This window comes from Saccopteryx bilineata, chromosome 6, assembly GCF_036850765.1.
Source record: "Saccopteryx bilineata isolate mSacBil1 chromosome 6, mSacBil1_pri_phased_curated, whole genome shotgun sequence".
NCBI lineage: Eukaryota > Metazoa > Chordata > Mammalia > Chiroptera > Emballonuridae > Saccopteryx > Saccopteryx bilineata.
In genome coordinates this window covers 124,106,336-124,249,298 of record NC_089495.1, presented here as the reverse complement: position 1 = coordinate 124,249,298, position 142,963 = coordinate 124,106,336, and the positions used below count along the sequence as shown (strand labels likewise).

Here is a 142,963-nt window from a genome sequence, read left to right as displayed (position 1 = left end):
AAAATAACCTAGAGATGTTTTCTCTGAACATATGTATCTTGATTTATCAATGTCACCCTATTAAAATTAATAATAATAATAATTTTAAAATTAAAATAAAAAAAAAGAGAGAAGTCAGCCTGCAGGTGAAGGCCTTGCCCTCTCCTCTCCATCCCTCTATTTTGTTCCAGGAGGGCCTTTAGGGTGGGAAAATAATCGCTGCATGGAGCCAGGAAGGAAGGAGAGACCGCACCCTCAGTGATATTCACCAGTGCCTTTGGCTCAAGGGGAAACTGGGCTCCCTGAGAAACACCAGTAGGAAAGCCCAGAGCAGCCCCCACCTTTACTCCTACATTCAGCTCAGCAGGTGAGTAGGTCCCACCCCTGTGCCTTGTTCCTGTCACCCCTCCTCAGAGCCCTTTTCTGGACTCTGATCCAACCTTTGCAACCCACTGAAGCTCCCCCTCCTCTCCAGAGCAGTGGCTTCTCTGTCCAGTGGGATTACCTAGGGAGCTTGCAAAGCCACCTGCCCAGGCCCCACCCAGGCCATTCAAGCAGAACTGCTGGGGGTGGAGCTTGTGAAATGCTCCAGGGCAGAGACCACTGGCCAGTGGAGGGAAGCCAGAGTTCTGGGCTGCCATCCCACTGCTGCTGGTATTAACCTGATGCTCTTGTGCAGGGTCCTAAAGCCCTGTGCCTCAGTTTCCTCATCTGCTGTGATGGGCTGTTGTGGGGTTGAGGATAGCACATCTTGTTTGGTTAGCTGTGGTCTTACAGGCGCTCTTGCACAACCATGTGGATGGGTTGTGAGGAGGCACCCACAGTGTATGTGCTGAGGCACCTGATAAAGACTTGACCATGAGATGGAATGCAGCCCATGGGAACAGGCCTGCTGGAACCCAAGCCCCAGGCACAGAGGAAAGCCAGGTGTTTCCACTTATCACAAGAGCAATCCCATTACAGTTCTCAAGAATAAGTGAATCTTAATTTGCTTTCATTTAAAAACATAAGTAAATTCAGGGCCTGCCAGACAGATCAGAAGGGGTGTGGGGAAGCAGGCTACAAGTGGCCAAGGGTCACAAAGCAGGAGTAGGGGAGGCCATGCCCTCTGGCACTCCTTAGAGCACTCCCTCAACCAGTGCTCTACAAGTGTCACTTGGCTAAGCCGCCAGATAACACACAGAATGCCAGGTTAGATCTGAGCTTCAGATAAGCAACAATAACTTTAGTAGTATAAGTATGTCCCATGTAGTATTTGGGACATATACTAATAATGAAATATCACTTCTCTGAAATTAGAATTTAACTGGGCCTGACCAGGCAGTGGCACAGTGGATAGAGCATCAACCTGGGATGCTGAGGAACCAAGTTCGAAACCTCAAGGTTGCTGGCTTGAGCACAGGCTCACTAGCTTGAGCATGGGGTCACTGGCTTGAGCGTGGGATTATAGACATGACCCTATGGTCACTGGCTTGAGTCCAAAAGTCACTGGCTTGAAGCCTAAGGTCGCTGGCTTGAGCAAGGGGTCAGTGACTTGGCTGGAACCCCTTGGTCAAGACACACATGAGAAGCAGTCAATGAACAACTAGGTGCTGCAGCAACAAGCTGATGCTTCTCATCTCTCCCTTCCTGTCTGTCCCTGTCTGTCTCTCTCCCTCTCTTTCTCTCTCTCTCCCTTCCTGTCTGTCCCTGTCTGTCTCTCTCTCCCTCCTTCTCTCTCTCCCCCTTCCTGTCTGTCCCTGTCTGTCTCTCTCTCCCTCTTTCTCTCTCTCCCTTCCTGTCTGTCCCTGTCTCTCTCCCTCTCTTTCTCTCTCTCTCCCTTCCTGTCTGTCCCTGTCTGTCTCTCTCTCCCTCTTTCTCTCTCTCTCCCTTCCTGTCTGTCCCTGTCTGTCTCTCTCTCCCTCTTTCTCTCTCTCCGCCTTCCTGTCTGTCCCTGTCTGTCTCTCTCTCCCTCTTTCTCTCTCTCTCCCTTCCTGCCTGTCCCTGTCTGTCTCTCTCTCCCTCTCTTTCTCTCTCCCTTCCTATCTGTCCCTGTCTCTCTCCCTCTCTTTCTCTCTCTCTCCCTTCCTGTCTGTCCCTGTCTGTCTCTCTCTCCCTCTTTCTCTCTTTCTCCCTTCCTGCCTGTCCCTGTCTGTCTGTCTCTCCCTCTCTTTCTCTCTCTCTCCCTTCCTGTCTGTCCCTGTCTGTCTCTCTCTCCCTCTTTCTCTCTCTCCCTTCCTGTCTGTCCCTGTCTCTCTCCCTCTCTTTCTCTCTCTCTCCCTTCCTGTCTGTCCCTGTCTGTCTCTCTCTCCCTCTTTCTCTCTTTCTCCCTTCCTGTCTGTCCCTGTCTGTCTCTCTCTCCCTCTTTCTCTCTCTCCGCCTTCCTGTCTGTCCCTGTCTGTCTCTCTCTCCCTCTTTCTCTCTCTCTCCCTTCCTGCCTGTCCCTGTCTGTCTCTCTCTCCCTCTCTTTCTCTCTCCCTTCCTATCTGTCCCTGTCTCTCTCCCTCTCTTTCTCTCTCTCTCCCTTCCTGTCTGTCCCTGTCTGTCTCTCTCTCCCTCTTTCTCTCTTTCTCCCTTCCTGCCTGTCCCTGTCTGTCTCTCTCTCCCTCTCTTTCTCTCTCTCTCCCTTCCTGTCTGTCCCTGTCTGTCTGTCTCTCCCTCTCTTTCTCTCTCTCTCCCTTCCTGTCTGTCCCAGTCTGTCTCTCTCTCCCTCTTTCTCTCTCTCCCTTCCTGTCTGTCCCTGTCTGTCTCTCTCTCCCTCCTTCTCTCTCTCCCTTCCTGTCTGTCCCTGTCTCTCTCCCTCTCTTTCTCTCTCTCTCCCTTCCTGTCTGTCCCTGTCTGTCTCTCTCTCCCTCTTTCTCTCTCTCTCCCTTCCTGCCTGTCCCTGTCTGTCTCTCTCTCCCTCTCTTTCTCTCTCCCTTCCTATCTGTCCCTGTCTCTCTCCCTCTCTTTCTCTCTCTCTCCCTTCCTGTCTGTCCCTGTCTGTCTCTCTCTCCCTCTTTCTCTCTTTCTCCCTTCCTGCCTGTCCCTGTCTGTCTGTCTCTCCCTCTCTTTCTCTCTCTCTCCCTTCCTGTCTGTCCCTGTCTGTCTCTCTCTCCCTCTTTCTCTCTCTCCCTTCCTGTCTGTCCCTGTCTCTCTCCCTCTCTTTCTCTCTCTCTCCCTTCCTGTCTGTCCCTGTCTGTCTCTCTCTCCCTCTTTCTCTCTCTCTCCCTTCCTGTCTGTCCCTGTCTGTCTCTCTCTCCCTCTTTCTCTCTCTCCGCCTTCCTGTCTGTCCCTGTCTGTCTCTCTCTCCCTCTTTCTCTCTCTCTCCCTTCCTGCCTGTCCCTGTCTGTCTCTCTCTCCCTCTCTTTCTCTCTCCCTTCCTATCTGTCCCTGTCTCTCTCCCTCTCTTTCTCTCTCTCTCCCTTCCTGTCTGTCCCTGTCTGTCTCTCTCTCCCTCTTTCTCTCTTTCTCCCTTCCTGCCTGTCCCTGTCTGTCTCTCTCTCCCTCTCTTTCTCTCTCTCTCCCTTCCTGTCTGTCCCTGTCTGTCTGTCTCTCCCTCTCTTTCTCTCTCTCTCCCTTCCTGTCTGTCCCAGTCTGTCTCTCTCTCCCTCTTTCTCTCTCCCCCTTCCTGTCTGTCCCTGTCTGTCTCTCTCTCCCTCTTTCTCTCTCTCCCTTCCTGTCTGTCCCTGTCTCTCTCCCTCTCTTTCTCTCTCTCTCCCTTCCTGTCTGTCCCTGTCTGTCTCTCTCTCCCTCTTTCTCTCTCTCTCCCTTCCTGTCTGTCCCTGTCTGTCTCTCTCTCCCTCTTTCTCTCTCTCCGCCTTCCTGTCTGTCCCTGTCTGTCTCTCTCTCCCTCTCTTTCTCTCTCCCTTCCTATCTGTCCCTGTCTCTCTCCCTCTCTTTCTCTCTCTCTCCCTTCCTGTCTGTCCCTGTCTGTCTCTCTCTCCCTCTTTCTCTCTTTCTCCCTTCCTGCCTGTCCCTGTCTGTCTCTCTCTCCCTCTCTTTCTCTCTCTCTCCCTTCCTGTCTGTCCCTGTCTGTCTGTCTCTCCCTCTCTTTCTCTCTCTCTCCCTTCCTGTCTGTCCCAGTCTGTCTCTCTCTCCCTCTTTCTCTCTCTCCCTTCCTGTCTGTCCCTGTCTGTCTCTCTCTCCCTCTCTTTCTCTCTCTCTCCCTTCCTGTCTGTCCCAGTCTGTCTCTCTCTCCCTCTTTCTCTCTCTCCCTTCCTGTCTGTCCCTGTCTGTCTCTCTCTCCCTCTTTCTCTCTCTCCCTTCCTGTCTGTCCCTGTCTGTCTCTCTCTCCCTCTTTCTCTCTCTCCCTTCCTGTCTGTCCCTGTCTGTCTCTCTCTCCCTCTCTTTCTCTCTCTCTCCCTTCCTGTCTGTCCCTGTCTGTCTCTCTCTCCCTCTCTTTCTCTCTCTCTCCCTTCCTGTCTGTCCCAGTCTGTCTCTCTCTCCCTCTTTCTCTCTCTCCCTTCCTGTCTGTCCCTGTCTGTCTTTCTCTCCCTCTTTCTCTCTCTCTCCCTTCCTGTCTGTCCCTGTCTGTCTCTCTCTCCCTCTCTTTCTCTCTCTACCTTCCTGTCTGTCCCTGTCTGTCTCTCTCTCCCTCTCTTTCTCTCTCTCTCCCTTCCTATCTGTCCCTGTCTCTCTCCCTCTCTTTCTCTCTCTCCCCCTTCCTGTCTGTCCCTGTCTGTCTCTCTCTCCCTCTTTCTCTCTCTCCCTTCCTGTCTGTCCCTGTCTGTCTCTCTCTCCCTCTTTCTCTCTCTCTCCCTTCCTGTCTGTCCCTGTCTGTCTTTCTCTCCCTCTTTCTCTCTCTACCTTCCTGTCTGTCCCTGTCTGTCTCTCTCTCCCTCTTTCTCTCTCTCCCTTCCTGTCTGTCCCTGTCTGTCTCTCTCTCCCTCTCTTTCTCTCTCTCTCCCTTCCTGTCTGTCCCAGTCTGTCTCTCTCTCCCTCTTTCTCTCTCTCCCTTCCTGTCTGTCCCTGTCTGTCTCTCTCTCCCTCTTTCTCTCTCTCCCTTCCTGTCTGTCCCTGTCTGTCTCTCTCTCCCTCTTTCTCTCTCTCCCTTCCTGTCTGTCCCTGTCTGTCTTTCTCTCCCTCTTTCTCTCTCTCTCCCTTCCTGTCTGTCCCTGTCTGTCTCTCTCTCCCTCTCTTTCTCTCTCTACCTTTCTGTCTGTCCCTGTCTGTCTCTCTCTCCCTCTCTTTCTCTCTCTCTCCCTTCCTATCTGTCCCTGTCTCTCTCCCTCTCTTTCTCTCTCTCCCCCTTCCTGTCTGTCCCTGTCTGTCTCTCTCTCCCTCTTTCTCTCTCTCCCTTCCTGTCTGTCCCTGTCTGTCTCTCTCTCCCTCTTTCTCTCTCTCTCCCTTCCTGTCTGTCCCTGTCTGTCTTTCTCTCCCTCTTTCTCTCTCTCTCCCTTCCTGTCTGTCCCTGTCTGTCTCTCTCTCCCTCTCTTTCTCTCTCTACCTTTCTGTCTGTCCCTGTCTGTCTCTCTCTCCCTCTCTTTCTCTCTCTCTCCCTTCCTGTCTGTCCCTGTCTGTCTCTCTCTCCCTCTTTCTCTCTCTCCCTTCCTGTCTGTCCCTGTCTGTCTCTCTCTCCCTCTTTCTCTCTCTCCCTTCCTGTCTGTCCCTGTCTGTCTCTCTCTCCCTCTTTCTCTCTCTCTCCCTTCCTGTCTGTCCCTGTCTGTCTCTCTCTCCCTCTTTCTCTCTCTCCCTTCCTGTCTGTCCCTGTCTGTCTCTCTCTCCCTCTTTCTCTCTCTCTCCCTTCCTGTCTGTCCCTGTCTGTCTCTCTCTCCCTCTCTTTCTCTCTCTCTCCCTTCCTGTCTGTCCCTGTCTGTCTCTCTCTCCCTCTTTCTCTCTCTCCCTTCCTGTCTGTCCCTGTCTGTCTCTCTCTCCCTCTTTCTCTCTCTCTCCCTTCCTGTCTGTCCCTGTCTGTCTCTCTCTCCCTCTCTTTCTCTCTCTCTCCCTTCCTGTCTGTCCCTGTCTGTCTCTCTCTCCCTCTTTCTCTCTCTCCCTTCCTGTCTGTCCCTGTCTGTCTCTCTCTCCCTCTTTCTCTCTCTCCCTTCCTGTCTGTCCCTGTCTGTCTCTCTCTCCCTCTTTCTCTCTCTCCCTTCCTGTCTGTCCCTGTCTGTCTCTCTCTCCCTCTTTCTCTCTCTCCCTTCCTGTCTGTCCCTGTCTGTCTCTCTCTCCCTCTTTCTCTCTCTCTCCCTTCCTGTCTGTCCCTGTCTGTCTCTCTCTCCCTCTCTTTCTCTCTCTCTTCCTTCCTGTCTGTCCCTGTCTGTCTCTCTCTCCCTCTCTTTCTCTCTCTCTCCCTTCCTGTCTGTCTCTCTCTCCCTCTTTCTCTCTCTCCCTTCCTGTCTGTCCCTGTCTGTCTCTCTCTCTCTCTTTCTCTCTCTCCCTTCCTGTCTGTCCCTGTCTGTCTCTCTCTCCCTCTTTCTCTCTCTCCCTTCCTGTCTGTCCCTGTCTGTCTCTCTCTCCCTCTTTCTCTCTCTCTCCCTTCCTGTCTGTCCCTGTCTGTCTCTCTCTCCCTCTCTTTCTCTCTCTCCCTTCCTGTCTGTCCCTGTCTGTCTCTCTCTCCCTCTCTTTCTCTCTCTACCTTCCTGTCTGTCCCTGTCTGTCTCTCTCTCCCTCTCTTTCTCTCTCTCCCTTCCTGTCTGTTCCTGTCTGTCTCTCTCTCCCTCTTTCTCTCTCTCCCTTCCTGTCTGTCCCTGTCTGTCTCTCTCTTCCTCTCTTTCTCTCTCTCTCCCTTCCTGCCTGTCCCTGTCTGTCTCTCTCTCCCTCTCTTTCTCTCTCTCTCCCTTCCTGCCTGTCCCTGTCTGTCTCTCTCTCCCTCTCTTTCTCTCTCTCTCCCTTCCTGTCTGTCCCTGTCTGTCTCTCTCTCCCTCTCTTTCTCTCTCTCTCCCTTCCTGTCTGTCCCTGTCTGTCTCTCTCTCCCTCTTTCTCTCTCTCCCTTCCTGTCTGTCCCTGTCTGTCTCTCTCTCCCTCTTTCTCTCTCTCCCTTCCTGTCTGTCCCTGTCTGTCTTTCTCTCCCTCTTTCTCTCTCTCTCCCTTCCTGTCTGTCCCTGTCTGTCTCTCTCTCCCTCTCTTTCTCTCTCTACCTTCCTGTCTGTCCCTGTCTGTCTCTCTCTCCCTCTCTTTCTCTCTCTCCCTTCCTGTCTGTCCCTGTCTGTCTCTCTCTCCCTCTCTTTCTCTCTCTCTCCCTTCCTGTCTGTCCCTGTCTGTGTCTCTCTCTCTCTTTCTCTCTCTCCCTTCCTGTCTGTCCCTGTCTGTCTCTCTCTCCCTCTCTTTCTCTCTCTCCCTTCCTGTCTGTCCCTGTCTGTCTCTCTCTCCCTCTTTCTGTCTCTCCCTTCCTGTCTGTCCCTGTCTGTCTCTCTCTCCCTCTTTCTCTCTCTCTCAGTGAAGAAAAATAATTTAACTGGGCATTTTATTTGCTAAGTCTGGAATTCCTGTGGTCAACCTGGAAAGGAGCTTTGACCCTCCCCCCATTCAGAGTCACAGACACCTTGCAGGGACTGGGGTTAGCCTGTGATAGGTCCCCACCTGTCAGAAGCAAAACGAGATAGCAAGGCCAATGCAGAAGTGGGGATTTGTTTGCTTTATATGTATTATAGAAAGCTGAAGATACGCCCAAGGACTGGCCTTTATCCTCAGTTTCCCCTTCTTACGTGCGTACAGGCCCTACAAGCCCTACATGAGAAAATGTCCTTACAAATAAAACCATGGTAACAGCAAGTAGTGTGTGTCTCTTAAAATATATCTTTTTGGCAAAACTAAAACATAACCACCCCATCTTAAAAATCTCCAATTAAACAAACAAAGCTGTATGATGACATCCCAAAGCCTGAAAAACAACTGTCCCTACCCCACAGCCAGGATGGCTGGTGTTGGCAGGGGATGGGGTGGGCTCAGAGTCCCTCTGCTCCCACACCATCTGGGTCCTGTCTCCCCTCAGTGTTTCTGACCCAGCCACTCATTTCTCTGCTCCCAGCTGGCACTTCCTGCCTTTCCAGCCTCCACCATCTCCCACCTCCATCCTCTCAGACCTGTTCCCTGAACATGGGACTAGGAGGCCTGGCTGTGCCCCCCTGTTATGTCCCTTCCTGACTGGGAGCCTTGGAGAAAGCACTGTCTGATCTTTCATTTTCTTCCCCGTGGGATGGAGATAATGAACCCCACCCCCACCCAGGCTGTGGGGTTACTTATAATCAGTGTGTCCACCTGTGAAGTTCATTGGATTGCACACTTAAAACTTGTACACTTTTGGGGGTGGGGGGAGATATATTCAGTGTGGGACACTTGAATCTATGTAAACACAAATTAAAATCATAAATTTAAAAAAAACTTGTACATTTTTCTGTGTCAGTGCCATAATTCAACAAAATAGTTTATCAGAAATGAACTACTACGTTCAAGTGGGGAAGAGGCTTCCACAGAAAGAAACTGACACAATTTATCTTGCAAGGAAATGTTACCGGCTCCACCTTTTTATTTTAGTTTTTATTCATTTTTTCAGAGAGGAGAGGGAGAGACAGAGAGAGAGAAAGGAGAGATAGAGAGAGAAGGGGGGAGGAGCTGGAAGCATCAACTCCCATATGTGCCTTGACCAGGCAAGCCCAGGGTTTCGAACCGGCGACCTCAGCATTTCCAGGTCAACGCTTTATCCACTGCACCACCACAGGTCAGGCCCGGCTCCAACTTTTAAGTGGGAACAGTGACTTATTATTTGTTGCCTGCGTGCAGCTGGCAGAGCCGCCACTGTGGGATCAAACGTTTGGAGCAGAGTTCACATTTGGGTCAGTTTTATGAGGTTTTATTTTTTAAAATTAACCTTCAAACCCATTACATTCCAGGAAACAGGAAATTTGCACTGCTTTTCTGTTTTTAATGGACTTACAATAAAAGGAAATATTTAAAGCTTAAAAAATAGATGGCACTTTAAGTTCACTTTTCAAGTTGTCCCATGTAGCAAAGACAGATAAACTATAAAAGGAGACACTTAAAAGACATAGTTGTAATAAAAAAAAGTAAGATGGCCATTTCCATGTAACAGACACTAGAACAAGGCAGGGACTGTAGCCATGCTCTGCACAGGGCCCGGGGCAGAGCTCCCAGCTGTGCAAATGGAGAAGTGGGAGAAAGCAGCTTATAACTTTGGAGCCTTGACTCTCCCCCAGGGACTCAGTGATAGGGTCCCCAATACTCCCCCAGGAGATGGGTGCTCTGAGCCAATAACAAATGACTTTATTTCTCTGGAGTGGAGCCATCAGGAGGCCAAGGGAGGCAGCTGGAAAATGAAGTGGGGGAGGGAGAGAAAGAGGGGAGACTAAAGATAAAGAAACATCAATTCAAGATGAACCTACCAACCTGATCCCAAAAACTTGAGCAAAACTAATGCTAATAAAGACAATCAAGAAAAATCAACCATGGAGACAGGAAATCACTCCAGATGAAATGGAAATAATAGAGAAATCTGAAAAGAATTTTCAGATAAAAATAGGATCATCAAAGAAAATTAAAAAATTATAAAAGCAAAACTAGCTTAAATGAAACAAAAACAGGTAGTCAGAAAAAGAATCAATTAGAAATCCTGGAATTGAAAGGTGTGATTATTGACATTAAAAATTCAACAGACAGAATACACCTAGTTGGGCAGACTGAAAGCAGCACTGGCGAATTAGAAGATATTACTTAGAGTGCAGCCCAGAAATGAACAAACGAAACAGATAAAAATAAGAAGTCACAGCCTGACCCGTGGTGGCACAGTGGGTGAGGTATTGACCTGGAATGTTGAGGTCCCCAGTTTGAAACCCCAGGCTTGCCTGGTCAAAGCACATATGGGAAGCAACTGAGAGTTGATGCTTCCTGCTCCTCCACCTCCCTCCCCCTTCTCTCTCCCTCTCTAAAATGAATAAATAAAATGTTTTTTAAAAAATCACAGGTAGGAAATGTGGAGGGTGGATCAAGGAGCTCCAGACTATGTCCAGCAGGTGCTTCAGAAGAAAAGAATGGAAGGAATGGTGCAAAAATGATGTTCTAAAAAATAATGGCTGAAATATTTCAGAAACTAAAAAGAGATGCAAATCTTCAAACAAAATGCTTTGCAGGATATAAAATATCAATTCATACCTAATTAGATACTTCACAGTGAAACTATTAGTACATCTAGGGATAAAGAGAAAAACGTAAGAAGTGTCCAAGACAAAAAGACAGACTATCCACAAACATACTTCTTGTGATCCAGAGCAGGATTTTCAAGGGCTAAAGGAACACAACTGTCATCCTAGAATCCTATAGCCAGCTAAACTAGCCCTCCAGAGTAAGTGAGCATAAAGTACAGACATTTTCAGCTGTGCAGAGTCTAGAAAAGAACCCCACCCCCCACCATGCCACAAGCCATCCTTGAAAGATTTACCAAAGGGTGACTGTTCACAAGAAGAAAAGTCAGTCCAGGAAGAAAGACAAAACTGCAAAGAACAGAGTGAACACAGAAATATGTTGGTTAATTTAGTTCATATTCATAGTGAAAATAATAACTAATTTCATGTGTTACAAAGAATGGGACTGAAATTCTAAAAACAATAACAAAGGCAGGGAGGGGTCATGTTCAGTGAGAAAGTAATGCTTGCAAAGGAGAACAGAAATAATAAAGGACTTTCAACTGAATGATTAAAAATGTATAGTTACATATCTATATTTCAATACCTGCCAAATGGAGGCATCCTGCAGCTTTCAAACCAACAAAGAGAAAATAAAAAAGAGGATGTTGAAACTCTCATCAGCCCAACAGAAGATAGAAAGGGGAGACAAAGAAACACGGTAAATAGAAAACACAACATTAAACAGCAAAGAAAATCCAAATGCATCACTACAGCAGAAAGAGCTGAACAGCAATCAACACACAATTCTAGGCATTGCTTGTAGACTTTTATACATGTAAAAAGGTATACAATTACAAATGTAAAGACATTAGGATAGTAGTGGCTCTGGGAAGGGTGTGCTGGAACCCAGCTGCAGGGAGCCCAGCTTGTCCTGCCATGGCTGGGTGAGAGGATAAACAGTGGTTATATTCCCTGTCTGGACTCTGCATGTAAAGACTTATTCCCAGGCAAGGGCCTCCTGGAAACAAGTCTCTGGCTGCTAACCGCAGGGTGCAGGGCCCAGCAGCTCCGTTCCATGCCCGCCTGTGCCAGACAGCTGCTGACCCGCTCTACGCCAGCAGCGACTCAGCCCTAGGAAATTACAGGCTTCCATGCTCAGTGGGTGCCTGTCAGAGGACGTGGTCCACGATGGCCTGAGTACGGACTGGGGGCAGGAGAGCAAGGCAGAGCTGCTAGCAAGGTCTGGAGTTGGGGGCAGGGCCTCTGCCAAGGGTGACTCAGGTCACACCTTCCAGGAGCCACTTACAGGCCCCAGCAAAAAAAAGAGGGGGCAGACAGGCCCCAGGAAATAGGAAGTAGGGACAGGGACAGAGACAGGACACAGCAGGGAAGATGGGGTCGGGGCACAGGACAGACCTGGTAGGTGCTGGACAGCTTCCCATGAGGCCCCTCTGAGCCTCAGTTCGCCCTTTGTGACAAGGGAACAAAGCCCTTGCCTGGCCAGGTGCCAACTGAGAGACTGGCCCTGTCCACAGACTCTGGCATCGGAAACCTCCCAGCATCCCAACCCTCAGTCCCCTGGGCCCTCCCAGGGCTGAGCTGTGGATCAAGGACCTGGGACTCAGTACTGAGGGCCTGGGTCATCTGTGTGTGTCCCCCCCCACACACACACCTCCTGCCTTTTTCCCAGCACAGAGCTCGGCACAGGGAAGCATTTTCTATGTTTATGGAGGGCAATGGAATGGACAGAAAAAAACTGACCCTTGGGGTCCCCCTTTCTTCCTGCTCTCATTCCCTGAAGTTGCCTGCCTGCCCCCCCCCCAAGAAGAGCTCCACACTGGCTCTGTGGCCACGACCCCACGCGATAAGCTGCTGGGTGGCCAGCAGCTGGGAGGCAGCAAGCAGCATGTCCTCTGGGTCAGAGGCCTGTGGTGGACCCTGAGTGCCGTCAGGCCCACAGAGCCCTCTCAAGAGGCCTGTGCAGCCCCGCCCCCTTTGCTGTGAAGCCCCCAGGCTCCTCCCCAGGGAAGTGGGAGCCATCTGGCCTGAGCAAACAGACAGAAAGGAGATTCAGTTTCAAGAGCTCACTGTGTTCAGTGGAGTCTGTGGGGCCAGCTCCCTGGGCTCAGTGCCCCAGCTTTCGGTTTTGCACCCCAAGCACTGGCATATCCTCCCTTACAACCCCCACTTTCATAGGTGACATCATTGTGAAGTGGCAGTGCCCTCTGTGGGTGTGCCGAGGGTGTCTTGCCAGGGGTTTCTCCCCTCACCGTGCTTCTCTCTGCCCCTTACCGGGGAGCAGCAGGCAATCCCCTGTCCCCCCAGGGCTTTCAGTGGAGGCCAATGAGCTGTGGAGAGCTGGTGCAGCAGGTCTCGGCCCCGCCCACAGACTCCAGCGTGGTGCCCACTCCTGCGTGGAGACACTACTGAGCTCAGGCTGCGGGGCTGAGACAGGCCAGCCCCCTGGAATCTGCCCGCCCCTCGGGGCTCCAGGGTGAGGTAGCTACCCCACTTTTCACAGAGGAAGGTCTTCTCTGGCCCAAGTCCTTGAGTCCATCACTTTGCTTCAAACAGACTCTCAGCCACTCAGTAAATAATTAGAGTCTAGACAAGGTGTCATGGACAGTCTCTTCCTCTCCTACCTAAGTACAGCAATCAGTCCTGGGACTAATGCAAGAGGCTGCCAGGTGAACTGGCTGGGACCCCACAACTGAGTCGGGGAGCCAGCAACAGGGTATGACACCCCCACCCCCAGAATAGAAGAGGGTGACACAGATACCCCCAACCCAGCCATAGAAGGCAGCAGGGTTGCCTCATTCCTCTCCTGGGCTGAGTGAGTCTCACCAAGACCAAGCCGGCAGATGGAACTAGTAGGGGACAAGTGGACAAACTAAGAGCCCCTCACAATAAGTGACCAGGCCACCGCTCTCCTTCCTTGCCCAGACACTGCCTGGCACAGGGAGGAGGAAGACACTGACACCCCAGCCAGGAACAGCTGCTCTATGTCCCCATGAGCCAGAGTCCCTTCTCCCAGCAGAGACAACCGTCACCCAGGCTACTGCAGAGCAGACAGGACCAGATGCACCAAGCGGACCCAGGAGCATAGGAGGGCTCTCGAAACTGGACCGTCATTGAAGCACGGTCCCAGGGATGCTGAGAGAAAGGGACTGCCCGCCGTGGGTTCTAAATCTGGAGTGACTCTTCTTCATACTGAAGGGTAGGAAGGACCCTCTGAGGAAGGCCCAGGGAGTTGTGCCAGCTGACCTAGCCTCAGAAAGCAGCCAGAGGAAGTGCTTAGAGCAGAAGGGAAGGCATCAAAGAAGGAACCTGGAAAAGCAGAAGGAACAGAGAGAGCACAGCAGAGAGGGCAGAAAGGCGGCTCATGCAACAGATCGTCCTCCTTATGCGACAGAGTCTAATCACACGTGAAGGCTGACACATGGATCCTTACGCCATCCAATACTCCGGGCACAGCCAAGACAGGAGGGGAAAGGGGCCCAAATGGAAGGAAGTCTTTCACATGCATCAGAAGTGCATGGTAAAACATACGCACCACTGTATTATGTAAGAATACACAACTATGTGTACAAAACCACACAAAACTCTCAGAAACACCACAAATCAATCAAGATGGAGTCCTAGACTGACCTGTGGTGGCGCAGTGGATAAAGCATTGACCTGGAAACGCTGAGGTTGCTGGTTCAAAACCCTGGGCTTGCCTGGTCAAGGCACATATGGAAGTTGATGCTTCCTGCTCCTCCCCCCTTCTCTTTCTCTATCTCTCTCTCTCTCTAAAAATGAATAAATAAAATCTAAATAACTTTTTTTAAAAAAGGGAAATATGTAGTCTTTAAAAAAAAAGAAAGATGGAGTCCTAGAATATTGCTACAGAAAGGCAAGAAAAAAGCAGATTACCAAACAGAAAACAAAGAAACAAATAATAAAATGGCAGGTGTATGCCCTCAGTGTAGGTGGTCTCAATGCACTGATCAAAGACAAATTGCCGCCTGACCAGGTGGTGGCGCAGTGGATAGAGCATGGGACTGGGATGCGGAAGGACCCAGGTTCGAGACCCCGAGGTCGCCAGCTTGAGCGCGGGCTCATCTGGCTTGAGCAAAGAGCTCACCAGCTTGGACCCAAGGTCGCTGGCTCCTGCAAGGGGTTACTCGGTCTGCTGAAGGCCCACGGTCAAGGCACATGTGAGAAAGCAATCAATGAAAACAACTAAGAAGTCGCAACGCGCAACAAGAAACTGATGATTGATGCTTCTCATCTCTCTCTGTTCCTGTCTGTCTGTCCCTGTCTATCTCTACCTCTGTAAAAAAAAAAAAAAACAAACAAAAAAAAAACAAAGACAAATTGCCAGAGCGGAGAGAACCCACGACCCACTTGTGTGCTGTCCCCAATTGCTTCACACTCATGACACAAGCAGGCTGAGAGGGAACAGCACAGGAAAACACACACCATGCAAACCTTCCCCCCTCCTTTTTTAAATATTTATTTTATTGATTTTAGAGAGAAAGGGGGAGAGAAAGACAGGAATATCAATCTGTTCTCGTATGTGCCGTGACCAGGGATCAAAGTGGTAACCTTTACTCTTCCGTAAGATGCTCTAAGGAACTGAGCTATTGGCTAGGGCCAAACCATTTGTTTTTAAGCATGCCTGCCTGTATTCATATCCCATAACACAGACTTCAGAGCAGAGACCGTTACTGCAGATGAAGAGGGACATCCCATCACGACGGCAGGGTTAATTTATCAGGGAGAGGACAATCCTGCATCCACACGCCCACACCAGTGAAAGGGGCCTCAAAATGAAAGCATCAAAATGTCCTGGGGCTGAAAATAGAGACGGACCGTGCCTGCAGCAGGAACATCAACCCTTCCCCGAGCAGGTGCCAGACCCTGAGACGGAACCTCAGCCAGGATGGGTGTGGGGGGGAGGGGTGACAGGCACACAGAAGGCTGCACCCAACAACCCAGGGAACAGTCATCAAGATTGGCCATATCCAAGCCGTAACATAAAACTCAGCAGTTAAAAATTGAAATTACACTGAAGATATTCTCTGATTATAATAGTATCAAAGTAGAAATCAGTAATTTGAAGACAACAAGAAAAACCTCTAAACACTTGGAAATTAAACAACACTGTTCTAAATAACCCCTGGATCAAAGAGGAAGTCTTGAAGGAAATGAAAACTGCATAGAACTGAGTAGAAATAAAGATACCACATGTCAAGTGTGAGGACTGCTGCTGAGGCAGCACTGAGAGGGGATGTGTCAGCCCTGATGGCATGCAGGAAGAGGAGGAGTTCGAATCAAGCATTTGCGGAGGCCAGGCCCATGCCTGTGCTCAGGCCACAGTGTGAAGGCCTCTCTCTCCAAGGCACTTACAACTCAGTTGGACAGAAAAGCGAGAAAATCACGACTTCGTATGCAGTGTAGTCAGGGGCTTCCACAGGAGAGTGGCAAATCCAGGCTGGGGGAACCTAGGAAGGCTTCCCAAAGGAGGTGACACTGAGTCTTGGTAGATGAGGTAAACCCCTAAAGGGGGAGAGGGTACTCTGAGTCTGAACTCTAAGCCCTCTGCCTACTGGTTGTGACTTCTCTGGGCCTCAGTTTCCCCATCTTTAAGACATGGAAGGAGCAGCACTGGCCGCATGGCCGTGTGGGGACTGTAGGGCAGTGAGGAATGAGCCCTCAATGAGGATTAGCCCCTCAAAGGAGGGAGGTCAAGTCACCACCGAAGACAGGGGCGTGTCCACGGGAGGTCTCTGGGCCCAGCACTGGGTATCGGGCTGTTCCCCATGTTATCCTGTCTCTTGGACTCAGTGCTCAGAGGGCAGCAGCAGTCTCTTCCTCCTGGAACTGCTCAACATCCCCTACACCAGGGGTCTCAAACTCAACTCAGCATGTGGGCCGCAGAGCAAGATCACAGCCGTTCGGCGGGCCGCACTAGGTCTACAAAAGGCAACTGTTACACAACACTTTTCTCACTGCAGTTGAAAACAAAAGAAAATCAGTACAACAAGCACAATCGTACATGCAGTTTACTCAGTGTCACAAAACGACCAGAAACTGTAGTTCGCATCACAACTGCTGTTAACTAAGCTAATATCTAGCTAGGATGCTAGAGAAATGAAAAATACAAGTAGGCCCCTAGGCTTACTTAATTTTATCCAAAATATTTTGAACTTCATGGATTAGTCTGCAGGCCGCACAAAATTGTTCGGCGGGCCACATGCGGCCCGCGGGCCGCGAGTTTGAGACCCCTGCCCTACACTGTAGGGCCTACAGGAAAGGCCATGCACACCCCAGGAGCAGGTGCCTGTGCTCCAGCAGGTGGCACTGTCGCCCATCGGACCGGGGCTGGTTGGGCTAGCAGGCCTGAGTCCTCACCTGAAAAGTGGGCGGAGTGATCGTTTGTTCTTGCTCCAGAGAATACAAGCAGTAGTACTCTGTCCTTTCCCCCAGATGACCCCCCCATGTTGATCACATCTGCCTTCCTCTTCCCCCACCCCGAACACCCTGCTCTGAATCTTGTTGCTCTGCCCCAGACAGCCCACTGTCCACCCTCAATGCTCTGATCATGCCACAGCCCCGGTGTTCACATCCAAAGTGGGTTACCAAGGTTTGAAGTGGATTCTTAAGGAACCAAGTTTATAGAATATCATAAACAAGTTGGCCTGAGTTTGGAACCAAGACTGCAAATACATTGGGGGCCTTGTTCCATGGAAAAAACACCTTATTGTCATGCAGTGGGTGTCTGCCCAGAGCCCAGGGGCAGTCAGATCTCCACCTGATGCGAGGCGCGGAGCTGGGGAGGCCACACTGCTTCAAGTCTATTTGGGTGTGGGAGTGGCTTTCTTGGGAGGGAGTTAATACGCCTCAAAGAGGGACAGGTGTGAGGAAGCCGAGGGGATAATGGGGCCTGGGTTGGCCAGTCTCATCAGAAACTTGTGAGACTCAGGTACTAGCAGCTCTGCCCCCCAAAACAGACACTTCTCCAGAGAGGACAATAGATGGCCAATAGACACGTGAAAAGATGCTCAATGTCACTGATCATCAGGGAAATGCAAATTAAGACCACAATGAGATATCTGCTCACACCTGTCAGAATGGCTATCATCAATAAATCAAGAAGTGTTGCCTGACCAGGAGGTGGTGCAGTGGATAGAGTGTCATACTAGAACACAAAGAAGCCAAGTTAGAAACCCTGCGGTCACCAGCTTGAGTGCAAGGTCACTGGCTTGAGCGTGGGATCATAGATGTGACCCCATGGTCGCTGGCTTGAGCCCAAAGGTTGCTGGCTTGAAGCCCAAGGTCTCTGGCTTGAGCCCGAAGTCACTGGCTTGAGTAAGGGGTCACTTGCTCTGCTGGAGGCCCCCCCCCCCAGTCAAGGCACATATGAGAAAGCAATCAATGAACAACTAAGGTGCCACAATAAAGAATTAATGCTTCTCATTTCTCTCCCTTCCTGTCTGTCTGTCCCTATCTGTCCCTCTCTCTGACTGTGTCTCTGTCAATAAATAAATAAATAAATAAATAAATAAATCAACAAGTGCTGGTGAGGGTGTGGAGAAGGGAACCCTCCTGCACTGCTGGTGGGAATGCAGACTTGGTGTAGCCACTGTGAAAAACAGTATAGTTTCCTCAAAAAAATTAAAAATGGAAGTGCCTTATGACCCAGCAATTCCACTTCTGGGTATTTATCAGAAGAAATACAAAACACTAATTCAGGAAGAGACATGCACTGCTATGTTCATTGCAGTGTTATTTATTTACAATAGCCAAGATTTGGAAATGGCCCAAGTGTCCATCAATGGACAAGTGGATAAAGAAGAAGTGGTGCATATATACAATATTCATGACTCTGCCATAAAAGAATGAAATCTTGCCATTTGTGACAGCATGGGTGCACCTAGAGGGTATTATGCTGAGTGAAATGTCACACAAGGAAAGGCAAACATAATTGTCTTTTAAATAAATACCATATTCATTTAAATGTAGAATCTAAAAAAAATAAAAAACAAAATAAATGAACAAACAAAACAGAAACAAATTATAGATACAGAGAAAAATTGTTGGTTACCGGATGAGAGGGGCCGAGTGAAAAGGGGAAGAGGTGAGGAAGTGTGGATTGTCTTAGGGACGGAAAGCACAGCGTGGGAAACACATCAGTCATACTGTGGTAATCATGGAGAGTGCCAGGTGGGTACCAGCATCATCAGACTAACCACTTCGCAAGGTATATAAATATTTAATCATTATGTTGTACACCTCAACTAATATAATATTGTATGTCAACTGTAATTAAAAAATAAAAATATTAGGGGTTAAAAAGAAAAGAAAATCACCATCCTACAGCCCTGAATGAAATGATCAGCTCCAGCTTGTGTCACCTGTGGATACCAGTGACAGACTAGAAGGGAACTGGACATTCGCCAAAGTGTCCCTCATAGATTACTTGATGGCTCCCAAGAGAGGGACCAGTTCTGACCAAGCCTAGGGACCAAAATCCCCAGGTGCAGTCACTGTGATGATGTACATCATCTATAAGACATTCCCTCCAAGACATGTAACCTTTTTTTTTTTTTTTTTTTTTTTTTTTTTTTTTTTTTTTTTTTACAGAGGCAGAGATAGACAGGGACAGACAGACAGGAATGGAGAGAGATGAGAAGCATCAATCATCAGTTTCTCGTTGCGCGTTGCGACTTCTTAGTTGTTCATTGATTGCTTTCTCACATGTGCCTTGACCGTGGGCCTTCAGCAGACCGAGTAACCCCCTGCTGGAGCCAGCGACCTTGGGTCCAAGCTGGTGAGCTCTTTGCTCAAGCCAGATGAGCCTGCGCTCAAGCTGGCGACCTCGGGGTCTCGAACCTGGGTCCTTCCGCATCCCAGTCCGACGCTCTATCCACTGCGCCACCACCTGGTCAGGCGACATGTAACCTTTTCATCACACCTGGTTCAGATATAACCTCCAGGTCACAAGCAATGTTGAGTGATGAAGCAAGTAACAGCACAAGAAAACCATCAATCATTGGCCCAGTCTCTTCCACAGTCAATGTTATAAGAAACAAAAGGGGAGGTGGGTCTCATTCTGAATACAGATTGGCCATTAAGTAACACCAAGGGACTACTGTTCATTTTATTAGCTGTTGAGAGTGGTATTGTATTAAGTAGGAAAATGTGCTCTTTTGAAAATAAGCTTACTCAAACACTTCAGGCAGAAATGTCACAAAGATGGTAATTTATTTTAAAATAATTTAGGAAGAACCAGGGGAAGCAAACATAGTGAATATTAGCAATTGTTAAATATAGATTCCTGATTGATTCCTGGTCAGTGTACACAGGAGAGGCAACCACCTGCTTCTCCACCCCTCCCTCTCCCCCTTCTCTGTCCTCTCTCTTCTCCTCCCATAGCCATGGCTTGATAGATTTGAGTGCATTAGCCCCAGGCACTGAGGATGACTCCTGGGAGCCCCACCTCAGGCACTAAAGATAGCTTGGTTGAGAGCATGGCTCCAGATGGGCAGAGCATTAGCCCCAGATGGGGGTCATCTATCTACCCTCCTCTCACTTGGAAAAGGAAAAATAATATAGATAGGTAGATAGAGGGTATGTAGGCATTCCTAACACTACTCTCTGTATTTTTTTTTGAAAATTTTCATAATAAAGTGGTTTTTTTTAACTTCTAATAAAAACTGAGTACAGGCCTGACCTGTGGTGGCGCAGTGGATAATGCGTCGACCTGGAAATGCTGAGGTCACCAGTTCGAAACCCTGGGCTTGCCTGGTCAAGGCACATATGGGAGTTGATGCTTCCAGCTCCTCCTCCCTTCTCTCTCTCTGTCTCTCCTCTCTCTCTCTCTCTCTGTCTCTTCCTCTCCTCTCTAAAATGAATAAATAAAAAATTTAAAAAACAAAACTGAGTACAGACCACATGGTGAACGTGGGCTTTAGAGGACATGTTGTGCAGAATCAATGCGCAGCAGCAATGCACGACGTAAGGGAGGGACTGTTGGAAGTCTTCTGTGGGTGCCTGGAGGACCAGGTGCTCTCAGAGGACAAAGCCCTTGAGGCCCTCAGGGGCCGCTTCTTCACCCAGGATTTGCACACTCCGGTGCCCGGGAGCCTGGGGGTCTGGGTGAGATGGAAAGGCACAGAGTGGAGGCCAGGTCTTGGAGCAGCTCAGAGGATTCTAGAACTGTGGGGAAGCCCCTGACCTTGGCCAACAGCTTCTCCCTCAAAGACCTCTGCACTGTTTAGTGTACCTGCTGTGGAGCCAGGTTGCTGTCTGCTTATGGAGGCTTCTGGCCATGTTCAGGGAGTTCGTTTCTCAAGTCACAGATCTTGCGGAATAGTCCTGAGCCCAGTCGGTTACCCCTTGACTCGCCTCCAAGCTCACTGAAAGATTTGCACCATTTCTAGAAACTGTCACATGAGGCTGGCAGGACTTCCTAGGGTACAGTGTATGCACTGCAGATGCTCCCTGGGAAATCTCCTTTGAAGAGGTGTCTACCCTCCCAATTAGGTCCCAAACGGCTGGAGGTATAAGAACCCTGCTAGGAAAAGTACTGACAAACTGTCACCACTAATAAAGGTCACTGGGTTGGTGCACAGCAATCCTCATGCACAGGTGCCATGGCGAGCTGCCCCTCGCCTGCCCAGACTCCTGGACAGAAGCGCTGTGGGCATGTCTATTGCTCCACTGGCTCAGGGCAGGTCATCCATTGAAGGTCTCCTGAAGGTTCAGACATGGTGGGACTGAGACATCTGGTGTAGCTCTCCGGAAGTGCCCAAGTTGTAAATTGTAAAATCCCAGATTAAGGGGTACCAGATGATGGAGTTGGGTTCACTGACTTTTAATGACTTCATGGAATTCAGCAACAGATGCCAGAGAGGGCAGACTTTACATCATTATGGGGTTCTTTAGCTGGTCTCTCAAGTATCAGGCAACCTCAGGGTGGCCTGAGCCCCTGGCTTGGAGAAGCCCACTTGTGCTGGGTGTCGAGGGGCTGTGTGGCAGCATACATAGGCTTTGAGCCATTGTCTCATCGCATGACTTGTCCAGGACCATGGCCACAGGACCAGTAGAGCCTCTGGGATGGACAGCCCAGCTGAGCACCATGTCTGGTGTTCTGTTCCTCCACCTCCCTGTCTTTTCCAACACCACACAGGCCTCTGTGGGCTGTGAAGGCTGGCGTGAGTGGGACAGCCCCACAGCCAGCCTGTGACAGCACTCAGCTGGGCTGGGCTGGAGGACAGAAGTGGCTTCAGGGCCTAGCAGTGAGTCAGCTGTAATCACCTCGCAGAAAGGAACTGACCCCTGAGCGTGTGACCAGAAGGCCTCGAGTCTGCTTCAAGGCATTGTCATTCTTTGCCTCAGCGCAGCAGCTGACATTTATAGAACACTCACCGTGTATGTGCTGGACTCAACACGACACTTGTAGGCTCCTGTCACCCAGGGAATAACCCTCTCAAGATTTAAAGAGGCCTGATAGTTTCCTCAAGGTCGTGCAACTTTAGTGGCAGAGCTAAAGACTAGGACCCCCAGGTCCTGCCCTGGCCCCCGGCAGGGAATCAGCCACAGCCAGGTTGCCTGCACCTTGTTCTACAGCCGCCCAGCCCGGCTTCTCAGACAGCTGCACTCCTGGGCAGGACACAGCACTAACCCCAAGGCTTGGACAGATGCTGGACAGAAAAAGAAATCCAGCTGGCGCTGTCAGACGCCATCCCAGGGAGGCAGACAGGCTGAAAATAGAACCAATATTCTGCTCATTTGCATGCAATCTCCCTCCGATTTGCATATTGTGGGCCAGAGTCACTAACTCTAGGCATATAAAAACAAAAGCATGAATAAATCTGTGTACCATTCCAAATAGACAAACTCAGTCAATAGTGTATGTCTGGCCACCCCTACATATCTCTCTCTCTCTCTCTCTCTCTCTCTCACACACACACACACACACACACACATGCATGCTTCTAACCCCACCTCCAAATAAATAATAAACCCTACTTCATACTTCGAGAAATTCCACTCTAGGCCCTGGCCGGTTGGCTCAGTGGTAGAGCGTCGGCCTGGAGTGCGGGAGTCCCGGGTTCGATTCCCGGCCAGGGCACATAGGAGAAGCGCCCATTTGCTGCTCCACCCCCCTCCCCTCCTTCCTCTCTGTCTCTCTCTTCCCCTCCCACAGCCGAGGCTCCATTGGAGCAAAGATGGCCTGGGCGCTGGGGATGGCTCCTTGGCCTCTGCCCCAGGCCCTGGAGGGGCAGAGCATCGCCCCCTGGTGGGCAGAGCCTCGCCCCTGGTGGGCGTGCCAGGTGGATCCCGGTTGGGCGCATGCGGGAGTCTGTCTGTCTCTCCCCGTTTCCAGCTTCAGAAAAATACAAAAAAAAAAAAAAAAAGAAAGAAATTCCACTCTATTTTCATTTCTTAGACAGAAAATGAGCAAGTAATTGCAGGGAAATCTGGCCCCACCTGAGCATGCTTCCTGGGGTTTCCCTCCCCACGGCCTTTCCTAGTCCACATTGTAACTGCAGCCTGACCCACTGGGAAGGCGCTTGCTCGGCAGCCAACAGCCTGCTTCTCAACAACACAGCATGTACTTGGAGTTGGCAATTAGGTACTAATTGATGATGATGATAAAGTGAAACAGAATGGCTAGTCTCAACACATTTGTTGCTGGGAACTTGGGTCAAACATCTCACTTGTGGACCCTCAGCGCATTAGGTGACCAAGATTTGAGTGTATTGGCCCCAGGCACTGAGGATGACTCCCGTGGAGCCACGGCTCAGGCACTAAAGATAGCTTGGTTGCGAGCATGGCCACACCTTTGACTGTTCATTTCCTTTGCAGCTCTGTGACCAGGCTCCTGGGAGACAGGCAGGTGCACCAGCAGGCTGACACTACAAGCCTTCACTATGCATTTCCAGAGACAGAGAAACCAATATTCTTTGTTTTCTTTTCATAAAAACCTATGTTCTGGCCCTGAATAGTTGGCTCTGTGATAGAGTGTCGGCCCAGTGTGTGGATGTCCCAGGTTCAATTCCCAGTCAGGGCACACAGAAGCACCCATCTGCTTCTCCATCCCTTCCCCTCTCGCTTCTCTCTCTCTCTCCCCCTCCTACAGCCATGACTCGATTGGAGCAAGTTGCCTCCTGCCCTGGGGTGCTGAGGATGGCTCCATGGTCTCTGCCTCAAGCACTAAGAAGAGCTCAGTTGCTGAGCAATGGAGCAATGCCCCAAATGGACAGAGCATCACCCTTAGTGGGCTTGACAGGTGGATCCTGGTCGGGTGCATGCAGGAGTCTCTCTGCCTTCCTTCCTCTTACTGAATTAAAAACAAAAACAAACAAAAACCCTATGTCCTTCTTTCAGATCTGTCCTGGGAATCAGACCTGCAGGGGAAGTGTACACTAACTTCAGAGGCCGAAACCCACCCCCTGCCGAGCAGAGCTGGTGTTCCAGGACAGCAGAGCATTCCTCATTTGTCTCTCTTGCACTGTCTTTCCAGCTTTCTTGCTATTTTCCAAATCAAACAGCTTCTTGGGAGGCACGCTGAAGTGTTTAAAAATGAGACAATGTAATAAATCTCTCATTCTCAGGAGACCACTGACTTGGCCCAATGTTTCAGTCGACTAAATACAGGCACAGGAGAGCTGACTGCTGGACCTGGGGGCTGCAGACCACCTGCAGGGGTGCCGGCAGCAAAGACATGCGGACACCCATGGGCAGCAAAGGCACACAGACACCCATGGTCCTTTGGAAAAGACCCCTCGTTACACCCCCACCAGATGCCTTCACTGCGGCAGGCAGTGATTGAGTGTCCAGGTGAACACTTGAATTCCTTGCATTTGTGCTGCAACTTATTCCTGCAGTATTGCAGCACTTATAACTGTGCTACTGCGCGCAGACAGTGGCCAAGCTGGCCCTCCCCAAGGATCTGCACTCCCTCCCCCCTCACACCCTTCCTCCCTGCCACATCAGTCCCTAGAGCAGTGCTTTTCAACCCTGGTCTGCGCTGGCTCTAGTCCACCAGAAATTTCACGCCAGTCCACAAAACCTGTCTATTGGGTCTATAATGTTCACACAAAAGGGTGGTTAACTGTTGTAGGTGGCACTGGTCCATGGGCCAGCAGTTGAAAAACACTGTAGAGGATTGCTCATGGGTGTCAAGGAGCTGGGACTGTGCTCCGTCCTGCAGCGACAGAACCCAGCGAACCACTTAGGACTAATCGAAAGCCACCAACTTGCTCCTTGCTCTTTACACGAAAATTGTCAGGGCTTGTGGCAACATCATGCAGACATGCACACTGACACCCTTGTGTGCCCTCTGCACTGGAGTTAGCTTTGCTAGATGCATCAGAGATTTAAATATATGTATGTGTATGTGTGTTTGTGTATAAAACCATGAAAGTACCAAAAGAAAATGTAGGAGAATGTAATGTGGGGAAGTCCTAACAAGACATAAAACCTAGAAGCTATTAAGGAAAATACAATAAATTTGATCTCATAAAGATCAAAATTTTCTGTCCAAAAAAAAAGTCAGAGCCAAACGCCTGGAACACACATGGCTGAGCACTTGGTTATGTCGTCTCTAGGCCTCCAAAGCTACAGCGCACGTGCCCGGAGGACAAGGCTTTCCCCTCCTGGAGCCCGGGGCCTGCAGGAACAGCAATAAATGACATGAATGACTGAGCAATGGGTGACCGAGAAAGTACCCACCACCTAGGAAGACCAAGGGGCCCTTTTCTGAAGAAGTAGAGAGCTGTTAAGTTGAAAAGGTCAATGGCCAGATCAAGAGGTGGACAGACAGTGAAGAGTGTGGAAAGATGGCCGAGGCACACAGAAAGGGGTGAAGCAGAGGTAGGTTCTCACGCCCAGAGAAAAACACACAATTACACTCGTGTTTCTTTGTGACTAGCAAAGGTCTAGGCCAGGAGTAGTCAACCTTTCTATACCTACCGCCCACATTTGTATCTCTGTTAGTAAAATTTTCTAACCGCAGACCAGTTCCACAATAATGGTGATTTATAAAGTGGGAAAGTAACTTTACTTTATAAAATTTATAAAGCAGAGTTACAGCAAGTTAAAGCATATAATAATAATCACTTACCAAGTACTTTATGTCGAATTTTCGCTAAGTTTGGCAGAATAAATCTTTATAAAACAACTTACTATAGTTAAATATTTTTATTTATACTTTGGTTGCTCCACTACTGGCCTCCATGAAAGCTGGAATGCCCACTAGTGGGCGGTAGGGACCAGGTTGACTACCACTGGTCTAGGAGGATCACCTTAACTGTCCCAGTGGTAGTCTCTGGGGAGTAGGACAGGGTATGGGGGCAGGGGCCAGGAGGTGGTGGAAGAGGACAGGGTGGAAGGGGGCGTTTATTTTTACTTCATTCCTTTCTCCTCTGTTTGAACTTACACCAAGCGAAAATATTCTTATGATAAATACCAATTTTTTTTTACAGTGACTCTAGTTAATGAAGACCATGTTCACTGCATTGCTTGAATTCAAACATCAAATTAACTAGCACACCCCTTATGAGGCTAGATTTCAGAAGACACAAGAGCTGGAGAATTTCTTCCCATGACTTCGACACCCAGGACAGAGCTGAAGCCATCATCACACCAGCTGGTGAAGTGGGGATGCAGTCCCCCAAGAGGCCACACGGGGGCGCGAGGGGAGGAATTCCCCGGTGGTGCTGGGACCACCGTGCTTCCTGAAAAAGAGGCTCTCTGCCTCCAGGCAGAGAAGTTGGGTTTGCCGTCTGGCTGCAGCACCATGACTGTCAGGGCAAGTGTGCAGACCAGCCTCATAAAAGAGAAGATGCAGGGCTGAGTAGGTAGAACTCACCATCCTTGTGTCTCTCCAGCCAGGCTGGCATCTGCAGCGTCCTCAGGAAGGGTTTGTGGCAACATCATGCAGACTCATGTGCCCTCTGCACTGGAGTTAGCTTTGCCACATAACAATTCCTGGTTCACTCTTTTCTTTCCTAGGAAATCTTAGCTATTCCATTTCCTCCCCACATAAAGCTCAGCCTTTGACAAGCTTGATTTCTCCCCACAGATGCCTCATGGATCTTTCTCTTTAAAAATCTGGCATTTTTACTTACCCCAGGTTTTGGTCACTCCCAGATGCTCGCCCTTTCAATGGAACCATCACATTTGCCCTCTGCTTCCCTTCAATCATCTCTTCTTTTCCTTCTTGATTTACTTTTCCTCTTTTGAAGCTCTCATTCCTCTAGGGCAGTGGTCCCTAACCTTTTATGGGCCACGGACCGGTTTAATGTCAGAAAATATTTTCACGGACTGGCCTTTAGGGTGGGACGGATAAATGTATCACGTAACCAAGACAAGCGTCAAGAGTGAGTCTTAGACGGATGTAACAGAGGGAATCTGGTCATTTTTAAAAAATAAAACATCGGCCCTGGCCGGTTGGGTCAGTGGTAGAGCGTCGGCCTGGTGTGCGGGGGACCCGGGTTCGATTCCCGGCCAGGGCACATAGGAGAAGCGCCCATTTGCTTCTCCACCCCCCACCCCCTCCTTCCTCTCTGTCTCTCTCTTCCCCTCCTGCAGCCAAGGCTCCATTGGAGCAAAGATGGCCCGGGCACTGGGGATGGCTCCTTGGCCTCTGCCCCAGGCGCTAGAGTGGCTCTGGTCAAGGCAGAGCGATGCCCCAGAAGGGCAGAGCATCGCCCCCTGGTGGGCAGAGCTTCGCCCCTGGTGGACATGCCGGATGGATCCCGGTCGGGCGCATGCGGGAGTCTGTCTGACTGTCTCTCCCCGTTTCCAGCTTCAGAAAAATACAAAAAAACAAAACAAAAAAACAAAAAATAAAAATAAAACATCGTTCAGACTTAAATATAAATAAAACAGAAATAATGTAAGTTATTTATTCTTTCTCTGTGGACCGGTACCAAATGGCCAACGGACCGGTACCGGTCCGCGGCCCGGGGGTTGGGGACCACTAATCTAGGGCACTATCTGTCCTATTTTTCACTTTGTGTTCCTTCTAATTTAGCCTTAATTTCTGAAGTGACTTTTTTCATTCATTTTTAATTTTTTATTTTTTGTGACAGAAACAGAGAGGGACAGATAGGGACAGACAGGAAGGGAGAGAGATGAGAAGCATCAATTCTTTGTTGTGGCTCCTTAGTTGTTCATTGCTTTCTCATATGTGCCTTGACTGGGGGGTGGGGGGGCTACAGCAGAGCGAGTGATCGCTTGCTCAAGCCAGTGACCTTGGGATTCAAGCCAGTGACCTTTGGGCTCAAGCCAGAGACCATGAGGTCATGTTTATGATCCCACGCTCAAGCCAGTGATCCAGCACTGAAGCTGGATGAGCCTACACTCAAGACAGTGACCTTGGGGTTTTGAACCTGGGTCCTCTGCATCCCAGTCCGATGCTCTATTCTCTGCGCCACTGCCTGGTCAAGCTCATTTCTGAGTTCCCTTTTGAGAGAGAGATGGGGACATTGATCTGCTCCTGTAAGTGCCCTGACTAGGGATCAAACCAGCAAACTGCTTTGGGACAATGCACCAGGGCTCATTTTTTAGTTTGTCTGATTCATGCTTTAGTGCAGCGGTTCTCAACCTGTGGGTCGTGACCCCAGCGGGGGTCGAATGACCAAAACACAGGGGTCGCCTAAAGCTATCGGAAAATACCTATTTTATTTAAAAATGTATTGTATAATAAATATGTATTTTATTTTATAATAAATATGTATTTTCCGATGGCTTTAGGCGACCCGTGTTTTGGTCGTTCGACCCCCGCCGGGGTCGCGACTCAAAGGTTGAGAACTGCTGCTTTAGTGCCTCACATTTTGTTAATATCTTAGGACTTCTGTTTTGCAGGCACATCCTTCTGGCTTGCTCTGCAGTTGTTCTGCTCACGCTCAGCTTTGTATGGACTTACTGATATCTTTCTGATGCTTCTTCAGTGGTTACAAAATGTGTCCATTTGCTTCAGTATGGCCTTCTTTCTTTCTTGTTTTATTCTGCCCCCAGCAGTTATTTTCTTTACTAGAAGGGAACCCTGGCAGATAAGTCTGGGGACTTTGAAGGAGTTGGACTGCTGCCGCTGCTCAGACTTCTCAAGAACAGCTCCTGGCGCTCACTAGCTCCTGAAAGATGCATCACCTGGCTTGGCTCATCCGCCAGGCTCCCACTGGCCCCTGTGCTCCCCTGCACTGGGGCACCTACCAGCTCTGGTGGAAGCCTGCTCTTGGACTGTTTTTAGCACATGAGTTCTAAGACTATTGCATTTGTGCCTCTACTCAGAGTTTACTGGGACACACTATCACCTCCTTTTGCTGTAAATAATGTCTATGGAGTTCACCATGGTAGAATATATGCAACAGACTTGTCATTTTAACCCTTTTTACACATATAGTTCAGCTGTCCCTAGGATTTAGGTTTTGCAATCCAGTTGCTATTTTTACATGGGGATGCCACTACCATCTTCCCAGAATCCCCAGCTGTCCAAAGCCCCGACTTTTTTTTTTTCTTTAGGTGAGAGGGGGAGATAGTGAGGCATTTTCTTGCATGTGCCCTGACCAGGATCCACCCAGCAATCCTATCTGGGGCCAATCCTCAAGTACTGAGCTATTTTTAGTGCCTGAGGTTGATGCGCTCCAATGGAGCTATCCTCAGTGCCTGGGGCCAAGCTCAAAATAATTGAGCCACTGGCTGCGGGAAGGGAAGAGGAAGAGAAGGGGGAGAGGGAGACCGGGGGGGGGGGGGGGGGGTGGACCAGATGGTCACTTCTCTTGTATGCCCTGACTGAAAATCAAACCTGGGACATCCATACACTGGGCCAATGCTCTATCCACTGAGCTACCAGTCAGGGCCTGTAAAGCCCCAACTTTTTCAGACACAACTGATTCACTAGTCTACTTCATGACATTGTAATTAGAACAATCTGCTCAACTCAGGAACCAAAAGACACCCCAAAGCTTAGGCTCTGCTGGGAAACATCATGTGTTCAAGGATAAATACATTATTAGAGGCTTCGGGGCCCAAGGTGAAGACACAATGACATCATTTGAGACATTCATTTCATTGCAACATTCTGAAACACACAAGAAGCACAGCAGGTTAACAGAGGCTCACTTTTTCCCAGGTTGCCTCTGGTGCCCCTGTGAGACAATTATGCTGCACTGAAGGCTTGAGAAAGGTCAGCCAGACAAGACAACAGGCAGACACACACTAGAGCACAAACAGAATTCGTGTAAAAGCCCTTCCTTCAGGAACAGGCTGGCTGAGTTGCCTGTGAGTCATTTCAGTGCCCAGGAATGAAGCACATTGGCTATGTAGACTCCTGGGGGACAAACTCCTAACCCAGGCTAAGCCAGGGATGTGTGGGTGCCCTCAGGCATCTCCTGTTACACACCGACGTCCAGCCAGTCCCCTTGGCCAGCTCCCACCAAGGACAGGAGCTGACTAGGAAAGCGAATGACCTCACAGGTCCTGATGGGATAAGGGGGGCAAGCAGGTGGGCAGCTGCTCTGGCCTGCTCTGCCCACATGGGCCATGCCACCCCCATAACCCCAACGGGGAGCCGGGGTAAGGCAGCTCAAGTTTCCAAAGGTGCATTACTAAAGAAACATTGCATCATGCATCATTCCATGATTCGTGTTTGATCCTGACCCTGCAGTTTTTAAGAAGGACAACATGTCTTCTGGAACTGAAGGAACTGCAAGCACTGGTTTTCACATCCTGCAGGGGCAGCCCCCACACCTGTGAAACAGTCTGCACAGGTGAGGCCTCATTCTTGGCCTTCTAGAATAGCAACACTGTGGCTCTAGGACCTCTCCTTCCTTTAATCTCTACAGCCTCTAAAGAATGACAAACTCTACCAGGCAGACATCACAATAAAAAAAAAGACATTTTTTCTTAAACAGTTCACATTTATTATATATAACAATAAAAAAATCTTGTAAAGACTATCAGTATTGTATTACCCAGAGTGAGGTAATAAGTTTACAAAACATTTACAGAATTTGATATGTAAATAATGCATTTAGGGAGGAAAGTGAATTAAGACACTAGTAATAGAAGGAAACCAAAAGAATCATTAGTGCTGGAAGAGGCAAAGTGACAGCAGCTTCTGCAGGAGTGCAGGGCACTGAGAGGACAGATGACAAAGCCGCGCCCGCATAGGGACAGTGGTACTGTTACTCATGAGAACCTGCAAGCATCCATGCGGGCCTGTGCTTGACCCTTGGGAGATAAAACAGTGCCACTTCTGAGTCAACTTAAAAAGAACAGATCTTCAGACTGGGCGGGGGGGGGGGGGGGGGGATGGCTGTGATTCAAAGAGTTCTACAAACATCCCTGGGGTGATGTGGATTGTTGACTGAAGTGTTTTCTTGTCAGCTGTCAACAAAATCGCCATCTGAGACACAGAGAAAGAGAGAAAGAGGGACCATCTTCAGGTCCTTATAACTTGGACACGGGAAGCACCGACTGGAAGCAGCAACTAACCCTACTATGCCATTTGGACAGAAACCTCTGGGTGCTGGTGAGAAGCTTCTCTTCTCGCGAGGGGTGTGTGTGTGTGGGGGGGGGTGTACAGCTCAGCTCCAGGAGGCCAGCAACCACAAGAGAAGCCTGCACCGCCCCCCCAGTGTGTGGGCAGGTACACGTCCGTCACTGACCATGCCAGAGGGCTGCTCCACTTCTTCCAAGCCTTCCCGACACCTCCTCTCTGGGCCAGACACACATGTCCTCCACAAAGCTCTCCAGCCTCACCAACAGCCACCTAACACCTTCAGAGCTGACTGAGAACACAGCCCAGGTTCTGTACGTCATACACGCTGCTAACAGGGCACGGGCTTCAGAAGCACAGCCCTGCTGCACCCAGCATCACACATCACATCTTTGTCCTGGAGACTGACCTGGCGCAGCATTCAGACAGATTCACAAAAACCCTCTTTTCCAATCAAAAGCTGGAAAACGAGGACTGATACGAGACAAACCAGGCTTTGTAAGTGGAAATAGAAAGGAAATGTAAAAGGCAAACCAATCTCATAACTGCTTTGTTTCTATGGAAAATCTTGTTACTAGGACGCAGGTCCTATTTGCCCTGCCCTGCATGCACACGCTCCCAAGTCCACTTCTTTTTACAAAGACCCAGGGCTCCTACAAGCCACGTGCTATTCTGAAGCAGCCACACTGACAGATCGCTGGTAAGTGAGTGAACAACAAGCAGTTCAAAATGGCAGGTGTGACTGACTAGTGCCTAGGAGGACTGTCTGGGTGCAGGGGAGATAAATTTGGAATAAGCTCAGAATGAACACATGCAGGCAGGAAGAGCAGCACACCAGAAGGAAGGGGAAAGAATGCCTGCACCCAAGTTCACGCACAGACAGATCCTGCTCTGAAAGTACCAAAAAGATTTGAGCGGAGGAAAGACACAATCACGTTTAATGATGGTGGTGTTTTCCTGGTGTCATGGGAGCCCCCTGACCCACCAGCACCCACTGGAGAAGTGCAGATCCATTTGGCCTGGGCGCTGAGCTGTGGGTTCCCATAGGCTGCCTCTCAGTCCTTCCAACTTAAGTGTTGTCTGTTCTTAAGGTAGCTAGTGAGCTGTCACTTAATCCGTGGGCCAGGTTGACTAAGAGCAGGGAGAAGGAGAGGACTGCAGTTTGGGGAAAGGCTGGCAGCTTCTGCTTCACGTAGGTCACCTCTGAAGGATGGTGTAGGAATTCATCCACTAATCAACAATGTGGAGGTTATGCGAAAGATTTTTGCTTCAATATTTGAGACAAAGTCAACCTCTTAATTGGTAATATAAACTATTTTCTTTCAAGATAGCCCTTGTGCTCTGGTTTGATTTTGTGCACACTGTATACAAAATCTATGGCTATTGCGTTAAAGGTTACAGAGTTTCGGGACCAATGACTACAGTTAGCATCTGGAGAGCTATCTGCTAGCTAAGGGTAAGAGGAGTCTGCACTGCGGCCGCTGGGCGGTGGAGTGCTCGGGCTGTCTGAGGCAGAGGCACTGCGGCACTACCTGGAAATCATGGAGCTGGAGTAAGACTGGCTGGAGGAGGTGGTGGCGGCACTCAGCTGGGAGAACCCACTGTGGCTGGACTCCAGGCTGGTCATAGAACCTCTGCAAACAGCACAGCAAGGGAACGAGGCATGAGGCCTGAGTGCCGCCCATTTCCCACACTGTCCTGCCAGCTTCCCACAGCCCTGCTCTCTGCACCCTCCCCCCCCCCCCCCCCCCCCCCCCCCCCCCCCCCCCCGCTTTATAACTCCCAACACCAGCAGCACTAACGCAGCAGGGCAGGGTCCCCTAGGGACAAACTTCCCATTGCCCTTGCACACAGATGACACTGTGAAATGAGGACAATAAATGGCCCAAAGGTCACTTCTACCTGTACCCAGCCCTGCTGTCATGGCTGAGCCCCTCTGCCATGCCAGGAGCTCATACCTGAAGTCCTCAGACCCGATCACTTCGGTGTAGTACATCACTTTACACTTGTGGGAGGACACCTGCAGGGAGGCCAGCACATCATCCACTCGGGGCAGGCTGGTGGTAGCGCAGGCTGGCATGTTGTGGAACTTCCACTGCAGGATGTAGAAACCCGGCCACCGTGTCACATGGGAGCCCTGGAACGAGTCAGGCAGATGGCTCAGGAGGTCTCCCTTACAAGTCCCTGTCCTATGTGGGTCTGACAAAGCCGATGGAGCCGTCTCCAGGTCCACTCAGACTCAGCAGTGGTCACTGACCACCTGGACAGGTGAGGGGCCTGCTGCTTTGGTTCATTATCAGGGTTGCTCCCAGCCAGGCCTCTGCTAAGTGTTGGGAAGGCCACAGGGAGTGACACTCTGAGTCTTTCTGCCCCAGGACCCGCCACAACCTATGGAGAAGAAGGCCAGAGAGAAGAGTTCAAGCGGGCCCATCACTCAAACTTGAGGGGGTCAGAAAAGGTCATATGAACCAGGAAATGCTTTCTGACACATATCCAATAATCTTACTAGCAGATTCTGGGGTAAAAGGATGTCCATCAAAACCAATTGTCACTCTGTGAAAAATACCTCCTCCATTAATTCTGGAATTAAAGACTGTAATATAGCTTAAAATATCCAATTATAAAACTGAATAAGAGTTTCTTATACTCTGCTCCTAAGACCACCAAAACACTGACAGTCTTATCCCTAAAAACTGTAAAGGCAGTAAAATTATGTGTCTATTATGAAGGCCTGAGCAGCCAAGAACTGCCATTTTGAGCATAAGCACTCAGAATTAACTGGCTGAAATTCTACAATGAACTGATGGAGCATTTTCAGATAAATTAGAATGCTTAGTAATGACACTTTATGGTCCCCTAAGTACTTGTTCTTCTCACTACTATTTAGGGTGATTTTCCTCTGCAGGAGAAAAATGGACCACGGTCAAAGATGTGCTGGTGGAAGTCCTGTGAAACCCAGCTGTGCATGCATGTGACTTCCCTTCCCTCCCAGGTGGCTTTTGTGAAGATACTTCTAAAGAAAACTCACGCACTTTAGACATAAATCATGGATTCTGTGTAAAACCAGAGTCAGGCCTGAGTCCTTTTATTCCTAAGACTCGCCTGGCTCCTTGAGTCATTCTGATCAGAAATAGAACCAGACAGTTCTATCAGGTCTCCTGCAGACAGACAGTGCCAGTTGTGCAGGGCAGGAAGGAGGCAACTGACCCTTCTCCAGACAAAACTGCCGAGCAGTGTTCCCGCTGGTCTCACCTGCACACTTTCTCCCTCCTTGCAAATCAGAGGCGACTCCACCATGCTGTAGTCCCGGCCCAGCTGCCAGGCCCTGTCTATGAGCTGCACATTGTTCCCTCCTGGAGAAGTAATGCTGTGTGCTCCCAGCGAGTCCTTTTTGGGGGGCTGTGGTGACCTCTTGGAGTGATAGATGTTGAAGACAATGTCCCCTTTGCACACATCAAAATCCCAAGTGATCACTGAAGAGGCATCTACAATCTGAATGAGAATCTGGAAGAAGAGACTGCATCAACCACCAAGGCAGTGAAGGACCCTGCTGTGCTGCTGTGTGCCCATGGGGCTTTCCAGCCCAGTTGTGTGTTAGGGGAGGAGAAATGTCCTATCAGCGTGTCCTTCACACAGATTCATAACCAACTATCAGGTTCCCACTCGGTTTCATTCACTCCACCACTGGGTCCTGCTACAGGTCATGGGCCCTGCTCTGCGCACTTCATGAGACACACCCACAATCCAAGATTTCCTGTTTTAGACAGGACTCTAAAATACTGGGTCCCAGCTGTGAAAACATCTCAACAATACAAACAGGAAATCAGTCGAGAGGGTATACAAGTAGGCCCATGGACTGCTCTGGGCTGGGGAGCCGTGGGTAGGCCCAGAGCAGGTAGGAGTTGAATGAAGAGCACATAGAAGGAGGAAGCACCTCCTGCCAGGGAGGCCCCTTTGCTCACAGTGGGACCATGGCAGCTGGAGGTAGGGGAGCCACGTGGCATGGGGGTGGGGGAAGGGCCAGGGGTTGAGTGCCAATCTAAAATCTACACTTTATATGGCACCCATATAAAGTTTTCCAGCAGGGAATTATCCAAGTTGTACTTTCAAAAGATTACTATGGGAGGGACATGAGAATTAAAACCAGCTGTGCAAAGTTATATATTCACTAAAACATTCCAGCAGAAGCCAGGGCCTGTGCACTCCCTCCGCCCCCGAGTGCGCCTGTGAGCCTCCCTCTGCACAGTGTCTTCAGCACTCTGCTTTGTCGAGCGCGCTCTTCCTTCAGCTGCACCACTACCCTTCTTCTGCTGAAACACCCCTTCAGGCTCCATAAAGCACAAGGTCATGTCTAAGAATAACAGTGGCCCTAACCACTCGGCCTTCTCTCTCTCCTGCAAAGCAGGTCGCCAGGGCACCGCTCTCATAGATGTTAACCCCTCAACTGAAAGGCACCCTCTTTCCTGCCTTGATGACAGGACATTTAACTCAGCCTTCATTTGGCGGCGCCACTGTCCTTGATTTGTGCTTTACTTAACCCTCAAAGCAGAAATGAACTTTTCACCGTTTGGACAGAGAAACCCTAGCTACCCATTTTCAGATAGCCAGTGACTCAAAAAACATAGTGTGCCACTAAGTTCTCCACCACAAACAAGAGTTGACGGTAACTTCAGAAAGGAAAAACAAGAACTATCTTCTTAAACTAGCCTCCAAATAAGAAATACAAACAATCCTTAAGATGCAGCCATAAAAATATGCGACTCCCTACAGAATCTGACTGGGGCACACCACATTTTTATCTCTGCCCATTGAAACCATAGCAACAGTATCCACCTGTCCCACAAATTACAGGCAGACAGATCATATGGGGAGACAGCAGAAATGGCAAGCTGCTGTGGCAGGAGGCCACTCTCTGAAAGCCACTGCCTAGTGCTGCCGTCCTCTCAATGTTGAAGCCACAATCTCACACTGGGGCTCAGGAAAAGGCAACTCAGTTGTGAGTTCCTTGCATCTCAGGTCACTCACAATGTCACAGGACACATAGTGTATGTAAAAATATAGGAAAACCTTGTCTGCACTACAATGTGACAGCAAAACAGGAAATTTCTCTTCTATTAGACTAACATAAAATGGGGACATTCCTTTAAAATATAAAACTCAGTCAACAAAAAACAAAAAATGAAATTCCTATGTAATTATAAATAAACCTAAAAGTCAAGCTGCCACGCACACCTCCATGCTCGGGTCTCTGTGCGCTGGAGGGAGGGACTGCCTCATCCCCAGGTGCTCTGCCTGGGAACAGCTACCTGCAGTTCTGAGACGCTTGCCCAATAAAAGTCTAAAGACAAAGGCCGGCCAAAGCATTTGATTCTTCTAAACTGAACCCTACGGGGATGATCTACTGGTGACTCTGCAGGGAGAGGAGGTCCAGCATCCCGCACGCCCGTCCCACAGGCGCACCTCGTGTGGGGTGCCTTTGAAAACGCTGGCAGACTGGTAGATGGTCTCGGTCCAGAGCTTGAGGTCTTCATTCTCTAGCTCCTCTGCAGTCCGATACAGAGACTTGGGCACCAGCCCGCCCTCCGGCACTTCACACTGGAAAGGGAAACATGGCCATGAAAGCTGTGCAAACACAACACAGCCCTCCCTGAGCATCAAAGCTCAGATGAGCCACAGTCTAGCAGGGCCAAACCTGTGCTGCTGAGGGAACGGACACCCAGCGTGTCTCAAACACTCTGTGATACTTATTAGCAACACAACTGGCAGAGCCCAATGAGACGCATGTGTCTTGCTATAAATAAGACTAAGTCGAAGCTGATTTGCCGGAGAATTCACATTAATGTGCATGAGTGCGGGGCTCAATTACTAAAGCTGGTTTTTGTGAGAATGACAAGTATTCATACTGCACTGTAAAGGAAACATTATGTTAAGAAAGGGGTTTATTCTCAGCAGCTTATAGGCATTATTTTTATTATAGGAAATTACAGTCAAAATACATAATCAACAATGAAAGCTCCATGTCTACCTCAAGTCAAATGGTCAGTCCTGACATCAGCCAAAAAATAATAAAAGAGATTGACTGAAACAGGTTAAACTGAATCAGAATCTGTTCATTTCATAAATTTCCTAACTGACCTTGACACAGTGACTTCATACAACTCATAAAATCCAAATGCTTCCCGGATTATCAGTTCTGGGCGGTGATCACACAGAAAACAAACGTGACTAAACCCCATCACAGCAATGGCGTCACGCTGGAAGACTTCACAATGACATGTGGTGAAATGCTCTCGTGCAGGAAAGCAGAGTGAGTGCCACCTCTGTGACAGCCTGGACAGCAGCATAGAAGGCAGAGGAAGTCTCACAGGCCAGAGCATGGTGACTTCCTTCAGTTATAAGGACCCTCCCATTGTGAAGATGTCACGGCAGTCAGTGACAAACAAGCAGCACTGGCCACGAGTCAGGCCAGTCTCCTGCTACAGTTCTCATTTTCGTAGCAACAACTGCATAAGCGGTTCTCTTACATAACATGAGTTATTTGTGGGCTTCCACAAACCTGACCTCAGGGTTTCCAAGTCATGGGCACTTGGAAAGTGAGGGACCTGTCATTTGCACAGCACAATGATACACTGGCAATTTTTTGTGGCAGAACTGATGAACTTGGAGCTGGATTCAAACACTGTTTAAATTCCTGTAACCATCCAGATTTTCCTAAAAGCCCACTTCATTAGGTAAATACATGAGCCAGATATGCATGTACATATACTGACAGATAATTTTATTTGCTGTGAAGAATAAGAGAGATCCTTTCTCTAATAAGAACTTGACTTATGATGCCATGACTTCCCACTGGCTGCAGCCATCCCTCTGTAAGTCACTGGGCCTCCTCAGTTCCCCTCACCCTGCTATCAGGTGGTTGAGCGAGCCCAAGACTGTGAGGTCCTTAGGAAACTAAACTTCTGATTCCTTCATCACAGTGCAGGGTATAGAAATGGAGGCATTTGCCTGATAATCTAGCAATTCAATGTATTAAAAATCCCAAGTAACATAAAAGAGAACTAATTCCCTTCGTTTATTTCCTTTAAAATGTTATCCTAATTTGTCAGTGGGAAAATCTTGAGGATCACTTTGATTTTTTAATAGTTTAAAATGCACAGCTCCTCTAAAACAGTTAAAAATCTGATTTCTACCAAGCTGAGGGGCTTGCCAAGCTGCAGTTAGATTAGACTCTAGCACACATTTCCACTGATATTTAATGATGAGGAAATGTGCGTGTTATCAGAAATTACTTAATGGTGGGTCTCAGAGATGCCAGCCAAAAATAATAAAAACAAAAATAATCCAAATTAAAAGTTCTGAAGATCAGTTGTGCAAACCAACATTACATTTCCTCTTCATAAGTAGCTGAAGGCACAGCCCCTGCCTAAGTACCTACCATGCACTCCCCACCCAAGAAATCTGGGATGATCTCTTTGTCGATGTAATCCAGCAGGCCGCCTGGGCCCTGGTAATCGTTTCCCGCGTAAATAAGGAATTTCCTTCTGGTGTTGTCATCGATGAATGGACTAACCTGTCAATAAAAGAAATCCTGTGATCCTATGGTCATCTTTGCTTGGCTGTCTCATTTTCAGAGATTAAAATTATATTATGAGTGGGGAAAAAGAGAATTTGAGCTTGATATGCTTTTTCTGTAAAGTCCATTTGCATGACATTAGGACACTCAGGAATTCTTTCTTTCCTAAACAATTTGAGAAATTTTATGTCTTCCATGTTAATTGTTTTTTCCCTAACTAGCTAGGATTTAGTCACAGACACATGGATATGAATGCATGCATGTCTGCCTAACAGTCGCTGTAAACCAGCATCTAACCCACCAGTGTCCAGAGGACAGGAAACACCCGGGGAGCCCGCAGTATCAGCAGACGGCCCAGTGTCTCAGGGTAGTTGGCTTCCACCACCTCAATGATGCGCAGCAGGGCCTTGACGCCAGGTCTCCACAAGTGGCGCATGTTCAGTCCCTCCAGGTCCACCAGGCAGGTCCACGAACTGCAGGTGCGCAGATGTGTTATTCAAAAGGGGATACTTAGCAAACTGGGTCCCTTAGCTATTTTTTTCTCTTTAATATTATAAAATCATCATTTATATCCATTTTTGAAAAATTCCATTTCAGTTTTTAAAATTACAGTGTTATGAACTACACTTCTATCTGCTTGTGACATATGAAGTCAGTGTGGTGGGACCAACCCCTGCACTCTCAAAGTGATCGGCAGCTAATGGACAATGAATAAAATCCTCGGTCTAACACACCAAGTGATCCAGCAAGCGAGGCACATGCTTTGCTGGACAGGCGGAGCCACTCCTAGCAAGCTCACGGGGCAGGCTCTGCACCGAATGTGCAGCGCCACAAGTGCTCTCTGATAAAGCACTGTCTTGGGAGCTGAGAACACAGCATGAACAAAACCCTCAGAGCCCTGCCCTCACGGAACTTAAGAGTCCAATGACAACCCACTCAGACTGAGGGCAGGGTAATATCTAGGGGGTTAGAAATACCAAATCCAGCAACGTCCCTCCTAACTGACCACATGACACATGTATCTATTTTTGATCTTTTAGAACACTATGAAAAACAGTCAACTATTTAGATTTGGATCTAAAAATCAAACCAGATTTGGGTTCTAAAAATCAGCTAGAAATATAAAGTCATATTCTCAATAAGCTGGAGGAAAAAACAAAATCTCATGTCTACCTGATGGGCCTGCCAAAAACTTTCGTGTTTTCTTCACATCGTCGTAGCCCTTCTTCATTGATGGAGAGAACCTGCGCACAAAGGGTCACAAATACTCCATGTAAGCCTAAGAAGGTAACACTACCACATCAATAATACAATATATTCTAGGGAAGCCTGTAAACCAAAACAGTCATCTATTCAGATTTTCTGATACACATAAAACATATCCCTGACAAAGACTCTCGTCTGTGGCAAAAGCAACCACTACCTCAAAGTGAGGTCACAGGAGGAGGCACCAGACAGGCAGGGAGGGAGTGACCTGCTGCTGAGTCTTCAGAACAAGCACCTCTGGACAAGTGGTGACTGCTTGTTAAGTGGGGACACTGTAACAACACATGTAGCAGCCAAGAGAAAAGGCAATGTCAGACTGACTTGAAGCATAACTAAAGGGAACACTGTTTAGATAACAAACCTGTCTTGCACCCATACCTTTCTGCTATTTCTCTGCACCCATGTGTGCGTGTGGACATGCCTGCATGCACGTGTAAGCACACACAGTGGTGGACGCTAATAGAATCCACAACAAAATGCTAACAGTGGATATTTTAGGAGAACTGGATTATACATGAGCCTTTTAGTTTTTTGCTTTTTAGTCTAAGGACTGTGTTCTCTTCATAACTTCCCACACTGTGGAGGCTGCAGTAGAGGGGATGAACCTCGATTCAGGGACGAAGGAGACATTTATTTTGTCTAGAAGAAAGATGCTAAGAGCCTGGACTAAGAAAGTGTCAACGGAAAAAATACAATAGGCCCTGGCCGGTTGGTTCAGTGGTAGAGCGTTGGCACGGTATATGGAAGTCCTGGGTTGATTCCTGGTCAGGGCACACAGAAAAAGTGCCCATCTGCTTCTCCACCTGTCCTCATTCTCTATCTCTTTCTTCCCCTCCCACAGACAAGGCTACATTGGAGCAAAGTTGGCCCAGATGCTGAGGATGGCTCCATGGCCTCTGCCTCAGGCGCTAGAATGGTTCTGATTGAAGTGGAGCAACGTCCCAGATGGGCAGAGCATCGCCCCCTGGTGGGCATGCCGGGTGGATCCTGGTCGGGAGCATGTGGGAGTCTTTCTTTGCCTCCCTGACTCCCCGCCTCTCACTTTACAAAAAAAAAAGAGGAAAGACTACTATAAAGAGGTCTGGTTTGAGGGACATCTCAAAAAGAGAGTGAGCATGGGAAAGTAGGAACCAATTCAATGTTGGACTCAAGGTCAAAAGATGACTAAGAATCAGCTCCCAAGCAGTCATCCTATGTGGTTATAGTGATTTTGTTTTGTAGATGCTTCCCGTGAACATTTTTATAATTTCTGTGCCTGCTTTTGAAAATTTTTCAAATATATTAACAGCTTTCCCTTTCTAATTACAAAAACAATGCCTGCTTGTCATAACAGGACAATTATAATGTCCCAAACCCACTGGCAGGGAAAGAAAGTGGCAGGCCTAAGGCAGCCTGGCACCCTGGGCCATGAGCACTTACGTATCTCAGCAGGGCCTCCTCCCCGAGGGCCCTTACCAAGCCTTTGGTGTCCATCTGCCCCAGCCTAAGCACATAGAGGGGCCGACCATCTGCAGGAGAGACAGAGGAAAGGTGTTATCAGCACTGTTTTGCTGTGATTCCAAGGATGCAGCTTTAAAAGCCACGACAAGGAAATGCACGCATGCTTTTGTGTATTCCAGAAAAGCAGCAGTGGCTTCTGTGTGTGGACAGGAGGTTCCCTCAACCTTTTCCCCAAAAAACTGTACATGGAAAAAACAAAAGCCCCCTGACAGAGCTGCTTAGCAGGGTTATGGAGACATTTCGGCGCCAGTGAGGGGTCAAGGGTGCTCCACCTCTGTTCAGCTCTAACCACCTGCACTGACTGTGATGTCTGTCACACACTTAGCTCCTCCCTGAAACACCAGGGGCTGAGCAGAGCTCTAACTTCAGCAGCAGGGGACATCAGAATATTCAGTTTTCCTGTGAGTACAGAATGCTTTTATTTTCATTTCATAGGTTATCAAAAATTTAATATCAAGTTTTTTAAAAAGCCAGCTTTCCTTAATTCCCACCCTAAGAATCACGATAAACAAGGGCTTTCTAGAACTCTTAAATCCATAAAAACCAGCACATGTTGGCTCTACTTCTTTACAGCCCAACAGTCTACTGAATGGAGCCTGAGAGGGACCTAGCTTTGACAAATCCCCACCACCAGAGCCAGCGCCACAGAAGGAGTATGATCCTGATGGCCAGTGTGTCCCTAGGAGCCAGTATTTTCTCGAGCCCTGCCTCTCGGGGCCACAGGAGAGCAGCAGGAAGGATGAGGGTAGATTAGGGACCCAAGAAGACACTGAGATGTCTTCTGCTGTCAGCGGAGGGTCAGCACTGGCATCCTGACATGGGCCAACATTTTCCTGGTATTTATCACCTGGTAAAACATCATCTCCTAGGGGACTGTGGGTCTAGATCTGGTCTAGTTAAGCAAAAAAGGGTTTTTTGTGCTCTCCAATCTTATTGAAAGGAAGATTTATAAAGTCTCTTCAAGTAAGATAAATTTAATGTCTTACTACCAAACTTTTTAATCTTTTGAGGTCACAAAGTGGAATAAATGTATGCTTCCAGTAAAAAATTAGTAAACCTACAATTAACCTGCAAAAGTACAAAAGATTAAGTCTGGAAAATGGACAAATCAGAGCTGCTCAATTTTGAAAGGGCTTGTCTAAAAGCAGGAAGAGGGAGTTCCAGGGCAAACCTGTGGCCTCACTGTGTCTGGGATTCCATTCTGTCCACTGCCAAGAAACAGGGAGCATGCCTATGACAGACAACACAAGTCTCCCCGTAGGCAGGAGATGGAAAGCCCTCCAAATAAAACCGCTCACAAATCAACTTCACTTTAGGTGTGTCACTGTCCTTGGCCTAAGTTTTTGCTTACTCCCCAAAATGGAGCTGAAATTCTCGCTGTTCTGACGTTGAAATCCTGGTTATACAATCTTACAGATAACTGTAAGGGTTTAACTCATTGAAGAGTTCCTTTACTAGCACTGTGCTCCTAAAAAAACTGCCTTCAATGTTTTGGTTGTTTAAGTATGTCCAAAAACTATATTTATTTAAGATAGGAACTGACTTAACTAGCCCAAGGGCAATGTGAGCCAGAAGGAAGAGGCAAAGAGCTCAGCCCTCCCGCATGCCCACGGGGATTTCCCAGGTAGGTTAGTGCCATACTGGCTGTGACACAGCATTGGTCTGCTCAGGCTGGGAGGGGAGGGACAAGGCACGCAAGGGCCCACTTAATTCTGTGGAAGGAGTTCTCCACACGTCCCGAACGTTGTCCTGAATGCCAACCTGACACACTACCTTTGTCGTGATGGTGCCAGCCTCCCGCATAGTAGTCCTGAAGGACCTGGGGAGGGTGCCAGGTGTCAAGAATGTAATCCACCTGGTGCTGCTTTCGCCAAGTCAAAGACTGACACATGATCTCTCTGGCTTTGTCTATATTGAAGTCTCGGGCACGTAAGAACCGAAGAATATGCTCATCTTTTGGGATCTGTTGGGAGAGAAAGATTTTTCTAAGCAACGGTAAAAGCTGCTAAGGGAAAAAAAACAAGTTACCAAGGGACTAGAGCTCTAAAACTCTCACTTCTTACCAAAAGTAGGCTGTATTACTACACTATTTAAAATTCGCCTTTCTTAATGCTTCAGAAAACCAGCATTATTCATCTGAATAGTTTTTACAGTATTCTACTTTAGTTTCAGCAAAGTAGAGAGAAGGCATCAATAATTTCTTAAATTATCAAATGCTTCAAAATTCACTAAGCTGGTCTATGAATTACAATGATTTCTGCACTTTTCTGTAATGTGTGTGTATCTTTAACAAGTTAAAAAAAGTGTTGGGCCTGACCAGGCGGTGGCGCAGTGAATAGAGCGTCGGATTGGGATGCAGAGGACCCAGGTTCAAGACCCCGAGGTCGCCAGCTTGAGCGCAGGGTCATCTGGTTTGAGCAAAATGCCCACCAGCTTGAACTGGTTGCTGGCTCCAGCAAGGGGTTACTCGGTCTGCTGAAGGCCCGTGGTCAAGGCACGTATGAGAAAGCAATCAATGAACAACTAAGGTGTTGCAATGCGCAATGAAAAACTAATGATTGATGCTTCTCATCTCTCTCCGTTCCTGTCTGTCTGTCCCTGTCTATCCCTCTCTCTGACTCACTCTCTGTCTCTGTAAAATTAATTAATTAATTAATTAATTTAAAAAAAGTGTTGGTTTTGCTAACACATGGGAACCTTCTCTAGAAAGACTGCGCTAGTAGCGATCAATACATCGCTTCCCTGAGTAAAAACCAAAGCCAAGACCATGTCTGGGCCTCACTGGACCTGCTGTCTTCCCCTATGGCCACACACTCACTAATGCACATCACTCGCCTACAGGAAATGAGCTGTGGGTGGAAGCTGGAGCCTCCTAACTACCGACTTCTGGGAAAATAACTCATGACTCAGAAAAATCCACCATAACATGGAAGTGGTTAAAATGACCTGGCTTCAAAACCTGACCTACCACACACTAGCTGCAAGACCTTGGGTAAGATATTTAACATTTCTAAGTCCCAGTTTCCTCATGCGCAGACAGGGTGATCAAAACCACGTCCACCTCACTGGGCTGTTTGGAAGACTTTTGACATCTTAACACAGTGTCTAATACATGGTCAGTGCACAACAAATGGTCACTAATGTTCCTGTGGCTGTGTGTTTTTTTTTGTTTTGTTTTGTTTTTATTCATTTTAGAGAGGAGAGAGAAAGGGAGAGACAGACAGAGAGGGAGAGAGAGACAGAGAGAGAAGGTAGGGAGGAGCTGGAAGCATCAACTCCCATATGTGCCTTGACCAGGCAAGCCCAGGGTTTTGAACCAGCGACCTCAGCATTTCCAGGTCAACGCTTTATCCACTGCGCCACCACAGGTCAGGCTGGCTGTGTTCTTAATAGATGACACCAAGTCCACACCTGGGCTCCAGTAACCATGAGGGACAATTAGAGAGGCCGACTGCATGTGATGCCTGGCTTCCCTTTACTAAGTAATGCCAGTAATGAGCCAGACACACCATCACACCTCCTCTCACTGCCAGTCCCCATTAGTATAAGGCTTATTAAAAAACCTGATTCATATGAGGCTAAAATTCTATGAAAAACCTCAAAATCAAAGCTCAAGCATTTCTAATCTCTGAACAATCAGTGAACTCCTTCAAAGCGTTCTAGAACTGCAATTGTTTTCAAGCAAGATCATTCTCTGTAAAACATGGAAGAACACAAGTAATTATACGTAGAAAGGCACCATGGCCTGCCACAAGGGACTTGATGCTACACAGAAACACAGATGCAATGACTTTCAGATTGGAAGCGTCAGGCTCAGCTATGGCAATCAGGGACCTTAACTCTGAGGAACTGTGGATGGGACCAGGGACTGGTTTCACAGAAAGCACCCCCACACATGGTGCCGATTCTCACTTTGCCCTTGTGGGTCTCCTGGAGCCATTGGCGAAGCCGAATCAGGCAGCTCTCCTGCAGTGGAGTCAAGTCACCCAGGTACCTCTTGATGTAGTCTGCATCCAGTTTGTCTGAAATAGAAGTCATATGTGATCATTTACAACAAGAACACTGGAACAGAAGTATTCCAGAGTCCTGCTCAGTGAAGCTCAGGTATAGTTCCGAGTCCCAGAACTCAGTGACACACAGGACTACAGAGGGAAACCAGCCAGCACAGGACACCTCAAGGACAGCCTCTGAAATCAACTAACTGAATGACCACAGGTACACTTGCTGAAAGTCTGTTGTATTCTCTAATTGCCAGGTCACCACCATTTGCAAAATCTTAATTCTATTCATAATAGAATGGCGGCTATACCAGATACTTAATGACTTTTGATTCAAAGTTATATAAAAAGAACTTAGATAATAATAATTTAGACCTATCTTGAATACAGCTGTGTTCAAGATTACAAGAAACCTTTTTCATGATAACATACAAACTGCAAAAATGAGGTAAAAATTAAGTATTGTGAAGAAAAATTCACAAGGTGCAAAAACAGAATGTATCCCAAAACCAATGAGACATCTGCCACCTGTTCAAAGCCAGCCAATGGCACAGTTTAACTATAGTGAAGAATTCAGGAAAAGAGAAATACCAACAATTTAACAAAGCTCCCGAATGGCAGAATTTTCTCGTGTTTTCTTCTTTTACAATGGGCATCACTCTGAGAAACAAAAAAGGTAGGGGTGTGTGTGTCACACACACATGAAGAGCAGCACAGCCGCTAAAAGCAGACTCTGGAGCCAGCCACTGGTCTAATCCCAGCCCTGCCACTAACAGCGTGACTCTATGCAAGTGACTCAACTTCTCTGGGCCTCAGGAAAGCGTTTCCAACCTAAGAGGAACCACTATTAAATAAGTGTTCATAAAGGGCTTATGACAGCGCCTGACACATAGCATAAAAAGCAATGATGACAGAGTTGTGTTTAAAACATCAGTTGCTACCTTACATTCATTAAAGATGCCTTCAACTGAAATGAAAACCTTTCCTGGTGCCATAACTTCACATAACCCTTCCTGCCCATTAAAAAAAATTCTAAGCTTCTTTATTCTAAGAAACAGGTGCTAGGGGAACTGGAACAGGTAGAGAATAGAGGAGGACAGTTCGTGTCACTAGCTAGTCTTGCTCTCAGAATGAACCCACCGTCGGGGGTCCCCACCACAGGCTCAGGGGCTGCGCTAGGGGTACTGAGGGCCTCGCTGCCCAGCCCTTCCTTCTGTGCAGCGTCTGGGACCACAACAGCCAATGACGCTGCTTGCTTCCTGCACAATACAGATGTCTCTGAAGAGGGTGCGAAGGAGGGAGGAGTCCAGCGGGGTACAAATGTTATGCCTTCTTCCTCTAGCTGATGAAGGTAGTACTCAATGATTTCTTTTCCCTTTAAACAAAATCAACGTTAAAGTTAGTATACATTCACCAAATTATTCATCCCTCACAGGTTTTTAAAACACTAATAAAAATTGAATTGCTTTGGAATAAACAGAAAAAAGTCAAATGCCTTTGCATTTGTTTCTCTTATTTTACTTCTCCTTCTCCAAAAACCTAAGAAATGCTACATAAGGGGGCAGGACTTTGATGACGAATTAAAGCAAAGGTTTACCACACTGGCACTCAATATGTGCTCTGTGTCTCAATCCAAATTCTTTCTTAGGCCCCCAAAATAAAACAAGCCTTCAAAAAGCATTCATAATCCCATACTGATCCATTTCAAAATCCAAATCCCACAACTTAATGAGTAGCTGCATAAAAATGGAAGGAAAGTTCTTCCATGGCAGATGAACCGAATGAGCAAAGGTGGGATGGAGAGGTCACCTGGTAAAGCCCCTCGGGGTACAGGCTGCCTACCCGCAGAGCCTGAGGGCCCCCAGGCCACTGCTGTGAGTGGCTGCTCCCGCCTCGCCCCACCCTTCACCTTCCTGGCGATTTCATGCTCCACATTGAGATGCCCTGGCCAGTGGCTACATGCTCCTCCTTACTTCACTGGCAACAAGCATTCTCTGAACCTGAGGAAGCCTTCCCCTCCCTGGGATCTAAAGACAAGGGATAAAGTCAGAACAGTTCCTATCCACCCCCCCCCGGCTGGGATCTCTAACTTCCCTCTTCCCAGCCTCCGAAAAAGCCTGCCAGCTCAAATTGTCCCAGACGCCTGCCCACCCTTTCCCATAACACCCTAAGATATAGACTCACTTTTTTAATGTTGCTGGTATATTGTTTCATTGCAATTTTTTCCACGGTACTTTCAAAACCAAAGAAAGATTTAATATCTAAACTGGCAGACTGTTCAAAACAGGTCCAATCATCATTTTCAGGGTGAACCTGCAAAGAAATGAGAAAACAGTTCATTAACTACAGAATTAACATCCAAGAATAGCATTTATCTGCTCTTCAAGCAACTGGTCACCAGAAGAAAATACTTACTTCACTAATAATGTTACTTTCATGAAAGGAGGAGAAAAGAAAAATTACAGAGGTCCAAAATCATGAAAAAACCAAAATAGTATTTCTAAAATATTCTTTTTTTTTCTTTTTTTCTGAAGCTGGAAACTGGGAGAGACAGTCAGACAGACTCCCGCATGCGCCCGACCGGGATCCACCCAGCACGCCCACCAGGGGCGATGCTCTGCCCACCAGGGGGCGATGCTCTGCCCCTCTGGGGCGTCGCTCTGCCTCAACCAGAGCCACTCTAGCACCTGGGGCAGAGGCCAAGGAGCCATCCCCAGCGCCCGGGCCATCTTTGCTCCAATGGAGCTTCGGCTGCGGGAGGGGAAGAGAGAGACAGAGAGGAAGGAGGGGGTGGGGGGTGGAGAAGCAAATGGGCGCTTCTCCTGTGTGCCCTGGCCGGGAATCGAACCCGGGTCCCCCGCACGCCAGGCCGATACTCTACCACTGAGCCAACCAGCCAGGGCCTCTAAAATATTCTAATAATGACTTTATAAGGAGAGTTTTACTGTCATTCTTGATTCATTCCTTCATTCACATGTACTGAGTGGAGTTCTCCATCATAAACAAAACAACCTGACCAGGCGGTGGTGCAGTGGATAGAGCCTTGGACTGGGACGCAGAGGAACCCAGGATCAAAGCCCCAAGGTCACCAGCTTGAGCGTGGGCTTATCTGGTTTGAGCAAGGCTCAACAGCTTGGACCCAAGGCCACTGGCTTGAGCAAGGGGTCACTTGGTCTGCTGTAGCCCCCCAGTCAAGGCAAATATGAGAAAGCAATCAATGAACAACTAAGGTGTCACAACAAAGAATTGACGTTCCTCATCTCTCTCCCTTTCAGTCTGTCCCTATCCCTCTCTCTGTCTCTGTCACACACAAAAATTAAATAAAAATAAAACGATCCCTCACTCATGAGGTTTACAGTCTAGCAGAAGGAGACAACTAGCCACAAACACGATTAGGTAAGAAAGTGCATCACTGCTGGAGAATAAGTGTTATGGAAAAAAGAAAAGATGGAGCAAGGTTAAAACAACGGGGAACGGGATGGGGGGGCAGGCTACAGAGTTAAACCAGGTGTTCTGGCTGCCTTCCTCAAGAACGGAGGTCTGAGCAAAGACTGGAGGAAGCTGGGTGAAAGCCAGCGAGGACTGGGGACATGTGCTCCTGGAGAGGTGCCCCTGGAGTGGTCCTTTGTGGAGGCACACCTGCACCATCAGTGACAGCCAGATGCAGCGGGACAGCCAGAAAGGCAATACAGCAGAGGCATGATCTTGGAATGAAATGCCCAGACACTGCTGGGCTCCAGCCCAGAGATGTGTGACATGATCTGACACACTGCCTGAGGACCCTCTGGATTCAGGGCTGACACACTATAGGGAGTGAGTGAGAAACAGAGGAACCAGTAAGTTATTTTAATAATCCAATAAGAGAAGTTCTGGAAATGGTGGTTAAGCAGTGAATATAAAGAGCAGATCAATGCACTCAGTGCCGCTCTTAGAGGTCCCAGTGTCATGGGTCCTTCAATATATGTCACTGCAGTATTGGAATGGACAGAAAAGAAGCTGCATAGTGAAGTGGTAGCTAAATATAGTCAAAGCATCACCTGGTTACCTCCATGCTGAGTGAACCAGGGAAGGAAGTGACAGAGTCTGACAAAGACTATGGGCGCTATGCACAGCAACACAGGGCACGTCCTTGCCAAGTGCAGTACTCACAGTGTAGCAGCAGTGCTCCTTAATGATGACCCGATTGGCAAACGTCTCATTATGCGCCTCAATGTGCAAAGTACGTTCCCGAGAATTCAGTGAGTTTTTCTGGACAAAATAAACATAGTCAACTCCGGCAATCTAAAAAAATAAAAATAAAGAAAAAAAAGATTTATTAGTACCACCCAATTGCACTACAAGCTGTGAGTGTAATTCATTTTGGTTTGGGGGTGCCTCCTCAGAGGGCCTGTGGTCACCTTTTTCAGCAGTCTGGGTGCGTCTATGTCCAGTTTGCAACGTCTTTCTATAACGTGAATAGCCCCATCCTCACTCTTGAATTCACTCACAGTGTCACTGTCCATGAACATCGGAATCAAAGGACACGTAGGAAATCTCCTTTCATAGGCCTATATACATTTGGAAAAAAAGGAATTGACAGTTTGTCACTGATATTCTCCCTGGAGTAAAATCATCTCTTACTGAGCCTGACCAGGTAGTGGTGCAGTAGATAAAGCATCAACCTGGGATGCTAAGGACCCAGGTCCGAAACCCCAAGGTTGCTGGTGTGAGCAAGGGCTCACCAGCTTGAACATGGGGTTACTGGCTTGAGTGTGGGATCACAGACATGACCCCATGGTTGCTGGCTTGAACCTGAAGTTCACTAGCCTGAAGCCCAAGGTCACTGGCTCAGCTGGAGGCCCTTGGTCAGGGAACATATGAGAAGCAACCAATGAACAACTTAAAGTGTCATAACAAGTTGATGCTTCTCACCTTTCCCCCTTCCTCTCTCTCTCTCTCTTTCTAGCTTAAAAAAAAAAAAAATCATCTCTTACTGAGACATCACAACTATCTACATCTTTATATCTTCAGCTTTCACTAAGAAAGAAAAAGACTCTTGATGTTCATGGAATGGAAGACTCGACATAGTGAAGAGGCCACCCTCGCCATGTGGATATAGAGGTTTCACATAGTCTATCTAAATTCTTGCTAGCTAGTTTTTATTTGTAGCTATAAACAAGATTATTTTAAAATTTATACAGAAAGGGAAAAGAACTGAAACAATTTTTTAAAAAGAGTGAATTAGGAGAAATCAATATATCTGGTATTCAGGCTCACTATCTAAGCCACCAAACTGCAGGCCATGCAGTACCGGCAGACAGATGTGCAGGTAAACAGACAGAGCAGCTGGCCATAACTGATTTCTGACAAAGGTGCAAAAGCAACTCAAGGAAAGAGGAACAGTCTTTCAACAGATACCCCTGGAGCAACTGTACACCCACAGGCACAAAAATGGACTTCACCCCAAACCCCATCGAATTATACAAAATTTACCTCAAAACGGTCACAGATTTAAACACTTTTGTATCATTTTGAAATGATGAGATTATAGAAATAGAAACTATATTGGTGGTTGCCAGGGGTGAAGGAAGGGGTAGAGCAGGCTGGATGTGGGTGGTACTATACCAGGGCCACCAGTGGGAGGGATACTTGGGAAGTGTTCTGCATCTTGATGGCATCAGTGTCAACATCCTGGTTGGGAAGATGTACTATATAGTTCCTCAAGATGGTTTCACTGGGGGAAATGAATAAAGAGCACATAGGACCTCTCCATATTATTCCTTGTAAATAATACTAATGTACTATGAACCTACAATTATTTAGAAATAAACATTTTTTTTAAAATTCAATGAGAGGAGGGGAGGCAGAGAGACAAACTCTGGCATGTGCCCTGACCAGGATCCACCTGGAAAGCCCACTAGGGGGCAATGCTCTTCCCATCTGGGGTGTTGCTTTATTGCTCAGCAACCGAGCTCTTCTTAGTGTCTGAGGTGGAGGCCATGGAGCCATCCTCAGCACCTGGGGCTAACTTGCTCCAAAGGAGCCATGGCTGCAGGAAAGGAAGAGAGAGAGAGAAAAGCGAGAGGGGGAGGGGTCGAGAAGCAGATAGAGGCTTCTCCTGTGTGCCCTGACCGGGAATTGAACCTGGGACATCTACACGGCAGGCCAATGCTCTATGACTAAGCCAACCAGCCAGGGTGAAATAAAAAATTTAATTGAAGAAAAAGACTTGCTCTCTCTCTATATAATTCATCCAAACTTTTAGAAAATGCACATAGGTACCAAATTAGTTCACTCTAGCAATCTGTGCAGATTACTGAATGTAGGTCATCCAGTGGCTCAAAGAGACAGATGAATAGGAAACCACAGGATGTGGGATGAGAACTGTCCAGCTGGAAGGAGGAGCCAGGGCTGGCCGCTACAGCTGTGCTCCCACTCTAAGGAAAGGGGCTGCCAGCTGAGCTCCTCCATTTGGTTGTCCTGAAAATGGGGGCATGAGGAATGTGACTTCCCATCTTAATCGCAACCAAGCACAGATTTCTGAAAGAAAGTGATAGTGTTAAAGAGATAAAGTAAATGCAAAAGTGAGACAGACTGCTCTGATTTTATCTCTAACAAGGTGCAAGCAGCTTCGGAACACTAACAATACTGCCCCACCTGGAAAAGTTCCCAATCATGGTCCACCATGAAAGCTGGAACGCCCACTAGTGAGCGGGAGGAACCAGGTTGACCAGCACTGAAAAAGTGGGCGGTTTTTATAAAAAAGTTCGCCATCACGGCCCTTGGATGAGCTTGACTATCTGATATAAGTACTACTCAGACCACAAAGCTGCCATAGAAGACTCCGTAAAGCACCAGAGCAACCCAGTTATTCTTCCACTCAGGATTTTCACTCCATTCTACACCAAGGAACTCTTCAGTTTTCTGGCACGTGTCTCATCTTCTGCCCCTAACATTATAAGGCTCTGCTCATGTGAAAATACTCTGCTGTGCTCTTGTTCCACGCCTGGTGCTGTGGAGGGAGGGGAGCAGAGAGGGAGGGGACAATAATGCAGACAGGCAGGAAAGGAGCCAGGGAAACACAGAGTGACCTAAGAATAATCAAGTGCTGCACACACTTCAGGAGAAAAAGAACACACTCAGTCTGGAGGAACAGCAGTTTGGGAAGGCTTCAGGAAAGAGGAAGTATTTAAACTGGGGCTCTCAGCAATAAGGGGAAAGCATGTCCAGGAAAGAGAACCCAGGACTGCAACTTCAAGGGAAGCTTGGGGTGCAAGAAGGGACCCACAGTCTATAGTAAAGGGAACTAGTGGCCTGCAGTGGCACTATGAGAAGGCAGGTCCCTAACTGGACACTGACAACGTGGCTAGGTCCCGAAGATAGAGGGGGGACCACGACTCAGCAGGACAATGGGCAAGGAGGGAACTAACTCTACAACATAACTAGGGGCACCTTTTCAGAAAATGTGCTTTAAAATCATGCACAAGACGGTCTAGAAAGGAAGCAAACCAACATGGTGGCAATTATATCATATTTGTTTTCAAAACGTATTTACTTTGGGAGTTGAACTCCCTTCTTCCACTCAAATAGTATATTCTGAATCCCAATACTGAAATAATCTTGATAAATCACATAATATTTGCCTAAATGCATTTTATTTAGACATTTAAGGAGTCTAGTCAATTGCTCAGACCACTTAATAGCAGGTCTCTCAGTGAGGATCTCAAACATGTTAGTATGAAGTGCTGCACACACGAACAACTCTAGGAAAACATGCTATCATTTGTTCTACACATGGATACTGAAAAGCATCTAAACTGAACAACATTAAAAAATGGCTTTGGGCCCTAGCTGGTTGGCTCAGCGGTAGAGCGTCGGCCTAGCGTGCGGAGGACCCGGGTTCGATTCCCGGCCAGGGCACACAGGAGAAGCGCCCATTTGCTTCTCCACTCCTCCGCCGCGCTTTCCTCTCTGTCTCTCTCTTCCCCTCCTGCAGCCAAGGCTCCATTGGAGCAAAGATGGCCCGGGCGCTGGGGATGGCTCTGTGGCCTCTGCCTCAGGCGCTAGAGTGGCTCTGGTCGCAACATGGCGACGCCCAGGATGGGCAGAGCATCGCCCCCTGGTGGGCAGAGCGTCGCCCCATGGTGGGCGTGCCGGGTGGATCCCGGTCAGGCGCATGCGGGAGTCTGTCTGACTGTCTCTCCCTGTTTCCAGCTTCAGAAAAATGAAAAAAAAAAAAAAAATGGCTTTGTACATCACAGAACAATGCATACTAAGAAACTGAGAATGCAAGGACTTCAAACAAAATACTACTTAAGTTACATAAAGGGCTGAGCAAGCACTTACCAAGAAATGACCTCAGCTAGGATCTCTCTCCTATTTAAGTACCAACTAGATCATTTTCAAAATACCCACAGCATTCTTTAAATTCTTGAAATACAGTGGTCAGTATAAAGCATTACCCACACAGCCTAGCTTTGAATTTAAAACATAGTAAAAACTTTCCATTCCCTGGAATTGTTGCCATCCCTGCAGACTCAGATTTGAGACCTTCACTTCTGCCCTGGAGCCCCACCCAGACAGCCGGCTAATAAACAATTAACCTGGGGAACCCATAAGTCTGTCTCCAGAGCTCTGTCGGTATAAGAGTGGTCGCAAGCATCTGCCTTCCTCCGCTCATTCTCATCCATGTCGGTCACCCTGCCACCAGATGGAAACAGGGAGAGACAGTTTTCAGCCACAGGGCAGAAACCAATTCCTATACCTCTCTGTATCCTCAGGAGAATGAGGACCTTACTCAATACCTAAAACAAAGATGCTTGTTCAATAAACATTTTTTGAATTATAGAACAGAAGTTTACTAAATAAACCAATGGATCCAGTATTTTGTTTCTATGCTCACTTACCCTGGCCTTTCAGAGTGAATTCTGGATACTGTTAGCATCAGAAAAGCCCAACTTTTTAGAGGGCTATAGAAAAGGAAAACTGCAAAAAGCTGACATAATGTTAGCCCCTGAAATCCTCATAGGTACCAGTCCCCTAGTTTTCCAGTATGAACTACAACCTATGAAGTTCCTGCAGCCTCTGAAAAATAGAAGCATTATTATATAAACCATTAATACCTGTTCCGACTCTATCCACAGGAAGGCCCTACAAGCAGAGAAACTCAGCAACAATGAGCAAACTTGGTATCCAGATCTGTTTTCTTTTTCTTTTTTTTTTTTTTTCTTTTTTCTGAAGCTGGAAACAGGGAGAGACAGTCAGACAGACTCCCGCATGCGCCTGACCGGGATCCACCCGGCACGCCCACCAGGGGCGATGCTCTGCCCACCAGGGGGCGATGATCTGCCCATCCTGAGCGTCGCCATGTTGCCACCAGAGCCACTCTAGTGCCTGAGGCAGAGGCCACAGAGCCATCCCCAGCGCCTGGGCCATCTTTGCTCCAATGGAGCCTTGGCTGCGGGAGGGGAAGGGAGAGACAGAGAGGAAAGCGCGGCGGAGGGGTGGAGAAGCAAATGAGCGCTTCTCCTGTGTGCCCTGGCCGGGAATCGAACCCGGGTCCTCCGCACGCTAGGCCGACGCTCTACCGCTGAGCCAACCGGCCAGGGCCCAGATCTGTTTTCTAAGTACCTTCTCTACTGAATCCTCTTGAAGAAATGGCTGATTACAAGTCTGGAGCAAGGGAAGGTCAAAGTGAGCCTGAAGCACTTGTTACCAGAAAATGAGGAAATACCAAATAATCTGATGTGGGCATGTCAAAAGGACACAGAAACCAACCTGAATCAGGTTCCATTTGCCAATTCTGGGATAATTTTTGTACCAAGAAAGAAAAAGATGGTAAAGCATCATAAACTATATACTGATATTCAAGAAAAATGGATGGGAAAGCAAATTTTGCAGAAATTGTCATCTAACAGCCACAAAATAAAAATGACAGAATTGGAAAATCACTCTTCTGCAAGCACCAATTTACAACGCCTGACCCAAGCTGCTGAGGAGGCGTCAGTCTCAATCACCATCCCACAGCATATTACAGAGGGACTCAGGTGCCTTTTATAACGGGAAGAGCTAGTAGACATGACCTTAACCAAATGATTGAGTTTAGGACAGCTTGACAACTCGATGTGATGCAACAGGATCAAACACAACCAATGGTGTTCTGACAACAAAAATGAGGAGCTAATCAGACAAATCCAAATTATCAAACATTCTACAAAACAACCAGCCTAGACTCATAAAAAAGAAAAAATGTTGGCTCTGGCCAGTTGGCTCAGTGGTAAAGCATCAGCCCAGGGTGTGGATGTCCCGGGTTAGATTCCCAGCCAGAGCACACAGGAGAAGCAACCATCTGCTTCTCTACCCCTACCCTTCTTTTTTCTCTCCCTCTCTCTCTTCCCCTACCACAGTCATGGCTTGTCTGGTTCAAGTGCATTAGCCCTGATAGCTCAGTTGCGAGCATGGCCCTTCAAATGGGCAGAGAATTGGCCCCAGACGGGGGTCACGTAGTAGATCCCAGTCGGGCACATGTGGGAGTCTATTTTCCCTCCTCTCACTTGAAAAAAAAGAAAAAAATTTCTTGTGTGTGATAATGATGAGATATCTGGGAGAGTATCTATTCTTAGGCAATTGACCCTTTAACATATAGAGCAAAAGTATTATTATAATAGCAGGTTATTTTGAAATGGTTCTGTAGAAAAATGGTGTGCGTGTATGAAAGAGATAAAGCATGTGTTAATTCATCAAGGTGAAATGTTCATAGGTACTCACACTATCAACTTTTTAAAAACAGCAATTTCTTGCGCAGCGGATAGTGAGTCAGACTGGAACACAGAGGACACAAGTTCAAAACCCCAAAGTCTCCGGCTTGAGTGTGGGCTCACCAGCTTGAGCATGGGGTCGCTGCCTTGAGTGTGGGATCATAGGGGGATTATAGACGTGACCCCATGGTCGCTGGCTTGAGCCCAAAGGTCGCTGGCTTGAAGTCCAAGGTTGCTGGCTTGAGCCTAAAGTTGATGGCTTGAGCAAGGGGTCACTCATTCTGCTGTAGCCCCCAGGTCAAGGCATATATGGGAAAGCAGTCAATTAACAACTAAGGAGCCATGACGAAGAACTAATGCTCCTCATCTCCCTTCCTGTCTGTCTGTCCCTATCTGTCCCCCTCTCTAACTGTATCTCTGTCAAAAAATAAAAATAAATAAAAATAAAAACAGCTGTTTATTAAAATAAAAAGCTGTCGAAAATGTTTTTTTAAAAAAAGGTAATTTGGGGGGGGGAGTCCACACATAAACTAATTAACTGACTAAATATGGCACTGTTACATTTTATACATGAAAACTTACACAAATTTTAGGTTCACATGAAGATCTAAGACCAAGGTGGCAGGCCAGCTGTGCAGTTCAACAGGGACCTGCACCTTCTCACATGGCCACCTGTCCAGCTCAGTTCCCTGTGGCTGGGGAGGTGCTGGCTCAGAGAACTCAAGCTTCTGGTTTTTCAAGAGAAGCCAACAATCTGGATTTTTATGTGAAGTTTCCCTATTTTTCAAGAACTTTCTACAAGAGGGCTGAGGAGGAACTTCACGTCTCAACCGTCACCAGTTCAAATTACTGTCTGCACAAGGAGGACAGCAGCAATTTCCAAATGTCTTATTTTTTCACAAACTATCTGCAATGTTATCAAATAATTTTGTAATCACACTCAACATTTATCAAGTCAAGAAAAGGCCAAACAGCCTGACCAGGCGGTGGCGCAGTGGATAGAGCGTCAGACTGGGATGCGGAAGTACCCAAGTTCGAGACTCTGAGGTCGCGCGCGGGCTCAGCTGGCTTGAGCAAAGAGCTCGCCAGCTTGGACCCAAGGTCGCTGGCTCCAGCAAGGGGTTACTCGGCCTGCTGAAGGCCCACGGTCAAGGCACATGTGAGAAAGCAATCAATGAACAACTAAGAAGTCGCAATGCGCAACGAGAAACTGATGATTGATGCTTCTCATCTCTCTCTGTTCCTGTCTATCTCTGCCTCTGTAAAAAAAAAAAAAAAGAAAGAAAGAAAGAAAAGGCCAAACAAAATGACCTCTTCATGAAGTGATTTCATCAGAGGGAAAAACATTCTTCGATGTCTTTTCTTAAAAGGAAAAATTACTTTTGTAAGAGAAATAACTCCTGTAATCATTGGCTCAGTCTTTCTGTTCTACATAGCATGTGTTCCAATAATAAAAATAAGACTCGCCCATCTGCCCCTGAGAGGAAAACTGCATTCTGGGTAACTCAGTTTTCTCCCACGTTCCTTCACCCACTTTTCCTCTTTCAAAAGGGATTTCTGGGCCCTGGCCGATTGGCTCAGCGGTAGAGCGTCGGCCTGGCATGCGGGGGACCAGGGTTCGATTCCCGGACAGGGCACATAGGAGAAGCGTCCATTTGCTTCTCCATCCCCACCCCCTCCTTCCTCTCTGTCTCTCTCTTCCCCTCCCGCAGCCAAGGCTCCATTGGAGCAAAGATGGCCCGGGTGCTGGGGATGGCTCCTTGACCTCTGCCCCAGGCGCTAGAGTGGCTCTGGTCGCAGCAGAGCGATACCCCGGAGGGGCAGAGCATCGCCCCCTGGTGGGCAGAGCGTGGATCCCGGTCGGGCGCATGCGGGAGTCTGTCTGACTGTCTCTCCCCGTTTCCAGCTTCAGAAAAAAAAAAAAAAGAAAAGAAAAAAAAAGGGATTTCTGAGCCTGCAATTTGGGAGCTTGGTAACAGTACCTTCAGTTCTTTTGCCAATCTTTGAATGCAATTTTGACATTGAAAGTTTGTACTGGGTGAAAAACCATATTTTAGTTAAGACATTTCAACTTGAGAATTAATGAGCTTGATACTGCACCCTGCCAGGAAAACTCTAAGAAATTCCATTCAAAGAACCCACCTTTAAATTTAACTATGTTCATGTCCAATTTTGCTAACAAACTAAGCCAGCTGTTTTCCATACAACTTGGTCAGTCTATGGCAGCAGACATGCCCATCTACTCTCTTATAAACATAACTGGTTTTACTCTGGAAAATCAGTACATGAAAACACTAACTATGCCTTAAGTCTCTCTTAGAAGTTGCCAGTGGCTCAAAGAAACAAAAACACAATGTATCAAAAGAATATGGCAAATTGACTAAAGTCTCTTAAAAGTCAAAATTCTTTAACCCATTCACTCAAAATTTCAGATATATACAGTGGGCCTCCCATATGCAGACACTCCGCTAGGACTCCAGAGTACACAAAGGTGGAAGACACAAGCATGAGTTCATTTAGAGAGGCAAGACATAAAAGTGCTGCACTGTAGAGGACAACAGGAACGGAGACAGAGAGGAGACGAAAACATCTAATGAACTGTACTGACAGTAAAATGGCTCAAGATACTCAGGGGGACATTAAAGAACTGGACACCTGAGACCTATATAATTCTATTAACCAATGTCACTCCAGTAAATTCAATTTGCTGATAAGTCCATCCTTCCAGAGTCTTAAGTTGGCAGCTGCAGAGAAGTCCCTCAGGGAGAGGGAACAATCCTGGCAGGAGGAATTGAGCAAGGCCTAAAGGCAGCAAAGCACAGGCGAACCCCAAGGAAGCCTTGCAGGCGTGATCACAAAAGGCAGTTTACTGAGAGGCAGGCTCAGCCTCACGCCACAGGCCACGCCAAGAATAGCTTCAAGCACCACGGTCTACTCCTGAAACTCAGACACAAAAGCATCCAAGCTAATTCTAGAGATTAAAGTGACAGCTCCCCAGGGAACTTGGGGGCCCCAACACTGCATTTTACCACAGTTCCATCTTTTATGGGCTCTGGATTCCACCTCTGCTACTACTAAGAGAAATTTCTATTTAGTTCACTAGTAAACTGAGGTTCCAAATTACATGCTATTTTTGAACAAATGAATAAGCTCTTTATAAAAATTAAAATTTACAGAAGTTTGAGTCCTTTCAAAGAAAAGTTATAATCCAGTTATGACAAGTGTTAGTCATTCAAATACATATTCACAACCCAACCAGACTATTTTTTTCTAATAAATTCAATCACTGATTTTACAGAGAGAGGAGAAAGAGAAGGGGGAAGAATGAGAAGTACCAACTCAAATTGCTTCACTTTAGTTGTCCACTGATCACTTGTCAAATGTGCTTTCGTGGAGCAAGCTCAGTTTTTCAAACCAGCGACCTTAGTGTTCCAGGTCAGTGCTCCATCCACTGCACAACCACAGGCCAGGCAGCTATAGTTACTTTTGATGAAGGAGCCATTTCAATATATATTAGCCTATACCACAGAGAGGTGGACAGACACTGGTAAGAAATGTGAGGAGCCTGACCAGGAGGTGGCACTGTGGATAGAACATCGGACTGGAACACAGAGGACCCAGGTTCGAAACCCTGAGGTCGCTGGCTTGAACATGGGCTCATCCGGCTTGAGTGTGGGCTCACCAGCTTCAATGCGGGGTCGCTGGCTTGAGCGTGGGACCATAGACATGACCCCATGCTTGCTGGCTTAAAGCCCAAGGTCGCTGGCTTGAGCAAGGGGTCACTCACTCTGCTGTAGGCCCCCCAGTCAAGGCATATGTGAACAACTGAATTCAATGAACAACTAAGAAAGCAATCAATGAACAACTAAGGAGCCACAACGAAGAATTGATGTTTCTCATCTCTGTCCCTTCCTGTCTGTTCTTATCTGTCCCTCTCTCTCTCTCTCTATCACAAAGAAAACCCCAAAAAACAAAAAAAAAAGTGAGGAATTTGGCATCAGCTTATCATTGTATCCTTCATTCATCATATATGCACTCCTTTGCTCCAAGAATTCTAAACATGAATACTTTTTGTTAAAGAAAAGAAGAAACTTCAGAATTTCTTCTAAAATCCACTTTTTCCGCCTGACCGACGGTGGCGCAGTGGATAGAGCATCAGACTGGGATGCAGAAAGACCCAGGTTTGAGACCCCAAGCTCATCAGCTTGAGCGCGGGCTCATCTGGTTTGAGCAAAGCTCACCAGCTTGGACCCAAGGTCAATGGCTCGAGCAAGGGGTTACTTGGTCTACTGCAGCCCCGTGGTCGAGGCACATATGAGAAAGCAATCAATGAACAACTAAGGTGTCGCAATGAAAAACTAATAATTGATACTTCTCATCTCTCTCCGTTCCTGTCTGTCCCTATCTATCCCTCTCTCTGTCTCTCTAACACTGTAATAAATAAATAAATAAATAAATAAAATCCACTTTTTCCTCTTAGGAAAAAGTCCATGGATTCAGAGCATGTATGCTACTGGGTGCTGGGCCTGAACCAGGGACCGTCCCTTCCTCCAATGCCCTCTGCACCCTCTGCCCTGCAGCCCGCCTAGGTGCCCAACTTCATTACCTGTCCTTAACTGACCTCCAGGTGACTGTTAGCAGGCAACAGTAACACAATTCTAAAGAACCTGGTAAAAATTAACAACAAAATTTAAAATTTTCACATGTAAAAAGTGAATTTCAAAGAGGTCACCAATCTGATTTATCCACACTATAATATTTTTAAATAGTATCCCAAAACACCACACAGTAATAGTATTTTGAGTCTACTCTGAGAGACCATGTGCCTGCAGAACTGAATGACAAGGGGAGGAAGTGCTCTCTCCCCACACTGCTGACAAGGGTCTCCTTCCACAGAGCAACACAAACTGGTACTAAATGAAGCTCTATCACCAATTTTCCTAACCCTTTGGGTCCTAGAAACAAGTGCTAAAAAACAAAATCAGTGAGCAAAGGAACAAAGGCGTGTGGACAAAGGGTCAGCAGGCTAATATTAGCAGAGAACTAGGCCAACACCGGGGAAGTATAATTTGACAGTGCCCCCCACCCTGCACTCTCCTCTCAAAGGACAGTGAGCTGTGGTTTTTTATACTGCACATATGACAGTCATATGTCCTGCTAACAAACTGTCCTGATTCATAGAAATGACTGTATATCAATATTTCACAATATTTAGCAAAGAATACCATTGTTTCTAAGTATTTGAACCATTGCTATAAGGACCAAGCAAGCAGGAAAACAGAGTTATGCATAGCAGAAAAAGTCATCTAAATCTACTAAAAAACTGGCATATTCACATTTGGCGAAAGCAAGACTACCCTTCAGATCCTACCATAGCTATAATACATAACAGGACAGTTCAGGGAAAAGTTTCTGGTTAAAGACAAACAGAAACTACTCCTTCTGTCCTTGCTAAACCAACTGTACAGCCAGAGTGCCTTGATTTGCAAGGTTTTCCAGAATATCACATCTTGAAGGAAGAATTTTCAGGCAAGATCACCTGGAAATTTGTTATCACAATTCAATAAACTGGCAGTTAGTGAACTTTCAAATAAAAACAGTACAATCTATTGTAGTATGCTTGATTAACTGCATTTTCTGCTTGATTAACTGCATTTTAATTTGGTTTTCAGTGTAGAAAACCAAAACCCACACTTGTTCAGCTGTGTCACATTTGTGAAGGAGCTCAAGAGTGACATCTCAGACAACAGCCTGGAGACTCTGTGCTTTCAATTTGCTTATGTCTTGAAGCTAATCACTGATGGTATTTTTGACTGGTGAGAAAGAACACCTGTTTTGGGCACTGTCGCATGATGCTCCACGTCAGAGGTTTCCAAATTTCAGCACCTCTAAACTTTGTCAGGGTGTGCCAAGGCCAAAGAAATAGTACTTACTAAATTATGGTCCAATCAACTTAAAAATCATTTGTGTTCCAATAACTTAGTAACATTTGAAAAAAATAATACACTTAAAAGTTGAAGGAGAACATGGTTTTGTTTCAAAATTATATGAGGCACTGCCCAGCCTGGAACCACACTGGGTGCTGCCCGCTCGTTCCCCGGAGCCCACTGCCTCCCCAAGGCAGCCCACACAGCAGCCACCACAAACCAGCTCCAGAGGCCGAGCACTATCAAAGAAGTGCAGTGTGACCCAGCCATGAAACAGTGAACTCTCCAAACCAGGCATCTGCACAGCATCCAGCAATGCTGGGCATTATGTGCTTCCTCACAAACAAAAACGTCCCACAGCTCTGAGTGCCCTGGGAGTTGTACTCACAGTGCTGTGAATCTTAGTTATTAATTCAGAAATCCCTTTGCCTACAAATGCATTATTCAAAACCTAAACAAATGATCTTCGATACAACTGATGACCCTCTACTATCAAAATTCCTAAAAGCCTGACCAGGCGGTGGTACAATAGATACAGCATTGGCCTGAGATGCTGATGACCCAGGCTCAAAACCCCAAGGTCATCAGCTTGAGTACAGGGTAGCCAGTTTGAGCACAGGATCATCAACATGACCCCAGGGTCACTGGCTTAAAGTTCAAGGTTGCTGGCTCGGTCACTGGCTCAGCTGGAGCCCCCTGGTCAAGGCACATATGAGAAAGCAATCAATGAGCAACTAAGGTGCCACAACTATGAATTGGTACTTCTCATCTCTCTCCCTTCCTTTCTGTCCCTGTCTGTCCCACTCTCTCAAAAACAGATCCTATTAAATACAGAAAGTCCAGTGTTTTAGTAAGTTTCCAATTTCTACATAAAAGCCTTTAAACAAAATCTGAGAGATAAATGAACCTGTTCTGTGAGTGAGGGACCAGATAGTGAATATTTTTAGCTTTCTGGGTCAGATGGTCTCTGTCACAAATCGGCCTTTACCGGACAAAAGCAGCCACAGAAAACAAGTGCACAAACGAGTATAGTCGTGTTCCACTCTATTTAGGGACACTGATATTTGAATTTCATATACTTTCACCTGTTGTGAAATATTTTTCTTTTGACTATTCCCCAACCATTAAAAATGTAAAGGCCATTTGTATAAAAACAATGTTTAAAAAACAGGCAGTTTGTCCACTATTGATATAACAGATTAACTTATAACAGGTTCCACTGAATTACTTTCTCACAAAAACTCAAGTTATTTTAAATACCAAAACTGTGAAGAACAAAAATCCTTAAAAGAAACAGAGTCCTAAAGCCTATGGATTGTCACTTAATACAGTTGTATTTAACCAAACTGTTCTCTGTTCCAAAGCAGGGACCTCACAGATATACATCTAATATGTATGTAAATCTGACCATGTACATGTAACCCAAAAAAGAGGTGGGGAGGAGGGGGAAGAGAAAATGAATGCTAATAGTGATGAAAACACCCACTGTATTTCACTCTACGAACAGATGGACTCCTGAGCTATGTAGTCAGGCAGCTATTTAAATTTAATTAAAAGTAAACAATTAAAATCCAGTCCCGGCCTGACCTGTGGTGGTGCAGTGGATAACGCGTCGACCTGGAAATGCTGAGGTCGCCGGTTCAAAACCCTGGGCTTGCCTGGTCAAGGCACATATGGGAGTTATGGGAGTTGATGCTTCCACCTCCTCCCCCCTTCTCTCTCTCTCCTCTCTCTCTCTCTCTCTCTTTCTCTCTCTGTCTCTCTCTCTCCCTCTCTCTCTCCTCTCTAAAAATGAATAAAATAAAATAATAAAATAAAATCCAGTCCCTTAGTTTCACTAGCCACATTTCAAGTTCAAATATTTGCTCTGATATTCCTGACTTATACTGAATACCTTAACTCTGTAACAAACACTTTGACCCAGCAACTACACATCTTTGTCCTCAGCACTGTCTTTAAACTGGCTATGGGGCTGCGGTGGCAGATGCCCTAAAAGTGTCTTATAATAAATTCTCTCCATAAAACCAAGTCACTGATACTCATTGATAAAGTAATTATATTAGTGTGAGTTTCAAATCTGCTTTATCAACTAGACTTGGTTATTTAAAACCTCCTACCTAGATGTACAATAGAAGGCCTTACCCTATTTAAAATTTTCTGTCATCAAAGTGAATTTGTAAAAAAAAACAGCTTCTGAACTCACAGCAATCCTAACACTAACATAGGAGTAAATATTAGTTACTTTCTTCAGCACAGCTTATGAGGTGGCTCAAAGGCCTCTTCTGAAGAGATTCTGGAGGCAGAGGGAGCACCAGTAGGTCACAGGCCCCCCTCTGCCTCGGGAAGCTCTTCCTCCCCCAAAAGCTCCCTTCCTGCTCAATTCTCCCCCATTAATCCACTCATCTCTCCCCTCTCTTGATCCTAAGATTCACAGATTTAGTTTTGTTTTTTGTCTGGAATATAACTTTAGTTTTCTTTCTTTTCTTTTGGCTGACAGTCTACAGAGTATCCCTTTGTTTTCTAGTATACAAATATTAATAAAAATTTTAAAATAAATGATAGTTTTTACTTGATTCTAACAGATCCAAACTCTTAATAAAGTACTATGGAATCAAAATATATTACCTTTTTTTAAAATACCAATGTTTTCTGCTGCAATTAATAAAAATGAACAAATTGCGGTATATCCAGACAATGGAATGCTCTTTAGCAGTACAATGCAATGAACTATTTATTCATGCACACATGAATGAATCCAAAATAACTATGGTGAACCAAAGCTACTAATACTGTATGATTCCAACTATACAACATTCTAGAAAAGGCAAATAAAAAGAGTACATATGATTCCATTTCTGTAAAATTCTAGGACATATAAACTAATATATAATAATAGCAAGTCAGTAGTTGCCTATGGGTGGAAGTGTGTTGGGAGTGGGTAGGACAAAGTACAAGGGGGAATAAAGAACTTTTGGGGTGATGACATGATTATTATCGTAATTACAGTAATGGTTTCACAGGCATATACAAGTCAAAATTTCTCCAACAATGTATCTTAAAAATATAGTTTCCTATTTGTCATTTACACCTCCTTAAAGCTGAAAAAAAAAAAAAAAAACATAAATACATATAATTTTAATTGGCAGGCCAACTCAGGGAAGCATTTCTAGTAGTGACCAGTATTTTCTGATAAAGAAACCTGATTCGCTATAATTCAACACAGAGCAAGAAAATTTCAAGGTTATTTGAAAAGAAATCAGTATAAAAGGTTTTATTCATAACTGCCAAAACCTGAAAGCAACCAAGATGTCCTACAAAAAGTGAATGAATACACAGGTAGTTGTATATCCATACAATGGAATATTATTCACCAATAAAGAGAAACGAGCTCTCAGGCCACAAAAAGACAGGAGGAAACTTAAATGATTACTGTTTAATGAAAAGCCTGTGTGAAAAGCTACTTATACTGTGTGATTCCAACTATATGACATTCTGGAAAAGGCCAAACTGTGGAGAGAATAATAAGATCAGTGTCTGCCAGGTGCTGAAGGGAAGGAGGGATAGACAGGTAGAGCACAGAAGATTTCCTGGCAGTGAAACCACAGTGTGATACTGTCATGGTGGACACATGACCTTATGCATTTGTTAAAACCCACAGACCTGTATAACACAAAAGGTAAATCCTAATGTAACCATGGACTTTAGTTAGTAATAATGTGTTACTACTATTCATCAACTGAATAAACACACCACACAAGATGTTAATAATAGGGAAACTGGAAACAGGTATGTAGAAACTGCTCTATCTGCTCAATTTTCTGTAAATCTTAAACTGTTCTAAAAAATAAAATCTATTGGCCCTGGCCGGTTGGGTCAGTGGTACAGCGTCGGCCTGGCGTGCAGAAGTCCCGGGTTCGATTCCCGGCCAGGGCACAAAGGAGAAGCGCCCATCTGCTTCTCCACCCCTCCCCCTCTCCTTCCTCTCTGTCTCTCTCTTCCCCTCCTGCAGCGAGGCTCCATTGGAGCAAAGATGGCCCGGGCGCTGGGGATGGCTCCTTGGCCACTGCCCCAGTCGCTGGAGTGGCTCTGGTCGCAACAGAGCAACACCCCGGAGGGGCAGAGCGTCGCCCCCTGGTGGGCATGCCGGGTGGATCCCGGTCGGGCGCATGCGGGAGTCTGTCTGACTGTCTCTCCCCGTTTCCAGCTTCAGAAAAATACAAAAAAATTAATAAATAAATAAATAAAAAATAAATAAATAAAATCTATTAAGTATGAAAAACAGGCATAAATAACACATTGGCCAGAGGTAAAAACCTATTAACTGTTTGTGCTATAAAAAAATAAAAAGCCTGCCTGACCAAGTGGTGGCGCAGTAGATAGAGCATCGGACTGGGTTGCGGAGGACCCAGGTTCGAGACCCCGAGGTCGCCAGCTTGAGCACAGGCTCATCTGGTTTGAGCAAAGCTCACCAGCTTGGACCCAAGGTCGCTGGCTCGAGCAAGGGGTTACTCAGTCTGCTGAAGGCCCATAGTCAAGGCACATATGAGAAAGCAGTCAATGAACAACTAAGGTGTTGCAACGAAAAACTGATTGATGCTTCTTCACCTCTCCATTCCTGTCTGTCTGTCCCTATCTATCCCTCTCTCTGACTCACTTTCTGTCCCTGAAAAAATAAAAAATAAATAAAAAGCCTGACCAGGCGGTGGCACAGTGGATAGAGCATCAAGCTGGGAGGTGGACGACCCAAGTTCGAAACCCTGAGGTCGCCAGCTTGAGCGTGGGGTCACTGCCTTGAGCAAAGGGGTCACTCACTTTGCTGTAGCCCCCCCACCCCACCCACCCCCAGTCAAGGCACATATGAGAAAGCAATCAATAAACAACTAAAGTGCGCCCTGGCCGGTTGGCTCAGCGGTAGAGCGTCGGCCTAGCGTGCGGAGGACCCGGGTTCGATTCCCGGCCAGGGCACACAGGAGAAGCGCCCATTTGCTTCTCCATCCCTCCGCCACGCTTTCCTCTCTGTCTCTCTCTTCCCCTCCTGCAGCCGAGGCTCCATTGGAGCAAAGATGGCCCGGGCACTGGGGATGGCTCCTTTGCCTCTGCCCCAGGCGCTAGAGTGGCTCTGGTCGCAACATGGCAATGCCCAGGATGGGCAGAGCATCGCCCCCTGGTGGGCAGAGCGCCGCCCCTGGTGGGCGTGCCAGGTGGATCCCGGTCGGGCGCATGCGGGAGTCTGTCTGACTGTCTCTCTCTGTTTCCAGCTTCAAAAAAAATGAGAAAAAAAAAAAAAAAAAAAAAAAACTAAAGTGCTGCAACAAAGAACTGATGCTTCTCATCTCTCTCCCTTCCTGTCTGTCTGTCCCTATCTGTCCCCCTGTCTGTCACAAAAAGATAGAAAAAAGAAAAGAACAGGCCCTAGCCTGGTGGCTCCGTGGAAAACTGTCGCCCCAGCATGCTGACATTGCGAATTCACTCCCTAGTCAAAGTACGTACTCTCAACTCGATGCAAAAATTAAAAAGCAAAGAAAAAGACAAACTTCTAAGAAGGATCTAGAGGAATTCATGACATCATTTATTCAACAAACATTCAATCCCTCCCCATAACAAGGCACTGTAAGCAGGAGCGAGAACCCGTGAGTCTGTCTGAGACAGGGATGCAGCCTGGAAAGAACTTTCACGAAGGGAGAAGCAAGGGAGAGGCAGACCACTAGCCCATGCCTTCTTACTGAAGGCCTACACACATGCACCAAAGTCACTTTCACAGAGATGAACACATTTACGAGGCATGAGCTTTCTATGAATAAGTTTCTTCCCTCTTAAAAATGAAGAAACAGACACCTGGCCTATGGTGGCGCAGTGGATAAAGCACCGACACTGAGGTCATCGGTTCGAAACCCTGGGCTTGCCCCGTCAAAGAACATATGACAAGCAACCAATGAACAGCTAGAGTGAAGCAACTACTTCTCGTCGCCCCCTGCACCTCTTCCCTCTGTAAAATCAACAGATAAAATGTGTTTTTTTTTTTAAATTTTTATTTATTTTTTACAGAGACAAAGAGTGAGTCAGAGAGAGGGATAGACAGGGACAGACAGGCAGGAATGGAGAGAGATGAGAAGCATCAATCATTAGTTTTTCACTGCACATTGCAACACCTTAGTTGTTCATTGATTGCTTTCTCATATGTGCCTTGACCGCGGGCCTTCAGAAGACCGAGTAACCCCTTGCTGGAGCCAGCGACCTTGGGTTCAAGCTGGTGGGCTTTTTGCTCAACCAGATGAGCTCGCGCTCAAGCTGGCGACCTCGAGGTCTCGAACCTGGGTCCTCGGCATCCCAGTCCAACGCTCTATCCACTGTGCCACCGTCTGGTCAGGCAAAATGTGGTGTTTTTTTTAAATGAAGAAACAGAAGCTGAGAGAAGTGGGCCAGAACTTGAACCCAGCTCTGTCCCGCCCCAGACGCAGGCAGCATAACTCAGAGCACAGGTGCCCGCAGGGAAGACCTCGCTGCAAACCCCAGCTCCACCTTCAGAAGAGGTCCTTGGCAAAGTTACTTAATTTCATTGAGCCCCGGGTTCTTCAATGCACAGAGCTGTGGAAGAGTACATAGAAACTGTGTCTGGCAGCCCTGACAGAGTGAGAACAATACTCAAATATGCAGCAACTGCTCCACGCTGCACAAGATCTTTCCAAAGAGGTAAAAAGGGACAGACACTATGTAAAGACTGCCACCCAGCAGTCCAGGAACCAACGTGGCTACACACAAAGACAGAAAAGGAAGCTTTCTAACGCAAACAGCTTTAGAAACTAAAAGTTTTCATTTGACATTTATCTACTCTATTATATTTTGAAAATGCATGAAAAAAAATTCATGTTCAACAGACCAAAATGATAATTATATTTCCCATGGCCCTAAAAATACAAGATATAAATCTCACAAAGCTTTGTTGAAAACCAATTATTTTGTTTATTAGCCATATGAAAAAAAAGGGGAGCCAGTTGTAAAATATACAAGTCTCCTTCCTTCTATAAGGAAAAGAAAAAAGAGATAAAAGATAGAAATGATCTTATTTCAATTAAGGCATTAAGAGTAAAATATTTCCTTTGTAACATGAAGTAAATACAAGACTATATGAATTGAGCTAGTGATATAACGCATTAATTAGCTAAGCTCTCAGCTGCTGGCAGCAGACAAGGTGGCCCTGATGAGAAACATGAAGGAGAAACATGATGGAGCAGAGCCAGAGCTGGGAAGAGTGCATTCATAAAATTAGTGGGGGAGGGGAGGGCTGAATAACAAGATGTCCTCTAAAAAGGTTCTGGTTACAGGAAACCCTGTGCTAGTGGTATTAACATTTCCCACAGAATAATGACACACAATACACTCAGAAGAGAACGATCTCCAGTCAGGAAACTAATCGCTGGGCTCCCACCCTGGCCTGAATAAATGTAAGCATTAGCCTGCTGTTCCTACAGCCCTCCGAGTGTCAGCCTGTTCCAAGGACAGAAGCCTTCTCAGGTTCTCTCACACACAATTGTCCACCACAGATGCAATGCTGCACCTGCACTTAAACTGACTAGTTCAAACTCAAGAGTTGGCTTTCCATCCACTCCCTTCCCCACCCCCACCTCCCAATTACCAGGTATTCAACAGGTCCTTTCCCTCCAGGAGTGGAGGGACACTCTGCACTGTCACTTTAAGGTCACTTTAGGGTTAAGACACAAACCAAGTACAGTGTAGTTGCCAATGAAGAGCCTGTAAATAGGCCTCAATTTAAATGTCAGAGGTATCACCTAGCTGATCTGTGAGCCACCCAAGATGAAGTACTAGAGGAAAAAGTCTCACTCACCAGCAGGGAAGCAGGTCACAGGCTGATCAAAGGGAGAAAGGGCTGGGAGAAGAGAAATGGGAGAGAACTGTAAAGCAAAGACTGCCGACTGGCCCTGTCCAGAAGTAGGAAAGCTAAGGTCTGAGTGTTGCTGGCGGACTGGCAAGACCTGGGTTTGTCTGGAGGTGAGCCAATGCAGGTGGGCTGTGCAGACCTATGGGTATTCAGAACCATGGACTTAGGAAGTCTGCACCACTGTTAGCAGCTGAGGCAGTCAGGTCAGGGACTGTCACTGGGCCAACAATGTAAACCTGTTTCCTCATTGTAAAGTAGGTAAGACAAAAAAGCCTACAGAGGGTACATGTTTCCAGTTATAAGATCAGTAAGTTCTGGGAGGTAATGTACAGCATTATGACTAGTTGATAATACTTGACCGTATATTTGAAAGTTGCTAAGAGAGTAGATCTTAAGTTATCACAAGAAAAACATGGGTAACTATAGATGTTAGCTGAATTTGTGGTGATCGTTTCACAATATGTACATATGTCAAATCATTATGTTGTATACTTTAAACTAATACAATGTTACATGCCAATTGTATCTTGGTAAAGCTGGGTAGAGAAGAGCCTACCCCACAAAGTCAGTGTGAGCCATAAATGAAAGATGGGCACAGAAGCACTCCATAAACACTCACCATTTTTCTCAGACCTTTATATGTTCTGTAAGTGTCTCGTAAATAGTGGTTCCCCAGCAGGACGTCTGTCCACAGAGACCCAGGCCACTAGACCTCTGCACTGGACTGCACATGGGATGATAGCAGAGCCACAGAAGTGGTCTGGTTGACCACAGCCTACTCCAGGCCCTGCAAGCCGCTCCAAGAGGTTTATAAGACATCTGAAGCAGGCCCTGTTTTAGAATAATTTCCTACGGCATCCAGACCTACTTTGCTTCCTGTGTACATACTAACATTCTCAAATTAACTGCTTTAAAGGTTTTTAACTGGGCCCTGGCCAGGTAGGTCAGTTGGTTAGAACGTCATCCCAACATGCCGAGGTTGCAGGTTCGATCCCCGGTCAGGGCACAGACAAGCATACGAGAATCAACCAACAATGGCATGAATGGGTAGAAAAACAAATTTCTCTCTCCCTCTCCTTTCCTCTCTCTCTAAAAAAAAAATTTTTAAGTTTTAAACAAAGACACAAGACAGTAGTATTTGAGGACCATTTACAAAGTACTCTAAAATTTCCTTCATGAAAAGGAAACATGACCAGGACAATCACAAACATAAAAGACTTTTCCCCCTCTTTTCCACTGTAGGGTGACAAAGCAGAGTTCATATGTATACACTGTGTTAATTTCCACAGCTCTGTCAGATCCAGAAGTTGAAAACAAACATCACTATTTTTCATTCTCAGCCTCACCATCAAAACTCAAAATAACTAGAAGCACTGCTGATTCACTGTATGGAAGGGCTGCCCATTAAAAAGAGTTGAGCCAACAAGCCACTCAAGTGAAGCACAGATAGAGTAGCACAGAATCTTTATCCCCATGCCCCCAACCTCTGATAGGGTTTTCAAACAAAACCCGATCTAAGGACCTGGCTGGTTTGGATTAATCAAAGCACAGCAAAATCTCTACTCAGAGAAACTGCTTATAAAGTTTGAATACTACATAAACCTCTCTCAAAAGAGAAGTTTCCCTGGACCTTTAGCATTGACTATTTTCGTTATAATGTTACTTAAATGTGTGCAAACAAACTAGGTAGAAACTCATACAATGACAAAATCAAGCTAACAATATACATTTAAAGGGAAGAACGACGATCTGTTGCAGAGCACCCTTTTCCAACATGAACAGGAACTGACAGGCAGCTCAGGTTGGCACACTCAGCAAGTCCAGGCCGAGACAGGCCACTGGTGAGTCACACCGCTCACCAATTCTATTTAAACCTTTATTTGTACAGCTCCCTAGGTGGAAGTCCTTAGCCCACACTTGGCTCCAACACATCATTTACATATTAATTTTACCTCTATTCTTGTATTTGTTTCCAATCATTAAAAATGTATTATTTGGTGCTCAAAAAAGTAAACATAGAAGCAAACCACATGCTATCTGACAGCAGTTAGCTACACATATATGACAGGCATCCAGATACCTCCACCCGTCTATGTATTTTTTCAGTTCTCAAAATAAAAGCATTAATCAATTCCTATCAGAGAATTAAAGGACACTAGTTAGAAAAACTAGAGGATGCACATCTCTAAGTAAATTTTTATCCTTAAAATATCTTATTTCTGCCAATGAGCCTTGAAGGTCAAATGTTTCACCAGTCCTGGTTCCTTCAAGCCCCAGGCAAACAAGAATGACTGGGGTACTATGAAAGGTCTCTCTTCTTAGTTTTTCATGTGCTTAATTTTGTATTTAAAGCAATCACTTGACTGATCCATGATCCAATGGGATCCACAATATGCCAGGACTTTCCAAAACCATTCCTGACCCATAAGATTCTTGTCTAATAAAGAGCAAACTTTATGCGACAACAAACACAGCAGTTCTGCATATTCCTCTTCACATCCACTGGACTTGGAAGAGCGCTATTCTACTTTCCAGAGTGTAAAAAATAAATCTGTGGACTTCAGAAAAGCACTTGGTGTTCCAGGGAATTGCAACTGTCATCTTTTAAAGATGTCATATGTTTCCCCACATAAAAGAATGTAATGAGGTATGGAAACACTATCTGGTTTTGTGACCTGGAATGAAAGCGCCATCATCAGCAGACTGACAGGAGGAACCAGCTGACCCACCAGCAAAGTGTCTCCTGTACTGCTGCTCTAATGCCTCTCAGACAAGTTGTACTCCCAGACTCTGAGCATCTGATTCTCTACTTCCTTCGCCATGTCCCTTCCTCATGGCAGGAGCCCAACACCTGATTTCAGGGGATCACCACCTACCTCATTCTACACCTGCTTTTAGATTGTTAATAAACTAACAGCAATGGCAATCTTGAGATGTAAATCACCGTATTTCCCCATTTTAAGATGCACCCCCTTTCAAAAAATTTGGGGTCTAAAACCTGGGTGCATCTTATACAGTGGTTGTAGTTTACTTGTATTTTTTTTTTACTTGTATTTCCTACTTTTTGGAGCTTGCTTTGTGCACACTGTTGAAGAGAGTGATTTGTCAACAAACACAGATGAGGCCTGACCAGGCGGTGGCGCAGTGGATAGAGCGTCAAACTGGGATGCCGAGGACCCGGGTTCGTGACCCCAAGGTCGCCAGCTTGAGTGCAGGCTCATCTGGTTTGAGGAAAAGCCCACCAGCTTGAACTCAAGGTCACTGGCTCCAGCAAGGGGTTACTGGGTCTGCTGAAGGCCCGCGGTCAAGGCACATATGAGAAAGCAATCAATGAACAACTAAGGTGTTGCAACACAATGAAAAACTAATGATTGATGCTTCTCATCTCTCTCCGTTCCTGTCTGTCTGCCCCTGTCTATTCCTCTCTCTGACTCACTCTCTGTCTCTGTAAAAAATAAATAAATAAATACAAATTAAAAAAAACACAGATGAGGAGAAGCTAATAGATGGGAGTTTTGACAGCGATGAGTTGCATGAATTTTATGATGAATAAAACTTGAGTTCAATAACTTTATGTAATATTTTTTTCTAATTTCGAGCCCCAAAATTAGGGTGCGTCTTATACATGGGAGCATCTTATACATGGGGAAATGTGGTAAAGATCAATTTTGACTAGGCCCTGGCCAGTTGGTTCAGAAGTAGAACATCGCCTGGTGTGCAGGAGTCCCGGGTTTGATTCCCAGCCAGAGCACACAGGAGAAGCGACCATCTGCTTCTCCACCCCTCCCCCTCTCCTTCCTCTCTGTCTCTCTCTTCCCCTCCTGCAGCCAAGCCTCCATTGGAGCAGAGTTGGCCCGGGCGCTGAGGATGGCTCCATGGCCTCTGCCTCAGGTGCTAGAATGGCTCTGGTTGCAACAGAGCGACGCCCCAGATGGGCAGAGAATCGCCCCCTGGTGGGTGTGCCGGGTGGATCCCGGTCAGGCGCATGAGGGAGTCTGTCTGACTCCCTCCCTGTTTCCAACTTCAGAAAAATACAAAAAAAAAAAAAGATCAATTTTGACTAGATGGAATAAAATACAGTGGTTGAATTCCACAAAGAACTTGTCCTTTGGATCTGGAATCTATCAAATATAAAAGACAAAAAACAAAAATAAAAAAACGTATGCAATTATTTCAGGTTGACATTATAGTTAAAAACTAGATGTTAAAAATGTACAGATGGGCCTGACCAGGCAGTGGGGCAGTGGATAGAGCGTCCGACTATGATGCAGAGGACTCAAGTTCAAGACCCCGAAGTCACCTGCTTGAGCACGGGCTCATCTGGTTTGAGCATAGCTTCACCAGGTTGAGCAAAAGGTCACTGGTTTGAGCAAGGGGTCACTTGCTCTGTTGTAACCCCCCAGTCAAGGCACATATGAGAAAGCAATCAATGAACTAAGGTGTCGCAACGAAAAACTGGTGATTGATGCTTCTCATCTCTCTCCATTCCTGTCTGTCTCTATCTGTCCCTCTGTCTCCATCACAAAAATAAATAAATAAATGTACCGTTGGCCCTGGCCACTGGCTCGGGGATAGAACGTCAGCCTGGCATATGGACGTCCTGGGTTTGATCCCCAGTCAGGGCACACAAAAGAAGTGACTGTCTGCTTCTCTTCCCCTCCTCCCTCTCCCCCTTGTCTTCCTCTTCCCCTCTCGCAGCCAGGTGCTCGATTTGTTCAAGTGTAGGCCCCAGGTACTGCAGATAGCTTGGATGGTCCAAGTGTCAGCCTCAGGGGCCTCAGGCGCTGAGGATAACTCAGTTGATTTGAGCATAGGCCCCAGACAGAGGTTGCCAGGTGGATCCCAGTAGGGGCACATGCAAGAGTCCATCTCATTATCTCCCCTCCTCTCAGTTAAAAAAAAGAAAAAAGAAAAAAAGAATACATAAAATAAAATGGATTATTCAGCCTTAAAAAAGAAATTGACACATGCTACTTCCTCCACCCTGTCCCTTCCTCATAGCAGGAGCCCACCGCCTGACTTCAGGGGAACATGAACAGTGCAGACATTATACTAGGTAAAATAAGTAAGTCACAAAGGACAAATACTACATGATTTCCATTTACATAAGGCACAGTCATAGTCAGAGACAGAAAGTAGAAAAGGTGGGGACATGTTTGCCAAGGGAAATCTATTCCTTTCATGTTTGGAAGGGGAATGGGGAGTTAAGAGTTTAAAGGGGACAGACTCAGTTGGGGAAGATGAAGTTCAGGTGATGGATGCTGGGGATGGCTACACAACAATGTAAACGTATTTATTAACACTGAACTGTACACTTAGAAATGGTTAAAATGGTAAATTTTATGTTCTGTATATTTTACCTCAATACAAAAACAGTGTAAATCTACTCCACCTGAAAATTAGGAGACGAAGTCATACAAATAACTAAGTTCAAGAACACACATGTTTGTGAATATAACTTTGGTATCACTGAATAAACTCAAGAATGGCAGTCTGGAGAAGCACATGAAATAGTCTCCTTTCAACAGACAGTAAATCCAAAAGGAAGCATAATGTAAAGAATCTATTCCTGCCAGACCAGGCGGTGGTGCAGTGGATAGAGTGTCAGACTGGGATGCAGAGGACCCAGGTTCAAGACCCCGAGGTTGCCAGCTTGAGCGCGGGCTCATCTGGTTTGAGCAAAAGCTCACCAGCTTGGACCCAAGGTCGCTGGCTCGAGCAAGGGGTTACTCAGTTTGCTGAAGGCCCGCAGTCAAGGCACATATGAGAAAGCAATCAATGAACAACTAAGGTGTTGCAACACGCAATGAAAAATTAATGATTGATGCTTCTCATCTCTCTGTTCCTGTCTGTCTGTCCCTATCCCTCTCTCTGTCTCTGAAAAAAAAAAAAAAAAAAAAAGAATCTATTCCTTTCAAGAACTTTAAAGTTATAACTGAAACTAACTTTCTGTCTTCATATTCCATCTGCTACAAATTCAAATTAAGAAGAACTCAACCAGTAATTCTCAAACCTGAGCAGGCATCAGAATCACCTGGAGGGCTTGTGAAACTACATCCTGCTGGGCCCACCTCACGAAATTCTGAGTCAGTAGAGAGAATTGTTAGAATGAGCATTGTAAACCAATTTCATGTTAAATAAAATGAAGATAATAGGTGTTTGAGGAAGATCTTTCTGTACTGATTGCATAACTCCTGCCAATACAGCCAATAATTTCTTATCAATTTACTCCTTAAAATATGTACCTTGCAGAGTTTAGTTCTGGGCTTTGGTTTTTTTTTAGAGACAGACAGAGACAGTCAGAGAGAGGGATAGACAGGGACAGACAGGAATGGAGAGAGATGAGAAGCATCAATCATCAGTTTTTCGTTGCAACAACTTAGTTGTTCATTGATTGGTTCTCGTATGTGCCTTGACCGCGGGCCTTCAGCAGACCATGTAACCCCCTTGCTCAAGCCAGTGACCTTGGGTCCAAGCTGGTGAGCTTAGCTCAAACCAGATGAGCCTGCACTGAAGCTGGCGACCTCTGGGTCTTGAACCTGGGTCCTTCCGCATCCCAGTCCGATGCTCTATCCACTGCGCCACCGCCTGGTCAGGCTGAGCTTTGTTTTTAAAACATAAGCAGGTATTAAACTAGGAAAAAGAAAAGAAACACATATACTTTATAATTGGGAGTACCTAATGTTAGGTAGAACATGTAACTTACTCATTAAGAGTCATGTATTCCATTAAAAAAAAAAAAAAGTCATGTAATAACCAATCTCTCAGCTGTAAACCTATAAACCTGTCGAGGTCTCAAAAAGAAAACCAGAATGTAGAGATCTCAAAAAGAAAACCAGAATACCATTCCATCCATCAAAAATTTTCTAATGAACTTTATGTAATGCAAACTGAATTTTTTAAATCCTAGGTATTCATCACTATGGCAGAAAAGCCACTCAAAACACCCAGTGATATATAAGCCAGGCCACATTTTCCAGTCAACTACAGTAATTATAAGCTCCAGTTTACTGATTGTAAATTCTATTTTACTCAAAAAACAATTTGTATCAGATTTCTTCCAACCACGATTTAATTACAAGTAGTAAATACCTGCCTGACCAGGCAATGGCACAGTGGATAAAGCATCAGACTGGAATGCAGAGGACCCAGGTTTGAAACCCCTAAGTCGCCAGCTTGAGTATGGGCTCATCAACTTGAGAGCAGGCTCACCAGCTTGAGCGTAGGGTCGCTGGCTTGAGCGTGGGATCATAGACATGACCCCATGGGTCACTGGCTTGAGCCCAAAAGACGCTGGTTTGAAGCCCAAGGTCTCTGACTTGAGCCCAAGGTTGCTGACTTGAGCAAGGGGGTCACTGGCTCTACAGTAACCCCTGGTCAAGAGAAAGAATATGAGAAAGAATTCAATGAACTAAGGTGCAAGGGGGTCACTGGCTCTACAGTAACCCCTGGTCAAGAGAAAGAATATGAGAAAGAATTCAATGAACTAAGGTGCCACAAAGAATTGATGTTTTTCGTATCTCTCCCCTCCTCCTGTCTGTCCCTATCTATCCCTCTCTCTGTACAAAAACAAAAAAATAAGCAGTAAATATCTCTAATCAAAAGAATATGTTCCAATGGGAACTTTGGTCAAAACTTTCATTACCAAAAGCAGAAGTAACACAGGAACACACGCATACATTCCAAGACTCATTCTGTAGACAAATCTATTTTTTTAGTATTTTTAATTATTTATTCATTTTAGAGAAGAGAGAGAGAGAGAGAGAGAAAGGGGGGAGGAGCAGGAAGCATCAACTCCGATATGTGCCTTGACCAGGCAAGCCCAGGGTTTTGAACCAGCAACCTCAGCATTCCAGGTCGATGCTTGATCCACTGCGCCACCACAGGTGAGGCCGACAAATCTATTTTTGAGGTTTACTAAGGCAAAGGGACCAGTGAGGTTGACAGTGAGCCTGTGGAGCACAGAGCGGGAATTTCAGCAAGGAGAATGGAATCTGAGCAGTCAGATAGGTGAGAAACAGGTGATGGGCTTCACTGGCAGGTTGGTATAAAGGCACAGAGGCCATGAAAAATAATGGGGGACCTAGGAATCTGCATAGAATTCCAGATCATTAGGTGGTGAAGTAGGTGTGGGGGCCTCGTATTTAGCCATGAGGCAACAGAGAAAGGTAGGAGGCAGACAGGGAAGGGCTCTGGGGACCAAGCTCAAGAATCTGAACTTCATTTGAAGTTCAACTTGAAGGTGAGATGTAGCCATTTAAAAATTTTATACTAGCAAGTGGCATGTTCAGATTTACAATTTAAAGACTCTGTGGCAACAGCTCTAAGAAAGAATGGGTGGGATAGATGGGGCTGAGGCTGAGTCCAGAGGTTACTACAGGGACAGGAGTGGTGAGGGGTCACCTGAGACAGCCACATAGTTAGAGGCACAGATTCAGGAACAGTTAGACATCCTTCAGGGTCAGGAGGGAAGGCTGCAGTGCAGCCAGGTTTCTGATCCGAGGAGAGGACACATAGTGGAGGCACATCAGAAGCAGCAGCTCAGAGGAGAAGGTGGAGTTTTTGAGTGGCATCTTATTGGTTTTGGGGGGTTTTAATGTTTGTTCTCTGTTGGGCTGTGTTCTATGTGCAGGCAGGAGGGGGATCTGTTTCAGATGTACTAAATCTGCTTTGGAACAGCCAAATGGAGATGTCCTAGCAGGCATCTGGCTGAAGAGTCTGGAAGCCCCTGAGGAACCTGGACTGAAGAAAAACCTTTAAGATCTTTGGTGTATAAACTAACAGTTGCAGCCACTGGTTCAAATGAGACTGCCCAGGAAGAGATGTCAGGTAGAGAGAGGGTATCTCAAAAATCACATGAACTACCAATTTAAAACACCTATTTTGGTCAGAAAACACAAATATACAACTAGATGTCCTAAAATAGCAAAATAAGTTATCACCAGAGGAAGCATCCATCTTACCCAGAAGGCAAGGAGGTAGGTGGGCAGAGAAAGAAAAGCAAGAGCAATCAGATGGAAAGTCAGGGACCTGAGAGGAAGAGAGCTACCAGGCAGCCATGTAATCAAACATGCAAGACAGTTATAAACTGGACACTCAGCATCCAGAGCTGAGACTCAGTGTGCAGCATGGGCACTGGAGTGCAAAACCATGCAGGAGAACTATAAAATACAGATAGCAGATTTCTGAGTGGAAAAGATTCATATAGCAACTATCTTACATAGCATGATAATGACATATACATACTTTTTTTAAAGAATTTTTTTTTTGACAGAGACAGAGTCAGCGAGAGGGACAGATAGGGAAAGACAGGAAGGGAGAAAGATGAGAAGTATCCATTCTTCGTTGTAGCATCTTAGTTGTTTGATTGCTTTCTGATATGTGCCTTGATGGAGGATGCCTACAGCAGAGTGAGTGGCCCCTTGCTCAAGCCAGCAACCTTGGGCTTCAAGCCAGCAATCTTTGGGCTTAAGCTAGCGACCATGGGGTCGTGTCTATGATCCCATGCTCAAGCCAGCAACGCCGTGCTCAAGCCAGCGACCTCGAGGTTTCAAACCTGCATCCCCTGCGTCCTCTGCGTCCTCTGCGTCCCAGTCTGACGCTCTATCCACTGCACCACCGCCTGGTCAGGTTAAAAAGAAATTTTTAAAAGCTAGTACTCCTAACATCAAATTGTACCTCTCAAGAAAATTATAATGCAACATATGCATTGTTATAACATAAAATTATTCCCAAAAAATATACAAAATTCCCTGCTTCACTCTTGTACAGGTTAAAAATCAAGACAGAAGGATCAGTTATAACAGTGGCTAACCAAAATGCTCTCTTCAGTCAAGTTCTGTGTAGAAGCTTCCCCAACCAGCCCAATACCTCCATCCTGGGTTCTGGTGAAGAAGCACAAATGACTGATTAACTGACCAGCACAGCTGGTCACCTCAGCTTACTGCCACACTCCCCTAAAAGCCCCCTCCCAAGCCTAGGCCAGACTACAACCAAGCATTCTCTGTATGTGCTAGAAGCCCTGTGAATCAGACATGACAATAAATTAACTCCTTTTAACTCCTTTCTGTAAAAAGTATTAGGACTGACGGATTACGTTAAAAAGTATAACTAAAAGATCCAGTTTAATTTGGGAAAAAATATTTTGAAGCTTATTTGCAACTTAAAATTGCACAGAGTGATCACCGGGATGAAAGAGGAGCAGCAAATGTTTAAATGAAACTGCTAACATGTACTGAGTGGACTGATGTGAGGTCTGCATCTTCTCCCTATGCCTATTTGCTATAATGAACAATTACATTGGCAAAAGGTTAAGGTAATTGAGCAGGACAAATGACCCACTTTCTCTAACAAATGGCATAAAAGAAAAAAAGGAGACTGCAGAAACATAACCAAGTGCAATGCAATGGCTGCATTTGAAGCAGGATCCAACTTATAACACGTGGTTTAGACAAAAGTCTGAACGTGGACTTGGTTTTAGATAACAAGAAATCAGTACTTTTGTTAGGTGTGATAATGCCATACGGTTATGTTTTAAAAAGAAAAAGGTCCTTCCTGGTTAGAGATGCATGGTGAAATTCGTATTTATCAATGAATTAACAAGATGTCTGAAATCTGCATTCTATATGCCTCTCATCTTGGATGAGAGGATGAGAATGTGCTTCAGGTAGATGAAATAACCGTCACTAAAATTATGCTGAAAACCCACTACTCATGGGAGTGAAGTCAGAGGAAAAAACAAAGTGAGAGAAAAGGGGAGAAGGGGCTCAATACCTTAAGCAGGAAGGAAAGCAGGGAGGAGGGTGGGCTTCAGGAGGCAGCAACTGCCACACAGTGAGGAGGAGAAGGCAAGGCTGAGGCAAGAACAAGTTCCAGTAGGCCCTGTGCTCCTCTGCCCCAATCAACCAGAGGAATGATCTGAAAGCACAGGATGGCTCGGTTCCCACACTCCTCCTCAGAACGCACTCTTCCTCCCAGCTTTCTGCACACCTCACCTCCCCTACAAAAACAGACTCGAGGCCCTGGACGGTTGGCTCAGCGGTAGAGCGTCGGCCTGGCGTGCAGGGGACCGGGTTCGATTCCCGGACAGGGCACATAGGAGAAGCGCCCATTTGCTTCTCCACCCCCACCCCCTCCCCCTCCTTCCTCTCTGTCTCTCTCTTCCCCTCCCGCAGCCAAGGCTACATTGGAGCAAAGATGGCCCGGGCGCTGGGGATGGCTCCTTGGCCTCTGCCCCAGGCGCTAGAGTGGCTCTGGTCGCGGCAGAGCGACGCTCCGAAGGGGCAGAGCATCGCCCCCTGGTGGGCAGAGAGCTTCGCCCCTGGTGGGCGTGCCAGGTGGATCCCGGTCGGGCGCATGCGGGAGTCTGTCTGACTGTCTCTCCCCATTTCCAGCTTCAGAAAAAAACAAAACAAAAAAAAACCAGACTCGATTTACTCAACATGAGGCTCCGCCAGACTGCATTTGAACATACAAGTCTACCCCAGGGTCCTCCATGTCTCCCTAGCTGTTTGAATATGTGAAATCCGAATGGATGAAACAGAGCTTAAATAGAAGTACATCTCCTTACATATAAACTGATTCATTTCACCTCGTATTTGGAGGTGGGAAAGGGCTGGATATCAGAAAAGAGAGGAAGGATATGGGTATTACCAGGCCCTGGCTTACGCACTTCATCTCAGTGGTCTGTTTGATTTTTTCATGTTCTCACTAGTCTCAGACTAGTAACTGGCCTAGCTACTGGGCTGTAGCACTGTCTGTGGCCAGGCCCAAAGTGGTGTCCAGTCCCATAGCAAAGTGGAAGACATGAGAAATCTGAGCAGAAAGGACAAAAGGACTAAAGGAACAGAGAATGAAATAAACAAAAATAAAACAAGAGATAAGAAGAGCAAAAAAAGCACATTTTGTTGTGGTGGCCATTTATAATCAACAGTACACTGGCAAATAGGCTTTTTGGTTATTCAACCTATAAAATTACATTCCTTAAACTACTATTATGGTGTTTATTAACAGGGTTTTGCATAATTTATAAAAATGTAAAAAGAAAAGGCCAGAAACCTTTGAGAATTACAAGTGCAAGAACCAACAGTGACTACGCTAAGGAGTCAGAGCAAAGGGACGTGTGATCCGCAACTCGGAGCATAGGGGAGCAGTAAGATTCCAAGAGGTTCCAAGAGACAGATGGGAAGAGGCAAACTTCGAAGACAAGGAAATCAGGTCAGAAGAAAGGGGGAGAGAGAAGGAGAGGACACACTGTGAGCGGCAAACCAGGACAGTACAGGAAAGAGTTAAATGTCTCTGTTGGGAAGTCTGCATAACATGTGAAATAAGGTTGCACAGAGATTAGGACATGGAGGGCCTTGAGAAAAAGCAAAGGAGTTCAGAAGGATATGCCAAAAACTGGAGATCACCAAAACAGAGGGCTGACAAACGGACTCAGTGTCTGGCAGAATAACATAGATGACCTAACAGGATAAAAGTTCTAAGTAAAGCCTGACCAGGCAGTGGTGCAGTGGATAGAGCATTGAACTGGGATGCAGAGGACCCAGGTTTGAAACCCCGAGGTCCCAGCTTGAGTGCAGGCTCAGTGGCTTGAGTGCAGGTTCACTAGCTTGAGCACGGGGCTGCTGGCTTGAGCGTGGGATCATAGACATGAACTCAGGGTCTCTGGCTTGAGCCCAAAGGTTGCTGGCTTGAAGCCTAAGGTCGCTGGCTTGAACAAGGGGTCACTCGCTCTGCTATAGCGTCCCCCCTCCCCGTCAAGGTACATATGAGAAAGCAATCAATGAATAACTAAAGTGGCACAACAAAGAATTGATGCTTCTCATCTCTCTCCCTTCCTGTCTGTCAGTCCCTATCTATCCCTGTCCCTCTCTCTCTGTCATAAAAAAACAAAGTTGTGGCCCTGGCCGGTTGCAGTGGTAGAGCGTCGGCCTGGCGTGCAGAAGTCCCGGGTTTGATTCCCGGCCAGGGCACACAGGAGAAGCACCCATCTGCTTCTCCACCCCTCCCCCTCTCCTTCCTCTCTGTCTCTCTCTTTCCCTCCCGCAGCCAAGGCTACATTGGAGCAAAGATGGCCCAGGCGCTGGGGATGGCTCCTTGGCCACTGCCCCAGGCGCTAGAGTGGCTCTGGTCGCAACAGAGCGATGCCCCAGAGGGGCAGAGCGTCGCCCCCTGGTGGGCGTGCTGGGTGGATCCCGGTCGGGCGCATGTGGGAGTCTGTCTGACTGTCTCTTCCCGTTTCCAGCTTCGGAAAAATACAAAAAAAAGAAAAAACAAAGTTGTAAGAAAATGAGGTGAGTAAGACATCATGTGATAAGGATTTGGCTGCCATATTTTACTTCCAAGATGGAGCAAGGGGATCATGAGCCAAAAACAGGCAGCATCTGGAAACTGGAAAGACAATGAACTCTCCCCTAGAGCATCGGGAAGGAAAGCAGTGATGCTCACACCTTAATTTTATCCCAGTGGGACCCACTGCAGACCTCTGACTTCAAGAACTAATTTTAAAATAATAAATCTGTGCTGGTTTAAGTCACTATAAAAGAAAATAACAAGTAAACTTGGGTCTTTCCCTCCAAAGAGATGAGGGCTTAGGCTGGAGCAATGATAGCAGTGCTGGAAAGAAAGGACATGAAGGTGCAATCTAAAGGTGGTGTCTACTAGGAACACAGATGGTGAAGGGCTTCAGGACACACTAATGAGAAAGGGAAACTGGGGAGAGTGGATGGCTGAAGAGAGGACAAAACTATGTGACAATTTGTTGTGGTAATGGAAAACCAGTAGGAATGGGACCAGTGACTTGTGGAATGTTACAGGAAGTCATGGAGCCTCTCCTAATGACAGCTGTATGTCCTTAGGTGAGAGAAAGAATCACAGATAAGTCCTCCCCTCACTTGTGACTGTTACGAGAGATACACCTGTTCCAGAAGGGGACTCATGCTGTCTTCTCTCCCTCACTTCTCCATTCTGCGCCCTATCCGTCCTCGTCCATGCCACCCTCCTACAGGGCACGTCATTGACTCTCTGTCTCCTTTCTTTTTCCCTGTGTATCGTTTAGTAAGGGGCCATTAACATCAGGCAGAAAAAAGTTGTACTTGAAATGTTTGTTTTCAAATTTGTGTTTTACCTTACAAATTTCAGAATGAAGCACTCTAACCCAAACATCCAGAATCCTACCTCCCCTCCTAAGTTCCTCTCTGTGGAGTCACAAATCCTTCAAGGCACAATCAATCGGAATGTCCTTAACTGATTAAATTCTCCCCCACAAGTCAGGTAGAGTAGCCCCAGGAAATGTTCTTGGCTGAGACTGGTAAGACATTGTCAAGGACAAGAACCTTCATTAAGCTTTCCAGGACACACATTACTACAATGCTGGGGTGAGTGGGGTGAGAAACACATGGCATGATACACAGAATACTCAACTCCAGGGTCAGAACTTGCCCTGGCTAGACAGCTTGGTTGGTCAGTATCGCTCCAATGCACAGAGGTTGCCCATTCAATCGCAGTCTGGGCACATACAGGAACAGATTTGATGTTTCTCACTCTCTACAATCACTCAATTAAAAAAAAAAAAAACCTGATCTCCACAGCTAATTCCATAAGCTGGAACTCTGACTCAGATTCCTCACCTCAAAAGGGGCTCGAGTTAGGTGAGTTTTCAGTTTAGAGAAGCTGTAACATAATGTTTCTGGATTAATATCTAACAAAGAATCCCCCTAATGTCACAAATGTCTGTTGAAAAGTTCCACTTCAACTTTGTTTGTATTTAATTCAAATGAATTAATGAGAACATTAACATGATTTCTTAAGGCTATCAGTATATTGACCCAAAAGAAATAATTTTTCATTAAGTCAATCAAAATTCAAACAACATATTAGATACCCACCATGTACCTATCACACTAAGCATTTGTTATGGAAGCAATTTTCTGGCAATACTACCTGTGGTGGCGCAGTGGATAAAGCGTCGACCTGGAAATGCTGAGGTCGCCGGTTCGAAACCCTGGGCTTGCCTGGTCAGGCACATATGGGAGTTGATGCTTCCAGCTCCTCCCCACCTTCTCTCTCTGTCTCTCTCTCCTCTCTCTCCCCCTCTCTGTCTCTCTCTCTCTTTCTCTCTCCTCTCTAAAATGAATAAATAAAATTTTTAAAAATTTTTTCTGGCAATACTAAGTTACACAAACAACTTCTCAGTTAAAACAGACAAGGGCATTAGGTAGACTGCGGCATTTTCTCCAACAGTCTTTCTCCTTCTGGGATCCCTGTAAATTAGGATTAGATACACGGATGGATTCCACAGGCTGGCCACCAAACAATCTCCTTTGTTCACCGTCACATCCTGTGATTACTGGTCTGGGTTCTCTCACAAATATTTCAGCTGAAGCTAACTACAGCTCTATTCTCATTTTAACTGCGTATCTCTCTCCTTCCTCTGAAAGAGTTGAAAAGAACATTTCAGAGTCACTCTATTATACTATTTTTTCTCAATAAAAATAAAAGTAAAGCAAAGTAAATTAAATACAAAGGGTTTTATGTCAATTACATAAGAAAAGTGGCAAATGACACTATACAAAAACCACTAAAGACTTAACAAATACTAGCTTCTTTGTAATTCTGTAAGGAAAAAGGCATACTTTATTTTCAGGTTACAAGTATATTCTAACAACTAAAAAGAAAATTACTACTGCCTTAAAACAAAAGCAATTTAACACTGAGTTAATTTTAAAAGGCTGGGGGAGTGGTTTTGACTTTCAAATTCTTCTGTAAATCCATGTGTAAAGTTGGCAGAACAAACTACCTATTTTTTTTAATTTTATTGATTGATTGATTGATTCTGAGAGGGAATGTATGGGAGAGAGAGAAACATCCACTGTTGTTTCATTTATTCATACTGTCATTGACTGATTCTTGCAGGTGCCCTAACCAACGATCAAACCCACAACCTCAGCATGTCATAACAAAACTCTACCTCAACTGAGCTACCCAGCCAGGCCCTATTACCATTCTAAAAACAGTAAGGTAAGAAAAATAAGGAAGCTGAACTATAAACAATCAAAATACCTCTTTATTTAATCTGTTTGCAGAGGACACCATCACAACCTTTGCCTCAAACTCTCAGGGTTGCATCAAGCTTTGAAAATCATAGTGACCATTTTGGAAAACATAATGTACCAGCTATGATACCCACCCCCACTCCCCCCACCACACTGTCTCACACCATCTGCCTTTCTGCCTCCCACCAGGCAAGCAATTCACAGGCTGCCCAGTAACCTGGATTCTAGGTCCAGGGGAAAGATGACCAGATTAAGTCTCTCTCTAGAATCTGAACTAGGAAATGTGACAAGAATTGATCACTTAGAAACTGAAAGAATGCAAGAAATGCCACAAAGTTGGATTGGGACCAGAAGGTTTGACCAGCTGACAGAGCACATGAGCTGACGCCCCAAAGGAAGGAACACGAGGAGTAAGCAGAGCAGCCAGTTGGTGGCGGGGAGAGAGACTCATGCACACAGGAGGTAAAGTTCTAGAAACAACTGCTGGAGGCCCCCAGCACCAGCACTGCCGGGAACCACCCTCCAAGCCATACTCATAGCTCAGCCCACCCCAGCACAGATTCCTGGATGTCTGTGCCCTTCCTATCACACAAGCAGCACTGTTCCCACTAACAATACTCCTTGGGCATGCTGGACTGGGTCTTCGCTCTGGACAACCAAAAGCCAAACCAGCACACAGGACATGCAAGCAGGACACAAGCCTTTCGATAAGCCATTATCATAAACTACTGAACAGTCTGGTATTTAAGGGAAAAAGGACCACTCACACAGAGAGAAAATAAACAAAAAGTCTCAGACCAGACAGAGAAGAAACACAGGGAACTTTCTGAGGTAATGGATGGAAAGGGTCTAATCTTGACAAGAGGTGTGGGTCACTTTTTTGTCAATACTGATCAAACTGTACACCTACCATGTGACCATTCCACTCTAAGTAAATTATATCTCAATTAAAAAAAATAAATTATTCCCTTGGGAGGACTTGAGATTTTTGTTCTCCAAAACTAGATTGATCTGGATAAACCTCATAAACAATGCAGAGCAGAAGCCAGATGCAAAAACACCTGAGTTTCAATTTATATATAGAACAGAAAGAGCTAACATTCCTCCATGGTGTTCAACGTCAAAAAAGGGGGGTGGGGAAGGGGATGAAAGGGACTGAGTGGGGCTTCTGACGGGGGTGGTATGTTGTGATTCTTGATCTTGGTTCAATCTGACATTTCCATCAGGCTGTATGTTCATTAGAGAAGCATTTCCTATGTGTACATTATACCTCAGTAGCAAAATGGTACAGAAGAGGGGAAAGAATATCCTATAGTAATCTAAAAGTGACTGGAAATGGGTTTCTTTTGTTTTGCATCAAGTGAAATGCTTATTTTCAGGCAAACTCTTCAGGTAAATAACAAAAAATTAATTTTAGTGACCCCATTATTGGAATTCTAATAAGACTCATGAATTTGATGCTGGGGGGCAAACTAATTCAGCAGAGTTATTAGAATAATGTAAATTAAACTCTGTCCTATAGTGCTCAACTCAGTTCAAGGTAAAAGGAATTCACTCATGACCACAGCACTCTTCCAAAGAGCAGCAGAGGGAAATTCCACTCTCCACATCCTTTTTATACTTTAATGAACAAAAAACCAGCAGAATCCAGAGGAAGAAGTATATAGTTACAATCCCACTTCTGTTCTGTACTTCTAAAGGGAGAATCAACTCAAATTCATATATTAACCTGAGGTGCATTTTTAAAAAACAAATGTGCAGATTTTTATTTTCAGAGACTTAAGAGTTTAAAACATTTCACAAAATCTAGATACAGTTCATAAGCACAAAAAAATAGAGTAAATACAAATGGAGCAATGGAGACAAACAATAAAATGAACATCAGTTTATAGATCATCAAATCCAAATACTTAAAGAACATAAGCCAAAGAGTAAACTTTAAGTACTTACAGCCATAATTAATTCAAAGGGGTGTTTATACACCCGCACTGGTGATTGGTATTTCTGCACCATGATTGTAATATAATAGCAATCCTCTCTCACCTGCAAAACACAAACATATGTGATAAATAACCATGAATTGTTAAAAATTAAGTCTGCATTTCCAAATCATGCTACAGTCTAAGGGTGGAAGGGAACCTCAGCAGGTCGTAATTGTATGGACACAAAAAACAAGAGATGGCAGCAGATGTAGGAGAAAGTAGTAAGACTGATAAGTTGAAGGAAGCCCAAGCAGAATGAGGGAAACAGCCCTGCTCTGAGGTTTGAAAGATTCTGTTCCTGCCTCTGTCTCTCTGGACCTCTCCCAGGGCTGCCCTGGGTTAGTCCTTTCCACCAGTCAAATGCTATGATCGGATTATTCTGATAACTGATATGATTAGTTCTTGAGTTGTTTTCTCTTCAACAACTTCCAGGAGAAGCCAAATAAAAATGATGGCTTTAGGATATTAAGTGCGGGGCTACACAGAAATTTAAAAGTGGAGAACAAAGTGAAAAGAAGTACCATTGTTAGCTCAAATTATGGACTACTCCTCTAAAGCTAGCTTCCAAGGAAGCTTGTCAATGCCCACTTTCGAACTGCACAGACTGCAATTTCAGAGACACCAGAAACCCCAGCCAGAGGCTCCACTGAAGTTTTCCAGCCTCAAACAGCTGTAAGATTGGTAGGCAATCAATTAAACATTGGCACCTACTTCACAGACCAAGGAACTCACTCCTGTCCCAGTCTACATGAGTTTTTCTGAAGACACACTTTTAACTGGACTCTTCTGTTGTGACTTTACTTCCCTATTTAAAAGTGAGAAAGAAAAATAAATCCAAAGAGCCTACCTGTCCTGCAGAGAATAATCATTAAGAATGTTATTTTACGTGGAGTATGGTGAGTGAATACTCAAAAGTAGAAATGGAATATCCTCGAAGAGCCCACAGTCTAGACACAAAAAAACAAAACAAAAAAATTACAAAGACAGACTCTCTTTTGCAAGATTCCTATCTACAGTATTATATTTAAACAGGTCTGGCACTTTCTCTGGTATGTTTGGTTAGCATCCCTCTAAGAAGGAACAGGTTATGGTGGAAAAGGGCACTGCCTGACTCTGAAAACTGCTAGAGATGAACTCTGGGTGATCTCCAGCAAGTCATTTGACTTCCCTGGGACTCAGTTTCACCTCTGTAAAATGAGGTCTGGGGTGAGATAATCTTGAAAGACTTCCAGTTCCAAAATCATGAGACTCAAGAGCCAACTCCTGAGTTCTCGGCCACACTCAACTGGAAGACGTCATTAATCTCCATTCTGGAACTGGCAGGTCCTGGTGCACTGGGACCACCTTCTGTTTGGTTGGTGTACAGTAGGAATTCCATAACCTTTTAAAAATATAATTGGGAAAATTATTTTAGAGTTACAGTATCTCCCAATAAGGAGGAGGGTGATCATCGAGTATAAAAAGCGAGTGAGGGTGGGGGGACAGAAATGCAGAATTCTTGGCTAAGGTACTGTGACATCCATTCAGAATTCCACCGCCCGGCAAAACCCAAAGTGACTACGCTAAAGAACCTGCTAATTCCCAAGCTTGTGAACTCCTGCCAGTTTCCAGCTTCGGGTGCTCGGGTCCAGGGAAACGTCCTACGTGGGAATCCGGAGTTACCATGGCCAAGTGGCACCCAGGCCCAGAGCCCCTTCTATTGCAGGACAATCGGTCCTTAAAAATTAGCCAATGGCCACAGCCAGTAAGTCCATCCCGAGCAGGAACGAGGGGCGGCCGGGCCCTTGGATCGTCGGTCAGGGGGTCCAGCGCGGCGACTCCGGTGGGCCCCCAGCCCAGGCCGGCCCGGGGAGGTGCGCCAGGGACGGCTCAAGCCCCAAACTCCGTTTCCAGCAAGGAGGAGTCGCGGAGTGGGAAGCCAGGCGGGGTGGGGGTGGGGTGGGGTGGGGCGGGGCTACCAGACAGGAGTAGTGGCGAGGGGGCAGGGCTGTGGCGGGCCTAGGCAGCCCAAGGGAGCAGGGGGGAACCGGGGGGAACGGGAAGGGTGGGCCGGGCGCAGAGGCGGCCATGAAAGCCCCGCGCCGACGGGAAGGGCCGCGCCAGGGGCCCTCTCGGAGCCCTCCGCGGCGACGCGCGCCTACCTCTGTCAGCAGGGCCAGGCCCGGAACGCAGGGCGAAGGGAGGCACTCATCCCGGAGGCTCCGTGGTGCCGTCGCCGTGCTACCACCCGCGGCCGCCGCTCTGCCACCGGTTCCGGGGAGTGGGCGGGGAGGGGCGGGGGCGGGAGGGGCACAGCGAGGCTCCAGTGGTTGTTACGGGTGACGGGAGGCGGAGCCGAAAGGCCGGAAGCGGCACGCGTGCGCGAACGCGGCGGAGGTGGCTGAAGAGGGCGCGACGACGGTTGCTAGAGAGGGGGGAGGGGAGATGGGAGACAAGCGCGTCCTGGCCCAGATGCGCAGGCGCCAACTCCGGGCCTGCGGGCTTGGGAGGAGCTCCAAGCCTGGGTCGGTTCTAAGGTCTGGCTGGTCTCGCCCAAGGACGCTGGCTCCGCCCAGTTTACGTCACGGGGCGGGCCCACGGCAAGACACAATGGGCTGCGTGCAAGGACCCAGAAGAGTTCTGTGAACTGGAACAGGGAAGTCTCTGAGGTGTCGAAATAACCAGGGGCCTTCTGGCTAGCCCGCCTGCTCTGAGAGCCTACCCCCAGTCTGGTCGGAGCTGAAGGTCCCCCCGTGCTTCCCCATTTCTTGTTGGCCGCTCAGAAACAGCATTTCCCCTGCAGTGCCCTGACCACATTCTCTCCAATGAAGCAAACGCCAGGGCTGGGGAGGGACTGGGTGTGACCCAGCAGCAACCTTTCTACACGTCCAGTCTGCGGGATGAACAAAGACAGGAGCCAGGATCTGCCCTTTGAGGATTTGAGGGCAGCATTTCAGCAAGAGAGCTGCGGTTCCACCCTTGAAAACACAAGGGTGATACACACTGTAACGTTTAGGTGTCCTTAAGAGGAGCTCATGACTAGAGAGGGACACCACAAGCGTCCACCCACACAGCAAGGCTGGGTTTATAACCAACATACAATTTCTCTATCAATGTCACTGTTGTTCCGTTCGCCTTAGTCACTCTGGATGTCTGTACATTTGATGCTGCCATTACACAGATATTTTTGGAACTGTTTTGGAGTTTCCTTCAGGGACAATTTACCAACCTCACAAGAAAATCATTCATTACTTGATAACAACTTTTCAACTCAGGCAACCATATTTACCAGCTTGATCACCCACACTTCTCCCTAAACAGCTTGGACTGTCTTTTCCCTATTTGTAACATCCACCTTCAAAAGATGCTTTCAGAAAGAAACAACCCTGGAATGACGAACCTACTGATAGGCATAAACAGTAGCACCTAGGAAGTTTGCCAAAAAAATGACCTGATCTGCCTGACCTGTGGTGGCTCAGTGGATAAGGCGTCAACCTGGAAACACTGAGTTGCCGGTTCAAAACCCTGGGCTTGCCTGGTCAAGGCACATATGGGAGTTGATGCTTCCAGCTCCTCCTCCCTTCTTTCTCTCTCTCCCTCTCTCTCCTCTCTTTCCTCTCAAAAAATGAATTAAAAAAAAAATTAAAAAAAAAATGACCCGATCTGATAAGGCTGTAGATGTAACCACCAATTTACAGGAAATAGAGAACAGAGGAGCATGCCAAATGATACCATGGACACACAACCAGTTAAGTATAGATTGGGAAACTCTACACAACAAGCATATTCTTTACCAAATAAATTCCAAAGGAAAAAAAAGAAGGATAAGGACCAATCTGTAGATTAAAAGAGGTTGGGGAATTCATTGAGCTATATACATTTATGATTCATATGCTTTTTTTTCTATACTTCAATTAAAAATTTTAAACAGACCTGAAACATCCACTAGATGCCATTTGTAAACTATTTCCACTTTGATTTTAACAAATAAAGTAGTAAAAACAAATTACAAAATAGGAAAGGTTAAATGTTATTTGATCATACGATAGAGAAATTAGTATTACTTTTTTAAGTGGGATAATGATATTATGGCTAATTTGGGGAGGCAAAAAAGAAGGAAACTTTATTTAGTGCAAAAAGAAGCGCAAATGTGATAGAGCACAACTGCGAAACAGTTCTGGGGCCAGGTGTGTCCCTCTCCGGCTAGAAGCCCCCTCTGCTCCTCCACGGTCCAGTCAGGTCTGGCCTGCTTTACTCTGCTCTGGCAAGGCATCTTCGTGTTTCTCAGCTCTAGCCAGGGAAGCACATTCTTCAGTCTTAAGTGGAAAGTGTACTCCTGGCTAATATTTTTTTAAAGCCTTATCTTTTGAGATAGCTGAAATATACTGCTCACAAAAATTAGGGGATATTTTATCGCTTCATATTCATTTTGAAATATCCCTTAATTTTTTTTTAAATATCCTTTAATTTTTGAGAGCAGTATATTTCTGAATGAAAAGATGCAGTCTCTGGGATTAGCTTCAAAGTAATCCAGATGGAAAAGGGAAGGAGGAAGGGCTTGGATAGAACAAGATTTTGTCCTAAATTGATAACTGTGCATTATATTATTCTGTCCACGTTTGTATATGTTTAAAATTATCCACACTAAAACACTTTTCATGAAAAGATGGCTTTTCACCACTGAGGATGGGAAATCAAGACAATTATTGTACAAAAGAGGTTTTTGCACATCTTCGGCAATAGCCATATTAAGATATATGAATAGAGCCCCATGATGAATAATTTGAAAACAACAACGCTTATTTAGGTAAATAAGTTATGGTGGGTTTGATTGTTCTTCAAACAGTTTTAATGGGTAGGTGTCCGAAATCTACAAGAAACTACTGAGCCCCATACTGCAGAGTTAAAGGAAGAGATCCAGTCCTCGTCCTTTTAACGTATGCAACAGTGTGTCAGACACAGTGTGAGGCATAAAGATGAGGATAGTATGAAATGGAAGTGAACAGTGTAGTTAGTGGGTCAGGTTCAGCTGTCAGTGACCAAAACAGCAAAGTAAAGGGTCATGACAAGACAGAAATTTATGTCCCTTTCATGTGGATGAAGTCCAGGGCTGGTAACGGTACCTCAGTGATCATTGTCAACTGCCAACTTCTCCAAAAGACCACCAGAAAAACCTGCCAATGAACCAAGCTAAGATGGTTAAACCAGCTGCAGGAGGGAGAGAACCACCGTGAAGACACTCTTGGTGTGTCAGGTGGGGAAGGTCCAGGAGGAGCTTTCAGGGGGTCGGTGTCTCTAAGGCAGGTTTCGCAGGATGGCATCTAAGAAGGACCAGGCCAAGTTTGTGATGTAGTATTCTAGGCCTGGTAGACATAAATCTTGAATATTTGAGTCTTGATGAGTAAAAAGTTGTTTGAGAAATAGGCTGTTTGCCCAAGTGAGCAATCTATCATCCTGAAAAGGGGGCTGTTTGCCAAGATGAGCCAGAAATTATTTTTCAAGATGTCCTGAAGCAAACAGTGAAGTTACTTGTTTATAGTCTTATCTCCATGAACAAGAATTTCCTAGGTTAAAAGTAATTCATGCTGACACGGGAGACCGTAGAGCTCAGTCCTAACAGTTAAGCTATGTGGATGTAGGTAGTCTCACATCTCATTATCGGGGACAGAGGTTCCATCTTTCTTGCTGCTTGGCTGTTATCACCATGTATTCTCTACCTCCAGCCAGCAAGTAGGAGGAAAGGGGGAAGAAGATCAAACATCCTTCCTTGAGTGCCACTTCCTTGGAAGTAGTGTATGTAACAATCAGAACAAAGGGCGGGATGGTTGGGTCAACAGTGTTCTTGCAGAGATGAAGATGCTGCCCTCATCTTCAATAGCATGCCTGCTCTCTTCCTCAGGCAGACTCTCCCTAAAGTCCTACTAGAAGAGTATTCCAAAACACCTGGAGTGAGCCCCTAGCTTGGTGAGTATTTTTATTTGTAAGCTCCTCCCCTGTCCATTATTGCCTTTCTCTTGGTGGATGGAATCCTTGACAGGTGCTACATAAAAATCACAATTATCAGATGCCCTTGGGATGGAGACCAAAGATTCCCAAGTCCTGGCATCCAAAGCAAGACACTCTGGTTCCTTTGGGCTGCCACTAGGAGTCTGAGTCTGAAGCTGCCATTCCATATGTGTGATTCTGGCTGTCATCAGGATGCACTATCAACAGTCTGCTCACACATGTCTGGGCACTGGCCTTGTGGCCTGTTACCTGTTCCCCAACAGGATTAACCTGAGCTGGGGACCCCTATTCCTGGTCCCTCCAGCCATTTCCTCCATTTCTCTTAGTGCTATATTAGGAGTCTTTGCAAGGAAAGTGGGAAGCTGGTAACACCAAAAGGATTAGAGGTATGGATTAAGGGTACACTAATTGCAGGAAAGACATTAGGAGGCAAGTGACAGTCTTAGCTGAAATTTCAGCCTGTGGAGCCCAACTTCTTTCCCACAACAGCAAAAGAAACAGGAGAGATAGAAGGTGACGGAGGACAATCTCTCTTTGGGTGATGGGTATGGAACAGAACTGAATGACAAGATAACCTGGACATATTTTCTTTGAATATATGTACCCTGATTTATTGATGTCACCCCATTAAAATAAAATTTTATTTATTAAAAAAAAAAAAGAAACAGGAGATAAGTCTGAATGACCCTTAGATCATTACTAACAGTCAGGGTCAGTTAAGTATCTAAGCTGTGCTGAGAGGCCCAGTGGCACTTACTTCTTACTCTCTGGTGGCTCCACCCACATGGCATATGTGCATCTGTCAGGTCCCTTCCGCTGTGGAACAGACTACTTTCTTATTTGCAGGTAAAAGGTAAGAGACAGCCTTACAGGACAGATTCTCCTGACATGTGCTATCTGGCGAAGGTTCCCACTGGAAAAGTACAGAAAATGTAGGTTACCCTACAGGCACAATTTCCTAATTGAGCTCTGGCGATCAGCCAGTGGCCTCAAGCCCGTACCATTGCATTGCATCATCCCCAACTTGGGAAAGCTTCAGGCCAAGAAGCCAGATCTGCAAAAGTTATCATCCAGGATTAATTACATACATCTGAAATATTTCATTTCAGTCTGGAGAGGCAAAGCTCCCCATAGGTATTTGGTTTCCTGCCTGAAAGTCTCCCCTCCTCCAGAGCACTTTTCACCCTGCCGACAGAATTCTCTTTCAAAAACATAAACTCACTTCTTTTGCTGAAAAACTATATTGACAGCAGAAATACATTTAAGCTTCCAAGCCTGCCATACAAGGTTGTCTTTAACTTTTGCTCCCAGCTTTCCTTTGTCCAGAATGATTTTATTTTCATATCCCTTTAATCTGTTTATATACTCATTCCTTTGTTAGCTCAACAAACATTTATTCAGCCCCATAAATTATTCAGACACCAAATTAAGCACAGGAATGTGGGAAGACACAGGGCATTTTCGGCAGATTTTCCTTCCAGGCGCTCAGCCTATGGCCCAGGTCAGAAAACAGTGAGAAGGCAGCCTGTTACGGACCACGTTCCCCACCACCACCTTTCCTAGCCTCCTCTTCTTCTGTATGCCTGTGTTCTGGGTGCTTCAATAATAAGGTATCTTTCTTAAATGAGACTGTAAAAGAATCAGTTCTGTTTTGTCTCCTCATTGAATTGTAAGTTGCTTGAATCCTGGGACCACATCCACTAATTTTTTCCTATCATAGCAGTTGGCCTTCTCCAGAAACCTATTTGACATTGAATATTAGTTGGATTGAAGTGATGAGCCTTAGATTAGGCCTTTATTCTGAGTGTGCTGAACACATTTCTTCATCCCATGGACTGAGCTGAAGCATCCTTGGGGGTGATGTTCTCACCCCTGCTGTTCTATCCCCTGCGTCACCAAGATTGGACATCGATCTCAGGGATGAAGCCAGGATTAAAAGGAGACTCACTGCAGCCTGCCCTGGAATCACAGCACTCATCCCCTGAGATCTAGGACACCAGGAATGACCTGAGGCCTTTCAGCTTCCGGCTCAGAGAAATAAAAATAGCCAACCCAATCATGGTTTGTTTGTTTCATAAAATAGAGCACTGCTTCTCCTGCAACCAATGAGGCATCTGTGTGGCGCTTTGTTAGCCGATAGGGGCTTGAATTAGCAAGTCTGCAGTTTTTCCCCAGCCTGCTCCACTGCCAGTCACAAAAGCTGGAGGTGGGGCTGACCTGCAGAAGGAATGGGACAGACCAAAGACCACATAACAAGGGGGGAGTAGGGGAGGAATAAAGAGTGTAAAGCCCTAAATTCAATCAGTAAAGCAATTTTCCTAACAGTAACTATGGATGAGAAAGTCCCCCTTTACCTTTAGTTCTGTGGGCACAGATGGGACCACATGGGACAGACAGACAGGGATCATTAGTGCTCAGAGCTTCCCCACTTTCTCTTTGACATGGGTGATAGAGAGGGCCACCTCTGACCCCAAATTTCCTGTCATCCCAAATCCTTTCAACCATAGGGAGGTGTTTTAGTTCAATTCCTTATACGGGGTACACCCACAGCCAGGCATCCTGTGGCTCAGCCTCCAGAATGTTCTGTGATCTTCCTCTGACAATCACACGTCTGCTCATTTCACACTTCTCTGAAAATTCCATCTCTTGACCTGTGGTGGCGCAGTGGATAAAGCGTCGACCTGGAAATGCTGAGGTCGCCGGTTCAAAACCCTGGGCTTGCCTGGTCAAGGCACATATGGGAGTTGATGCTTCCTGCTCCTCCCCCTTCTCTCTCTCTGTCTCTCTCTTCTCTCCCTCTCTCTCTCCTTTCTAAAATGAATAAATAAAATAAATAAATAAATAAATAAAATTATTTAAAAAAAGAAGAAAACAAACCACTATGGATACTCAAAATTCCATCTCTTATCCCTCCCTATCTTGGCAGGACCCTGTGTGCCTGACTGAGCCATCTCAGGAGCCCATAGCAGATTTTAGGGTTTTTCTCCTCCAAAGGAAAAAAAAAGTTTACTTTAAATTGAATGTTGATGAGATTTGAACATATCAGAAAACATATCTCACTGGGTTGTTGTATAGCCAGTATCCGCAGCTGCCATCAAAGCCTCCTGGCCAGCGCAGGTTCAGGTTTGATTTGGACCAATGGTAATGAAACAGTTGAGCCAAAAGCTGGTGTTCCATTGTCCTTTATTCTAGACTCACACCCAGTGGGTGAAAATATACACACACTGGGCTCCAAACCTCACTCATTCAGCGCTCACAAACCTACTGACTCATCCGAGTTTCCTAGAATCAAAGGTTTCTACCTCACCAGCCTTATTCACCTCTATTCTCCATTCCTTCTCCTAATCCAACTGGCTTCTCTTTCCCCTAATTCGCCATTCTGGCTGCCTCCTCCACGTGGCTTCCCTGCCCTGCCTCCATGGGCTCTTCCTCTCTACAAGCACTTAATCACTCCCCCCCAAAACAACATGATCTCTCCCCAAAATGGCCTTCTAACTCCTCCTTTTAAAACTTTTTGGCATGAAAGCCCTCCCCCAATACACAGTAGTATAATCATGCCCAACCCAAGCAAGAAGGGCAACTAATATTATCACCTGGGCGACAGGGATCCACATGGGCAGCACCATCTAACAAAGTAAGCATAGCCTGACCAGGAGGTGGCGCAGTGGATAGTGCATCGGACTGGGATGCGGAGGACCCAGGTTCAAGACCCCAAGGTCGCCAGCTTGAGCACAAGTGTCGGGAGCCGATCCACTAATGGTGGCTAACTAGGTCACAGCAGGAGAAGATCCACAACTGCTGGTTGACAAAGTCACAGCAAAAGAAGATAGAGTCACCGCAGTAAAGACCAACAGCTGCAGGTTGACAAAGTCACCGCAAGGAAAGGCACAACGATACTTCCCCCTTTAATCTTTTGAATTAATCTGGCCTTATATTCCCCCCCTTTTCTGGGTGTGTGCTATTATTTGTGGCACAGGGATAATAGTACCGTGCTTTCCCTGTAGATTTATAGTAATTTCTTTGGAAATGAGACAGAAGGTGTAAGTTCCACAGAAAAGCCTGTAAGCCCCTTGAACTGGGCTCATAAACATAAGAGGCTGGCTATGATATCCCTCGTAAAGGGTTAAGTTTGTAGGAGAATTTCTTCTTAATCATGTTAGAAAGAATAGATTGTGACTTGTGTATGGGTAGAAGGCAGTGGCTGTGCAGAGCACCTTTCGGCCTTCACTTAATTCATCATTTTTCCTCCCTAGCCTTTTCATGTGATAGAGTAGAGAAACTTTCCTTTCTTCTTGTTTATTTGATCTGCAGATAGTGGAACACTCTAAGAAGAATATAGTTAGAACTTAACTAGTGTGTGAATATAGTAAATAAATAAAGTTTGACTAAACAATAGAATCTTAGGTAAGGTGTTATGGAATGGCCCGTTGCATGGCTTGGGATGGGAACGCAGTCAGCAAGAAAAGAATGTTTTGCTAAGAGAATTGTTTAATGACTGAAGGCAGTTGCTGGGCTTTCTCAGTGAGACATTCTCATGAGATTTATATACTTTACAGGGTTTTTCGTTTAGATAATAAAGAGGAATATGGGGGAATCCATAGAAGCAATAGCAATTAATGCCTTCTGATATTATGTTGCTACTAAGCTATCTTGCAGGTGCACTCTATATATCTTTAAGCAAAAGTTACTCTTGATGTTATGACAATTTCTTAATAAGCAAGCCTTTTGAAGTCTTGTGAGAAAAGTTAGGACACTGCATAAACTCAAGGCCATTTGCCTGAGCAAGCGGTGGTCCATTGCTACTCCCTAATGATTTTGTCTGTTAATCTCTCTCTGCCCCTTGACTCACAACAACAGTAAAGTTGAGTTATTAGTTAGTACTAATCCTTTAAAAGCTTTTACCAATGTTGTTATCGCTATTCAAGTTATTTTTTAATTGTACTTTGAATGATTTGCCACCTGATTTGTAGTTTATAGATATAAATTAACTGTTATCTGGAAACATGTAAACATAGTGAAACAGAAGCAATGATTAATACCATGTAATTGTAACTTGGTGTGTGTGTATAAAAAAGGAGCTGTACTAGCATTTGAGAGAGATGCCTGGCAGTAAATGCTAACTAGAGAATAAAGAGAAAGAAAAGAATTCGGCTCTCTCACTCGATTTTGCTGACACCGTCTCCTCCTGTGGGACCCCTGGATCCCCCCCGGGGCTGGACCCCGGCACACAAGCTCATCAGGTTTGAGCAAAGCTCACCAGCTTGGACCCAAGGTCTCTGGCTTGAGCAAGGGGTCACTTGGTCTGCTGTGGCCCCCCAGTCAAGGCACATATGAAAAATCAATCAATGAACAACTAAGAAATCGCAACAAAGAATTTATGTTTCTCATCTCTCGCCTCTCCTGTCTGTCTGTCTATCTGTCCCTCTCTGTCTCTCTCACAAAAAAAGAAAGAAAAAAACCCCCCAAAAAACAAAGTGAGCATAATATATTTTATCTGCCCAACAGTTCAGCTTAGATAGGAAAATGTTCCTGCAAACACTTTGCAAGTGGTTAGGGTCTGCGTAACTGCTTCCCACAGCAGGCATCCTACAGCTGTGCCTCCAGAATGTTCTGTAAGCATAGGTTATTATTATCCTGCCTACTCCTCTAGTCGGTTACTGGCATCATCCTCTATTTATGTAGATAAGTCCTTCCCCATCTTAAATTTCCCCTAAACAGAAAAATGAGAAGTGTTGATCAAAATATCAGTCCACACTTGAATGGCTATGTGCACAGACCCACTGAAGAAATACAGGGTTCTTTCTTGGTAAGCCAGCTACTATAATTTCAAGCTACATAGGACATGAAGTAGTCGGGGAATGTACGCAGAGATGGTCATCTTGCTTAGCTGGGCACAACAGTCTCTGCCACCCTTCAAGTTCAAAAAGCTCACTCAACTCTGCAACGCTGAAGTGTGAGAACATAACTGATCCCAAGAGGGGCCTTGCCCGTTAGCCCTGTCTCTCACGGCAGCCTCTGTCAGGCACTGTACCCATGCCAAGGCGTGACCAGCAGCTGCCTCCAGGACGTTAGCTGGGGTGCAGCTGCCCCCAGAAAAGTGCAACCACTCTGATGCAAAACCAAGAGCTTTCAGGACCTTCCCCATAACCTCAGGGACACAAGGCACACCTTTGAACTTTTCAGCATCCAGGCTCAGGAAACTCCCACACTGCCATACTAGTGTTATAAAGTACTGTACTTTAATCCACAGGTTACATAGAGACACCAAGGCAGGATACAGAAAAAATTTTAGGAGGAGATTTCTTAATAAGCCAGCTACATATGACTTACACAAGGTATAGCTAACCCAAATCGTGCAGCCTTTATTATAGTCCTGAGGCTGGTTGGAAAAACAGGGGGAGCATGATACAAGTCATTTACTGATAAGCTTACAACATTTATTTAGGATCTATTAAAAGGAAAAACATTCCTACACATTAAAACTACAAGATAAGGCCCTGGCCGGTTGGCTCAGTGGTAGAGCGTCAGCCTGGCGTGCAGAAGTCCCGGTTCGATTCCCGGCCAGGGCACACAGGGGAAGCGCCCATCTGCTTCTCTACCCCTCCCCCTCTCCTTCCTCTCTGTCTCTCTCTTCCCCTCCCGCAGCGAGGCTCCATTGGAGCAAAGATGGTCCGGGCATTGGGGATGGCTCCTTGGCCTCTGCCCCAGGCGCCAGAGTGGCTCTGGTTGCGACAGAGCGACCCCCCGGAGGGGCAGAGCATCGCCCCCTGGTGGGCAGAGCATCGCCCCCTGGTGGGCGTGCCGGGTGGATCCCGGTCGGGCGCATGCAGGAGTCTGTCTGACTGTCTCTCCCTGTTTCCAGCTTCAGAAAATAAAAAAATAAAATAAAAAATAAAAAAAACTACAAGATAACACAGTAGTGATAAATGTTTTACATACCAACACAGTAGGGTAAATGTTATTTTACATTTCAACACAGTAGCATAAATGTCGTTTTACATATCAAAGACATTCACAGATCTTCCAGGGTTCACACTTATCCTTGTTGCCACAGCAGTGGGAAATGAAATGTTTTATTTAGCTTAGGATAAGGAGAGAAGCTAAATGAAACTACCTTTGCTAAAAGTGTTGGGGCTAGCTTACTAGGAAACCTTAACCTAAGCTAGTCCCCTCTTGTTTAGTTTACAAGTTTTATACATATAAAAAATTTCAAAAGGGATGATTATTAGAAAGCATATAAAATGTTACAGAATGCAAGTTTTTCAAGCAAAGGGAGTGGGTTCATGATAGCTTTGTCTAGAGCAGTGGTAGTCAACCTGGTCCCTACCGCCCACTAGTGGGTGTTCCAGCTTTCATGGTGGGCGGTAGCGGAACAACCAAAGTATAAATAAAAAAATAGATTTAACTATAGTAAGTTGTTTTATAAAGATTTAAGTCTGCCAAACTTAGCAAAAATTTGACATAAAGTACTTGGTAAATAATTATTATTATATGCTTTAACTTGCTGTAACTTTGCTTTATATAAAGCAAAGTTACTTCCCTACTTTATAAATCATCATTACTATGGAACCAGTGGTTAGAAAATTTTACTACTAACAGAGATACAAAAGTGGGCGGTAGGTATAAAAAGTTTGACTACCCCTGGTCTAGAGGTATATGTCACTCTCATGACTCCAGGAGGGGAGGAAGAGTTATAGGAATTTTTAATTAAGATATGTAAACATTGTCTCCTAAAGGCTCTTAAGGAAGGGGAAGATAAGTTCTACCTTCTTTGCTCTGTCTAGCAAGTAGTGGCCTCAGTCCTTCCAGAAAACTATAGTTAAATTATGATTAACTACTAACTAATTTTTGCCCCTTTAATCTCTCTCTTGAAGGGATTTCTCTTCAGAAGGGAGAGGTAAGGGGGGGCCTGGCTCTTCTTTTTGAAATACCAGTATCAACAGTTTTGCGTTCCTTGACACCTATCACACTAGTTTCCTGAGGCTGCCATAACACACTTCCCCAGATTAGGGGGTCTAGAACAACAGAAATGTGTCCCTGCTCGGTTTGGGAGCCAGAAGTTCTAGAGGTGAAATCAAGGTGTTGGCCATCAGCCATAAGCACCTAAGGCGTGTGAAATGCCCAGGTGATGTCCAACTGGCCCGGCATGAGCACCTGATAAATGTTGGTGCCTGTGCCTCCTTGGACATTCTGCTGAGCAGGTGAACCAAGAATATATCTGGCCTTAAAATATTTCCATATGGCCTCTGTGAAAAGGTTGAATTGGCTTGGCTCATAAATTCTTTAAATTGCAAGTGGCAATAACCTGTATGACTTTTTAATGGTCCATTTATTCTTTCAACCGTTTATTGTTCTGAGATTTAGAATAATGGAGCTCCTGAATGCCTAGCACATGACATAATGGAGAAAAAAAGCCTGCAATTTAGAAAGCTAGGGATTAAGTTCAAATTTTAGAATGCTGATTTAAAGATACTTGGTGAAAATAATAAAGTGGATTTCTTTCCTTCTCTTTCTTCTTTTTCTTTAAATTTTGTGGTTATGTCCTAGTGGCAAAGACTGAGGAGGTCAATTTGGGTCTAAACACAAAGTAAAGCTTATTCTCTGATGGAAGACATTGAACTCATTGTCCTAATTTCTGCGTCTCTTGCTTTAGTTAAGCAAGTATATGTACAACAAGCTGAAAGGAACCAATGATTTCCCTGCAGCTGTTTCAAACTTGCTAGAACTAAAGCTGAGAAAGTTTATGGGCTCCAGAAATCCCGGGGTGCCTCTGAGTGCCTTCTCTATCACCCACCCCCACTTCAGATTTGCAATGCTGGGATCTAAGTCACATTCAAGACCATTTCATTCATCTTGGTCAAGCTTTTAAAAGTTTAAGAAGTTTACATCAAATAACGTCTGATAAAAGCTTAGAACTCTTCATGGTTTAGGACAAAACTTAGTTTTGAATTTTGACAGCTTAAGAAAGGACCTTATTGGCCTGATTGGTGGTGGTGCAGTGTATAGAGCATTGACCCACGTTTGAAACCCCAAATTTGCCAACTTGAGCGTGGGGTCACCAGCTTGAGTGTGGGATCATTGAAATGATTCTGCGTTTGCTGGCTTAAGCCCAAGGGCTGCTGGTTTGAAGCCCAAGGTCACTGGCTTGAGCAAGGGGTCCCTGGCTCACCTTGAGCCCCCCAGTAAGGGATGTATGAAAAGCAATCAATGAACAACTAAAGTAACCCAACTATGAGTTGATGTTTCTCTCTCTCTCTCTCTCTCTCTCTCTCTCTCTCTCTCTCTCTCACACACACACACACACACACACACACACACGCCCTTATTGGCCAAGACAGGGAGCCCATGTCAGTGGTCTGACATAACTGAAGAAGTTTGGGCCCCATGGCTGCCAGGTGAGACCCCGTCAGTTCCTGATGTTCCCCAGATATAAAACAATATCCTGAGACAGAAACAGAATAGCCTTTTGTTCCTGCTTAGGCCACATTTATTTTCCATTAGGAGTCACAAGGTTTCCTAAATGGAGAAAATTCATCAACACAGCTCCCATCAAAGCCCTCAATTGCAGTTCTAACCATACAGGGTAATTTTTTAATTTTTAAAAATCAATTTGGCATGCTCTTTCTCTATTTTCTGAAGCATCACCGTGCCTTTCCTCGCTCTTTTGCCCCTTAAGGTGCCTCAGGCTGCCTATCTCTCTCCCTCTTTCTCCAAACTCTAAGGGCCCTTCTGCTACCTCTGTACTTTTCTAAATGAACTTTCCCCTATTAAAATAAATCAATGTAATTTTTTTTTTGTATTTTTCCTAAGTGAGAAGCTGGGTGGGGGAGGCAGACAGACTCCCACATGCGCCAACCTGGATCCACCCGGCATGCTCACCAGGGGGTGATGCTTGGCCCCTCTGGAACATTGCTCTGCTGCAATCAGAGCCATTCTAGCACCTGAGGCAGAGGCCATGGAGTCATCCTCAGCGCCCAGGCCAACTTTGTTTCAGTTGAGCCTTGGCTACAGGAGGGGAAGAGAGAGACAGAGAGGAAGGGGAGGGAGAGGGGTGGAGAAGCAGATGGGCGCTTCTCCTGTGTGCCCTGGCCGGGAATCAAACCCAGGACTTCCACATACCAGGCAGATGCTCTACTACTGAGCCAACCAACCAGGGCCTCAACTTAATTTTTAAATTATAAAATAAGCTGGACCTGTGGTGGCACAGTGGATAAAATGTCGACCTGAAACACTGAGGTCACCAGTTCAAAACCCTGGGCTTGCCTGGTGGTTAAGGCACACATGGGAGTTGATGCTTCCTGCTCCTCCTCCCTTCTCTCTCTCTAAAAAATGAATAAATAAAATCTAAAAAAAAAAAAGAAATTAAAATAATATACACTATAGCAGCCTGTCTGCACAGTACCCATTTCCCTAGACCTTCATTCCCGAGGCCCCAGCTTTGGTCAGGCACCACCACCCCCACACACTGGGGACTCCTGAGAAAGCTGGCCCCTGCCCCAACTCCAGGTGAGCCCAATGCATCCCTTCTCCCAGGGACAGATGTAGGAGTGGGCATGGAACCCGATGGGCCTGCACTCTGAAAAATGAGACACCGAACAAAAGAAGGCATCATTTCTGTGTCTGGACGCTGTTGTGCCCATTCTGATTTCTGAGACTGCTACCGGTGTGGGTGCCCATGATGGGACCAGTATTCTATGGGTGGGTAAGCTGGGACCACAGAGAGGAGAGGTGGCAGAAGTACAGTGGGTCTGTGGTGACATCTCTGTCCCCGACACACCTGGAGCCTCCTGTGCTGGCCTTCCAGTCATGTGAGCTCATCCATATCCTTACTGTGTAATCCAGTTTGAGAAAGGACTTTCTTTCTGTTCCTTTTGGCTAAAAGCAACTTGAGCACATGCTCCACCTTAGGAATGTTTAAATGCAGAAAAAAAGAAGAAAATCCCCATAATCCCATCATCTAGGAATAACCACAATTTATTTGTTGCTTTTCCATCCTTTTTTAAACCATGGACTTGGGGGTGCTAAATGTAACCTATAATTACTTAAGGGATATACTGTAACAAATTCAAGTAGCAAAACAGTTGAATGCACAAAGTAAATGGCTCCTGTGATCCATCCCCTCAGAGGTGGCTTCTGTGCATTTGGTCATCTAGTCTGAAAATTTCCCCACCCTCTCAGTGTTTTCTAATATATAGACTGTTCCTGACCAATGGGAAATGACCGCCTAACCTTCTAAGCCCATAAACAAGTAAACTGTAGTATCACTCAGACCAGCTAGACACCTGGGCTCTGAACATAGGAAGCCAGGAGGAACAGGGAAGAAGCCTCTGCTCTTATTACAAGCAGGGCTGGCCTGGCCAGAGTAACAGTGGGAAGAGGTCCTGGACTTTGAGCACAAAGCATCTGGGGTTTTTGTTTTGTTTTGTTTTGTTTTACAGGGACAGAGAGAGGGATAGATAGGGACAGGCAGACAGGAATGGAGAGATGAGAAGCATCAATCATTAGTTTTTCGTTGCACATTGTGACACCCTAGTTGTTCATTGATTGCTCTCTCATATGTGCCTTGACCGCGGGCCTTCAGCAGACCGAGTAACCCCTTGCTCAAGCCAGTGACCTTGTGTCCGAGCTGGTGAGCTTTGCTCAAACCAGATGAGCCCGCGCTCAAGCTGGCGACCTCAGGGTCTCGGCCCTGGGTCCTCTGCATCCCAGTCCGACGCTCTATCCACTGTGCCACCGCCTGGTCGGGCAGCATCTGGGTTTTAACTCCTGATTCACCATTGAAGGCTGTGTGGCCCTAGGCAGGTCTCCTAACCATTCTGAGCCTATTTCCTCATCTGTGAAATGGGAAGAATAATGGCTAACAGATTAGTGCACATGGTACAGCTTCAGTAAATGGTAGTCATTATTCAAAATATTTGTCAACTGCCCACCTCTTTCTCTCTGGACTCTTCCTGAATGTCTCTTTTCCCTGCCCCCTGCTGCCTCTCTACTGGCCAAGGAGTTCTTAGTTGCAGAAAATAGGAGCCACTGGAGCCAGTTCACGCCACAGGAGCTTTAGGAAGGGGCAGAGGGCTCACAGACACAGGCCCTGGTCAGGCTTCCAGGAATACGAACAGAGGAACTGGCTCCTGGAGGGACCTGCCACCTCACCAGGACTAGGAAGCTGCCAAGTTAGGATGTTGCTGCCTTGTCTCCTGTCTCCAGAACCAAACTCCCTCTGGCATAATTCATGCCAACAAAATGACACCCTGTTTCCCTGTCTGTCTCCCAGAAGTCAGTTCCGAGTTATCTCCTGCCGGAGCAGGGGATCAGTTGAATCTAAATCACACATCTGAACCCAGAAGGTCTTCTATTTCTCTGTTGGAAAGGGGACACCACAGTCTGGAAATCTGATCACAATCAGAATACAGAAAGAAGGTTTGAAACCCCATGGGCAGGGAGCAGGCCAAGCACACAGGTTTGGATAGGCTCCAGTTAAATGCCCAGTTGAGCTCAGAAATGAGAAACAAAGCAAGGTGATGAATGCCGTTCCTAGGGGCACCTGAGTAGTGTGTCCTTCACAATTAATTTTTCAGTTGCTCAGGGCACGCTACCCCCAAGTACAGCACCTGGGCATACTGAGTATTTTAAGCTGAAGGCATTTGAAAAACGGTCAAGTCAGGAAGGGCCCCCTGACCTTCCACTCTCCCCTGAAACAGGTCACAAAACCCTCAGGGGAGAGGTGCCCTCCCTACACCCTGAGGAAAGGAGCATCCTTATCTCCAAAGACAAAGGGACACAAGAAGAATCCAAACAGGCCGCGCTCCGCTTCCTATTCACAGGGCACATGAACTCCAACTCTCTGACCCCTCCACGGCTGTGCACCCTTCATCAAACCCAGCAGAAAAGTGCTTAGGTTTCACTGTCTCTTTGGGTCTTCACTTCCTTATGAAGGCTCCCTTGTCACATGACACTTATATTACATAAATGTGTACGCTTTCCTCCTGTCAAGCTGTCCTTGTCAGTTTAATTTTCGGACCCAGCCAGGAACCCTATAAGGGCCAAGGAAAACCTTTTCCTCCCTTACACATGTCAATGCTTATCTCCCCTGATGAAGTCTCTCAGACAGATACATTCGAGTGGACACTATTTCTGGGACAATAAACAGAGATATTGTTAGTAAGGGCCGATGCAGCCTGCGGGCAGTGCAGCCTGAGAAATGCCTGCAGCCATGCCTGAAGCTGCCCCCGCTCCTCTAACACTCAGCCTTTTCTCCTGCGGATCCAAACTGATCTGGACAGGCCCTAGTTTCTCCAACAATCCCAGCTGCGGCACTGGAGTGAGGGGGCAGGGCGGTCTGAGCACAGGTTGCTGTGTGGGATCCAGGGTTCACACACACAACAGAAGTCTGAATTAGAGTGTAAGGCCCTTCAAGACAAGCCACACCACGGCCCTCTTCTTATGGGTGGAACGCTGATTCCCTGTGATTGTAGGCGGTACTTTACGGTCACTGGGCATATATGGTTTTTTGTTTGTTTGTTTGTTTTTACAGAGACAGAGAGAGAGTCAGAGAGAAGGATAGATAGGGACAGACAGACAGGAACAAAGAGAGATGAGAAGCATCAATCATCAGTTTTTTGTTGCAACACCTTAGTTATTCATTGATTGCTTTCTCGTATGTGCCTTGACTGTGGGCCTTCAGCAGACCAAGCAACCCCTTGCTCAAGCCAGCGACCTTGGGTCCAAGCTGGTGAGCTTTTGCTCAAACCAGATGAGCCAGCGCTCAAGCTGGCGACCTCGGGGTCTCGAACCTGGTCCTCTGCAACCCAGTCCGACGCTCTATCCACTGCGTCACCACCTGGTCAGGCCAAATATGGTTTTGAGGAATAGTTACTGTAATAATATTTTACATAAATACCAACAAAAGAAATGTTGCTTCTGGCCCTATCAGAGAGCTGGCATCCCTGACAACATCCCAGCCTGCTCTGTCACTGGGACTCTGGCTCCACTGGGAACTTTTCTTCCCCTGACTGCTGTGACTTGATACTCATCCATCCCCTCCTGGATGGAGCAGGCATTTGCTGCAGAGTATGACAGAAGCCTGGATGCACTCAGAGCCGCAAAGGAAGGGTGATCTAGGCTGTGTGCTTCTTCTCAGTTGCTGTGGGCAGAGGCTCATTTTCCTGGGTGTTAAGCTTGCTCCTGGGACCTACTTAGGAAGACAGCAAAGCCGGGGCTGCCTTCGACTTGCTGGAGTTGCTGGGATGGTTACTGGAAGGTACTAGTTCTTTCTTTCCCATTCTCAGCTCCCTGGGATTGCCCTGCCAGTCAAGCTGTGCTCCCTGCGTAATGAAACAGGAACACGGTGTTGAGGCAATGCTGGCGGCAGCTAAGTATAGATGGCAGCTTCCTGGTGTACCACCCACCTGCGTGCCGGCATGCACATTAGAACAATTATGGGAAGGAGGCATAATTATAACCCTGACCTAGGAAAGCATGATCTCCTCCAGCTGGGGCCAGTGCTCTCCCTAGGTGAATTGACATTCCTGGACCGGCAGCTAGAAATGTTGTTCCTTTGTTATCTTTGGACTTGGTGGCACCCAGACTGTATTACATAACAAAAAAGTGTCCGCGGTGACTCAGAAGGTGTGGGGCTCCAAGGACAGTCCTGCCTGGGTGGAGATGAAGAGGCCTCATTAACAAGTCCCATTCCTTTCCTTTGCCATCCCTCATAATTAGGGTGACAGACATGCCGGCTGGTCCAAGACAGTTTCGGTTTATGCCTACTGAGTCAAGGTAATTATCAATGGCATCCCCTGTCACTCTCAGAAGTGACCTGGTTGGGTGATAGATTTCAAGATCACTGGTTCGTAGTACTGGAAGACAAGGTGGAAGACAGAGCCTCTCTGTGGGAGTGGACCCCTGTGAGTATGCCTTTGCAAAAGGGCTGTAGGATGAAGGGCTAAGGGGAAGCCACTTTCCCAAACCCTTCTGAAGAGCTGTCAGCTGTGCCACCTTCAAGGCTCTAGCAGCCACCTATTCCCAGCTGCTGGGGCACTGGCTTGATCAGCCTAAGCCATGTGGACCTGTTGGCCAACTCAGGATGCCCAGACTGATAAAATCAAATATTTCTGCATTCCATTGACCCTGAAGTGACAAAGGTGACATGCTCGCCTTATCGCTACGACCCAGGCCTTCAGCCTTCTGGTTGTATGTTGAAGAGAATGTCAGTGCCAGCCCTGTGCAGGGGGCCCAGCCATTTGTCAGGCTGGACTGGTGTCTTCTCACCATGCTAGGTCCTTTCCCAGGCCACAATGAAAGACCTGTACATTCTGCCATTGTACATAGACTCTCAACTGGAGTGATGAGAATGAAGGGGGAAGGATGGGGCCATCATCTTAGGGAGTCTCATAGACCTGACACAGTCCCAAACTGAGTGCTCTCCCCTTAAGTCTGTCATAATGAAGGACTTTCTAACTCCCTCAGCCCTACAGAACATTTCCTGGCAGGAGATAGCCAAGGTCAATAAGGAGCTAGGTTTTCTTGAGCAATTTGTTGATGGTAGGCTAACTCCACAGGGAAAATGCTCACCTGGGAGTTGGTCTGTGAAGTTACTCTAGAATCCATCAACTCTATCTAAAAGATATAGATCACACCTGACCAGGAGATGGTGCAGTGGATAGAGCATCGGACTGGGATGCAGAGGACCCAGGTTCGAGACCCCGAGCTCACCAGCTTGAGCGCGGGTTCATCTGGTTTAAGAAAAGCTCACCAGCTTGGACCCAAGGTCACTGGCTCGAGCAAGGGGTTGCTCGGTCTGCTGAAGGCCCATGGTTAGGTCACATATGAGAAAGCAATCAATGAATAACTAAGGTGTTGCAACAAAAAACTGATGATTGATGCTTCTCATCTCTCTCTGTTCCTGTCTGTCTGTTCCCATTTGTCCCTCTCTTTGACTCTCTGTCTCTGTAAACAAAACAAAACAAAACAAGTTAGCCTGACCTGTGGTGGCACAGTGGATAAAGCGACCTGGAAATGCTGAGGTCGCCAGTTCGAAACCCTGGGCTTGCCTGGTCAAGGCACATATGGGAGTTGATGCTTCCTACTTCTCCCCCCGTCTCTCTCTCCTCTCCTCTCTCTCTCTCTCTGTCTTTCTCTCTGTCTGTCTCTCTCTCTCTCTCCTTTCTAAAAATGAATAAATAAAATAAAAATAAAATTTAAAAAAAGATTAAAAACAAACAAACAAAAAAACAAGTTTCATAAAAGCTATAGATCACATCAATCCCCATTAGGCTGTCAAAACATTCATTCAGCTGGTGAGAATAGCTCATCGAGACTTGAAACATACCTGTCTTCTGTGAAGATGCTGGCTGAGTTTCTGCATGTAACCCCCAAAGTGCCTTTACATACGGATGACTTTAGTAGCATTTACTGCAGAGAACAGAGAAAGACAGTAAATGGCTGGGTAGATGGTGCTCAACAGACCCAGAGATAACCAATCATGGCCAATGAAAAGGATGCTTAAGATGATTAATTTTGCCCTGGCTGGTTGGCTCAGAGGTAGAGTGTTTGCCCGGTGTGTGGAAGTCCCGGGTTCGATATCCGGCCAAGGCACACAGGAGAAGCGCGCATCTGCTTCTCCACCCTTCTCCCTCACCTCCCTCTTTGTCTCTCTTCTCTTCCCACAGCTAAGGCTCCATTAGAGCAAAGTTGGCCCTGAGCTCTGAGGATGGCTCCATGGCCTCCTCTGCTCCAGGCGCTAGAATGGCTCCAATCGCAGAGGAGCAACGCCCCAGAGGGGCCAAGCACCGCCCCCTGGTGGGCATGCTGGGTGGATACCGGTAGGGCGCATGCAGGAGTCTGCCTCCCCGCTTCTCATTTCAGAAAAATACCCCCCCCAAAAGATGCTTAATTTTGCAAAGATGGGGCACTGGCCTGTAATCACGATGCACAGCCTAGCCTCCACACGTGCCCACAGGTGGATGGAGCAGGGTGCGGAGCTTCGCAGTCAGCCACGGGTACCCTGCTAGGTAGGTTCTTGGAGGCAGGCGAGAGGGCTGCAGAAACGTCTATGAAATTCCAAGATGATCTGAATGTGCTGTTACTGCCAAAACTGTCCCTTCTAATTCTAAATCAAAACCCCTTTTAGCAAATTTACCGCTGTGCTAGTTCTCAGACTTGTAAACACAATGTGAAAACAGTGATAAAAATTTGAGATTTTAGTTTTACTGGGGACCAGGAGCCAAGGGCTAACAGCCAGGTCCATCATGCCGTTGCCCGAGGACTCGCTGTCCTAGATGCACACATCTCTCTCCCTGTCGCCTCTAGAGCTGTGAGCCTCTTCCATCCGTAAGGTCTTTCTCCCAGTCTCCACCCTCTGAAATCGTGCCATCCCTCCTAGTTGAGTGGTACCCAGATGCAAAGGTGAGAATGAACTCCTTCCTCTGGTTCTGCGGCCAGGATTTTCTCGCAGCTCCCATAAGGCTCTGACTGGTGTAGGGGTCCCTCGGGCACACCAACTCCCTCCAGCAGAGAGCCTGTACAATGCCCCTTCCATTCCTGTGAATTGCTGTGGGGTTTAATAACAAGATCCAAAACTTTTCTGTTCCTTTCCTGTGCTTTGCTTTACCACACAAGGAACTGACTTCCACACAGGCCTCAATAAAGAGGATTTCAGATGCAAGTGTTCTGCTCTGTTCTGCCAAGGACGTGCAGATACTTGGAAAGCATCCCCCACAACCTCCCACAGTGTGATTTTGTTCCTTTTTACTCAGGAAACAAGGGCTGATTTTCTAAGTTTCAAGACAAGAACACTCTGATTTGGTTGCAACAACAGACTGGGTCAACAGAGCAGACAATGTCCCTTTTCTTGGAGGTGGGCAGCCCCCCAGAGTAATGGCCCCTCCACAGAGCCAAGAACAAGGGTCTGATCCCCAAAAGGACCTAAAACAAGAGGAGTCATCGATGAACACACCATGGCCCAAACTTAGGTGCCAAAGGCCAACCTGAGGGACTTGGAGCTCTAAGTCTAATTACACAGCTGTGGACACATGCTGCCAGCCATTGCCAATGGGAAACACCCACACTCGCATTTACCAATTTATCTGTAAACTGGATGGTCAGACACAGGAAGGAGCTGGAAGGGGGTTGTTTTCAGGAGTGAATGGCTAAAATAAGTGACTATGGGCAAAACAAGAAGACAGCACTGCACCCCATGGTTCACAGTGGCGGCCTCCTGAGTACCATGGGGGCTTCACGGTTGTCTGCAGCTTGTGCCTGACTTTTGAATTACGAGGTGGGCTGGAGAGGAGTGGCTTCTAGCATTGCTGTGACTGTGTCATTCATCACAGATATTGAGGTGGCCACAAAAACAGCATTGCAGAAGAGATCCCATTTAGAGCCTGACCTGTGGTGATGCAGTGGATAAAGTGTCAACCTGCAATGCTAAGGTTGTTGGTTCAAAACCCTGGGCTTGCCTGGTCAAGGCATATATGGGAGTTGGTGCTTCCTGCTCTCTCTCTCTCTCTCTCTCTCTCTCCTCTCCTCTCCTCTCCTCTCCTCTCTAAAATAAATAAAATCTTAAAAAAAAAAGATTCCATTTAATGAGAGGGTACCAACATTGTATCTCCTCCCCCAGAAGGGCCTTTAGTGATTTTATTTGCACCTACATTTAGCAGCCAGGATCTCTCTCCTGGGATCAGGAGGCTTGTGCCTGGGAGGACTGTAGGCCTTGCCTATAAAGAGGATAAGAGGTGTTTATAGGAGAGGCAGGAGCAACCATGGCATAAAGTCAAATACAGTAAAAAGAATGTCTCATGTTTAACTTGCCCTCATAGGAAGCACAGAACGCCTGAAGGAGCTTCATTTTTGAATTAGTTGTCTCAAATGGTGATCTCAGTCCCAGCAGTAGTCAGGTCTGGGTCAGCTGAGAACACTCAGAACCTTTCCCTTCTAACTTGTTACCCAGACTGCTGTAATGGCCTGTGACACAGACAGCACCCTGAGGAGGGCTGGCACAGAGGGCGAAGGAGTGGATGCAAGAAGCGGGCAACAGACTCACACACTGCAGCTCTGTGGGCAGTAGCAGTGACACCCTCACAAGGACACCAGGGAAGGTGACCAGGAACTTTCCTGCAAACAGGATCACTAAGGACAGGCAAGTTGCCCATACTTTGATCCGCCAAATGTAATTTGTTTCACGTGTTTTTAAAAGTCTGAAGTAGAGCATCCTTCTATTTCAAAAGTTAAACTTTAAAAAGTGTGATCAAGGCCCTGGCCGGTTGGCTCAGTGGTAGAGCGTCAGCCTGCCGTGCAGAAGTCCCGGGTTCAATTCCCGGCCAGGGCACACAGGAGAAGCGCCCATCTGCTTCTCCACCCCTCCCCCTCTCCTTCCCCTCTGTCTCTCTCTTCCCCTCCCGCAGCGAGGCTCCATTGGAGCAAAGATGGCCCGGGCGCTGGGGATGGCTCCTTGGCCTCTGCCCCAGGCGCTAGAGTGGCTCTGGTCACGACAGAGCAACGCCCCAGAGGGGCAGAGGGCGCAGTGGGCATGCTGGGTGGATCCCGGTCGGGCGCATGCGGGAGTCTGTCTGACTGTCTCTCCCCGTTTCCAGCTTCAGAAAAATACAAAAAGAAAAAAAAGAAAAAAACGTGTGATCAAAAGTTTAAGCAGAAAAGCTGTTTTCCTGGGTAGGGTCACCCTGCACATGTGGAGGGAAGAGTTTCTAAGGGCAGTGACAACATGTGGGGATCTGCTCAAGGCCTAAGTGTTTTTTACCATGTCTTTTTGGACATCTGTGGAAGGCAGGCTGCAAGCTGACAAAGATCCTTGCAGTTTAAAGGTTAGTCCAAAAGCTAAGCTCTTTCCCACACCTCCATGTTAGCTGTGATGCTGATTGTTTCTACTCATCCCATCCCCCATATCTCTTGCTTGCTAAAGGCAATTTTCTTTTTACCCTCTGTTTTATGAAGTTGAGATGTTATGTATGGTGGGGAGTTTCTGCACTCTTGGGAGAATTCTTGGTATACTTCAGAAATGTGACTTTGTATCTGAGCTCTCTTTGTTTTGCAAATAGCTTTGCTCTCTGCTCTATAAAATAGAGCTTATTTGGAGGTGCTTTTGCTCTTGTAGGATCAGCCTACAGAGAGATCCTACTCTTTTTCTCTATTTCCTAATCCCACACCATTCCCACTCAAGACCTGCACAATTATGAATCACGCTGGTTTGTGGCAGACATCAAAGGCTCAGATGCATGATCAGCTGCTCAGAACTGCCTTGCCCAGCAGACTGGCCACACCTCAGAAAGACACCATCCACAGGGACAACTGAGATTTAATTCTTATCTCAATAGCAGTACACATATTCCCAGGAAAACTAAAAATACAGATAAGAAAAAAAGGGTGGGGGTAGGACCCTTGCTTATACTTAGAAATTTGACTTCATTACTATTTTTTTCATACCTTTGTTTTTTTTTGTTTTTTTTTTTGGTATTTTTCTAAAGTGAGAAGTGGGGAAGCAGAGACAGACTCCCACATGCACCCAACTGGGATCCACCCGGCATGCCCACTAGGGGGCGATGCTCTGCCCACTTGGGGCAATGCTCCATTGCAACTGGAGCCATTCTAGCACCTGAGGTAGAGGCCATAGAGCCATCCTCAGTCCCTGGGCCAACTTCACTCCAATGGAGCCTTGGCTGTGAGAGAGAAAGAGAGAGACAGAGAGGAAGGAGAGGGAGAGGGTTGGAAAAGCAGATAGGTGCTTCTTCTGTGTGCCCTGGCCAGGAATCGAACCCAGGACTCCTGCATGCCAGGCCAACACTCTACCACTGAGCCAACTGGCCAGGGTCTTGACTTCTTTACTTTTTTATTGCACACTTGAAGTTGGCAAAATAACGGCCCCCAAGAGATGTCTACCTCTGAAACGGGAACTTATGAATATTAGGTCATGTGACAAAGGGGAATTCATGTTGCAGATGGAATTCAGGGCACTAATCAGATTACCTTAAAAATAGGGAGATTAGCCTGACCAGGCGGTGGCGCAGTGGATAAAGCGTTGGACTGGGATGCAGAGGACTCAGGTTTGAGACCCTGAGGTCGCCAGCTTGAGCATGGGCTCATCTGGTTTGAGCAAGGCTCACCAGCTTGAGCCCAAGGTCGTTGGCTTGAGCAAGAGGTCACTTGGTCTTCTGTAGCCCCCAGTCAAGGCACCATATAAGAAAGCAATCAATGAACAACTAAGGAACTGCAACGAAGAATTGATGTTTCTTATCTCTCTCCTTTCCTGTCTGTCTGTCCCCATCTGTCTCTCTCTCTGACTCTGTCTCTGCCACACACACACACACACACACACACACACACACACACACAAAGGGGGAGATTAGCCTGGATCATCCAGGTGGCCCATGTGACCACCTGGGTCCTAATCATACCTTGCTTTTGGACCAAGTGAGACCAAGTCATACTGCTAACCTCCAGAACTGTAAGATGATACATGTGAGTTCTTGCAGCCACTTGAGTGAGCAGGACTTTGTTAAGGCAGCCACAGGAAGCTAACACAAGTCTCTTCCAGTTTTCTTTGAATGTATCTTTCCACCAAAATCCAGGATCATAACTGTAAATAATATTTTGAATAATCTATTATTGAAGTGTTCACAAATCCTCAGCATACGGTTGGACTACCTCAGAGAGAAGACACCTGTGTGACCACAGCCCCAACCAAGAACTCTATCACAACTGTCCCCAGAAGTCCCTTGTCCTATTTCTACTACCTCCCCAAAGGCAACCCCCTCCTGACATCTACATCATAGCTTAGTTTTCCTGTTTATGATTTTTGCAAATGAAATCACACAGTATGTACACAATGACTTTTATTGAGGTATAATTTACATATAGTAAAAAGCACAAATTTTAGGTGTTTTTAGACATGCAGATAGGACCACCGATAGATCAAGGTAAGGACCTGTTCCAAAAGCTCCCTTACCTCTGCCCCACCGACCTTCCATCCCCCACGAGTTTTCTGGCCTGTCACCTCAGAATCACTTTTGCCTGACTTTAGACTCTGTATAAACAAAATAATATGGCATCCTGAAACCTTTTCTTCCTCCCACTCATCAAAATATCATAAGCTCCTTTCTACTGTGCAGCTGTACCATAGTTTAATTCGTTTCCCCTTTTTGTCTGTGGTTGCTTCCAGTTTGGGGCTGATTTGAGAATTAAACACCAAAGGCCTCTTTCACTCCTAGAGGGTGGAAGTCTGCCAGTGGGCTCCGCACTGTTCTCACACCAGCCTCTTCCGTAACTGACTGCTTTAAGACCCAGGCTCTCTGAACAGAGACGAAGGACTGTCCCCCACCAAAACAACTGCCTTCTTACAGTGCCACAACACAGGCCACCTCCTCTCCCTGCAGTTTCCTCTTGGAGCTCAGTCATCAGGTCTAAATACTCCAGCGGAGCAGTCACTGTTCAGAGCTTCATGTTCTAATACAGGAACTCTTCTCATATATTCCTTGGAAGACAAAGAATGTTCCTCAATGAGAACCAAGTAAACAAGTCCACTTCTCTATTCTGGGTAACATGACAAAAGTTAAAGGCAAAGCAGTTTGCCAGCAGTTGGTTCCAACCATTGTGCTGTTTGTACACGAAGTTCAGAATTGAGAAGCGCAGGATATTTCAAGGAAAATATTTGCAAGCGCACAAATGACGAATTATGAGACCACTTCCCAAAAATGTACGTATTAGGGCATGAGCATTTTATGCATTTAATTAATGTAGTGGATGACAATCTGCTGACCTACAGTGAAACTGGGGACTCCAATGGCTGTGAATGAGTAGTGTGAGGAAAAAAAACAGGCCAGAATGCAATCACCTTTGCTCAGCCATGTCAACAACTAAAACTTCACAACCAATCTGTGTTTTTCAAACGCCAGTCCGCCGAAAAGTTAACCACCCCTGAGGTTGTATAAAGATTATAGATTCGCGGTAGAGCGTCGGCCTGGCGTGCAGGGGGACCCGGGTTAATTCCCGGCCAGGGCACACAGGGGAAGCGCCCATTTGCTTCTCCACCCCTCACCCCCTCCTTCCTCTCTGTCTCTCTCTTCCCCTCCCGCAGCCGAGGCTCCATTGGAGCAAGGATGGCCTGGGCGCTGGGGATGGCTCCTTGGCCTCTGCCCCAGGCGCTAGAGTGGCTCTGGTCGCAACAGAGCGACGCCCCAGAGGGGCAGAGCGTCGCCCCTGGTGGACGTGTGGGGGGGATCCAGGTCGGGCGCAAGCGGGAGTCTGTCTGACTGTCTCTCTCCATTTCCAGCTTCAGAAGAAAAATAAAATTAAAAAAAATAAAAGATTATAGATTCGCCCTGGCCAGTTGGCTTAGCGGTAGAGCGTCGGCCTGGCGTGCGGGGGACCCGGGTTCGATTCCCAGCCAGGGCACATAGGAGAAGCGCCCATTTGCTTCTCCACCCCTCACCCCCTCCTTCCTCTCTGTCTCTCTCTTCCCCTCCCGCAGCCAAGGCTCCATTGGAGCAAAGATGGCCTGGGCGCTGGGGATGGCTCCTTGGCCTCTGCCCCAGGCGCTAGAGTGGCTCTGGTCGCAACAGAGCGACGCCCCGGAGGGGCAGAGCATCGTCCCCGGGTGGGCAGAGCGTCGCCCCTTGTGGGCGTGCCGGGTGGCTCCCGGTCGGGCGCATGCGGGAGTCTGTCTGACTGTCTCTCCCCGTTTCCAGCTTCAGAAAAATACAAAAAAAAAAAAAAAAAAAAGATTATAGATTCAACAATCTTAGTGGAATTTGCTTATGCTCAGGGTGATGGCCACTTATCAGCCTGTATCATTGATGAAAATACTATTGGGGTTGTCTTAGATAGCTTTGGAAATTGTAAGCTCGTTTGAACAACCTTTTGCCTTGTGTAGAGCATTTACAAACCACGCACAAGAGACAAAAAGCATTTGGACAAACTTATGTGATAGTCAATGCATCAGGCCTGACCTGTGGTGGCGCAGTGGATATAGTGTCGACCTGGAAATGCTGAGGTCGCCAGTTCGAAACCCTGGGCTTGCCTGGTCAAGGCACATATGGGAGTTGATGCTTCCAGCTCCTCCCCCCCTGTCTCTCTCTCCTCTCTCTGTCTCTCTCCCCCCCCCTCTCCTCTCTAAAATGAATAAATAAAAAAAAATAGTCAATGCATCATACAGGTGGAGTTCAGGAATCAAGCACCAGCTTGTACCATGTTGCACTGTTATGCACAGTAAGATAACTTTATTCATTGCATGTATCTGTTTCTGGCTGGCTAAGTTACCAGCCACCAAGTGTAAGAAGGTTGAAAGCCACTGACCTACCAGTCTGGAATTTCCTGATCAATACTAAGGAGGTGATCTGCCTGATAAGACCCGTTATTCCCTTCATCCCAAAAGATCTGGCCTAAAAAGAATCCTTTCTTTCATGCCTGACCAGGCGGTGGCGCAGTGGATAGAGCATCGGACTGGGATGCAGAGGACCCAGGTTCAAGACCCCGAGGTCGCCAGCTTGAGTGCAAGCTCATCTGGTTTGAGCAAAAACTCACCAGCTTGGACCCAAGGTCGCTAGCTTGAGCAAGGGGTTACTCGGTCTGCTGAAGGCCCGCGGTCAAGACACATAGGAGAAAGCAATCAATGAATAACTAAGGTGTCACAACGAAAAACTGAGGATTGATGCTTCTCATCTCTCTCCATTTCTGTTTGTCCCTGTCTGTCCCTCTCTCTGACTCTCTGTTTCTGTAACCCCCACAAAAACAAAAAAATACCCAAAACCAAACAAAAAAAGAAAAACGGATTGATGCTTCTCATCTCTCTCTGTTTCTATCTGTCCCTATCTATCATCTATCCCTCTCTCTGACTCTGTCTCTATAAAAATAAATAAATAAATAAAATAAAAATCTTTTTTTTCTTTTACTAAAAACTCTCCTTGCCCCACCCTTCCGCCTATAAAAAGCTTCCCTTTATCTGACCTCTGGCGGTCAGATGGGATGCTGCCTAGTTCATGAATCACTTAATAAAGTAATTCTATTATCAAATGTACTCAATTGAATTTTGTCCTTTAACAGTAGATACTAAGTACCTACTTGTGGCTATTTTGTTCCTTTTAGAATATGTGAAGCAGTATATACTTCCAAGGCCACATACAAAATAAACGCTACAGAAAGGAACCCTCTGAACAGTTAGCTCCAGCACTCTCCTCCAGAGGGAGGCAATGAGACAATCTGATTAAACAGCCTTTACTTCTGTGTCATCCTTTCTTTCTTGGGATGACAGTTTAAATAGAATGGAGATAAAATATCATTTGGAGTGTAAAATGACACCTGTATACAATCATCTTCTAAAACTGGGGCCCATCCCCTGGCTGTTCCATTTCCCTTACCTGCGTGCGCGAGCATGCACGTGGGAGAACATGGGCAGAGGGGGCTGAGAACAAGGAATTAAATGGGAACCCCACATTGTGATGTTCAGAGACTGTGGAATGAAACCGGTCAGCAAAGGCCCTTGTCAGGGGGACTTCCGGTGTCACTGACAGGGTTGGGATGCTCTAAGCCTGAAAACCAACGCAACCATCCACACGTGCACAGCCTTTAGAAACACTGCAAAATGAGCCCGTGTGTTGCTAGCAAGAAAGCCGAGAGTAGCACCTTTAAGTCGCTGGAAATCACCCACGACCCTCAGTGGACGAGCTCATGACAAACACTGGTGTCCGTGGGCTGGGCAGCTCTGGTCTTGCTGCAGAGCGGCCTTCCTGCTTCCCTGGACTGTGTTGCTCTCTCTCTTTCCTGCTAGGTCTTCATTAACTGGGCATAAGAGAACGGATATACATACTTTGTTTTTAAAATACTTTAATACTTTTATATATTTTTAGCTTAAAATGAGCTGAATGAGACTCTTCATTTGATGTGGCTGTCAGAGTCAGGCACAGCCCTCATTTAAGCCCCAGCACTGAAGCTGAAGGGCTCTGGTAGGGGCTGTCCTGTGTCCCAGCCCTCTAGCTACAAAGTGGAGAACAGAATGACCACAGCCTGAGAAATCTGTTGAGTAAATGAGATGAAAGTGAATTACCAAGCCTCACCCAGTATAAGTCAAGTGGTGTTACTGGAAGCTGATTTTTTTGTAACTCTTTGTCGCCCCCTCCCTCACCCTCCTCCTCTCCACCCTCAGTCTATATAACTCAGGTGGCTGAATAAATTAAAATCTTCACTCCACCCTGGAATATGAAGTCACTAAAACCTGACACAGAGCAGCTGTTTTTCTCCAATACATAAGTAATCGATTTCCTGACAGTAAATTACATGCCTGGGGGTAAGTGAACTCTTGCAGGTGACACACAAACCACTGTTCCTGTGCAGAGTGGGACTGCTGGTGGACGCAGCACTCACTGGGGAGCTCAGCTGCCCTAGCGGTTTGGGGGGGGGGTAAGGGGAGGGGCTCAAGACTGAGGCCCAACAGATTTCTCTCCTTACTCCTTCGGATCTGAGTCACTTCAACTTCCCCTTCTTCAGGAGGGGAGCAGAGAGTAACTTCCTGGATTTCTAGCAAAATTAGATTTTAAAAGAAGCAGCTAAAAGGGTTCCAGAATGAGGGTTTGTTTTAGTTTCCACTACCCTTATCTGCCGAAAAGCAGTACCTACCAAAAGAATTCAAGGTCATAAGTTCCTCCTGAGGCTGGGACCACAACCTGGGAAGACTGAAGAAGTCCACACCAGATAAGAAACAGGCACTGTTACCAAACTAAGCCTGCACCTAAGTCCACTCTCCCTGTGTTGGGCAGAAAAAATATATTATGCTCACTTTGTTAAAGATGGCACTGCCCATGTGGAAGCCTGTCACCCAGGTGATAATATTAGTTGCCTTTCTTGCTTGTGATGGGTGTGATTATGTTAATATGTGTTGGACGAGGGCTTTCACGCCAAAAGGTTTTAAAAGGAAGAGAGAATATGTTGTTCCAGGGGAAGAGCGATTACGTTCTAGGAGGAGCCCATGCTGTAGGAGAGCAGAGAAAGGCCATGTGGAGGAGAGGAGGAGCAGCCAAGATGGTGGAGCGCTGAAGGAGAAGCCAGTTTGTGCAGAGAGAAGGAGATGGGGAACAGAGGTGATTAAGTCTGGTGAGCTAGAAACCTTTGATTCTAGGAAACTTGGATAAGTCTGTAGCTTTGTGAGTACTGTGTGTGTTTTGGAGCCCAGTGTGTGTTTTTACTTGCCCACCGGGTGCAAGCTAGGATTAAAGGTAATGGCCCACCAGTTCTTGGCTCCATTGTTTCATTACCATCTGTCCGAATCTAATGCAAACCTGCATAGGCCAGGCGGCTGTGATGGTGGCGGTGGCCACTGGCTTTACACCCTGTGAGAAATACAGAGCAAATTACAGGGCCCTCCTTCACTCCTTGGTGAGGTCCCAGGACCACAGTGGCTGGAGCTGGTGGGAAAGGCAGAATTCCAGGCTCCAGCCCGGACCTGCTGCCCCAGAACCTGCATCTGACAGACTCAGGAGACTTGAGTTCACAGTTTGGGAAACGATAAACTGACAAAACTTTCATTTATGTTCTTAGAACCAAAACGCAACAGGATGGGCCTTTTTGGCCAAGTCATCAGGTATTTGACCAAGACAGGAAATGATGTCTAGGTCACAAAGAAAAAGCATAAAATAAAATCTGGTCTAAACTAGGCTTGGGACAGAGCCACTTTCGCCTGATAGAATTCTTAAACTCTTTCTGGGATAAGACTGGCATTGCTGATATACTTGTCAGTTTTCTGGGAAACCAGTTTCTGACCCAGCCAGCCAGCCGATTGTCAGGACCTTTAGCCAGTGGTTCTTCATGCATTTAGTCTAACAGCAATAACCTGTCCTTTATATACTTTCCTACAGAATCTCCCTACCTAAAAACATACTTCTGAATTGGCCTACTGGGGCCTCTCCCATGGCATCCAAGGGAACAAAATTTTAACACATACTTGTAACTGAATTGTCTGAAGTCTTCTTTCCCTCATCTAAGAAAAAATTGGAATGGCTAGATACTGGCTGTGGCTGACCTTGTGTAAAGTTACACCGAGGCTACCAGGGAATGTGGGTATTAGTGAGAGGTTCAAATAAGCTCAGCCAGGAAACAGCAAGATGACTGAGAGTGAACAGAAAGGGAATGCAGAGCAGCAGCAGAGTTGGGTGCTGGGGAACTCTGCTACGTGCAGGACATAAACACTGAATGCAATCTAGACAGAAACAGTTACACAGGGCTGTTTCGGGAGGATGGGAAAGGGGAAGCAGAGGGGAGGTCAGTGGGAGCTCAGCCTGAATCCACCAGAAAGGAGGTCAGCTGGCAAAAGTTAAGATGAGACCAAAGGAGCAGCACATGGGCTGTGCTCAGAGGTAGGGAGACAGTGAACTTGGAAGACTGAACCAGGCGAACGGAAAACTACCTGTGCGGAGGACTATGGGGAGTGGGGTGGGTGGGGCAGAGGACTACTCAGTGTCAGCCTCTTCATCCTACAAACTTTTAAAAACTAGTGCATTGCCTAGAGCATCGGACTGGGATGCAGAGGACCCAGGTTCAAGACCCCGAGGTCGCCAGCTTGAGCGTGGGCTCATTTGGTTTGAGCAAAAGTTCATCAGCTTGGACCCAAGGTCGCTGGCTTGAGCAAGGGGTTACTCGGTCTGCTGAAGGCCTGCAGCCAAGGCACATATGAGAAAGCAATCAATGAACAACTAAGGTGTCGGAACGAAAAACTAATGATTGATGCTTCTCATCTCTCTCCGTTCCTGTCTGTCCCTGTCTATCCCTCTCTCTCACTCTCTGTCTCTGTAAAAAATAAAAAAAAACCCAAAACCACAAAACAAAAAAAACACACAAAAAAACTAGTGCATTATTACTTTGGGGGGAAAACCATAAACAAATATCAAGCAGTGATTACACATAGTTAAAATGATCGAAGAAATAACTTTCAAATAGCCAAAGTAATTTGGAACAAAGATAGTACATTACTGAAGGCACTTATGGGAGCTCTGCCCATAACTCACATGGGCACACAGGTCAGAGTTTGACTTAAATATACTTGCTGGGGACAGCCAGCTTCTGGTAAAACCCAAGTCTTGGTGGTTATTTTTGTTTGCTTGTTTGTTTTGTGACAAAGACAGAGAGAGGGACAGACAGACAGGAAGGGAGAGAGAAGCATCAATTCTTTGTTGCGTAGTCTCCTTAGTTGTTCATTGATTGCTTTCTCATATGGCTGCAGCAGAAAAAGCGACCCCTTGCTCAAGCCAGCAACCTTGGGCTCAAGCCAGCGACCCTGCACTCAAGCTGGTGAGCCTGTGTTCAAGCCAGATGAGCCTGCGTTCTAGCTGGCGACCTCAGGTTTCAAACCTGGGTTCTCCGTGTCCTCGTCCTATGCTCTATTATTCACTGTGCCACCACCTGGTCAGGCTTGGTTTGGTTAATGAGAAATTTGTTGTTCAAAGAAAGAATGAGTCTTATTTTTATTTATTTATTTATTGGCAGAGACAGAGAGAGTCAGAGAGAGGGACAGACAGGGACAGACAGGAAGGGAGAGAGATGAGAAACATCAGTTCTTCATTGCGGCTCCTTAGTTGTTCATTTATTGCTTTCTCATATGTGCCTTGACCGGGGGGGCTACAGCAGACCGAGTGACCCCTTGCTCAAGCCAGCGACCTTGGGTCCAAGCTGGTGAGCCTTGCTCAACCCAGATAAGCCCACGCTCAAGCTGGTGACCTTGGGGTCTCAAACATGGGTCCTCCACATCCCAGTCCAATGCTCTATCCACTGTGCCACCACCTGGTCAGGCAGAATGAGTCTTATTTAATTCCACACAGCAGTCTCAATGTTCTGACGGTGGCTGCAGTTCCAAAGCAGTGTTGTGTGACCAGCACAACGGCATGGCTGACAGGCCTGAGACACGCGACTTTCCAACCACTTCAATTAAATTTGCAATAGAAGAACTAGTTTTCTGCTATAGTTATATAACTCTGGAAAAATATTAGAACAAATAACTGTTTTAAATGCATTCATTAAGTGTAACCATGTAAAACCAAAACATGTTTTCTTTTTTTTTTTTTTTTAACAAGAATCAGAGAGAGAGAGAGAGAGAAGGATAGACAGGGACAGACAGACAGGAATGAAGAGATGAGAAGCATCAATCATTAGTTTTTCGTTGCGCATTGCGACACCTTAGTTGTTCACTGATTGCTTTCTCATATGTGCCTTGACTGTGGGCCTTCAGCAGACCGAGTAACCCCTTGCTGGAGCCAGCAACCTTGGGTCCAAGATGGCGAGCCTTCTGCTCAAACCAGATGAGCCCGCGCTCAAGCTGGTGACCTCGGAGTCTCGAACCTGGGTCCTCTGCATCCCAGTCCAACGCTCTATCCACTGTGCCACCACCTGGTCAGGCCAAAACAGGCTTTCACCTTGTAAAGATTATAAGAAAATGTACTTTTTGTAGTCCCCTGGATAGCAGTTTAAATTATTTAAACAAAATGTACTTTTTGTTGGAATAACAAGTACACAGTTCCTCCGAGGTGGAAACAGGCAGGAGTACAGGCAATGGATGACTTCATGACGGAGGTATGCACGGCCTCCAAGGGATAGAGGTCCTTGCCAGTCAGACCCAGGCAAACAACTGGGCAGTCTCGCTGGCTTCACCTATAAGGTAGAGGGCACAGGGTCAGTTGCAGGAACTTTACCAGTCAGATCCAAATGTGTTTCCATGTCACTTACCTCAGTTAGGATTCAACAGCTGCTTCCTCCAGCTGCCTATGCACAGATCGGGAATCAGCTCAAAGGGTAAATTTGTTAGCACAGACAAGAAATAGGTACATACTTCTAATGTAACCTACTCTGTTAGGGGGAAAATGGATCCTAAAATATGAGAGGAAAATGAGCCACTGACCCTACTCACTGTAAAAGCCAAACTTTCCTACAAGGCTTCACAAGACCTGGTCTCCAGTCCCCTCAGAAAACCCCCTTGTTACCCTGGCCAGACAGCTCAGTTGGTTACAGTATCATCCCAATATGCAATATGCCTGGTCAGGGCACATACAGAAACAGATTGATATTTTTCTCTCTCTCTCTGAAATCAATAAATAAAAATATTTAAAGAAAAACAAAACCCTCTTGTTCACACTCCTTCATACTGGCTGGACTGGCTCCCTTTGCACTGGCTTGTATACTCTTTCAGGCTATCACATGATTTACTCCCTTACCTTAGGATCTGGGGCCTTTCCTGACTGCCTTAACTAAAACTGCCCCCCAACCCTAGCCCTGTGGTTTCCTTTTTCCCAGAGCCGTCATATTATCTGGAAGGGAAGCCCAGTGCGGCCAGCAGTGAGTGTGCAATTTGACATCTGTTTAATCCATCAGAAGCTGTCAGCCAAGCTCATAAACCAGAGAACATTTCACACTTCACTAGAATTACACTTCCAGAGTGGTAATCCTTTCTCCAGTTCAATAGCGCTTTTCTAATGGATAACAATCAGCAATCTAAACCACATTGGCTTGAACCTTTGTCAGGTCTTGATACATACCTTTCAATTTCAAGTATGAGCAATGTTCTGACTGCCCTTAAATCCTTTTAAACCCTTAATATAGCACCTGGGACTTCAAATATTGGGAAAGTGTTACACTGGACTCCTTACCAAAAAAATCTTTCACATTGAGTAAAAGCAGCTGTTGTCACCAGCAATGACTGTCGATGAAAAGTTCCAGTAGAATGTGCTCTTATCCCCAAGCACCACGTGCATGGCTGTGTCCCATGACCGCATTTGGTTCAGCTGGTCCATATGACAAAACAAACACTTCCAAGGAACTGTATGTGACTGGGACACACTGGCAGATTCCTAAGAAACAGCCCAACCAGGCAGATTAACTTTCTGCATAACTTGCCAATGAAATAAGGTCTCCGCTAAATTACAAAACAAAAACAAAAAAAAACCCCTTCAACCTCCCGCCCCCCCTCCCCCCAAAAACCACTTTGTACCAAGTTACAAAAGAGAACAGTCTGGTGTAAGATTGCATCCTCTAGTGGACAAAGAGAGAAGTTCAAGATCTTGATGTAACTTTTTTTTTTTTTTTTTTTTTTTTTTTTGGACAGAGAGACAGGGATAGGCAGACAAGAAGGGAGAGAGACGAGAAGCATCAACTCATAGTTGTGGCACTTGAGTTGTTCATTGATTGCTTTGACTCCATTTACTTATAACTTATATCCATAAAAAACAGAGCCTTATGCAGGTCAGCATTAAAAAATTATGTGGTTAACAATTAAACCAAACAAGCCTGGAAGGTCTGAAAACAAAACAGTAACATTCAGGCACAGAGAACCAGGCAGAAATGGAATCACCCAGTACATACACAAATCTTCCAGTGAACTCACCTGCAAAGAAGGCACCCTTTACAGTCTTCATTCTACTTCAGGAAGCCTGAACATCCAGAGAATTCACAACTGTTAGTGCTAAAGTACTCTCCAAAATCTAAAACCTACCTTCCACCTAGAACACGATGTGGAAAGTGCCCCATAGTGACCGTACTTCAATCAGCCCCTCCTCTTTCCAAGTCTTCGGGTCCCTAACTCTGAAGGCCGGTCCCTTCCACTTCAAAGCAATCCTAACTTATCCTTTCCAGGCTGTAATGTGCACACCACCACCTGGGGCCTTCCTCAGAAACCTCTCTGTAACAAAACCACAATAAATCTGAACTCTGACAAGCTTCCCCCCACTTTTCATTTTATTATTTTTTTATTACCTAACACCAACCTATTTATCCCTATATCTTCTTTCCCTTCCTCTAGCCATGTGTCTTCCTAGTTTGTCCCCAACTCCTGAACTCCACATACCCTCTCAAGCGCTTCAATGATTCCTGACTTTTGTCTCATGTTTCACCAGCTGGTACCTCTGAAATTGCTCCTTCTCGATGTTCCAGAACTCACTGCAGTCTACCTCTTCAGATCTACGCCCCTTATCACCAGTAACTACTTTTCTTTACAACCCCTCCAAGCCACGGACATCATGCTCTGACCACTCAAGATTTACTTAGAAGTGCATAAGATGTCACTCCTCAGTCTATGTCCAGCGACAAAAACAGGTAATGATGGGAGAAGGAAGAATGCTGCCTCCCGAGGACCAAGAAAATAAAAATCAAGGTTCCACAAGCAGTCACTCGTGTGAGACAGGAGGAATCAACACGAGCACTCTTCCCAGAGTGAAATCCATCTCAGCTTTTACCCAGGAAGGAATGAAGTACAGGAGATTTAAAAGGGAACCTGCATTGTCACGATTCCCATACAGGAGTCACCACTCCATTCAATACAATACACTGTCCAACACAGCAGCCACTCCATTTAAATTAAAATTTAAAAGCAAATTCCTCAGGGGTACCAGCCACACTGCAGGTGCTCAATAGCTACATGTGGCTTGTAGCTGCTCTACTGAACTGTGGGGATACAGACCATTTCCACCATTGCAAAATGTTCTATTAGACAGCATTGTTCTGCAAAAAGTGTCCTTTTGAAATTACAGATTTTTGCACACCATCCTCTTGTTTAACACCGATAATGACCTCCCATAGTCTTAGGAAAGACCAAAATGCTCCCATGAGCCAGAGGCTCTGTGTGATCTGGCCCTTCCCCACCTTTTCAGCTTTGTCCCACATCATTTTCCACCTTGTTTTCTCGGCTACAATGGCCTTTCAGTTCCCCCACTAGCCACAATTACTAGACCACTAGGCCTTTGCACATGCTGCTCCCCTGGCCTTCCCACCAAACACCTACTTACCCTTCAGAGTCCAGCTCAGGGATCCCATCCTCAGGGATGATTTCCAGTCTATACCAGCCTCCTAGTGATACATGTTCTCAGAAAACTGTGCTCTCCTTCAGAGCTTTTACCACCCTCTTTAGTGTGATCCCTTCATCTAGTCTCTTCAAATCACTGAGAACAAGAGGCCCAGGTGTTTTGTTTATCTGTATCCTTAACAATTAGCATGGTGGTACGTGGCCAATACTTTGGTTAGATTTTTGAAATCGACTTGCTCCCTGGTACTAACTACATCAGGCTTCTTCTTTCAGTAATAGATCTTGTCTGCAGTATCATACATGATCATTAAACTGCTGCTAGAATGTTCACACCTGTTACTGCAAATTCAAAACCCAGTAAAAGCTTCTGGGGAATTTACTTTAGGTCAGGATAGGGCTCACTGGTACCAGGCTGCACCCATTACTAGGCAGATTCAGCAACACAGGAGCCTTTCCCCAGACCATATTTGTGATATTTCGTCTCCATGCTTGACATACCTGGACATCCCCAAACTTAGGTCACTCCCAATGTTCCCATCGAGGTTGAGCGGGAGGCAATGATCGCTGTATGCGTTCCAAAATCTAAAACCTACCTTCCACCCAGATTGCCCCAATCGCCGCGGTTGGCGACTTCTCATTTTCCGAGGAAATCCTGGGAAAAGAGGGTAATAAGAAGGGCAAGTCTCATTCAATGTTTACCAGGAACCCGCGCTGAATAAACAGCCGGGGACCCCTAGGCTGCCGCGCTTCCTACAACGGCTCACCTCAACTTGGGTGCCTGAGTCGGACCAAGTGCCCTCTGCCTCCTCCGTCCAAGTGCCAGTTACTATGCCGTGAGCCGTTCGGTTCCTGAAGTCCGGGCTCCGCAGAAGGGACTCCGGCCTTCGGTAGAGTTTTGTTACCACCCCGGGGCGGGGCCCGAAGCCGCAAGCCAGCGCCGATGGCAGCGAAAGGCCCGCGTCACCGTGCGGGCCAGAGGCAGGCGACCAGCCAGAGCTGAGCGAGAATCTCTGGTCGGATACAACAGAGCACGTGCCGCGCCCCCACACTTTCACAACCCCGGGACCACCGAAATCGAAGAACACAAGCACTGCCGTCCGGAAGTGACGGCTTAGCATAGCGGCGGCAGCTAGCGGATTGCCTTCGTCCTTGAAACTAGGTCCTCCAGGCCGTCTTAAAGGGGCCGCAGACGGTGAGATGTTTTAAGAGAGATGAGCGCCTAAGCGGGAGGGGAGAGCCCTATGGGAAGCAGAAGAGACACCGTCTGCTAGGTTCATGGAACTATGCATGCATCATCCCTTTACTCCTCGCGCGACCCTCAGAAGGGAGTAGGTACAAAGATCACTCCCGTTTTCCAAGTGAGAAAACCGGTGCACCAGAGAAGTTGAGTTATTTTCCCAAGCTCCGCCAGCCAAGACTTGGCAGCGCCAGGTTCAAACCTGTGCTCTTTTCACCACCCCAGGTGGCAGGAAGGAGAGAGCTCAGGACGGGGGTTATTTGAAGGTGAAGGCTGACTTCTTGCCTATTGGGACATCTGCTGGAAATCCTATTCTGCCAAAAATTGAGCATCTGATAAGTTCCCTACATCTCAGTGGTTTAGTGGGCAGCAGAGGAAGCAAGGAGCACCATTGCTACTTTGCATCTAACGACACAACCAGGGAAGAATTTGCTGGAGCTGAGGAAATATCAGAATCTTTGAAGTTATGTGATCATCACCTTCCTTGACTTGAACACTATCATCAGCCCTCTACTTTCTACAGTGGCAGCCACAAACCAGCAGTCTTGCATTCTTCCTTTAAGTGGGTCAGGCACTCTTCGGTTAGCCACAGGCGCCCGCCCCCCCCCCCCCCCATTGTATCACATCCACTGTTCCCAAGCCAGAGGGACTCGGGAAATCCTGACCTTCACCTTACACATCACATCATGCTGGAAGCGTCCCTGTCCCCCAGCCTTCCTTTCACAGGGCCCATGTAGAAACACTACTTTGAAATTAAGGTTGTTAGATAGAATACAGAATAGTTTGTTAGTTTGAATTTCAGATCCACAACAAATAATTTTTTTAAGTATAAGTGTGTCCCATGCAATAATTAGGAATATAGTTGTAAGGTATTTTTCCCCACCGAGGAAGAAGGAAGGGGCGTAGCCACGAAGTGTGGATAAGTAAAAGCTTTATTTAGTACAGAGTGCATCCCACCTGACGAGGTTCCCTGGTCTGGAGGACACAGAGGCCAGGAAAGTCGCACGGATAAAACTGCGTGGGAGATATTTAAAGGGTCCCTAGGGTGGTCGAGCTAATATGACGTGGTGAAATCTCACTGCCTGGCAGACGGTCACTCTTTTCCAAAGGGCTCCTGGGAAGTTTCTTTTGGTGTGCATGGTTGTGGGCAGCTCTAGCCAAAGTTCCCAGGTCTGGGTTCCTCACAGGACCTCCCCCCATTGCTGACCACCTTACATTCCGATCTTTTGTGTTAATTAGGGGCGCTGTTTATTTGTCTGGCTACTTCCTGCTGATTAGGGGCTTCGTGGGGAGGAGAGATGGGAAGGTGGTGGCTTTGACTGGAGTCGGGAGGAACAGCTGTTAGACCTGTTAGACTAGAGAAACTTCGTGGATGTGGTTCTGTAAGGATTTAAAAAAGAGGAGCAAATATGATTAGAAGAAGATTTAGGATAGAGGCAGCCTAGGTAAGAATGGGTGGCTGCCATTAGGAGTTAAGCAGGTTGTAGGAGGACAGATTCTTACTTAATTTTTCTCACAGATAGTTGAGGAGATTGAAGCTTCTTTTATCAGCCCAGTCTTACTGAACAGCATAGCTCCCTGCTTCAGCTCACTCTGGTGGCAGGTTCCTGGTGGGAGGGACAGAAGCAACGGGAGGGTCTGCAGGGCCCAACCTTTTGGCGAGCTGGAGATAGGTAGGGCCCAGTGGCAGTGGTTCTGTCAGCGGTCCTGTATAGGGCCAAGCTTGAGGCCAAATTGCATGTCAGGAGTGGCGTACAAAGGGGAAAGGAAGGGGTCCCATCCATTCCCATAACCGAGACCTGTGAGGGAACTAGAAGTCCAGAGTGTGAGGGCAAAACAGAGAAGGCAGCTCTCGTGTCCACAAGAAATGAGATGGACTTACCTGACCCTGGGTTCTCCGAGTCCAGGCCGTGTCCTAGGAGTTTGAACAACGGGCCCGCCTGGATGTCTTGGCCTTCCATTTGGGTATTTTGTCCTCCACGTAGAGGTGCTGAGGAAAAGCCTGTTGCCCAAAGGGACAATCATTCCACCAGTGACCAGGCTGCTTGCAGTCAGGATCAGGACAGGGCTCAGTGGGTGGTCGCGGGCAGGGACACTGCTGGGACCAATGGCCCTCCTTGCCACACTTAAAGCAACTGCTGGTGGGATTCCTCTTTTGCCGGGGTCCAGCCCCGGGGGGAATCCAGGGGTCCCACAGGAAGAGATGGCGTCAGCGCGAATCGAGTGAGAGAGCTGAATTCTTTATTTTCTCTTTATTCTCTCATTAGCATTTACTGCCAGGCATCTCTGCCAAATGCTGGTCTAGCTTTCTTTTTATACACACACACACTAAGTTACAATCACATGGTATTTTGAATACATTGATTAATCATTGTTTTTGTTTCACTATGGTTACATATTTCCAGGTAACAGTTAATTCATATCTATAAGCTATAAATCAGGTGGTAAATCATTCAAAGTACAGTTATACAATAACTTGAATAGCAATAACAATATTGGTACAAACTTCTAAAAGATTAGTACTAATTAATAACTCTACCTTACTGTTGTTGTGAGTCTGGGGCGCAGAGAGAGAGATTAGCAGACGAAATCATCAAGGACTAGCAAAGGACCACCGCTTGCTCAGGCAAATGGCCCTGAGTTCATGCAGTGTCCTAATTATTCACAAGACTTCAAAAGGCTTGTTTACTGAGAAATTGGCATAACATCAAGAGTAACTTTTGCTTAAAGATACATAAAGTGCACCTGCAAGATAGCTTAGTAGCAACATAATATCAGAAGGCATTAATTGCTATTGCTTCTATGGATTCCACCACATTCCTCTCCTTATCTGAAGGGATAACCTTGGAAAGTACAAATATTTTATGAGAATATTTTACTGAGAAAAGCCCAGCAACTGCCTTTAGTCACATAGACCTGTTTCAGTGACCCGCCTTCAAGTCACAAAACAATTCTCTTAGCAAAACATTCTTTTCTTGTTGGCTGTGTTCCCATCCAAGGCCATGCAATGGATTATTCCACTACACCTTACCTAAGATTCTATTGTCTAGTCAAATTTTATTTATTTACTATATTCATACACTAGTTAAGTTCTAACTTTATTCTTCTCAGAGTGTTCCACCACCTGCAGGTCAGGTATGCAAGAAGAAAGGAAAGTTTCTCTACTTTACCACATGAAAAGGCTAGGGAGGTAAAGTGATGAATTAAGTGAAGGCTGAAAGGTGCTCTGTGTATAGTTACTGTTTCCTACCTATTCATAAGTCACAATCTATTCTTTCTAACATGACTAATAAGAAGAAATTCTCCTACAAACTTAACCCTTTACGAGGGATATCATAGCCAGCCTCTTATGTCTATGAGCCCAGTTCAAGGGGCTTACAGGCTTTTCTGTGGAACTCACACCCTCTGTCTCATTTCCAAAGAAATTACTACGAATCTACAGGGAAAGCACAGTACTATTATCCCTGTGCCATAAATAATAGCACACACCCAGAAAAGGGGGGATATAAGGCCAGATTAATTCAAAAGATCAAAGGGGGAAGTATCGTTGTGCCTTTCCTTTGTGGTGACTTTGTCAACCCGCAGCCATTGGTCTTCACTGTGGTGACTTTGTCAACCAGCAGCCATTGGTCTTCTCTGCTGTGACTTTGTCAATCAGCAGTTTTTGATCTTCTTCTGCTGTGACCTTGTCAGCCAGCAGTTGTGGATCTTCTGCTGTGACCTTGTCAGCCAGCAGTTGTTGATCGGCTCCCAACACTCTTTGTGGCTTGGACTTGGGTTGGGCACTTCCTGAGCCTTGCTCCTATTGCTCTGCTGGCCTCAGGGCTGCCACAAGAGCCTGGGTTTGGAGTGTTACCTTCTGCTGTATGCGAGCCTGGTGAGTAGCCTTGGCCTGTTTCTCCGGACCATTAAAAACTTTAAATGTCATGTTCACAGGTCTCAGATAGGGGTTTGTGGTTTAGAATAAAAGGAGGGGGGCTCCTGGGGAGCCCAGCACCCAGATCTGGCCAGAAACACCAGAGCCAGAGGCAGGATAGGGCCAGGCCTTCCTGTAAGAAGATTAGGGTTGGGCATCCTGCAAACCGGTGTAAGGGCCAATGGCAGGCTGAGAATAGCCTGACAGAGGAGCTAAAGAACACAGAGGAGAAGGGAGGGGCCCCTGGCCAGCTGGGGAGGAGAAAGAGAGTCTGGTATATGCGGGTGAATGTGAAACAGGATCCTGAGAAGGGAGGGGAGGGAGCTCTTGGAGGGAAGAGACCCAAGCGGAAGAGGTCCACAGGGGGACCAGAAAGGGGTCCCGAGAGAGGGGTGCCCCCGGGGGTCAGGCAGGAGGGGGAGAGAGTAAGGGGTCGGGCGAAGGTGGAAAGATCAAGAGTGGAGGGTTTAGGTGAGGTTTCTCTGGCCAAAAAGGGCCTGTGCCATGTAGCAGGCGGCACAGAGTATAGGACGGGAGCATGAATAACTAGAAGCCTTGAATGTAAGGGATCTCCAACCAGTTCCCAGTTCTTTTGGCGATAGTTAAATTGGTGAGGGTGTTAAAACCAAAAGTCCCTTCAGGAGGCTACCTGGTTTGATTATCCAGTGGGTTCTGTGGCCTGGCCACAGCAGAGAAGAACAGTTTCTTCTTCTTTAGGGAGGGAGAGATTTTGGATAAGGCAACTCCAGGAGTGTTTTTGGATTAGGTTTAGATTCCTGTACCCCCACAGCCATCCTCAGTTCTTGGAGTGGTCAGAGTTCAGCATTGGCTTCCTGCAACTCAAGCTCTGGCCATAGGATGGATAAGTAAAGTGGATGTGCTCGGGACATCTCCATGGGCACACACGCACTCGGAACAAAATGGAAAAGAGGTCCCTGACGCAGCTGCAGTTTTGGACAGGGAGTCTCGGCAGAAAGAACTGAGGGGAGGCTGGAGGCGGGGGACTTACCGCACCGTGTGCCAAAGTGGGTGGAATGTGAGGAGTCCTGGTTCTTTCTTGTAGGGGAAAGGGAGAGAGCTTCTGACTCCTCCCGGGTTTCGGCACTAAATGTAAGGTATTTTTCCCCGCCGAGGAAGCAGGAAGGGGCGTAGCCACAAAGTGTGGATAAGTAAAAGCTTTATTTAGTACAGAGCACTTCCCACCTGATGAGGTTCCCTGGTCCCGGGAACAGAGGCCAGGGAAGTTGCATGGATGAAACGGTGTGGGGGATATTTAAAGGGACTCTAGGGTGGTCGAGCTAATATGATGTGGTGAAATCTCACTGCCTGGCAGACGGTCCCTGTTTTCCAAAGGGACTCCCAGAAAGTTTCTTTTGGTGTGCATGGTTGTGGGCAGCTCTAGCCAAAGTTCCAGGGTCTGGGTTCCTCACGTGACCTTCCCCCATTGCTGACTACCTTACAACAGTTATACTAAAAAATTATCCATTGTGGATCTGAAATTCCAACTTAATTGGGCAACCTGTTTTTGTTTTTGTTTTTTTTTTTATATAATTTTATTTTTTTAATGGGGTGACATCAATAAATCAGGATACATATATTCAAAGATAACAAGTCCAGGTTATCTTGTCGTTCAATTATGTTGCATACCCACCACCCAAAGTCAGATTGTCCTCTGTCACCTTCTATCTTGTTTTCTTTGTGCCCCTCCCCACCCCCTATCCCTCTCCCATTCCCCCCTCCCCCCCGTAACCACCACACTCTTGTCAATGTCTCTTAGTTTCAGTATTATGTCCCACCTACGTATGGAATAATACAGTTCCTGGTTTTTTCTGATTTACTTATTTCGCTTCGTATCATGTTATCAAGATCCCACCATTTTGCTGTAAATGTTCCGATGTCATCATTTCTTATGGCTGAGTAGTATTCCATAGTGTATATGTGCCACATCTTCTTTATCCAGTCATCTATTGATGGGCTTTTTGGTTGTTTCCATGTCCTGGCCACTGTGAACAATGCTGCAATAAACATGGGGCTGCATGTGTCTTTACGTATCAATGTTTCTGAGTTTTGGGGATATATACCCAGTAGAGGGATTGCTGGGTCATAAGGTAGTTCTATTTGCAGTTTTTTGAGGAACCACCATACTTTCTTCCATAATGGTTGTACTACTTTACATTCCCACCAACAGTGTATGAGGGTTCCTTTTTCTCTACAGCCTCTCCAACATTTGCTATTACCTGACTTGCTAATAACAGCTAATCGAACAGGTGTGAGGTGGTATCTCATTGCCGTTTTGATTTGCATTTCTCTAATAGCTAAAGAAGATGAGCATCTTTTCATATATCTGTTGGCCATTTGTATTTCTTCTTGGGAGAAGTGTCTATTCATATCCTCTTCCCATTTTTTTATTGGATTGTTTGTTTGTTTGTTGTTGAGTTTTATGAGTTCTTTGTATATTTTGGATATTAGGCCCTTATCTGAGCTGTTGTTTGAAAATATCATTTCCCATTTAGTTGGCTTTCTGTTTATTTTGTTATCAGTTTCTCTTGCTGAGCAAAAACTTCTTAGTCTGATGTAGTCCCATTCATTAATTTTTGCCTTCACTTCTCTTGCCATTGGAGTCAAATTCATAAAATGCTCTTTAAAACCCAGGTCCATGAGTTGAGTACCTATGTCTTCTTCTATGTACTTAATTGTTTCAGGTCTTATGTTTAGATCTTTGATCCATTTTGAGTTAATTTTTGTACAGGGAGAGAGACTGTAGTCCAGTTTCATTCTTTTGCATGTGGCTTTCCAGTTTTCCCAGCACCATTTATTGAAGAGGCTTTCTTTTCTCCATTGTGTGTTGTTGGCCCCTTTATCAAAAATTATTTGACTATATATATGTGGTTTTATTTCTGGACTTTCTATTCTGTTCCATTGGTCTGAGTGTCTATTTTTCTGCCAATACCATGCTGTTTTGATTGTCGTGGCCCTATAATAGAGTTTGAAGTCAGGTATTGTTATGCCCCCAGCTTCATTCTTTTTCTTTAGGATTGCTTTGGCTATTCGGGGTTTTTTATAGTTCCATATAAATCTGATGATTTTTTGCTCTATTTCTTTAAAAAACGTCATTGGAAGTTTGATGGGAATTGCATTAAATTTGTATATTGCTTTGGGTAATATAGCCATCTTGATTATATTTATTCTTCCTAGCCAAGAACAAGGTATATTCTTCCATCTCATTATATCTTTTTCGATTTCCCTTAACAATGGTTTATAGTTTTCATTATATAAGTCCTTTACATTCTTTGTTATGTTTATTCCTAAGTATTTTATTTTTTTTGTTGCAATCGTGAAGGGGATTATTCTTTTGAGTTCCTTCTCAGTTGTTTCATTGTTGGCATATAGAAAGGCTATTGACTTCTGTATGTTAATTTTGTATCCTGCGACCTTACTGTATTGGCTTATTGTTTCTAGTAGTCTTTTTGTGGATTCTTTGGGGTTTTCGATGTATAGGATCATATCATCTGCAAAAAGTGATACCTTTACTTCTTCTTTTCCGATATGGATGCCTTTTATTTCTTTGTCTTGTCTGATTGCTGTGGCGAGAACCTCTAGTACCACATTAAATAAGAGTGGAGAGAGTGGACAACCCTGTCTTGTTCCTGATTTAAGGGGGAAAGCCTTCAGTTTAGTGCCATTTAATATGATGTTAGCTGATGGTTTATCATATATGGCCTTTATCATGTTGAGATATTTTCCTTCTATACCCATTTTGTTGAGAGTCTTAAACATAAAATTGTGTTGTATTTTATCGAAAGCCTTTTCTGCATCTATTGATAAGATCATGTGGTTTTTGTTCTTTGTTTTGTTGATATGGTGTATTACGTTAACCGTTTTACGTATGTTGAACCATCCTTGAGATTCTGGGATGAATCCCACTTGATCATGATGTATTATTTTTTTAATATGTTGTTGTATTCGATTTGCTAGTATTTTGTTTAGTATTTTAGCATCTGTATTCATTAGAGATATTGGTCTGTAGTTTTCTTTTTTTGTGCCATCCTTGCCTGGTTTTGGGATGAGGGTTATGTTGGCCTCATAAAATGTGTTTGGAAGTATTGCTTCTTCTTCAATTTTTTGGAAGACTTTGAGTAGAATAGGAACCAAGTCTTCTTTGAATGTTTGATAAAATTCGCTGGTATAGCCGTCAGGGCCTGGACTTTTATTTTTGGGGAGGTTTTTAATGGTTTTTTCTATTTCTTCTCTACTGATAGGTCTGTTTAGGCTTTCTGCTTCTTCTTGACTCAGTCTAGGAAGGTTGTATTTTTCTAGGAATTTATCCATTTCTTCTAGGTTGTTGAATTTAGTGGCATAAAGTTTTTCATAGTATTCTACAATAATTCTTTGTATATCTACAGTGTCCGTGGTGATTTCTCCTCTTTCATTTTGGATTTTGTTTATATGAGTTCTTTCTCTTTTTTCCTTGGTAAGTCTTGCCAAGGGTTTGTCAATTTTGTTGATCTTTTCAAAGAACCAGCTTCTTGTTCTATTAATTTTTTCTATAGTTTTTCTGTTCTCTAATTCATTTATTTCTGCTCTGATTTTTATTATCTCCTTTCTTCGGCTGGTTTTGGGTTGTCTTTGTTCTTCTTTTTCTAGTTCCTTAAGGTGGGAAGTTAAGTGGTTCACTTGGGCTCTCTCTTGTTTGTTCATATATGCCTGAAGCGATATGAACTTCCCTCTTATCACTGCTTTTGCTGCATCCCATAGATTCTGATATGTCGTATTGTCATTTTCATTAGTCTGTATATATCTTTTGATCTCTGCACTTATTTCTTCTTTGACCCATTCATTTTTTAAAAGTATGTTGTTTAGTTTCCACATTTTTGTGGGATTTTTTTCCTCTTTTTTGCAGTTGAATTCTAGTTTCAAGGCTTTATGATCAGAAAATATGCTTGGTACAACTTCAATTTTTCTGAATTTGCTGATGTTGTTTTTGTGGCCCAACATATGGTCAATTCTTGAGAATGATCCATGTACACTGGAGAAAAATGTATACTCAGTCACTTTGGGATGAAATGTCCTGTAGATGTCTATCATATCCAGGTGCTCTAGTGTTTTGTTTAAGGCCACTATGTCTTTGTTGATTCTCTGTTTGGATGACCGATCTAGAGCCGTCAGCGGTGTATTGAGGTCTCCAAGTATGATTGTATTTTTGTCAGTTTTTGTTTTAAGATCAATAAGTAGCTGTCTTATATATTTTGGTGCTCCTTGGTTTGGTGCATATATATTAAGAATTGTTATGTCTTCTTGATTCAGTGTCCCCTTAGCCATTATGAAATGGCCATTTTTGTCTCTGAGTACTTTTCCTGTCTTGTAGTCAGCATTATCCGATATGAGTATTGCTACACCTGCTTTTTTTTGGATGTTATTTGCTTGGAGTATTGTTTTCCAGCCTTTCACTTTGAATTTGTTTTTATCCTTGTTACTTAGATGAGTTTCCTGTAGGCAGCATACAGTTGGATTTTCTTTTTTAATCCATTCTGCTACTCTGTGCCTTTTTATTGGTGAGTTTAATCCGTTTACATTTAGTGTAATTATTGACACTTGTGAGTTCCCTATTGCCATTTTATATCTTGCTTTCTGTTAGTTTCGTGTCTTGTTTGATCCTTCTCTTTTGTTTTTCTATCTTTTGTTTTTATTTGGTTGTATTCCATACATCTTTCCTCTGTTGCTATCTTTTTTATCTCATGTGCTTCTGTGGTGGTTTTTTCAATGGTGGTTACCTTTGAGTAATGAAAAGGGTCCCTACCCTGTTCATTGTAGCGAACTATTTTGTGAGTACTTTTGCACTCCATCGTCCTTTGCTACTGTTAATCTCCGTCTTCTCCCCCTCTTTCTTTTTGTTGTTGTCACAGTTTAAATTTGGTTTTATTGTGTTCTTCTTGGAGCTTTTACTTGTGGCTCTGTTTTTTTTTGTTCTTTGTATCTGATTGGAGAACCCCCTTTAGTATTTCCTGGAGTGGGGGTTTTCTCATGATAAATTCCCTCATCTTTTCTGTATCTGTGAATGTTTTTATTTCTCCTTCGTATTTGAAGGATAGCTTTGATGGGTATAGTATTCGTGGCTGAAAGTTCCTCTCTTTCAGGACTTTAAATATTGGGGTCCACTCTCTTCTAGCTTGTAGAGTTTCTGCTGAGAAATCTGATGATAATCTAATGGGCCTTCCTTTATATGTTGTATTCTTCTTTTCCCTGGCTGCCTTGAGAATTTTTTCTTTGCTGTTGGTTTGTGTCAATTTCATTATGATATGCCTTGGAGTAGGTTTGTTGGGGTTAAGAAAACTTGGAGTTCTGTTTGCTTCTTGAACTTGAGGCTTTAGTTCTTTCCACAGGCTTGGGAAGTTCTCATCTATTATTTGTTTGAGTATGTTCTCCATTCCATTTTCTCTCTCTTCTCCCTCTGATATACCTATTATTCTCATTTTTTTTAATTTTTGAGTCTCTTTCTTCTTCTCTCTGTTGTGCCTCAAGTTGCTTGTCTTCTATTTCACTAATCCTCTCTTCTATCTGACCTGTTCTATTAGCTAAGCTTGTTACTTCGTTTTTCAGCTCGTGAATTGAGTTTTTCATCTCTGTTTGATTTGTTTTTATAGTTTCAATTTCCTTGGACATATATTCTTTGTGTTCATTGAGTTGTTTTCTGAGCTCTCTATATTGCCTTTCTGTGTTTTCTTGTATATCTCGGAGGATTTTTAGGATTTCTATCTTGAATTCTCTGTCATTTAGCTCCAAGGTTTCCAATATATTAAATTTTTTCTCCATAGATTTTTCCTCATCTAGCTGTGTTACCTCTCTTTCTTTTGTATCCATGATATTCGATTTTCTCTTCCTTAATGGCATCTGAGGGTGGTTTTGTTGATAGTATTAATGAGATTTAATAAAGAATAAAAAGTTAAAAAAAATAAAAAATAAATAAAAAATCGAAAAGAGTTGTTTTTTTTTAAAAAAAATTAATAATGAAATAAAGAAAAATAAAATAAAAATTTTTTAAAAAAGGAAATTATTCCCCCCCTCCTTTTTTCCTCTCCTCTCCTCTCCCCTCTTTCTTGAGAAAATCTTGTGGTGGACTGTGAGTTATAACAAACAATGCCTGTGATGGAGGGCCTGAATTTGGGAAAAGTAATAAAGGGGCAAAAAAGAAAAAAAGAAAAAAAAAAGGAAAAAAAAAAAAGAAAAAAAAGAAAAAAAAAAGAGCGTATGGACCCACAAAAAGCAAATAAGGAAAAAATTTGGGTCAAGAATAAAATGATTTGCTTTTAGGTGTTGGTTGTCTAAGAGTTATGATGAGAGGAATAAGAGGAAAACGGAAAAATGGGGGGACAAATTAAAAACTTACTATTGTATTTAGTGGAACAAGAACTAGATAATATGGAGAGCCAGGGATGGGAGCACTGCTAGTGAGTTAAAAAGGTGAAGTAAAAACCCCCCAAAATGCCACAAACATAGGTTTGAGTCCCAGATAAGATAATTTGTTTGTTATTGAGGTTTGAATGAGAGGAGATGTAAAGGAGAAAGGAAGAAACTAATATAGAGGGAGAAAAGAAAGAGAGAGAGAGAAAAAAAAGAGGGAACCACTAAAAGAAGAAAAAAGAAAGGAGAGAGAGAGAGAGTTAAGGGTTTTGGAGTGCAACCCTCATAGAGAGAAAGGAAGAGAAGAGAAAAGATAATGGGAGATGTAACACTTATGGGTAGTGTAGTTCAAGGAGAGGAGAGAGTAAGACCAGTAGAGAGTTAATCGGCCAAATTGGAGGAAGAAAAAAAAAGTATCAAGAATGAAGATAAGAGAAACAAACGAACAAATATAATAAAATGGGATAGGTTATAAAGTCTGCAGATTATTCTTGACTTTGAGAGGTTATCTTCTTGCTTTTTCTTTTCTCTCCCTCTTCCTGGTCGGTGACTCTGTACCCCGGGTTCTGCCCCTTTGGCACGCTCAGGTAGAGGCTTGCAGTTGATGAGTCTCTATGGCAATGTCATGTATTGTGCTTTAGTCTTGTGGGAGTCGAGGCTCATTAGCATTTATAGGCTCCGACAGTGAGAGAGTCCGTGTTCCTGGAGCCTTTCTCCTAGTCTTTTCTTCCTCAATTAGTAGCCTGATAATCCAGCTATGGGGTTGCTGCTGCCTCTGCCTGGATAGTAAGAGGCTCAAAGAGCTGGCAACTCCCCACTCTATTTCCACTCAGCACAGGGCTCTGGGTAAGGCTCAGTCAGTCAGAGCTGCTAGCATAATCAGGCGGGCTTTCCGCCCACTCAAAGACCACTGGCTCTGCCACTCTGTCCGGTAACACAAGCGGGCGCCCACTTCTGGGGGGGGGCAACCTGTTTTGTTCTGTTAAGTCCAGCATTCCTGCTTGGAATACTTCTCTGGAGAGAGGCTTGGTAGTGTTGGGAGCATCCACTCAGGGTTCTGATTCTGGCTCTGCCACCTGGCAGCTCTGTATCACTAACCTCTGGCCTTCGGTTATCCTGTGATAAAATGCCAGGGAACTGTAAAACTTAGTATCGGTGGCGCCATTTTGAGGAGGAAAAGTCAGGCTTCTTACCCCCTCCTTTCTGTGGAGAGTGGAAAGAGAAGAATGCAGGAGTTTTCTGGCTTACAAGGACAACTGGGTCATCTGGTCATAGTTTAGCTATGACTATAATTCCTAGAATTCTCTGAAAGAGTGTCTGGGGCCACTTGCCACACAGAGCAAATAAGACAGAATTTATCTAAAAACCTAAGAAAACAATGTTTACGTACCTTCATCAAGAATTCCTATACTCGGACTCACTCTGAAGTCATGAGAGTAACGTATACCTCTAGCCCAGCAATTCTCAAAGTGTGCACCAGGGTGCACTGGTGCACCCTAGAAGATTTCCAGCTGTGCCCTATGGTATTCCAGAGAAATATGTGCCTGTTGGGGACCAAAAAACCAACAGGGTTTTTGGGGTTTAGATTTTTTGGGGGACAGAGGTGTGGGGAATTGGCTGTAAGATGACAGTCTGCCTAACCCCCCACCTCACTTGCCTGATTAGGTTGCAAAAGGCTGTTAAGCTGTGGTGCTGGGTTGTTTACATTACCCCCCATGTTCCCCGGAAAGACTGGAGGCAAGTTCCTTCTATCCTTTGTTTGGTGTAAAGTTAAGATGATATGTATGGTGGGGTTTCTTTGCACTTGGTAAAATTCTTGGGTTGCCTTGGAAACATGATCAAAGATCTCATTGATTTGCTAATGGCTCACTTTGCCCTATAAATAAAGCAAGATGTGGTTTTTGAGCACACTTTGTTCTTGCCAGCAGCTATTACAGGGCCCTCCCGACCCCATATTTTCTTTTCTCTTTCTTTTTTTACAGGGACAGAGAGAGTCAGAGAGAGGGATAGATAGGGACAGACAGACAGGAATGCAGAGAGATGAGAAGCATCAATCATCAGTTTTTCGTTTCAACACCTTCATTATTCATTGATTGCTTTCTCATATGTGCCTTGACCGTGGGGTTACAGCAGACTGAGTAACCCCTTGCTCGAGCCAGTGACCTTGGATCCAAGCTGGTGAGCTTTGCTCAAACCAGATGAGCCTGTGCTCAAGCTGGCAAACTTGGGGTCTCGAACCCGGGTTCTCTACATCCCAGTCCGACGCTCTATCCACTGCACCACTGCCTGATCAAGCCCGTATTTTCTTAATTCTGCACCATTCCCACTCGGGACCTGGAATTACTAGCTGTGCTGGTTCGTGGCATGTGCCCAGATATAAAAATAAATATAGTTACTCTATTATACCATTTCATTATGAAATACCACTCTTTAGGTTAACACATCATTATTATATTTATTATTAACACATCATTATATTATTTTTAGATAAATACACCCAAATAAAATGGATAGATTTCTCAAAAAGAAGCGTGATATTGAAGAATTCGATTCTGGAAGTGAGCAAAAGTTAAGTGTAAATAAAATAGGACTTGAAGGCTGATGGGCAGAATTTAATTTATAGCATTTCCCATCACTTAACACTGAGCAATACAATTGTATTAGAAACCCATTCATGGAAGCTTCAAGTGATTTTGATTTAACATTAACAGAAGAAAAACTGGCAGCTATATCCACTGATTGTGGATTGATGATTAAACATAAGGAATAGTCTCTTGAAACCTTTTGGATTTCTATAAAAGAAGAATATGTGGCAATATCTAAAAAAGCTTTGAACATTTTACTACAATTTTCAACATCCTATTTATGTGAATTAAGATTTTTCTACCCTCAACACAATTAAGAGTAAAAAGAGAAGAATTTTTTAATGTATTGACAAAGAAATGAGAGTTTGCCTTTCAAAGATATGCCCAAACATTGAAGAAATCTCTAGGACACATCAGGCTCATGTTTCTCATAAACACAAGAATGAAAAAACTTAACACATTCATGCCAGGACCTGCCGAATTTACTAAATCTTACTAAGAATGTATCTATATATATAAAAAGTTAACTTTTTTGTTGTTTGTTTTTTAACCCCTCTTTTTTAAGAATTCTAAAAAGCATAACTCAAAAAATGTAACATAAAAATGTTTTTTAATAT

The 142,963-nt window shown here is 46.0% G+C and overlaps 1 protein-coding gene, 2 long non-coding RNA genes and 3 other non-coding genes across 20 annotated transcripts; 2 read left to right on the top strand and 4 right to left on the bottom strand.

Annotated features, from left to right (window-relative positions):
- Positions 1 to 22,064: 22,064 nt before the first annotated feature.
- TRNAS-GGA (transfer RNA serine (anticodon GGA)) lies at positions 22,065 to 22,140 on the top strand. The gene has a single exon. It is a non-coding gene; the product is annotated as a tRNA-Ser (tRNA).
- A 7,777-nt stretch (positions 22,141 to 29,917) lies between these two features.
- Positions 29,918 to 89,751, bottom strand: SEC14L1 (SEC14 like lipid binding 1). 9 transcript variants are annotated; one of them, XM_066238004.1, is made up of 19 exons: positions 89,595 to 89,751; positions 88,639 to 88,834; positions 88,301 to 88,400; positions 87,422 to 87,514; positions 49,254 to 49,403; positions 49,006 to 49,137; positions 47,041 to 47,169; positions 45,997 to 46,231; positions 44,771 to 44,880; positions 42,632 to 42,821; positions 40,778 to 40,866; positions 39,266 to 39,336; positions 38,394 to 38,565; positions 37,955 to 38,089; positions 35,980 to 36,114; positions 33,772 to 34,023; positions 32,478 to 32,656; positions 32,052 to 32,153; positions 29,918 to 30,426 (listed from the first exon to the last, which is right to left on the bottom strand). In XM_066238004.1, exons 4-19 carry the CDS (start codon positions 87,482 to 87,484, stop codon positions 30,411 to 30,413), a joined length of 2,160 nt encoding a protein of 719 aa, XP_066094101.1. In that variant the 5' UTR covers positions 87,485 to 87,514; positions 88,301 to 88,400; positions 88,639 to 88,834; positions 89,595 to 89,751; the 3' UTR covers positions 29,918 to 30,410. The 9 variants fall into 9 exon arrangements, with proteins under 9 accessions (XP_066094101.1, XP_066094109.1, XP_066094104.1 ...); XM_066238012.1 differs by having other exon boundaries at positions 40,814 to 40,866; XM_066238007.1 differs by having other exon boundaries at positions 88,740 to 88,834.
- Positions 89,752 to 112,686: 22,935 nt separating this feature from the next.
- TRNAG-GCC (transfer RNA glycine (anticodon GCC)) lies at positions 112,687 to 112,762 on the top strand. The gene has a single exon. It is a non-coding gene; the product is annotated as a tRNA-Gly (tRNA).
- Positions 112,763 to 123,407: 10,645 nt separating this feature from the next.
- On the bottom strand, positions 123,408 to 128,382 carry LOC136308463 (uncharacterized). Of its 6 annotated transcripts, none has more exons than XR_010726108.1 (6): positions 127,975 to 128,382; positions 127,709 to 127,862; positions 127,194 to 127,254; positions 125,798 to 125,843; positions 125,064 to 125,264; positions 123,408 to 124,071 (listed from the first exon to the last, which is right to left on the bottom strand). It is a non-coding gene; the product is annotated as an uncharacterized lncRNA (long non-coding RNA). The 6 variants fall into 6 exon arrangements; XR_010726104.1 differs by having other exon boundaries at positions 127,804 to 127,862; XR_010726106.1 differs by lacking the exon at positions 127,194 to 127,254 and adding an exon at positions 124,147 to 124,182 and having other exon boundaries at positions 127,804 to 127,862.
- Positions 127,491 to 127,675, bottom strand: LOC136309831 (small Cajal body-specific RNA 16). The gene has a single exon (XR_010726465.1). It is a non-coding gene; the product is annotated as a small Cajal body-specific RNA 16 (non-coding RNA).
- Positions 128,383 to 129,368: 986 nt separating the features above from the next.
- On the bottom strand, positions 129,369 to 131,059 carry LOC136308464 (uncharacterized). Of its 2 annotated transcripts, XR_010726110.1 has the most exons (4): positions 130,987 to 131,059; positions 130,330 to 130,449; positions 129,951 to 130,054; positions 129,369 to 129,827 (listed from the first exon to the last, which is right to left on the bottom strand). It is a non-coding gene; the product is annotated as an uncharacterized lncRNA (long non-coding RNA). The 2 variants fall into 2 exon arrangements; XR_010726109.1 differs by lacking the exon at positions 130,987 to 131,059 and having other exon boundaries at positions 130,330 to 130,740.
- Positions 131,060 to 142,963: the final 11,904 nt, after the last annotated feature.

Bases quoted from the DNA above. Each gene is read 5' to 3' on its own strand.
- SEC14L1 (XM_066238004.1), bottom strand. From the start codon at position 87,484: ATGGTGCAGAAATACCAATCACCAGTGCGGGTGTATAAACACCCCTTT. The intron at 46,232-47,040 runs GTGAGTCTATAT...TTTTGTTTAAAG, and splicing joins ATACCAGCAACATTAAAAAA to GGAAAAGAAATCATTGAGTA. The intron at 38,090-38,393 runs GTGGGTTAGATG...TTTTATTGACAG, and splicing joins TTCCTGTCCTCTGGACACTG to GTTAGTCCATTCATCGATGA.